Genomic DNA, 144,179 nt, shown 5'->3' on the forward strand with positions numbered 1-144,179 from the left:
GTGCGACTGCGAGCCTAAAGACAAAGACAAGAAATCTTGGTCTAGATGTAGGCCTAGGCTAAATTTTATACACAACACACACTCTATTTTAGGCCTTTCTTCTTAATTTCCGATGGAGTAAAGAAATCCCAAAAAAGTGGATATCAGCTTAATTGTTGTTTTAGGTCCATTAACACAGTGGTTCTTAAACCTTTTCATGTCAAGGACCCCCAAATTTACACCTTTCTCCCTATTAGCCTGCAGACCCCCATTTGAAAAGATATGCCAGGGACCCTCATAAGAGAAGATTTTTACGCTCTAGCCGTGATTCTCAACCGTTTTACACATTACATTACATTATTAATTACATTGCATTACACTCTGGACCCCCATCTAATAGCATTTCTATCTCTGGGACCCACATTTATAACTAGTGTACCTGTACATGAATTACAGACCCATAAGGGACATTTGGTTCTTAACTATCTATCATTTAGCTGGGGACCCCTGGAACTCCCTCAAGGACCCCTGGGGGTCCCCGGACCCCACTTTGAGAACCAAAGCATTAACATAAAACACCCAGTCCTGTTACAGATTATGCAAAACAAAAAGTAACAAAGGGATCATTACAGTCCCATCTAGTGTTCAGTGACAGTCGAGCAAAGCGCTCTGTTTGCACCTGTTACAAGGCGGGGTCAGTGGTGATGTCACCTGAAGCTGGAGGGTGGGGGATGGGGACTCCGACTCACCCTGCGGGGAAAGTTCTGTCCTGTTGTCCTACCAACAGGTGGAAGTTTACCCGTCTCTCGTCTCGGTGGAGTCGGTGCAAGGCATTTTTCGGACCTTAAATTATATTGTCTTGAGAGTATAGAGAGAGGGAATGCACTATGCAGAGTGGTACCTATGCAAAGGGATCACAATATTGGGTGGAAATCGGCAAACCTTAGGTTAGTTTAGTGAGACGCGCTTCCGCGTCGCCATGATGAAGAACAAGATGGGAAATGTGATATTGGTTGCGCTTCTACTTGGGTACCTGCCTAAAGGTAAGGCTTTTTTAAATTACATCTAAAAACATCCAATGGGCATTTGTGTTAAATGCTTATACCGAGCGATATAGGAGTAGAAGAGAAGACGAGTAAAAATGGTGAAAGTATGTCAGCAAGTTAATTATTACAACAGGCTGTAAACAATACAAGGCCGACGATGTGCCACGTGATCAATCATTGGCTAATGGTTATTGAAGAATACTAACAACATAATAGCGTAGCAAGCCAACCATCATCATCATATGGCAGCCAATTAGGCCTATAACATTTTATAAACTAGCAAAAGAAAGAGGCTTTTAATACATGAATAGTTTTTCCTCAGTTACCATATCATGCTGGAATGCTTACAGCTTGTACGACCCTGATGATTGACAGCTACAATTACATGTATTGTGATGACAATGATATAGGTCTACTAATGTCATGTGGGAGTAGTTTTACTTGTGGGATACGGTGTTCTTTAATACCAGTCTGGTCAGATTCCAAGCTATCGTACAAAAGAATACACTATTATTCACTTTGAGCACCTGCAAGTAAATAGGGACATTTGAATTACCTGAAAATATTATATGCAGCTGTTTACATTACCCAGGGGCGTCACAAGGGGGGTAAAAGTGGGACTGAGTTACCAGGGTCCAAGGTTGGAAGGGCCTTCGTTATTTTATACTTTTAGCTATTGAAAAATAGCAGATATACAAGCTCACAGCGTGGCACTGAGTGCTGCACTGCAAGCTTGTAGATCTGCTATTTTTGAAAAGTCATGTGTGCAAATCTTTGAAGATATGTATTTTTTAAGCTAACATTTGTAACTCAAATTTTGCTTCTGGGGATCCCTGGAACTAGATATGTTGAGATGGGGGTCCGTGGCCAAATACATGTCATTTTGGGGATCCTTCACATGAAAATGTTTGAGGCTTGAGCACCACTGATAGAGAAACATAGGTTTTTCAAAAAACCTTAGAAGGTTTTGAAATATACAGACTCTGCACAAATTTTCACGATTTTTCAAAAATAGCAGATCTACAAGCTCGCAGCGCGGCACTCGGTGCTGCGCTGTGAGCTTGTATATCTGCTATTTTTCAATAGTTAAAGCACAACATGTGAGTGAATCCTTGTACCCAGGGCCCAGAATTTGGTGTGACACACCTGACATTACCCCCCCTCCTCTATTTCCATTAGAGGTGTTCTCCATTCAGGTGATTGTACCCCAGACGGAGAGGAGCACAGCCCTCTTTGCCTCTGTGATCATCCGCTGTGATTACTCCACCTCAGCTAACCAGCAAGATGTCCTGGTAACCTGGCGATACAAATCCTTTTGTAAAGACCCTGTGCTGGAATTCTACTCCACAGGTAAGGTTACAGGGGGATGCATTTGTGGGTGGGGGGCAGGGTTTGCTTTCCAACTTCTGCATTTGGACGTAGTGGGTGCAATCTATTTTACGATTTCCCTCCCAGCCTCGTGCACACACCCGCCCCGACTCGGAGTGACACCCCATATAAGCACCTCCACACTCACTAACTCAGTGTTTCTCAAACTTTCAAATTTCAAGGTCTCCCCTTAACTCTGACGGTGTACAAATGGATAGCGGATTCATTTGGTTCCATTTGTACACTGTCAGAGTTACACACTTATACAAGTCAATTTAAACCCCCATAAAGGAACCCACAGAGTCCCTGGAATCCACTTTTGAGAAGCACTGCACTAACTAATGTATAGGAAATAGCACCACCGAAGTGTGTGGTAGTGTCCCTGAGCAAGATGCCTAAGCCCTAGTCTCGCGTAGCCAGACACCTATTCCACAATCTCTGAATGCTATATAGAGTCTGGAACAGCAGCTCCCTAACGGCGAGTAATGGAAACGGGCATTACCGTTCAAGAAAATATATTTTAAAATGTCATTTCTGCTAAGCAGCAAGCTAAACATGCTTATTTGTTTTTTATTTATATAATGATAAATGTTTGCAATGTGAGACTGAAGCGGAAGTGACGAGGGGGCTACACTTCCGCTTCATCTCGCACTCATCATTTCTTCCCCGGTTTGCCAGACTGTATGCCGGGAGCATTTGACCAAATCGCGGAGGCAACAGTCTGGCCACGCGAGACTACCTAAGCCCTAACTGCTCCCTGAGCACTGCACCTGAACTCGTGCCCACTCCTAAATAGCTAGGATGAAGATCACACGTTTCACATGAATGTATGTGCAAATATACGTTACTAAAGCCCCTTTTCGACTGCAGTTTTAGCACCACACCACACCACACCACACCGCACCACATAAAGATATCTACATTTTCCATTACAAAAAAGTACCCCTATCGATAAGAAACAAATTGACCCTTTTAACTGTGATTATAATACAATAAAAATTTGTATTTCAACTATCCTAATTATAATGCACTGTAATGGATTATAACTGTGATTATAATACATTATAAAGTATTAATGTATTACTATGATAATTACAATACACTATAATAGATTATAATAGTGGTTATAACACAATAGAATCTATTATCATGTATTACAACTATATCCTGGTGGTCTAAATGAAAAGTCAGTGAGTGATCAGTCATTATGAAGTGTTTGGCCCTGTTTGGCCTAGCTCAGACCTACTCTAGAGTGGATACTTTTTAGTACCCTGTTTAGTACCACTTTCACACCACTCTACCCAGGTCCTTGTAGTGGAAAACCTGGCACAAGTGGGCGGTGTGGTGTGGAGTGGTGTGGAGTTGGGCCAGTGGAAAATGGGCTTAATACCCCAAGGACTGGGGACCATATTATCATTAGTATTATTATACTGTAGTACATGCATCCACACACACATACTATAATTGAGAACATTCTGAAAGACTGGGTATGTGTTATCAACTATTTATTGTAAGTTACACACAAGACTTTTAACAGTCAATGACATTTACAACTGGGGAGATATTTTTATGCTTTTTTTATGCTCATCGGTTTTAGTTTTAACCACATCTAACTCAGCCACTTATGAGCCAGTTACAAGCTACTTTTAGCAAGATGTCATATGAATGAGGCCAGTGGGGAACAGGTTCATCAGCTGGCAACACACTTGTTTGCAACCTTCACTCAGTCTCATATTGTTGCTTTCGGGCAGAAACCTTGTATCTTGTAACGTTTTATGCTATGGGGGTGCTTATTACCCCTTGTCACAGCAGTGACAACTGATAACACATTTTGTGTGTTGTCCACTGACTCACCTGCCAGTGAATAGGTCTTTAGTTCGTCCTACTCCTCCTGCCCATCACTAGGGCTGTCACAATTATTACATAATCGTCTAATCGTGATTATTTGACATTATCGCAATTATTTTGTCATAATCGTCATAATCGTGAATGTTGAAAAATGTCAGAAATAGTGGAAATAGCAGATCTACAAGCTCACAACGCGTCGCATCGTGACGCGTTGTGAGCTTGTAGATCGACTATTTCCACTATCAATGTTATTTTTTAAGTAGTAAGTTGTCAAATATGTCAGTAATTTGTTCGTGTATTTAGGTTTTGTGTCATATCTGCCATGTGCAACTTCAAAGCCTAAAAGACAAACAGAAATGTAATTGTCAATGACAAAAACACAATTAAATCGTTAATCGCCAATTATTTGAGTGACAATTAATCGTCATGTAAAATGTCATATCGTGACAGCCCTACCCATCACTCCCCGTTGACAGGTGTTGCCCCAGCCCGGGTGGGTAATCTCTCTTCCCTCTTGTGAACACAGGCCAACTGTGTTCGTATACAGGTATAAATGCTAGATAAAGCCGGATCATCACAGTGGATTCCAACCCACAACCTCCGTGGTGGTGGACAGGCACTTTGGCACTGCGCCACCCTAACGTGCCAACCTTTTATGTTTTTGAATAAATGTATTATGCCCTACTTCATCATCATACTACAGTGTCATACAAAAGTAGCAAAAATAGCCGACACGTGTCGTGATGCACCTTGTTTTGAAATTGTAGATCTGCTGTATTTGGTTATATTGTTTTAACCACTGTCTGTGGATTTTAATGAATCAGTGAAAAGTATTGACAAGAACATGTGAGTAAATAACTACTTTGGAACCATTGGGATAAAGGTAATGTTTTCCATATCCGGAAAAGTGACAGTTATGGACATACAGTTTCCACCAACGACAACATTATGTACTCTGCAAGGTCATCTGGAGCAGCAGGACAAGTTTCAGAGCCAGGCTTATGAAAACACTGAAAGAGTTTCTTTTGTTTATTTTCTCTATTTTTAGTACTAGTATAGTACTTTTAGTATGCTTATTACTATGCTACAATACTATAGAATAGTGATTCTGCATTAACATGAGCTTATTTTAATCTTGCGATGCCACCAGGCGTTAACTGCAGTTCTCATTAATGACCTACTGGGTGTCCTCCTGCTGGCTGCAGAATTACCACGCCATTGATCACAATGGCGATTTGACCAGACTTGACTTCATTTTATTACTTTAGTAATCATTGTCATAAATACTTTAAGCTTTCAGTTGCTTTCATGTTGTAATGTATCCTTGACATTTTTAAGTGATTATACGGAAGTCCTGGAGCTTTCATAGTAGGTATCTGTGGTACATGCCTATATTAAACTACGCTATGATAACTTGAACATCATAATGTAATGTGGGAAAATACATTGTTGATGACTTTGACTAAATCTACAATTTCTGCCTGCATAACCTTTTTAATTACTTGTGCTTTGTAAGGCTTAACTTTTTAATAATTGTAGTTTGATATAGCAAAAACATGGTGTCAATTTAGTGGTAAAAAAGTGGAGACTCGCACACCACGAAATGTTCAAGGATATCACACAGACTAGGAAAATAGCGCAGCCCAGTCTCCTCAGTGGCCTTTCAGGGTGGAATTTGCATGTTCTCCCGGCCTGTGTCTGCATTGGATTTCCTCCGCTCTGGCTACTCCAGTTTTCCCATATCAAGACATGCATGCTAGGTATGCCAGTGCTCTTGAGCAAAGTACTGGCAAATAAAACTGGAGTTCGTACCCGAAAGCTGCCCGGTGGCTGCTCACTGTTCCTTAGGATGGGTTAAAACTTCCCCAACGGGACAATAAAGTAAAATCATTAATCATCATCAACATGCTACACATAAAGAACAAAAAAGGGTAAACAAGCATAGACAAACTGTTAATGATTAGCAATGATAAACTAATTGATATAAATAAATATATACATAAATCAAGTTAGAATAAGACATAAGAACATCAAAGAAGACTATAAATAAAATGATAAACTATAAGAACAATAAAACTATACAAATAATAAAATGCATTTATTTAAAAATCCCAAAAGAGCAATGTCTTAAACACTTCAGTTTAAGTGACCAAAGGCTCCTCTAAATCTGTGCTTCTCAAACATGACAAATTGATATTTGGCTGAAAGATTTGTGCCCCCAATAAAATGGAGTTAAACTGATTTAGCTATATTATCAAATTTGCTTGGGACCGCATGGAACCCCCTCAACGACCCCTGGGGGTTCCTGGACCCCACTTATAGAACAACTGCTCTAAACTGGCGTATGTGGTCATATATCTGTATGAAGTGTTAAGTGTAAATGGTCTGACTTTGAGCAATGTGAGTCTAATGTTAATTTTTATAAATCATTTAGAATAATATAAATATTTTTCATCATCCTCTGTTCTCCCTCTGAAGCCTATCAGGCCTCTCTGCAACTGGGTCAGGACCCAGCCAATGACTGCCCAGACCGCCAGCGTACAGTTCGCACCGTGATCCAGAAGAGGGGCACTAACGAGGCCATGTTGGGTGCAGAGTATCGGGAGCGCAAGATAACCATTCAAAACAGTGAGTTTTTTTTCTTCTTCTTCCTTGGATTAGAATCACAATAACCATGTAATCGTATCTCCAACTACCAACTATTTGTCATCGAGTGAGTCTATTTACAATGTCATCAAACATTTATCTTTAACACTGTTCAATATGAAGTTTTAATGCCTACAGGGAGACACCAACAGAGAAAAGTTGTATGCTCTCAAAGGAATAGTTTTTTCTATTGATGACTCATGCCATGGAGATTTGAGTTCAATAATATCTTTTCTATTTGTAGCATTCCTAAGGCAAAAATGTGTTAATAGTACATACATTTATTGTAATCAAATTATTGTCTTAGGAATGCGACAAAAAACTAAAAATATTATTGAACTCAAGTCTCCATGGTATGAGTAAACAATAGAAAAAAAGTATTTTTTATATGCAACTACAAGAACACGTTTTTTGTTGTTGTATTTTCTGTTTTTGAAATGTTTCCATATTGTCAACAGAGGCTGACTTAGTCATTACTGAGGTAATGTGGTGGGATAACGGCGTGTACTACTGCTCCATTGATGCTCCCGGTGACACTACAGGAGACTCGGATCGTGAAGTCAAGCTCATTGTTTACCGTAAGTTAGGCATACAACAAGGGGATAGTTTGATTCTTATGTAACTTGGCAATCTTTGTAATCTAACATTTTTACTACACTGCTAGTGAACAGATATGAACCATGTGGTTCACCAAATGGGGGACTGCCCTTAAGTCCGAAGGTTCATTAGTCCGAAGGTTCATTAGTCCGAATTTAGTTAGGGTTACTGCCCTTAAGTCCGAAGGTTCATTAGTCCGAAGGTTCATTAGTCCGAATTTAGTTAGGGTTACTGCCCTTAAGTCCGAAGGTTCATTAGTCCGAAGGTTCATTAGTCCGAATTTAGTTAGGGTTACTGCCCTTAAGTCCGAAGGTTCATTAGTCCGAAGGTTCATTAGTCCGAATTTAGTTAGGGTTACTGCCCTTCAGTCCGAAGGTTCATTAGTCCGAAGGTTCATTAGTCCGAATTTAGTTAGGGTTACTGAGGTTAAGGTTAGGGTTAGGGTTAGAGTTAGGCATAGTATTCTTAACAAATTCGGACTAATGAACCTTCGGACTAATGAACCTTCGGACCAATGCCATGGCACCCTATTGAATGCCCTTGTATGGTGACCCATACAAGGACCCCGATGTAAACAAGCCATAGTGCTTTCTTGTGTTTAAATCCTATTAGTAGACCGTGTATCTGAACTCTTGTCTTGTGCTTTTCCTATGCGAACTGCTAATAATGTATTCAATCAATCAGTCAAACCCTTGACCTCAAATACTGTTCCAGATTGGCTGACTGTCTTGTTCATCGTCATTGGTGCCTTGCTGCTGATGATGCTGTTTTGCGTATGCTGCTGCCAGTGCTGCCCACAGAAGTGCTGCTGCTATGTCCGCTGTCCCTGTTGTCCACAGACATGTTGCTGCCCAGAGAAAGGTAATACAGACCTATTTTAAACCCGCCCACAAACATCCACAGGTGTAGGTGAGAGGACAATGGACTCTCAGATAGACAGTCCATTGCTTAGTTGCAGGTGTGGTGGATAACCAACATTTGCCCCTGAGTGTCGGTCAAAACACAGTAAAAGGACCTCTGAATGGTTCTGATTGATTACAGTTTTTGTGGAATTTAATGTATGTGGTTTTATAGGAATAAAAAGGAAAACAAAACTAAACGCATTGTAAACATCAACGTAATAGCCTGGCTACAATAAATAATACTCTGAACTGAACCTATTAATAGGATAATAATAATACATTATACAAGTTATACATGCAACGTTATAATACAGCTACAGTATATTCCAATACTAAATACTCAATACTGACTTGAACAGCTACAGTATGTATAATAGAGGGAGGGACACATTGGTGCCATCTGATGGATTTAGACGCACATTACACCTTTTGAGCCAAGTCTCTGTTCTCTCCATCCATCCTCGATGGGGGAGACTAAAGGCTGGTACACACTGCAAGATATCTGCTCCGATTATGTTCTCGCCGACCATTTTTGCCGCTAGCTGACAAACCCCCCGATCTGACGCAAGATCGGCCTTTGCTCTCCGAGGTTTTGCTCGCTGCGTGTGAAAGACTGATTCCAGTGCTCGGCGAGAGCTTCCCAAGCGTTTCTGAATATCAGGCAGTTTTGATAATCAGCTCTTCAGCTCAGTCGCAGACTGGACTGTGAGAAGTGAGTAGCGAGCATCAGTTTCAGCCAGTGAGAGTACCAGCCGATCCTGCTTTTCTTGGGTGCATGTGTTTGTGAACACAATAACACATGGACACAAGAAAAGGAGGATCAACTGGTTGGCCTCTGGCAGAGACGTAATCCTCAGTTTATTGTTTCAACTTCATTCTCTGGTTTTCAGAGTTCCACACAAACTCCCAGCAGCGCACTGAGTGAGCGCACACACCAAAACATCCCTCTCAACCAATCCCTGAGCTTCATGCTGCGAATGTTGATCCCTTCTAGGCGATCAACCGTGTAGTGAAAACCACAACGATATTATGAGTCCGCGACCACTTCAATATCTTGCAGTGTGTACCTGCCTTAAGACACAAGAAAAAGAAACAAGTGAGGGAAACAAGATTAGATTTTTAGATTTTAGACCACTTTTAGATTTAAGGCCTTTTTGATACCAAATTGTCAAATATTACAGAAAGAAAGAAAGAGACAAGAAAGAGACAAACATTGTTATAAAAAAAAGTAGGTGAAACTAACTTGACGCTATTGGGAAGAAATCAACAGGTAAAAAACACATAAAACCTGACTTCTCAAATGAAATAATCTCTGTCGACTGAGGGGTCTCCGCGCTAAATAAGAGAGATGAGATGCACCCCCTTGTTCATGTTGGTGTCCCTATCATACTATCAGCCAAGCTGACACCTTTCCTCCCCTTGCTCCAGCGGTGATGCAGCATCGGATGTTACGAGATGCCCAGAAGGCCATGGCACCATGGCTCCATGGACAACCCATCTATGCGCCCATTGGTTCCAATGCCTCCTCCCATGGCAACCCAGTACTATACTCAGGTACAAGTGACATTCTTTCTTTGCACTGTTGTTTTAAGGTGAATGGCAGGGCTCAGTAGTATTTTCTTTTATTCACATACTTAAGTATCCAGAAGTAAAAGTCTTAACGGCACTATCACAGGGCATAGGGTTAGAGATGTGTGTACCAGTTATAGTTAAGAGTATATCCATTAGGCTTGTGCAGCTAGCTCAGCCGTCTGGGCACCTAGGCTGGCAATCCAGCCTGACAGCAGGTGTTGCATGTCACCCCCATTTCCTGTCAGTCTACTGTATACCTATCAATAAAGGCAGAAAAGCCCCCCAAAAAAACATTAAAAAAAAGAATAAAAGAGTATAACCATTAAATCTCTATACAGTCGTTTTGAATATAAAATCAACCATTTCACTCAACACTGTCGTTCCAGGCTCATTTTCAGACTACCCCTCTAAGCAGAACTTCGCCATGGGTCCTATGGGCCCTATGAGTCCTATGGGCCATATGAGCCCTATGGGCCCTATGGGCCCGGCACCCATGATGACCCACCACCTGCAGCAGGCCCCTCCCCCGCCACCACACGCTTTTCACAATAATGGCAGCGCGCGTGCCAGTATTCAAGGTACCAATCAGGTACTGGATTACCTGGAAAACCAAGTGAGGGGAATGGATGTTGGGGCACCGCTGATGCTTCCCAACAATGCACAGCACCTGCATCACACACAACCTCATCCTCAGCCCACTTCCCAGGCAGTGCCCTACACTCCGGGGCCTCCTAGCATGCTGTCAGCCCTGGATGAGATGGGGGTGAGAGGGTTAGAAAGAAGGGTAATAACCCTGCCACCTATTGTCCAACGCGCACCCAGCTTTTCCTCACGCAGGGGGCCCAGAGAAGGAGAGGGGATCAGGGGGGGCTACCGCACATCGAACCACTCCAGCGGAAGCTCTAGTCGCACCGTTGGTGGAGGGCCTCGCCACCGCGACGGCCAGGGGAGTAGAGATCCCCCCTCACCCCGCAGGGGGATCCTGCGGGGCTACAGCGATGACTCCGACTGGGAGAGCCGAGGAGGAGCCGGTAGAGGTGGGGTGCGCGGGGGAGGAGAGAGAAATGAGAGGGGGAGGAGAAGCGGCGGGTCTGCACCGCGCTCCCGTAGCCGAGACGACCTGATGGATGAACTGCGTCGTTCTGCACCGAGACGGGACAAGAGCTATTCACCCCCACAACGTCGACGAGGGTCCTGGAGCTCTGATGAAGAGGATAGCAGGAGAGGAGGAGGCCGTAAAGGTAAAGGGAATGACTGGCCAGAAAAACCTCCCAGTTACTCGTCATCCATCGAGATCCAGCCTGGACACCACAGTGGTAGAAGGAACTACGAACGCCTTTCTGTAAGACCTACAACACATGAGTACAAGAGTTGATCTTTCACAAATACACTGACATACTGTCCAGTAAATCTTAATGTGTTTTCTTTATTTAGCTTATCTTATCTCTCTGTCCTACTTTATTACTTTCGTTTTCGGTGTGTCTCTCTTCCTCATTTACTTGCTTTTGACTTTTGTCTGTTGCTTTGTCTTATAGGATAGAAGCTCCCGTAGTGGAACCAGCGTAGTCATCTGAAGCCTTTTCTGTGTTTTCCTCCACTTGGTGACTGTTTTCCCTGTCCACAAAGGTGAAAATGAAGACAGACAATATTAGGTACAAGGAAGTTCATAATAAGGATATACTGTAAATATGTGTTGAGCATTTCTGAACAACTAATATGGTTATGTGTACTACTACTACACTATTAAGTAATTGATTCTTTTCAGTTTAATGAAGCATGATACTGTTTGGAATAATTAATGCAAGTCTTCTCGATGCTTGTCCGACTTTTTCAGTTCAATTGTTTTGTCTGGTGGGGGAATAATGTATTCTGTGTTATTTGTGCTGTGAGGGTCTGCGTGGTTACTTTTGTACAGTTTCGTTTTTAGCGTGAAATAAATGAAGTGTGTGTAGATGTATGTATGTATGTATATGTATACTGTATGTATATGTATGTATGTATACAGTATGTGCCCACACATGCATGTGGGCAGAAATGTATTTTTTTTCTAAATTTGTATTATTTTTAGTTTTTTAAACCTTTCTAATTGTATGCACAATTTAATGTTTTTATATCATGAATCATAACAGCAACTAGAGGCAATCCTAATTTGAGAGGATTGGCAATATTCAGTTGCTCTTGAACAAACTGCTATTTAACTTTTTATTTCAATTGGGGTTTGTTTTTTGAAATTGGAATAATAGGGAAAATGTATTGCCATGAAATATGTACTGTACATTTTCAATAAACGTGTAGATAAACAAGCATTCTTGGGATTTTATCTTTTATGTTTGAGGGATGAGTCACAAAGAGCTGTACTTATTGCTTCCTAGTTAAGGCTGCAACTCAAAGCCAGGCAGAACTGATCATTCATTCACATTGAAATAGTAAACGCAATGTTACCAATGATACTATTTAAGGTTCCGTTCCATTTAGTGTAGCAGAGCCTTTCCAGCGAGCAAAGTTGCCAACATACACCTGTGTTTGAACTGAATGGAATGCAAAGCACGTATCATTGGCAACACGTGTGTTTAACCTACTATATATTGAACATAATCATTCCTCAGCATTCCACAGTTATCACAAACTCTTGCACACCTACTATAATATTTAAACATACCACACACAGGCACCTGACACTTTGCATTAGACTTTCACAGTTTAGAGATAACAGGAACGGGGGTGGCATTGATTGTAACTGTACAGAAAAGAATGTATGATATGAGCACAGCATAGAACACTTTGCAAACTTCAGGTGTGAAATAAGGCTACACGTTAGTCAAATGTACACTCAGAAACACAAGGAAAGGCAATGGAAAAGAGACAGACATAACACAAACAAAAAAGATGCCTCTTGCACAGAGGCAACTATGTCACCTCCACTTCACAATCCAACAAACCCGGCTGTTTCACCTTCTTTCACAGAGCTACAGAGTACAGACCCTCCAGGATTGTATTATTGTTTTTATGACTTCCACAGACTGAATATGCTATATAAATTAGAAGTGTGTGTGTGTGTGTGTGTGTGTGTGTGTGTGTGTGTGTGTGTGTGTGTGTGTGTGTGTGTGAGTGAGTGTGAGAGAGAGAGAGAGAGAGAATAGATGCTTATAACAATGTGCATAAGAAGGAGCAGAAACCAAAAGATTGTGTGTATCTTGAAAACAAGCAACACCATAACTCGCCAGAAGAGGGGCGGCGTCTTAAATTGTTGTCTGAAGTTGTCGCTTGGTGCCCATTTTTATGCGCGCGTGCGTGTGCGCGCGTGCGTGTGTGTGTGTGTGTGTGTGTGTGTGTGTTTTCAAATAATAGGCTATGTGTTATTATGTTTCACGTGCATATGTAATACAGTTCCTATTACACCTGTGATATAGTTATCACAGCATGTTATGTGTAAAGGCTTAGCCAATAGCCATTCTGAGGGAGAAGAAGAACGCATAACATTCAGTTGAACTTGGCCAGACTTGAACTTAATATACCGTAACGATCCGACAGAAAAGAGGAGCGCTGTGTGTGTGTGTGTGTGTGTGTGTGTGTGTGTGTGTGTGTGTGTGTGTGTGTGTGTGCGCGTGCGTGTGCGCGTGTGTGCGTGTGTGTGTGTGTGTTTGTGTGTGCCGTGGGTGGGTGGGTGGAAGGGTGGGGGTCGAGGAGGGCGTGAGTATAAACAAAGCATTTTTCCATTCTGGTTGCACCCGCTAGTTTTAACGTCTCCGATTGGTGGGTGCAGATAGACGGGGAGGTCCTTACAGATGCTGAGCGCTGACTAGTGGGGAAGTGAAAACGTCAAAGTCAAAGGAGCGTCAGTTCAGTCAGCTGGTCTAGTTGATTTTACCACCACCACCACCATCATCATCATCTTCAACCGCTGATAACAACATCCCTGAGGACAGAGACTGACAAGCGGCCGGCTATAAGTGCACCCTATGAAGATTGGAGATAAGAAGAGGCCACGGGCAGCTTCAGATTGTGTTCAGGTAACGTTAGCCACTTGCTAGCTTGCACACTGCGTAGATGGCTGCAGCCCTTATGAAGAAAAGCTGTTCATCATAATAACATTCAGCTGCTACTACTACAGCTAAGTGAGCTAACCTTAACGTTACTTCAGTTGGCTGATGCAACATTGTGGTTCAAATACAAAAAAAATGTGCATGTCACAGTCACACTACTTGAGAGACTTAAATTCCTCACGAAACGTTAAATGTTATTTTACATATTTCACTCCCCAAATAACGTGTTTGATTAAATAGCACCTGTTGTTTATGGCTGCAAGTGACTCATCGTTCGTTATCCGGGCTAGAGACCCGCCTGCCTAAACTCAATGGAAGTTGTTTACTCAAGGCTAGACCAGGGGTAGGTAGGCAACCTTATTATCAAAAGAGTCATTTTTGTCCCAAGGATTTATAACAAATCTGTTTGGAGCTGCAAAAAGATGTTTAATTCTGCTTTTTCTGTTCTTTCAATATTACTTTTTTTGTATTATTGATTTGTTATTGTTTGCTAATTTCTCAAAGCAGATCAAGTACACCAGTAAGCCAGCATGCCTTAGTGGTAAAAGTAAACAGCATATCCAAGCATTATTACATTATTTACTTTCCTTCAATAATTCGTTTCTTATTTTTATCTGGTGCATAGGCAACACGTTTTGGAGGATGTTAGAATAACTTTCTGACTTCTAAGATGATAATGTATTATTATTAATAGTATTTATCTTTCACATACTTCTTTGCCCAAGTAACTGGGAGCCACAGGAGAGTACCTATAACCACATGCGGCTCTAGAGCAGCAGGTTGCCTACCCTTGGGCTAGAATTGTACTAGACTGGTTGATCTGGAATTGCAAGTGTGGTATGCAGGGCATTTAAAGGTGTATGCCAATTGGTGATGTGTAAAAGCCAAGGGGAGTGGGACCAGGCATTACATTTGAACGCATGTGCTGTTGTTGTGTTTGTACTGTAGGCCCTTGTGTTTCTTTTTTGCAGGCAGAATGAACACCCTTCCTGGAAGAACGGTGTTGTCACTATGCAGGCGCACGTCGACAGGCGCTATGGGGGTCTTGGCAGGCTCTCCTGGCCTTCCTGCCCAGGATAAGGCCTGCTTTCAGGCACTGAGAGTCTGTCACTCAGGAGCCAGAAGTAAGGGCAGCGTCAGTACCAAGAGACGTGGCTATGATATCACCAGAAACCCCCACTTAAACAAGGTTGGTTTCATGGATTGTGAAAAGCAATTTATGATAAATGCATACACTGATTTCCATCCAACAGCACCACACAGCTGCACTCTTATCTAGAATCATCCTTGCACAAACGTGCACAACTGTATGTAATCACTTCAACCCTGTGTCTTTTTCATCACTCAGTGAAATGGTCATTCAACTCAAAACCTCATCCTGAACCACAGGCCTCAGATTCTGATGACTGCAATTCTATTTGTCACTAGATTGAACTGCTGTGTTTGATACACTCAATTGTGTTGGTATCAGGGATACTGATTTAGATTGGTTCACATCCTATCTATATGAGAAATGCTTTTGTCAAGTTTGGAGATTTCGTTTCGTCTTTGAGTCCCTCAAGGCTCTATCCATGGGTCTTTCTCTTTATGGCCCCAAAAAGAAAAAGCAACAGCTCCCTGATATCTCTTTTTGATTGTCTCAACATTATGATGGATGGCTCTAAAATGTTAACAAGAGTAAAACCCGTCATAGTGTTTTGGCCCAGTGGTTCTGGTGATTTACCGACTGACCTAGATTCCCAGCAACATTACGTTAAACCCACAGTCTTGGCATCAAATTGGACAATTTGGTTAAATTTGACAAACAGATAAATGCTGTTGTCAGATCCAGCTTTTATCACCTGAGGCTGCTTTCTGAAATTAAATCTGTGCTATCTTTGAATGATTTTGAGTGAGTGATTCATGCTTTTATTTCCACACGTTTGGAACTACTGTAACACAATTTATGCTGGCTTAAACCAGGCAAATGCTACCCATGAATGGAATGAGCTACCCTACCATATCAAACTGACTTGAGTTACAGTTTTACGGAGGACCGCGTGAGATGGCACTTCCTTCCAGTCCTTTTGCTTTCAATGCTTTGTCAGCACTATTCTGGGAACTGGGCCAGGAGGTCAGTTCACAGATTCCCTTAGGTGGGGATTTTTATTTTAAAGCAAGTAAGACTTGATTTAGAAGAGTTTTAGTACATCTTTTAGCTTTTACAGCTAAGTTTTGTTCTAGGACCGTGCTGCTTGCGGAAAATCAGATTTTCAAGTGATGCAAAGGTGAAATTACTGTAGACTTTACTTATGAACACTGACATGGTTCTTAACCAGCAGACATAAGCACCACTTACAGTATGTGCTGTGTTAAATGATAGTCTGTGTGCTTTTGAAGGAAATCAGCCTATGATCATATTGTCCGCAGGTATATATAGTATGGTATAAGCATATTAGGCTGTACAACAATATAATATATTAACTTGCAGAGAAATCTGCATTTGGGTTTGTTTTCCAATTTGGAACATTCCAATACAACACCACACACACACACACACACACACACACACACACACACACACACACACACACACACACACACAATTGTGCCACCCATAGCAATAAGACTTTTAAAGTCACACACACACACAATTGTGCCACCCATAGCAATAAGACTTTTAAAGTGAATATATAAGTTCTCCTCACACACTCCGATTATCTCCCTCTCTCACACTGCAGTGCTTGGATACATCAGGTATGATCTTCTCTCCCCCTCTTTCACTCAGACTAGTGTGTTAACTGTGTTTATGTTTCACGGTGATATTTTGCGTTTGCTCTTGACTGTTGTCCTCAGCATTAGTTTCAGTGACCTCTAGCAGACCCTTTTCATCACCTACTCTGTCATAAATTTGAGTAGTTTTAAATGAGTATGTGCCATGTGAAGAAGGAGCCAGGCAGAGTATTGGCATTCTGATAGACTAATTCACTAATATAGCCTACCACATTGCAAAACCTACACAAGGAAACATCTGATGTGCATTCAGAAGAGGCATGAATGTACTGTACAATTATAGACAACCCCCATTTTATTTCCTACAAAACTCTTGGGCTTTTCCTGGCATACAAGAATGAAGTAGCAATGAGAGCAATTGACAGAATGTACAGTAGGAAGACATTAAAATGGAGTGTGGGCAGGGGAGGGTAGCCAGGCTCCTATGCTATTGGATAGAATAAATAGATTAAGTCTCACACTCGCCCCATAACCCAGTGGAAAGACTGCCAGCACCCTCCTTGCATGTGTGGAGCAGCACTAATCGCAACCAGGACTGAGGAGGCAGAGGCGGGGTCAGAAGGCTTACCAGGATAGAATGCTCTGGATGGTTCTCAGTGACCTGGCATGACCCCCCCAGGGCCAAATAAACACTGTTGAAGTCTTTTTTTGTGTTATTCCTTGTATTACACATCAATGTAAAACATCTGTTAATCATCCTCATAACTTATCATTTAATTTCATGTACCGGTAATTGTTTTAAATGTCGGCTGAGTGCCAAGAATATTAAGGGTGAGTGATAAAATAGCAGCCAGGAAAATGAGGCTTGCAACACTGCCAAAGACACCAGGAGCTGACAGCCAGCAAACTGGTGCTGTGGGAACCAACACATGGGCACCGGTCACGAGGACGTCCCACACTAACATGTGGATGTACTCAAGAAAGACACAGGAGCGTGAAGCACAAACGAGTTGGCCGGATGTATGGAGAGCCGGGAGGACTGGAAGCGACGATGGAAGGCTAGTCTGAGGACGACCTAGACTAGAGAGAGGGAGAGTTTTAAATGTATTTGTGAGCAGCCAAAAGGATAAAAGGGCAAAAGGGCGTTTTCCTGTATTTGGGATGTATGAGTCAGATTTAACCCCGCCCTCGAGCTCTAATGATGGAAGCGGTGATTCATTGTGGTCAAACTTTGGCTTCCTCTTCATTTTGTTGGCTTTAGCTTGCTGGAGTGAAAATACTTTCCAGGAAAGATTCTGCTTAATGGTCACTCCTCTGCCTTGTAGGGAATGGCATTCACCCTGGCGGAGCGCCAGCAACTGGGCATCCACGGCCTGCTGCCACCCTGCATCCTGTCCCAGGATGTCCAAGTGCTGCGTGTCATGAGGAGCTATGAAACCAGAGTCAATCCCCTGGACAAGTGAGCACATGGTTTAATTGCTTATAGTCATATAGTACTACACAGTAAAATCCTCAGTATTCATTTATCCATTTGTAACTCTTAAACCACATGCACCCTTATGGGTCCATTTGGTTACATTTGTACATTCTCAGAGTTAAATGAGTACTCCAGATTTCACAATGCATAGTGTAAATAATAAAGTAATGCCAAGGGTTATGATGAGTCCTATGTATGCATTGAGAATGGAATCTGTAGGACTAGAAAATCCACTATTTACTATGTGTCCCAGCGCAGCTGATGGCTAGTCATTGCATTTTTTCTCATTTTAATTTTTTCATTTCATTTGAAAGCTGGGGATCATAGCTACAAAATGATATATTGGTTGTGGAGATTGACCCAACAGTTTTGAAGATACTGTATGGCTTATAGAATGATGCCATGCTGAAATACTACTTTTGAGATATTCAAGTTCTCAATAAATGTCTAACCTGCAAATGACCTGACGATCTCTCACATTAATTAAAAAAAGTTTTATTTACATGCAGAGTTAAGCTCTGGCGTTTAAGTGAAATGTAGCCTAGATATTTTGAGATGCATTTGTGGCTTTTTTCATTTTAGAAAAAAAAAACAAAAAAATCATATTAGCAGTAGTAAAAAACCATGCCTTCCGAAATGACTGCCCCTCAGTCATGCTGAGTCACATATACACATTTCAGTTGCAGAGATGAACCCCCCCATCCCCCCTCTCACACACAGGTACATCTTGCTGATGACTCTGCAGGACAGGAATGAGAAGTTGTTTTACCGTCTGCTGACATCTGATGTAGAGGAGTTCATGCCCATTGTGTACACCCCCACTGTTGGGCTGGCCTGCCAACAGTACGGCCTTGCGTTCAGGAGACCACGGTGAGACAAACGCATCAGACATATGAGGCAACCGAATTTCCGTGGAATTAACGATGGCGCTTATTACTATGGCTACCATAATCAATGCAAGTAACTCCATATGGAATAAATGTGTCACAGAGGCATCCCGTGGATCGATCGCTTCCTTGGGAGTCTTCCACACAGCGTTGCTATGAATGGAAATGTGCAAGCAGTACTATACATGAATTCCTATGAATTGTACAGTTCTGTATCATTTTTTTAAGACCTTTACTTAATTCTACCATTTACTTAAAGGGCCACTTCACCTCTGGGACAACCCTATCTTATTTTATTGTTGTTTAGGACACGATCAACACATAGCAATAAGACTTTTTAAGAGTTATTTTTTGTGTTCAGTCTGTGTTTTTAGATATTTTAGTATTTCAGCATGACTAGTGATGCATTTTGCATCATCAGTGATGCGTTTTACATCATATGATGCAAAACGCATCACTAGTACATGCTGAAATACTAAAATATCTCAAAAAACAGATTGAACACAAAAAATAACTCAAGATTGTGTTGATCGTGTCCCAAACAACAATAAAATAAGATAGGGTTGTCCCAGAGGTGAAGTGGCCCTTTAAGTTGCTGTTTTTTTTAACATACTTTTTTTTTTACGTATACTATGTCTGGAAGTGTGTTATTTTCTCACAAGTTACCATCTAATAAGCAGGATAATATATAGTAAGGATGTCATTACTGGAAAATAAACATAACTGATTTATGAAGCTGACTGCTTTACAGAGGGCTTTTCATTACCATCCATGACAAAGGCCATATTGCCACTGTCCTCAACTCCTGGCCTGAGGAAGACATTAAGGTACAGTACTCTGTCCTCTCAGATTTAGATTTCTATGTAGGAGATTGTTTAGTGCTTTGTTAACTGTGGTTACTATCTCCACCCAGGCGGTTGTGGTGACAGACGGGGAACGTATCTTGGGTCTGGGTGACCTGGGAAGTTACGGCATGGGCATTCCTGTGGGAAAACTAGCCCTCTACACAGCCTGCGGAGGTGTACCTCCCCAGAAATGTCTACCTGTGCTGCTGGACGTGGGAACTAACAACCAGGTGCTTCAGAACTGTGAGACCTGTCTGTTTGGGGCCTCGATATCAGAATAGAATTACTACTACTAAAATAACCTTGGTTATGATTGATTTGAACCAGTGAGTGTGCATATTTGTATGTGGTATCATGCAACTCGTGTGTAATAATTTGTAATAAACAAAAGCAAACATCAGCATCCGTTTTTCTGATCAGGAACTCCTTGATGATCCCTTGTACATCGGACTTAAGCACAACAGAGTTAGAGGAAAGGAGTATGATGAACTTATTGAGGAGTTCATGCAGGCAGTGACGGACAAGTGAGTACAAACATTGAATTGGCTATATTCACAGCTTTATCCTAATGGGTCCATTTGGTTCCATTTGTTCAGTCTTCTAAGTTCAATTGACACTTAAGTGCCCTATCTTAACCGCGGCGCCCAACGTTGCTATTAAAGCATGCCAATTCCATGTGTTCCTATCGATTTGGATAAATAACTACAGAGAAAAGAATGGCACAATGACGCTATAGAATATAGATTCACAACATTGTTACATTATAAGAGTTATTGGCTATTTGAGGATATTTATCAGCTGCATGAAGATGTTTCGCCTCTCATTTCCCTCACGGAGCTCTCCAAAGTACGCATTGCGTACATAGTGGAGAGACATTCTCTGCTTCATTGATTGTGTGCCTGCTGCACTGAAGTGTGTGTTTTGTGAACCCAAGGCGCCTAATGCAAACATGCGCTCCCTCACTAAATAACAATCACCTGTGCTGCTGTCTCTCTGGTAGGGATAAGACCTTTATAAGTGCAATGTATGTGGGTATCATGCCCTGATCGCACCAGACCACTCTCATTTTAAGACCAGCACATGCCCATGGCAAAATCGGCGCAAGATCATTGGTATCTAGACAACGTGGGCACAACGTCAGGGTAAAGGTACAGTGCCAAAATGTGCCTTGCGCTGTGCGGTTTTGTGCCACTTTGCACCAGGTGGAAGATTGGGCAGTAGATGGAAGTATTTTATTGTGTACAGGCCAGGGATGGGAGACCCCACCACCCCTGTGTGTGTGTGTGTGTGTTGGGGGTGGTCAATGGAAAGGTAGAATGCATGTACAGTATGTCTATGTCAATTGATGTTTTGTTGCATCATCACTCCACAGGTATGGGATGAACTGCCTTATTCAGTTTGAAGACTTTGCCAACATCAATGCTTTTCGAATTCTCACCAAATATCGCAACCGTTTCTGCACCTTCAATGATGACATCCAAGGTAATGCTCAGTGTTTTGTCTTTCCTGAAGCCTTCAGCCACAACACTGTACTGTCATGACCTTCATGTATTTTCAAGTAGCCGGACTACATCCAGCTATTGGATGGAGTTTCAAAATGAACAGTGGTATTCGGGTTAGGGCAGAGTAACGGCTGAATGTTATTGGTTGAGACTTAAAGCTGCTGCAATCCAGAAATTATTTCAATTAATACTTAAGTATAGAATTAAGTATTGAGTATATAACTCATAGAATATACTGTAAATAGCACAGCTGCAATGGATAGAAGTGGTCACCCTACTGTTTCATTGGGAAATTTAGACCCTAGTGTTCGGGTAGGACACCTAATGGTTGACAAGCACTACTGACTGACTACTGTACCTGGGTCATACCAGTGTCATGTCCGGGGTGTGTGCCGGGTGGTACGCTAGAGAAACAGGAGATGGGCTCCTGCCTTATGGGCCTCATGGCTTGGCAAGGCTTACTACTGTCTGAAACTCATGATGAGCACAATCTCTTCCCGGCCAAGTGGAAATTGCCTCTTGAATGAGTGGTGCACTTGAACATTTGGTCTAATGTGGAAGACTGGGCTTGAATCCCAGGCAGAACACAAAAGTTATGGTTTGCGCTGCAGCTTTAAAACAGTCTGGTTCCCGTTGCACTGCTATGTGACATTTTAATGTTTATTATGTTGGTTATATAGTATTACATAGTACCTAATAATAATATTTCATTTGAAATCCTTGATTCTGCAGAATTCTACATAATACTATATCATAATAATATTTCATTTGAAATCCTTGATTCTGCAGAATTCTACATAATACTATATCATAATTTCAATCTCTTTGACTTGCTCACATGATCTGTATTACAGATCCACAATCTGTCAAATGCTCTCTTCATTGTATTGTCATTCTTCTGTCATAGGCACAGCCTCAGTAGCAGTTGCCGGGGTCTTGGCTGCATTGAAAATCACCAAGAACAAGATCGCAGACCACACGTTTGTGTTCCAGGGAGCAGGAGAGGTATTAAAAGACTTAAGATTTGCCTGTGATTATTTTAAAGGAGTAGTTCACCCAAAAAGTACTTAATCAATTACAAACCCCACGAAGCCTTGAATTCATGCAGATTATTTAGTTTGTGTCGCATTCCTGAGCCAATAGAGGGTATGCACGTCCACCTAATCTAGACTGAGTGGCAAAACATTGAGCAGCATGTACCACTGGAGTTTGGAAGTGCTAGTTGCAAATCACTCAACGGTACTGCATACCAAATGTTTCTAAATTGCACATAATGCAGGAGGCAGCAGGATGTTGTGTTGTTGAAAACGAGTGCTTCCAAACTCTGACACTTGGAAAAAATAATCAAGTAGCTCATAACATGCCTATGGTGGATTTTTATGAAACGAAAACTTTGCAGATAGAAATAGGATAATTCAGATAGGACTTTTCTGTTTGGATGTATGGCTGTCAATGGCAGAAATCATTTTTTTGCCACTCGGTAGGCGTTCCCACATAACTTCCAGCAACAGTGATGTCACACGCATACCCTCTATAATTCAATGAGCGGTCAGTATTCAATGGCTGGTCAGTAGGAGAACACTCCACACACCATCAAATCATTGGCTCAGGAATGCGGGTGTCCCTCGGACCCAAACTACTGAAAATAGACGATCTACAAGCTCACAACGTGTGATTTGATGTGTTGTGTGAGCTTGTAGATGTACTTTCACTACTTTGTCATTTAATTTATGGATTTTCTTTTTTTTTAATAATTTTCAAAATCTGAAAAAGGATGGGCTATTTACTCACGACCCCAGAACAATGCCATTGTTTGGGAACCACTGAACAGTGAAGAGTGAAGTTTGTTCTGGGAAAGGACTGAAGTTTATGTTTATTAAAGGATCCCCATTAGAGACGCATGAATGAGTCTCTTTATCTTCCTGAATTTAATTCTAGTAATATGGCTTTTGTTGATTTGCGCTCCTTCTCCCGCAGGCTGCTTTGGGTATTGCCCATTTGCTCACAATGGCGATGGCAAAAGAAGGTGTGCCTAAAGAAGAAGCTGTCAAGAGGATCTGGTTGGTTGACTCCAAAGGTCTCATTGTAAAGGTAGTATTGCTGTTTTTGTCTCACTCACTCACTCACTTCTCTCTGTCACTCTTATACAATGCCTGATAGGTTATTAGCTAATTTACTACCAGGATTAAATTCATTTTATAAACAGATTTTCGAGTATCTGCGGACGAGCGCAGGCCAGCGTGTGTTATACGATGTCCAAAAAAAAACAATGGACAATAATTTATCATTTTTATAATCGTATTCGGTGATCAGCAGAACTTCACTAAAATGACATGCATTAACCTTTTTCATTGAATAAAAACGTTTTGACCCAATATAGGGAAGAGGCAATCTCAACCATGAGAAGGAGGAGTTTGCTCACGAGCACCCTCACCTGAAGACACTAGACGAGGTGGTGAATACCATCAAACCCTCGGCAATCATAGGTGAGCTCCACTGCACATCACTTCACTTAGGAGAAGTTAACTTTCTTTTAGAAACCTATACCTATTCAGCTGCGTCAGTTTAGATATGACATAGATGCTAACTGTTTGTCTTGTGTGTAGTTGAGTCAGTGGTTGGTAACGCAAACATTCCTTCCTGGTTTGATTCTTGTTCAGGAACATATATTTCAATAGGTTTAGGTAATAATTAAGGTTAGCTATATAATTTTAATTTATATATGGTTATGGTTATGCACTGTTAGCATGGTTAAGTTGAGGTATAGTTTAATGGAATTTGGGGATGGCTGACAGAAAATACTTGGGTCTAACTTAACCTGGTTGCCTATTTGATTGGCAAATTAGATTTTTCATAAGTAGCTGACCTATATTCTCTTAGGGTTCTACCACATGACCACAATTTATCTTCCCAGAGATCCGAAAACAGCTTTTGAATTGTTATATCATTGATATCGGGGAAAACTGATTGAGATATGATGGATTGTCCCTCTGAATTGAAGGAGTGGCTGCCATTGCTGGAGCATTTACTGAGAAGATCATTAAAGACATGGCATCCTTCAATGAGAGGCCAATAATCTTTGCCCTGAGTAATCCCACCAGCAAGGCAGAGTGCACTGCAGAGCAGTGTTACACACTCACTAACGTAAGGAACCCTCTTGTACTGAATTTAATTCAATGCTTTTGTTGTCATTCCAGGCGTAACAAAATAAAAAATGTCAACTCCTGAGTTAATGCACTAAACCCCTAGAAACTAATGTCTGTAACAATCATTTGCGTCAACAATCTGCGTCCCCTCTTTGTTTATCTACTAGCCTAGCTCAGCTGTGTTTAGCCATTAGCTTACTATGCCTAACCTCAGTAAAACTATGCCTAACCCTAACCCCCGTGGGGTGAGGCGCTATCATTCCTGCCGACGCTACGTTGTTGTGGATCAAAGCGACCGCTTGCTCCGCCCCGCGCCGCACAACGAACGCTCCTGTTCTCAATCTAACTGAATCTCAAACTAACTGTGACATATATACTAAAGCAAATAAATGGTATACAAAAGTAAAATTAAGGTGAAAGTGGAACAATATGACATATGAGTTGCTTTAGGAGGAATAGAGACATACGTATGGTATGTAGCATATCACTGTACCGCTTTCAAGTTAGATTATAAGCTTACTAAAATACAGTAGTACTGCAAACAGACTGAAAAGTCAAATCGTTTCGTTACTTTAACTTCACTTAAAGTCACTTCAGGGGATTATTATTTTACATCAAGGGACCTGTCAGGCTGTCACCCGACTCCACTTCAAGCTTATGAGTTGCTTCCTGACTACTACTTCAGTAAACTGTCTTCCACTCATTTTCAGGGTCGGGGAATCTTTGCTAGTGGGAGCCCCTTCAGCAAGGTGACACTGGCTGATGGGCGTTCATTCTATCCAGGCCAGGGTAACAATGCCTATGTGTTCCCTGGGGTGGCTTTGGGTGTTATTGCCTGTGGTGTGCGCCACATATCAGATGACATTTTCCTCACCACTGCAGAGGTGAGTTATTGTTTTCATGTTTGTCACTGTAGAACGTGATTTTGACATATATAAATAACTTGTTATACCGGGATGCACCAGTGTGATAAAGGAGTAGATTCTTTTTAGTTTTGGTCGCATTCCTGAGACAATAATTTGATGACCGGCAAAGAGACTCCATTGAGGTCTTATTGGTGAGTTAATGGGTGAGGCGCCAAACCACAACATGAGAATTGAGATACTGTTATATCAGACCAACCATGTGTTGCATGTCTTCTCCCCTCTCCAACTTCAGCTTCCTATCTTTTAGTACTCTTATGTAAATAAAGCAAGCATGATATTACACCACAGTATGTGTACAGTATATGAAGGGTTATGGATTCCAAATAAATTAATTTCATTAGATTTGTAAAAAGCGACGTAAAGAAAATAAGTGATATTTAACATAAAGATGGCAGACAGGCAAATACAGCAGTTAATCCCTTCAGGGGTCAGTCAGTTCAATTTCACTGTGGTAATGGTATATTTATTTGTACCCTAATGGTTCATGACAATGAAACTCTTGAATCTATCCTGCTGTCTACTCCGCAGTTGCCTAAAATAAAAAGTGGGTTTCTGGAGTATATAAACAGTGTGTTGGCGTTCCTCTGAATCTTTCCATTATCTGATACCTTGATGTCCAGCACCTGGCCTGAATATAGGCTTGAGATGTGAACACAATCTCTTCTATGAATTACTCTAATGGTTTATACAGGATGAATATGGTAGAATGGGAAAAAATAATAAGTAAAACCCACATATCAAAAATGGCATTAGTTCTCTACTCCTATTTTTGTACTTGTGTGTGTTTTAGCTAGGCTGGTTTTCATTAGCATCCCTGTCATTAGCACCTCTTCCACTTTTGGTGAGTTTTTAATTGCTGTTTATCTCAGGCAATAGCTGGCATGGTAACAGAAGAGAACTTGGCTGAAGGAAGACTGTATCCCCCTCTCAGTACCATAAGAGAGGTATCATTTAAGATTGCTGTGAAGGTAGGACATCTTTAAATTTTGTCCACCCTCATTCCTCAAATTGAACCAAGTTTGTCACCTTTCTCCTTTGGAAATATTTGTGAGCCTAGGTTTCTTACTTTCTACTCAAACATGATCCTGTGTCTACTCTACTCTCTCAACCTCATACTGTTTTCTTGCTCTTTGTCCCTTTGCTTGTCTTCCACTCTTTATTTCCCTCTCTCAGATCGTCGCCTATGCGTACAAACACAACATTGCTTCGCTGTATCCTGAGCCCAAGGACAAGGAGGCATTTGTGCTGTCTCACGTCTACAGCCCAGATTATGACGACTTCACTCTTGACACATACACATGGCCCGAGGGAGCCATGAATGTACAGGATGTTTGAGTGCACCAACATTTCCGTAACAACATACTTTTGGCTGCATTTCATGACACAATAGTCATACAATTCCTGTAATATCTTCACCTAAAAAGCTGCCAATAATTCATGCCTTTTTATATAGAATACTATATTGTCTTTTTGTAAACGCTGGTATGTGTCCGTTCCCTTCTTGGATCCAAATAGGAGTTTAATTCATATAATCATCATAAATGAATTGTGAAATGGTTAGTCAACCAAAGTAATGCACTATTACTTATTTTTGTGAGATTATGGTCAGGATATTTCATATAGGAGATGTTTTATATCAATGTTGTGCTTTCTTCATATCAGTACCATGTGCCCTTCAACTGAATGAAAGCGTATATTTATATAGGTGAAACACCATATCTAGTTTCATAAGCATGTCCTGTATAAAACCAGAAACCTGAACTGCACTCCTTTTGTCGGGTATTGCAATTTCATTGTGCTTGCACAATGGCAATGAAGCTCTTAAATCTATCCAAGCTCACCTGTTGTGGTATATATGTTTTCTGCAATGTTGAAGTAAAGATGTTGATCTCACAGTATGCCACAGTACCCAGCTAGTCTGTCATCTTGTCTGATGAATGAAAGCACTTGAACTTTGCCTGTTTGACCTCAGGAATGTCAAATCACATTCTACTGAGTTGATCCTCTTCTCATTGTTGGTGGCTGATCCATTAATGAACACTCCCAAGATCTTGTTCATCCATTGCTTTTGCTCTTGTATCGTCTATCACGTCTTTTATCCTCTTTGTTTCTTGCAGTTTTCCTTTTGTTTTTCTCTGAGGCTGTATGATGCACCTTCTACCGTTTCAAAAAGTGCTAATACAAATAAACTTGTTTATTATTGCTTGTAACAACAGAGCAGCTTGTAACCTCTCATAGTCATGACTTGTTTTACACTCCTGTTACAGAATGCCAACAAATGACATTTCACTCCCTGTCAATTACTCTAATTTGTTGAAGTCATATTTCTGTTTGTATCTAGACATTGTCTCTGGTTCCCTGTTAAAATGCTGCAAGAACGGGTAGCTATTTACAGAATGAGGTGAAAATGTTTTACTTTCAGAATCTTAGGCGCTTATAGCTTACTACTCATTTATGTGTTTTCTTTTCTTCCATATATTGGGTTTTCTTTTAGATTAGTTTTGTACAATTTTCTGCTTCCATTGTTTCTGCCAAAGTTACTGATAGACATCATAAAAAGATATATTTCTCCCAGAGAAAACAATGTTGTGCTAAGCACTGATGTATGTGTGGGAGTTACATAGTGGGGTTGGGGAAATGAAATGTTACAGAAGGGAACAAATAAATATTGTTACTAAAATTACAGAATGTTTTCTGTTTTTGATCAGTTCCGATCACACCATTATGTACAGTGTGATGCCATCAGAGCTGCCTGAGAGGACACGTGGGCTAATGTTAATTTTGGGAGGCGTTTCATCAATTCAACCTAAATTTCTCAGCGAGGCTTGTTTCTTTGTCAGGCCTTTTTAAAGAGTTGCGGCTGTACGTTACACACTAAGGAGTCTTAAATATTTAGAGGAAACCAAATAGTTTCAATTGGATAACTAAATTATAATGGCTAATTGGGTATTCCTTTGCATTTACTTCCACCCCTGCCACCTCCCATCTACTGTATGTCTAAACAAATCGGGAGTGAATGGTTGATTTATGTATACCATTTCAATGCATTCAAAACAAACACAAACACATTGCTGCATAATGCTTCATTTAATAGCGACTTCATCTGTGGTTTAGTGCAACTGTTTGAAGGTGCAATCCATGCATTTCAACAGGCTTTTTGCATGAAATCAAAGATTATTGAAATGCTGCCTAATATTTAAAACTTATACAGTAATCATATAAATAATCATGGTTGTACTTTAGGTTAATGAAACATGACCATAAAATATTCAAGTGCAAGCAGATGAAAGATATTTTAGCCTAATTTATACTTTATGCTTTGTCTTACTCCCATGTCGCTCACTGAGAATATTTGATTTTCCAGTGTCGTACGAGGTATGACAAAGTATAAAGACTTTATACTCAACGTGAGGATATAGGGCACAATAACTCTGAACATGTGCTTCATTGTAATATGCTTTCAGAAGAGTTGGAACTGTAAACAAGATAAGCTTAAAGTTGAAGTCAATGGGTAATCATTTCAGAGAATACTTGACAAAAGCACACAACTGCATTTAGCACTTGTAATCAGTGGTACAGACACTGCTGTGAGTCACTACTGTGAGTAGAATGCCATATCCCCAATTTTGTCTAAAGCTTGGCAGAATATTAAAAGAATAACTGTAAGCACATTAGAAACACCTCAACTTTAATTAGAGATACAGGTACCTGATAAATAAAAAAGCTCTTTACAAAAACATTTGTCTTCCTCGACTCTTTAGCACATTCATGAACACCAGTTATTAAATTATTCGCATTGACTATCAAATAGTCAATGCGACTAATAGGGGGAGGGGGGGGGGGGGGAGAGAGACAATTATAGAAAAATACAATTCAGAACACAAAAGCTTCAGCATTTGGCAGATGCACAGCAATAACATTACTTAAAAGCTGTTCATGTTGAATGAGGACATACAGCATTTGTAAAAAGTAGATTTTTTTTACATCTGTAAAACCAATCATACAGTAGGCCTACTTATTCCAGGGTATGAGAACTACAATTACATACCATTATGGGTTTAGCAAGACAATACAATGTATGGTTCATGCTTTTAGCAATGGCTTTTAAATGGTCAGTTTTTTCCCCCAAGCACAGATAAAAAAGGCATAACTTTCATGAAGGCCAATTGGTGATATCAAACACCATTTGATGTGCATTTTGTAAAATAATACTGTATTTTTAATACTGAAATAATACATTTGAAAAAAGAACCCCAAAAAAATCAAATAAAAATAACATAACCAAATAGATTGTCTTGTTCAGTTTTCCTTTTCCATAACACTATGCACATGGTGTAAAGCATTGTTTGAGTTAACAATTCAGTCTCCAGCATGTGGCTTAATCCACAATAAAACATTGCACCACAAGTTCTAACATTTCTGTACTGAACAAGCTAAACATGAATTGCCCTTTGAAACAAGGACTCCCACAGTCTGCCTTTGGCAAGAAAATGATATAAAGCTAAACTATAAGCAACCATGCTGCTCCTTCATTTATTTGCAAACGTAATGGATGATGGCGTGGAACTGTGTCAAATAAAGCCACCTAAGTGTACTGTAGGTATCTTCAATAGCACAAATACAATGTTGATGTAGAATAATGGCAGTGGAAATAAACCAAGCATACAATGCTCATGGTATATTTTATCTCAGCAGCATTTCTTATTTGTGTAATTTCACAAACCGTTAGCAGTATGATTGGGGAATAATAATAATCATGAATGTTTGAGTTATGCTGTTGATACCATCATCTGGTGTGTCTTTGAGAGTACTAGATCGTATAGCAGATACATTAGGCCATGTTTTCCATGTACACACATTTGGAATTCAAACAGTATCTGGTTTTCTGTAAACTCGACTTCCCTGAACAACGCATTTGTTTTCTTAGGCAAGCCTCCTTTTCTCTGTTAGCTCTTTTTCTTTCCCGGACAAATGTAAGACAAGAGGAGGTCTATCATGTTCTTGACAATAGTTGGTGGTGGATGGAGAGCGTGGGGGAGGTGGTGCGCCAAAGTCATCTCCCAGGCGTCCACGAGCAAGACATCCAGCCCCTTGAACATTGCTCTCAGCACCCCATCCAGCTGCAGTGAGTACCAGTCACTGTTGTACAGGCTCACCTCTGGGTCCAAGGCCTGAAGGTTGGCTGATCGGATAACCACCAGGGTCCCTGGAGCCCGGTCCAGTAACCGTACCAGTGCCTGGCGAATGTTGCGCAGCCGACGAATGTAGACCTCCACGGGGAAGGTGCTGAAATGAGCCCATATGCTGAGGACTACTACAGTGTCAGGACCACCCGGCAGGCCATCAAGCTCGTTAGCTATGTAGCGCAGCTCGCTGGAGGAGACGGTTGTGAAGCGAATTGGGGGGCCGTGGCAGCGATACTTCACAAGGATGTTGTGGGTGCTGTCCACTGCCAAGTAAGGGCCAACGTTTTTAGGACTGTGCAAGTTGAACTCCTTCAAGTCTAAAGTCAGATGAAACGAATATGCTGTAAGACAGATGTACGTATGGTATGTCGGAGCATTTGAGAGCAGTGCAAAACATCACATTACTCTTTGAGGTAATGCTCACCTGGCACGAATGCGTTGAGATACTCGAACCATTGTCTGACGGTGGAGTCCCCATACATGTTGATCACCTTGCCCATCAGACATTGTGTAATGGCTGACGACTCATTGAACTGGTGCATAGGAACTCCACTCAGAGGTCGCCATGAGCCCCCAAAGTAATACCCAGGGGGTATTAGCTTGATGGGCTCTGGCTTTATGCTGCTGCTCTCTGCCTCTTTTTGGTCTAACATAGGGTGCAAAATGTTCAATTAATTTACAGAAAACAATATTGTACAAAGATACTGTGTACATCCATTATGATCTCTTAGACTCTTACCTTTCTTCTTAGGTAGCACGTTGACTCTATCAGTCCCTGATGCATGGATGCGAACTTTGATATTTACACCGCTGAGACAAAAGAAAAATATTGGTACAGTGAAAAGTGAACCTAATTCGTAGCATTGCGAGTTTTACTCATACATCACAAAATGACTAACCTCTGGAAGAGCAGGGCTTCTTTGTTGGAGATCAGGTGTTTCTGATAGCCCCCCTTGGCATGGTTGATTCTGGTGTCACAGCCCAGCAGCTTGGGCTTGTAGCAGTACCAGGGCTCCCCTGTGTGGGGGTCTGTGAAGTTGCACAGTGGCTGCTGGCTGGGAGGCAGGCACATGTTACACACAGTGGACTCAGACAGAAAGCCTGAGCGGAACAGGCTTTTGAAGAAAACACGGTCGGGCCGTTCCTCCCTCAGTCTGCGTAGCACAGTAATGGCCTCACTTGGGTGCACCAGGGTAATCTCAACCAGGGTGGAACCCTCCCAGAGAAGAGGGAAAACAGCAGAATAGAATCCATTCCGGTGGTCCAGCACCTGACCCGCTACACCCGCTCCCAGGTCGGGGGAGTGAAGCCGAGCCAGCAGGAAATCCCCACCGTAGCGTTTAGGGCGGCCCTGAAAGTCATGCATTTGTATGAGAGCCTCCAGCTGGTCCCCAACATGCCACTCTCTTCCTTCTTTGGTTGGAAGGATTGCGAAGAGGCTGTGCACAGGGTCACTTGTCTGGCGTAGTGGCACTAGGGTGGAGTGGGCAGGGGGCTCCGGCCACGCGATAGCGTCTAAGAGGTAGCGCTCCTCCAGAGTGTTCTCAGGTGACGGCTTTTGGTCGAGGTGACCACAGTAGGTGCGATTGTGATATAGGACTTGGGGCCCGTCCTGGGTAAAGGCGGAGTGAATTCTGCTCTGGAACTGGTAGAGGGTTGAAACCGTGTGACATTTCAGGTTCTGTGGACGGAGAGAGAGATTGCTGACAGCAGTAACGGTGGAGTTATGTGATGATACACTGGAATACTATTAGGGCAACATTTTCTGGCAATGGGCAATGAAGGTCATAGGCTAAATGGAATCCATGATGTGTAAATTTGAGTTTAAAAGTTGGAATATGGACAAACAATTGCAATCAAATAACTGCATATCATCCTCTGGTAGAAAAGCATCATTCTGGATAGGCTGACAGGACACACATGCACAGGCAGCATAGCCCAACAAGTCTCCACCTCTCTTTTATCTAACAACACCTGTTCTTACCTCCAGAGTGTGAATGTTACGTAGTAGGAAGATGAGGCCAGAAAAGGCTATGAGGAGGAAGATGGGAGCATATTTGGACAGATTCCGCCACATACCGCCCCCCTTCTGTCTCCCATGCTCCGGTCCCATTTCACACTCCGCTGTCACCATGGTAATGACGGCCTCATGTTGCTTTCAGCACCTTTCATTTTTGACAAATAAATATTGCAAAATATTGTTAGAGACACACTTATTTGAGAATCACCTGCAAGAGATAAATCTTTCAGCTTAAGATAAAGCTGAAAGACACAGATCTGATGGTTTAACCCTGAATCATCTGCTGCCTTTCATTTCTCTATTTGTTACATGATAAGAACATAACATGTTGGATTGTCTCCATATTTCCACACTTACATGTTTGTATTGTGAATGACTTTCAAATAACTGGCTGGACCACAATGTCTCTGCCTGGTTAAAACATCATCATCCCTTCTTCCCAGAGATTATCGTACTTCTTATATTAACATGACTGCAAAGAGAAACAATGTACCTCTTCGTTCTTCTGTCCACTCAATTTATCATTGAAGGTCTAGTTTTTCGTTGCTAAAACGGCTAAAACAACTGAACCTTCAGATCAATAATTTCCCTCAACAGAGAGTTTAGCCAATTTGTCAGAGATGTCATTCCCCTCAACCCCTGCATGTGTGCCAAGGTATCCAAAAGAACACACATCAGCACATTTTCTCAATCCTAAAAAGCACAAAATCTCCAGGAGCAGGTAAAAGTTTAATGTCCCACCCCTAAAGCTGCAGAATCTGAGCAGATGTTAATGTTTTCCTTTTTTTTTTTTTTTTTTTTTTTTTTGCCGTTGCTGTTATAGCCATCCTTTGGTTTAACTGAGTTAAAGGGAACTCAACCATTACAATAACATAACATAATAGAACAAAGCTAGATGGTTTTGTTTAAAAGGCAATAGATACATTTAATTAAAAATAGAACATTTGACCAGGGCTGCTGTAGGTGCACTGTTGACCGCAGGTGCAGGGTCTCTGAGGGAGAATAACTCATTAACAAATAATAAATATATGGATTTGCCCTTTTGTATGTTTCTGCAATATCCAATCCAAAAACCTAAACAAATTAAAGAAATTGTCTGTCTACCCAGTACAGCCAAACCAAAGCCTACATTTATGTATTCAATTATTTACACTAATTTGTTCAAATATGCAAGTGTCCCTGCAAGAAATACATTGTTTGTATGTGAAAAAGTTGCCTTGCAATCAACTGAGAAAAGTTTGGTAGTCTAGATTATAAGATGCCGCAATAATACATCAGGGTTATCTGAGGGTAGGTGTCAGGGAGAAACCTTCCAGAAAGGAACAGCCTACAGGACACACAGCAGTGGTGTACAGTAACTACGGTAAGTACTTTTACTTAAGTAGCCTACTGTACTTATAAGTACAGTACATTTTTTGTTATTTGTACTTTACTTGAGTATTTCCAATTTCCAATACATTTACTTCTACTCCACTACATCTCGGATTCAAATATTTAAATATATAATAATATTTAAATCTTAATAGGCCTAATTACTTTGTAGATTTTGATTATTTATTACAAAACATACATTAACCACGTCAGCCCTATATAGCCTACATTTCGGTCATTTGCTTTGTGAGCTTGTAGATATATTGTAGAAAATATGTTTAGGCCTATAGCTACATTTTTTTAAACTTGAAATGGGACATTCTGCAGAAATCTGCACAATGAGTACTTTTACTTTTGGTACTTTAAGTACATTTTGATACCAACATTGTTGTACTTTTACTCAAATACATTTTGACTTCTGGACTTTTACTTGTAACAGAGAGACTCTTATTTCTGCATTGCAGAATTTATTCTTGTTTTACTCGAGTAAAGAATGTGAGTAGCCTACTTTTCCCACCACGGGTCTGGCTGAAGATACTGCTGTTAAATCAAGCGTTCTGCTCTCCACTGCACGAAAAATAATCTCGTGATGTTTTTGAATTAGCCTAGCTAATACGTGTTCTACTCTACCGGATTGGTTCACAATAGTGGTTATGAGGTCGTAGTAGAATATGGTCAGTAAAGCCGAAAAGCAACAGCGGTATCATGATACAGTTACTGTACATTATTATTTATATTCACTGATATGCTTTGGTGTGATTGATTGGTCGTAGACAGTGCTGAAGTGATGATCCACACTCCAGCCACGGTACCAGAATAGCTAGTTCTGCTTCCCTGCTCTGCTGACGTTATCTGCTGCATAGCATAGAACAGGGCACTCACTGCCGATGGCTGGATGTGGAGGACTGTGGTCCAGCATAAACGTTTATAATCCAGCATACGTGATGTCACATGCATTGAACACCACTGAAAACACAACACTATAATGCAATGTAACGGTCAACAGAAAATAACTGATTACACCTATAAGTATTTATTGGAAATAGACCGTTACAAATATTAGACTACATTTGTTACGAGGTATATTTTATTTTAGCCCTATAATTTATATAGTGTAATTTATATAGTATAATGTATATAATGTTACTTACATGGATGGGTTGACTGACACCATAATATTCGTTGTTCGGCGCGCGGAGGAATCATTGTTGAGGCCCATCAAGCGGAATAACGCTTTAATAACGACAAATGTTAATTGATTATAACGAACGGACACGACTGTTTGGCATCGGTAATAGAGGTAATCTGTGTTGAGCGTCCTTCATTCATTTGGGCAACATACCAACATCCATCGGGAAGGGGAAAGCAGCTTCTCCGCCACCTAGAACTATGTTGTAATACCCTTTGTAACGTAGTCTACACATGTTTTGTTTTGCGGCGCCCTCTAGTGGTCTCCATGTGGTCAGCAATAATACCTAGATCAAATCAGTTGAGATACTTGGTGGTCCATGCCATGTTATGGTAGACTAATAGAGTTAAAAAAAAATATGTTAGATACGTTATGAGTAAAAAAAAAAATAAGGGTGTTCTAGACTGGAGGTACAGAACAGAAGGGAAGTTGGATAATATCTTAAACAGACAGAATCAAGTCCTTAAAATGTGCAATGACTAAAAGTAGGCCTACAGACAAATCATGCTCGTAGTAGCCTATCACAGCTAAACAATCCACCCTTGTTAAAACAAGGTGGGGACTATACTGCAGTTAGCTGCATAGTCTGGCCAAGCCAGGCTACTGGTAGTAACTATTCTGATAATAATCATTGAGTTTCTGTTAAGTGACAGGTCTCCCCATGCCTCTAGCTCTTTAATAAACACAGAAGAAATTACCCATTTCCAAGCTCCAATTTTGTCATCACTTCCAATCCAAATTCACTTGTTTAAAAAAAAAATCATGTGTGATTTCCCTCAGTTGATTGGATACGTTTGCCATTACATGTATGTCCAACAAATGCATTTAGCAATTGCCATTAAAACATTAGTTTCACCCATTTTGTTTGATATTTTCAGAATCATTTAAACTAGGTGTGCAACAAACAGTTAATCTAACTAATCAATTTAATCTATTATTTAGAAAAATATATAATTGATAATTTAATAGAATAATTGACTAATAATTGACGCATTACTGCATACTAATTTGTACTATGGTAGGCATGTCATTATAGGCACAAATAAGTAATTTAAAACTTAAAAATAGTTAAACTATAGCAGATATACAAACACTTGCACATGATACATTCACATTGTGTGACAATATAAAACATAGGGCTAAACTGATTAATCGATTCCTTGGTATATAAAAATATAGAAAATATAATTATTCAATCAACTGAAAAATTCATCAATAGAATTGCGAAGATAATCAATAGTTGCAACCATACACTAAACTGCACAGATTGCTTTTGGTTAGATACAGTATATAAAAAAGTAAAGTTAATCCACATTCCCTAAAATGAATGTCACTAAACATGTCACATGTTCACTAAAGGACTTATACCTAACAAGTAGCTAACATGTAACATTGCTGATCTCAAAATATTTCATGAATGAAACCACGTGGTAAAAAGGCAAAAAGCAAATGTGGATTTATTAAATTTTAGGGACATAAATAAGACATTTTCTTTCAACATTATAACTTCAGATAAGTAGTCACAGTAGAAATGAGCAGGCACTGCTCTATAGTTATGCAAAGTTACTGTATATACATCTGCCAATGCTCATTTAGCCTATAGTGTAACTGCTCTCACAACATACTGTAACCTATATGTTTTATTTTCTGTGGAAACAGAGCATAGTTCTTATATTTCTAAGATGATTTATTGCCGACACATTTTTTTATTGTATTGGATATCAAACAGATATGTGATCAAGTTCCTGGTCCTTTTTTAATCTGTAAAAAGTACTGAGCTACTTAAGTGAACTTAAAATGCTCCAGGCCACTATTGTCCTATTAAGCAAAGTCTTTTCTTGTTAATCATGAAACGGGAACAATATCCTATAACTAATACTTTCAGCAACATGAACTGGAGTTACATTCAGAGGAAGCTACCATTTCACCATGTTTTTATATGGCTTTAGCAAACTGCCACTTGTCTTGCAAAAAATCGAACCTCTGTTCGAAGTGGAGCTGTGTGTGTGTGTGTGTGTGTGTGTGTGTGTGTGTGTGTGTGTGTGTGTGTGTGTGTGTGTGTGTGTGTGCAACAGCGCCCCTCCCTTAACATGTGTGGCCAGAAAAGGTTACTGCAGGCTACATACCCGGAGACAGACAGACAAACAGACAAACAGACAGACAGACAGACAGACAGACCCACACACACGGCCACGTATAGGGAGCTCCACACAGCTCCAAAAAGGAGACATTAAAGTTTGCTGCCTTTTATGTCAGGGTTGATGATGCTCACAAGAAGTGCTTTCAGACTTGGACAATGTTTCCAAAAGCAACAACATATCTATACATATGGAAGCCTGTTTCCACCAATGTGGTGTACAAAAAAAGAGAAAGAAATCATAACAATGAGATACATTCTTGTAATTATTACTTAGTATATCTCATAATTATGGGATGCTAAGCCATGATTATGAGATACCGTCATAAGTATGAGATGCTAAGTCATAAGTTATAATAATTAGATACTAAGTAATTATGATATTAAATATTGTAAATATTTTCTTCCACCACATTGGCGGAAACAGGCTTCCATTTATACGATAGATACTTAAGACATAGTAAGAGCATAATGTGTACACATAGTGCTCGTTAGGTTTATCAGGCTGTTAAGACGGGACTGGGAGGAGTTTCCTGTTTGCACTGCAGTTCTGATTGCTTGTCTAACGGCGAGGTGGGCTGTGCCATTTTGTTGCGAGAGAAGGGTGAGGAGGGGTGAGGTGTCTCTGTTCTATCGCTGGACATGCCCTCTGACTCCTCTTCCCGCTGCTGTACTGAGTTAAGGTACTGCTCCAGCAGACTGCAGTCTGGACTGTTCCCAGTATGGGCTGTCCCTGTAGAATCCAAATTCAATGCTCGCACCGTTTCCAGTGAGTCCGCTGTCCCGCTGCTAAGGTAGCTGTCCTCTCGTCCTGTTGGCTGCTCACCGGTTGACTGGAAGCCAGAATCTGGAAAAGAGATGTCCGTGCATGCAGGATCTGCAGTGCTGGATGCGACAGGCAGGGGCAGATTGAGGACGGGCTGGCAAAGCCCAGAGGCTGAGTTCTGAGCTGGGGTCACAGCCTGAGGAATACTGGCTAGCTGCTGCTCAACAGACTGCTGCCAATTTTGCATAGACTGGACCTACATAGAGATGGCAGGAAAACATATGTATGTGAGGTAGTAAAGGCAGTTTAACATGCTTGTTTAAATTCCAAACAAATACAAGAACAAACCACTTGCAGACAAAAAGTATTAGTAAGAAAAATACAGACAGACACGCCTCCTCCTATATAAGCCGATTCAACATCAAACTCCATGCACACACAATCTGTAAATAGGCACTTTAAGTGGATTACATTATGGTCGATTTAACATTTGAAATAGAATCTGGTCAGCCAAGAAAATGCCTAGCGGAAACTGGAAACCCTTCATGTGAGTCCGTGTTGGTGAAAGTGTGTATTTGCATCAATCACTTGTTACTGACCTGTTTCCACAGAAACTTCACAGCCTCCTCCTGAACCAGCCTTTGTAGTCTCTCTTCTTCATACAATTTCTGCACTCTGCATCGTAAACACAATCATGCATTTGCACTTAGAATTCATTCAATCGTTGATGTCTTTACAAATGAATAACATCACATTTATACACATCAGATATACGATATTATGTATATGCTGCCAGTCAACAAATATGGCCAATTACTGCTCTCTTTTCATGAACTAGATAGGCACAGTCGGGAACGACGCATGTTCAAAATGCCCCACCGTAACCCCAAAAGCTCACCCCAAAGCACACTCTCTCCCATTTTTGTGCGGAATGCTCGCCCCCAGCGGGGGACCACTTTGTCCCACTTGGTGCGGAATGCTCAAGGAAGTCTAGGCCAGCCTGACATCATATTGATGACTCAGGATGAACTATGTTACAAAACAATGTATGTGTGAATGTCTCATTAAAGTTTGCACCTGCTATCTATGGAGAAAATGGTCTGTGTCATACCTTTCAAACTCTCCAGAAAGGAAGAGTATGTGATCTTGCATCCTACGTAAACGGATTTCACTTCGCACCTCTCTAGCCACAGGGTGGTGGTAGCGAGTGTGCAGTCCCCTCCACCAAGACTGGATTCTGACTGCTGCCCTATCTGACTCAAAGGAGCATGATTTAGTAGCATCAACCACAGTTTCTTCATGGCTGGGGCCAACCTTTGGCTGAGAAGAGATTTCCTGAAAGAGATTACTCTGCAGTTGGTTGCTTCTGTCCCTCAGTTGGTCAGCAGTTGCGGCTGAACCACAGCTCTGATTACTTCCTGTCGACTTAGCTTCACCTCCTGCACTTTCTTTATCTTCCCTTGAAGGTGGAGGATATGTCTTTTCCATAACAGGTTTCTTGCGCCAGTTCGGACGCTCTGGGGCCAGCGAGTCAGGCTCAAATGTCTCTGTTTCATCCTCACTCTCTGAGTGGTTTGGTTGGGGATCTGGGTTAGAACTGATGGGAAGAAAGGTGGACTCAGAGAGCAGGCTACCATTGACCCTATCTTCATCTGTCTCCACGTCTTCCATGTGGAGGTGCTCCTCAGCCACCCTGGGGGTGTGAATCACAGGAGCTGATGTGTGAGATGATTCCGTGCTCACCCAGGTATTAATCTGCACAGTTGGTTCTAAAAAAAAGAAGAGAAAGATGATGACAAGACGGTGCTATCTCTGGAACGAGGATGCATTATAAAGAAAACTGATAGACACAAACTGATACCTGATGGAGGAAGCCCTAATAGCACTGATGTGCTACCCGTCTCTCTGCTTGATGGAGTAGCAGTTGGTGAAGGTGCAATGGCTTTGTTTGTCTCTCTGGCTCCCCCTTGAGGGACCGCATGCTGAGGACTGTGGGCCTCTACATCTAGTTGAGTTGGGCGAGGAGGGCCCTCATGGGTCTGCTGCAAAAGCTGCTTTTGGTGAAACCTGGGAGAAAGAAGGCAGGTCAAGAAGGATGTCAGTTAAAAAAAAGGAAAAAATAAATCATGAATGGTCGTTAGTCTTCAAAGAAAGGGGAGTCAAGGTAAAAACTAAATTGCAGCCTTTCGTCCTTGGCACCAAAGACAATTAACTCAGTTTTGTCTTTGTTAAGTTGAAGAAAATATCAGCACATCCAGAAACTGGGATCAATGTTTACACACTTACCTCTGTTTAGTCAGGATCTTCTCCAACTTGGCGTCTTCTGCGGTCTCCAGGGCTGCAGTCGAGATCAGAGGGCACACAGTTGCCAGGTACTGAACCAGCTGTACATGCTGACCCGGTCGATACGAGCGACCTTTGCCCTGGCTATACAGCCATTCTGCTTTCAAACTGTGCTCATAAAAATAATAGTAAAGAAATTAAGGTACTCATTGCTCATCATCATACACTGTGGTCATGATTTTACATTTTGGAAATGACACCTCAACGATACAGCACAAGTGAATACACACCCTTCTTTTTGTGAAACTACATATCCGTCCAAGATTTTCAGGTTTAGGCACCAGCTCATGATGTATGGTCGATAGTCAAATCCAGGCAGCGAGGGGGTCGCCATGACACAAGGGTTGCTCATAATGGACAGCTGTTCCAGTTCATGGAGAGGTGCCAGGTATGAAACCTAAGAAGTGCAGAGGAAGAGAGGCAGACGTCCTTAAATTAGTCATTATTATAACATTAGACACTCTGTCTGAACCTTTTTTTTTTAAATATATTTTTGGGGGCTTTTTATGCCTTTATTGACAGGACAGTAGACTGATAGGAAATGGGGAGAGAGATGGGGAGCAACACACAGCAAATCTGGTCGGGTTCGGGAATCGAACCAGCGACCCGCTGCCGGGCTACACTAAGCCTTATGTGATATGCGTCTGGACCGGTAGCCCAGACTCTCTGAACTTTTATGATGAGTCAATTCATTTAATTATTTATTGACAGTTTCAAGCTGCTGCCATACTCAATGTCTATGAAGAGCCTGGACACTAAAAGAAGCCAAACAATGAATGTAAATGCAGGCAATTAAATTATTGCTACAATATATTCCATTTTCTTGCACATATACATGTAAAAACAAAAGAGATTACATTACCTCATTAAGATCCTGGATCTCATTTTCTGCCAGGGAGAGGATTGATAAGTGAGCAGGTAGGTGGGTAGGAACAGTCCGAAGTGTTGTAACGCTGTTTCCATGCAGCAAAAGTGTCTGAAAAGTGTACATCCAATATTAAAAAGGTGTACCATAACCTTGCCATCGTTTATTTTTAAGGCTGGGACTTTAACTGATTAATTGCGATTAATTAATTATAGAAAATTAACGCGATTAAAAAAATTAACACATTTTAATCGCACTTAGTTTTTTCACCACAGAACCTTCAGTTTCGGGCATACCGATCATAGCGATGCACCAACCAAGAAGAGACAACAAACGCAAAGGGAGAAGTAGCCGATCAGAGCGCTTTGCTTGGCCCAGTGGATGCGAAATTTAGATTTAAAAAACTCACTTGTTGATTCACTCGTACAACAAAATGTGTTTTACTTGAAAAAATGCTTCTCAGGTCAAATATCGACGTGCGAATAAAATGCGATTAATTGCGATTAATTAATCACAGAGCCTGTAATTAATTAGATTAAAATTTTTAATCGCATCCCAGCCCTATTTATTTTATGTTCACACTTTCCCTTTGACCTCAATATTCATCAATGCTTACCTTTAAGGCCAACAGTTTGGTCAGATCGCCGATGTTAGATATATTATTGTCAGACAGGTCCAGGTGTTGAAGGGCAACACAATTGCCAAGATTCTCAATAACCTGAATAAAAGTGCTTAATAAGTTAAACGTATGTATTGCCACATTTGAAACAAATTACCCCGGTTAGCCCAAGAAAAAATGAAATACAAATATGTGAAACAATAAGCACCATAATGGATGCCTCCAATCATCACCTTGATATTGTTGCCAGCCAGGTTAAGCCATTCAAGGTGTGGCAGGTCCCTTAGACCCTCAATGTAGCCAATACTATTATTGGGCAGGTTGAGAACTCTGAGTTCTGTTAGTCGACACACTCCCATCATTCTCACCAGACGGTTGTTGGCAACGGACAGCTAGCAAGAAAGGACAAGAAATGTAAGGCTGGAGTTACACAGCTTTTCAATGCGTCCTGGGCATCCGAACATGCTAGACCAGGTCACATTACATGTCAGATGTGTAGCCTCTCAGGTCGATTCCTTAGCTACATGGAGATCTGATGAGTTCAAATCTCAATGATGTGTGGACAGTTACAGTTATGTGGACGCAATCTAGAAAATATATTAAATGCGCCATATTCCTATCCTACAACTCTTCGTTGCAATCTGACATCATACCCTTTTATGTCCATACATGGAGATCCCTGTCTGTAGAACCAGCCGTTAGTGTGGTACAGCCCCGGCGGCACGAGGGGGACGCACGCCTAGTGCCCATCCCCCTCACTCAGACCGCCCGTCCCCATCAGTGAAGCCGGCAAATACTCGAAAACAAAGGCGACACACTAATTTGCAGAGTGATCGCAACCTTAAGATCACGGACGGCCCCACTAGCCATTGAGTCCTGCCACCGGCCCTGGTATGGTATGTGGCCGATGTGGCCTCCATATATGGGCATTCCCATATGAAGTCCTGTTATTGATGACATCAGGTAACTCCATCCATATATGGGCATAAAAGGGATTATGTTAATGTGACATCACAGTGAAGCCAGAGCGTTATGTCAGAGCGGCAAACCCATTTTGTTAAGAGTGGTTCCCCTGAAATCACAGTGACGTCAGAGCATGATGTCAGAGCGACAAACCATAGCGTCAGGCATGACAGAGATACACACACGGACAAGCTGTGACCGTTCACATACTATAATAATGTGTTCCTGTTCCCTTTAGTTGTTGCAAGGTATTGGCCAAGTACAATTGCACAAAACCTGGAATTTGTCCTGTGCATTTAACACATCCAAAAAAGGCCAGTCAACAACTGAACAAGGCCCTGCATTGCCCCGATTTAAAAAGTCCAATGTTTTAAAATGGACCAAAAGCTGGTGGATGATAGCCATAAGCAACATGCAGCAATGAGGAATGTTGTCTTACCTGTTGGAGGCCTGGACTCCTTTCTAGATTATCCAGTTTCATGATCTGATTGCGATCCAAGATGAGAGTGTGAGTGTCATCAGAGCAGACAAAACTAGGATCCAACTTTTGAATGCCCTGGGCTGAAAGGTCCGATATGGAACCTACCGAATAAACATATAACAATCCATAAGTGCAATGTTGCTCATCACCATGGCATGACCATATACAAAAGTGCATTGATTGTAACAAGCCAGCTAGATAAGCGGTCACAAGGTAAACAGTCAGCTGAGCACACAACTAAACACAATGACAATGTAACAGACAGACAAAAGCGGATATCTACTTAGTTCTCAGGATCAGTCACACAAAAGATATAGGCTACATTATTAAAAATATATATAAGGGTAGTAATAATAATAATAATACATAATAATTGTAATCAATAATACACCAACAGAGCATCTTGAAACTTGACATCATGGATATTTTCACAACATTTTCACTAGCTCAATGACCTCAGAGGCTCTGATCATAGTTCTGCTGCCCACATTATGCTAACGCCATGCTAGCCCTGGAATGGCTGTGATATTACATACTGTACATTGCATGTATTCAAAAAGAAAATACACAGGCATTCTAGTCTTGGACAATTTAAGGTAAACACCTTAACAGACATCACCTTGTAGAAGGCAAATAGCATACATTTCGGCTAAGTGTTAACAGTGTTTTATTTAACAATACAGTATAATATAGGATACTTCTATCAGCTTCCTAAAGTTAATCACCAAATAACCCCCACTGAAACTGCAATGTTTTGACATATCTACTGCAGCCAGGTAGATGTTTCTATGGACCAGAGCTGCTAATTTAGCTGTAGTCCATAGCGTAAGGAGTTATTAGGAGAACTCTCTAACTGGTGTATCATTGTAAATCCTGTTGCTACCACCAATAGGTCTTGACGACATCACAGATAACATAGTTAAATATGAGGTTTGATTATAACAGTTAGTAATACTCACCATCATTTGTATCCGTTTTCAAATCTGATACTCCCATCTTTAGGCTGAAGGCTACTATAATACCAAATGTAGCTAACTGTAAAGGCTGCCGTATGACAGGAATGCTCCTGACGCTTGTACGATACAAAGGCGGTTTGCCGGAAAATGTAGTTCCAAACGACTGGGTAGTTGGTGGCTGGTGCTTTAGGGCGGCTTTAAAGGACTACACATTGAACGTTCGATCTAGCTGATGATAAAACACGCTAATGTTACGTTGTAACGGACTAACGGTTAAAGAACGGCCCCCGTTGCTAACATAACGATGACACAAGATAGCGCGCTTCCGCGCTTGGCCCGTTCATGTTGTGTACTGTACTGCACTGAACGTGAACCTCTCGTTGTTTGTGCTCCGGCTCTAGGCAACCGGGCATAGAGCACTGTTTCCCAAGCAGTGGGTCGGGACCCATTTTTGGGTCACGGACAGATTTTTATGGGTCACGACTCGAGTAAAAATCTAAATGTATTTTCCTACATTTCAAATATATATATATATATAGGCCTACATTTCTAAAAGATTGTTTTCTTTCTTTCTTTTTTGTAATTAAAAAACAAAACAAAAAAACATCCAGCTAGTTTAAGAAGTAGTCTAGTAAATCTAGGGAAAAAATACACTCAGGTTGGACACAATTTTATTATTTAGTTTTTCAACTGATTCTGACAGGAAATTAGGTCTACTAGCCAGGATAGAAAATCTACCCTGATCTGCTCACTACAAATACCCACAGTCAGTGGCCAAATCAAGTTGGGCTCCCATAGACTTTCTATACAGGAGAAAAATACCCAGAAAAAAATCTGCTTTAAGTAGGATGTGAGGGGTCTTACTAGGGGTTTGACATGATGCTGAATCCATTGCAAGCATTTGTTTTGCACAAAAAACATTCCTTGGGCTAACAATGGCCCCAGAAAATGATGGTTTAGTGATGAAAAGTGATGAGTCATCACTTTTCCACAGTTTTGTGGGCGTTTTATAGGGCCAATGAATGTTTTTGTACAAAACAAATGCTTGCAATGGATTCAGCATCATGACAAACCCCTATAGTTAGACCCCTCACATCCTACTTTTTTTCTGGGTATTTTCCTCCTGTATAGAAAGTCGATGGGAGCCCAACTTGATTTGGCCACTGTGGGTATTTGCAGTGAGCAGATCATGGTAGATTTCTTTATCCTGGCTAGTAGACCTAATTTCCTGTCAGAATCAGTTGAAAAACTAAATAATAAAATGTTGTCCAACCTCAGCCTTATTTTTACTGAACTAAAGTGGGTGACTTTATTTTTGTGCCAGCGAAATGTCATAGGGTAGGCCTAATATGATGACTCAAAATTTGGGCAAAGTTTCAGTTTAATGCGAGCCCATTTGTCTTCCATTAATAAGACCAGACTGCACTCTGTCGAGGTGTCAACTTGCGGCTTGCCCTTGTGCACTCGTGACCATGTACATGTGCGCCAGCAGAGCGCGCAAGCGCTGTGATCGTTGCTTTTTGTTGCTGTCTGTATGTATGTGGGTGGGCAAATTGGCACTTTGTCGAGGTGCAAACTTCTGCCTTGTTACAGTATTTATATCAGGTCGCAATTGATGGTTGATGGTGACGTCACCAAGAATGCTGGTCCCTCATTAGCTACAGCTTGGACAGCCTCTCTCTGATTGACTATGGGCATGAACACAGACGCACAGACCGGGTGATAAGAAGCGGCCTGCTCACTGATCATGCACTGAAGGAAACATGAGCTCAGTTCGGGGCTCTCCCCAGGTTGGCATAGGACGTGCAGCGCCCAGGATTACAGCTTAGGCAATTGGCACTGGGTGAAAAATGTGTTACAAAAATAGTGGGATAAAAATGTAATTAAAAAAAATAAACACCAAACGCAATACTTGGCAATGTGCAGTTTCAGATTCAGATTCAGATTCAGATTCCTTTATTCACCATTGTGTAAAACACATAGGAATTTGTTTCGGCAACATTACAGGTGTGCATTCAATCCTTCCTTTTTTCACATATAACATGAAACCAACAATACAACAACACCGTGCAAGAAAATAAATAAAATAAATATTATAGTAAAGTGCAGTAGTGTTCAGTCCAGTAGTGCAAAAGTCATAGTTCTGGTATCCCTAGGGGGCAAGGGAAGAAGGGAAACCTGCGTCATCAAGCAGCCTGGCGGCTGAGGGGAAAAAACTGTTTTTGTGGCGCTCTGTCTTGGCCCCCAGATGCCGCATCCTTCTCCCAGAGGGGAGCAGGGTGAGGAGGCTGTGGCCAGGGTGGGAGGGGTCAGTCATGATCTTTCTTGCCCTCCTCAGCGCCCTGGAGTCGTGCAGGGACTTGAGGGAGGGCAGGGGACGGCCAATCACCCTCTCCGCAGAACGTATCACCCGCTGCAGCTTGACCAGGTCTTTTGCGCATGCAGCGGGGAACCAGGTGATAATAGAGTGGGTGAGGATGGACTCGATGATGGCCGTGTAGAACTGGGTCATCATGGACCTCGACAGTCTGTATTTCCGCAGCTGCCGAAGGAAGTACATCCTCTGCTGGGCCTTTCTCAGGAGGGCAGTGATGTTTAGTTCCCACTTCAGGTCCCTGGAGATGATCATCCCCAGGAACTTGCAGGACTGCACAGAGTTCACCTGAGTGCCACCCAGCATGACGGGAGGTGGCGGGGCTGGGTCCTTCCGGAAGTCCACCACCATCTCCACTGTCTTCAGAGCATTTAGCTCCAGATTGTTGTTGCTACACCAGCTTCGCAGCCGCTCGATCTCCCTCCTGTAGGCAGACTCATCCCCCTTGGAGATGAGGCCCACCAAGGTGGTGTCGTCCGCAAACTTGAGGAGCTTGACCGACGGGTGGAGAGAAACACAGCTGTTGGTGTACAGGGAGAACAGGAGTGGGGACAGGACACAGCCCTGCGGGGAACCGGTGCTGGTGGTCCTAGAGCTGGAAATGCTCTTCCCCAGCTTCACCCGCTGAGACCTGTTGGTTAGAAAATCCGTAATCCACCTGCGAGTGGAGGCAGGCACTTGCAGCAGGGACAGCTGGTGCTCCAGGATAGATGGTAGGATGGTGTTGAAGGCCGAACTGAAGTCGACGAACAGGATCCTGGCATAGCTGCCGGTAGTGTCCAGATGGTTAGTTTCTATGGTCTAATATCCGGTCTACATGTGTTTTGTAGATTTGGAGAAGGCATATGACCGGGTACCCCGGGAGGTTCTGTGGGAGGTGTTGCGGGAATATGGAGAGAGGGGATCCTTGTTGAGGGCCATCCAATCTCTGTACGCCCAAAGCGAGAGCTGTGTCCGTGACTCCGTGTGCTCGGTAATAAGTCGGATTCCTTTCCGGTGGGGGTTGGTCTCCGCCAGGGCTGCGCCTTGTCACCTATCCTGTTTGTGATATTCATGGACAGGATCTCGAGGCGAAGTGGTGGTGGAGAGTTGCCTGACTGCGAGCGCCAGACATCTCACACTACGTTCACTACGTTTCACTCCGGGAGAGTCTGAGATTACCAGGGCAGATTCTACTTCGGCGTGGGCGGGCTAAAGCCTATTGACGTCACACACACACACACACACACACATACACACACACACACACACGCGACGGCGACGTGGCGTGACATTGCAAAAATACGTTATTTCTCATAACATATTATATGTCTGCATGTTTACGTTAGTGCAAAATGGTATTAAAACGTGAGGAAACGGCACTATTTCATAGTTTATTAAAATAATACGAGTCGAGTCTGACTCCGCCATGACAGTTTTCACGGACCAATCAGAGTCCACTAGACTCTCACGTGGGCAGAGGACACCAATCAGAGTCCACGAGCGAGTCTCACGTGAGCTCAAGAGCTCTGTTTGGAGGGGGCTGGGACCGGAGCATAGAGTTCACGTGCCCCAAGCATACAACCCTGATTGGCCCATTCAATGCGCCCGCTCTTCAGGCGCGCTTGAAATAGATTAAAATATGTGCAGCTTCAGTCCACACTACAAACCACCCACCAACAGGGGGGGGTGATGTGCGGACTGAAGTGTCAGGCTAGGTGGAGAGGGTATAAGGCTCGGTGAGCTAAGGGTTGCTTCACTGCTTTTTGCGGATGACGTGACCTTCAGCTCTCACTGGATCGGTTCGCAGCCGAGTGTACAGCGGCCGGAATGAGGATAAGCATCTCTAAATCTGAGGCCATGGTTCTCAGCAGCAAACCGATGGATTGTGCAGTCCAAGTAGGGAATGAGGCTTTACTCCAGGTGAAGGAGTTGAAGTATCTCGGGGTCTTGTTCACGAATGAGAGAAAGGGGAAGACGGAGAAGGAGCCGGAGAATCGGAGCAGCAGGAGCGGTTTTGCAGTCGCTAAATCGCACTGTGGTGAAGAAAAAAGAGTTGAGCCGGAAGGCAAAGCTCTCTGTCTACCGAGCAATCTTCGTTCCTACTCTAACCTATCATGAAGTGTGGGAAAAGCGGCCGAAATGGGTTTCCTCAGACGGGTGGCTGGTATCTCCCTTAGAGATAGGGTGAGAAGTTCAGTCACCCGAGAGAGACTTGGAGTAGAACCGCTGCTCCTACACTTGGAAAGGAGCCAGCTTAGGTGGTTCGGGCATCTAGTACGGATGCCTCCCGAGCGCCTTCCTAGGAAGGTCCTCGATGCACGTCCCACTGGGAGGAGACCCCGTGGCAGACCAAAAACCAGATGGAGGGATTATATCTCCAAACTGGCTTGGGAACGCCTCGGTATACTCCCTGAGGGAGTGGAGGAAGTTGCTCGGGATAAGGAAATCTGGAGGTCTCAGTTGGAACTGTTACCCCCGCGACCCGATTCCGGATAAGCGGTTGAAGATGGATGGATGGATGGATAGGGTAAAACAGGTGGTTGCTACTAAAATGGTGGTTGCTATGGTCTAATATGCTGTTGCTAGGGTCTAATAAGCAGTTGCTAGGCTCCACTGTAGCTTTTCACCATTGAAATGAATGGGTTTGTTCTTTTCGCAATTAGCCCTATTCACGGCCCGCCCACTCAGCAAATTTCTCAGCAACTCCCTGGTGCTGACGTCAGTTTAGAAGGGGAAATTAATACAGAAATAGCTGGACTTAAAGCCAACAAATCATTATTTCGAACGGTAAAGTAAATTATAATGCTTTGAGCCTTTTACTATATCTTGTGTTCTTGATTATGCTAGCCGTATTTTATACTTTATTATTCGGAAATTGCATAAAATTTGCGATTTCTGTGTTAACTTTATGGGCTTTTAGCAGGGTTTTACCCTTCAAAACGTGACTTCAGCACCAGGGGGATGCTGAGTGGGCGGGCCGTGAATAGGGCTAATTAAAAGTGAAATATCTCTAAAAGTATCCTACTAATTATTTCAATTCAAATGGTAGCCATAGCCGATATGCAGGCCGAACGTTGCACAGTTGGAACAGAGTTTCTAGATAAATGTTTGAAGGAATAGTTAGGTGCAAAAACAAATTGCATTGTTTCCCCATTTAAATTAATGGGGAAATTAAAAGTGAAATATCTCAAAAAGTTGAATTGAAATTCAAAATTCAAAAAGTAGGTGAACATTGTAAAGTGGGAACAAAGTTTCTAGCTTAAAGTATAAAGGACTAGGGATCAAACAAGAAATGACAAAAGTCATTAAATATCAGGTGGCACTTATCGTTTTTCTTAGGAAGTGACCCGAATTACCAAATATAACCACAAGAGAAAGTGGCGCGAATGACCAAGTATGGCTATATGGGGCCAGCCCATAATGTCACTGTGACATCACTGTGACGCCAGAGAACTGACTTTATATAATTTGCTACGTTGGCCTATTGTCAGTATAGCCTTGACCGCAGAGGAAGCTAGGTACATTATTATAAAATCCATTAATAATTACATTCATAAGAGCCAAACAATGGACGAGCGCCCCACGGAACTGAGCATGTGCATGAATGCAAACTACATCGTGATGAAAGCCCATATAGATTGCCTAACACAACAGTTTGATGAGATGTTTGTGCAACAGCAGCGCTGTGATGATGAGAAAACACAACTGGTTGAAAAGCTGGAGGTGTTGGCTGACAGGTTGTCACATGCAGAGCAAACAATTAAAGCCATGGAGGAAGAGAACAAAATTAACAAGTACAAGTTACAGGGAAATGACAAGACCGTCAAACAACTCAAACAAAGATTGGATGAGAAGGAGAAAGAGATCACCGCCCTCAAAATTCAAAAAAGGGACTACAGCAAGAGGAGTATGAAAGACAAAAGTGAGAAGTTGGAAAGCTCTTTTCCAGTGAAAGAATCTAAGTCCAAGGATAAAAAGGGTCCTTTTCCAAAAGAAGAAACAGAAATGAATCCTTTTTCAAAGGAAGTTTTAAGTTCACACTCACTTAAATGTGAGTGTGGAGCAACTGGAGCAACTCATTTTAGTGATAGCACTAGTGGGAACAGTCATCTGGAGGCCAGCATCTGCACCAAGCCAGATACCACCTCCATACAGGGTGAGCACACTGATACGTTACCCATGATGCATAGTAGTCCTGCCTGGTCAAGGGATAAACATAACAGTGATGAAGGCCAGAAAGCCAGCAAGCGACGCAGAGCGCAGAAGACAGATCACAGCTACTGCCCTTATGATGAACCAACATGTCATGCTGGACCCCCTAACAACGAAGAACAATGTTCTGATGAACCAATAAATGGTTCCTTCTCTGTGTGTGTCAGTGATCCTGGCAGGTCAGCAAAGAAACAACAACTGCAAGGAGGAACACGGAAGGCTAGGAAGACACAGTGGTTTAACATATGATTGATTAATAATCATAACCTGCATGCCAAAGAAATACACTGAAAAGTGGGATGGAGCACCTAAAGTTTTCTCTTTTTTTTTTACATTATTTATAATGAATTATAGATATTTTTGATGGCCAGTGGCATGTTCACTGAAGGAGGGTTTTCCCAGGGTGACATGAAGGCTAGAACCGCCACTGCATAGCCATAGGGGAGCCCAACACCAAGTAACAAACTGGGAGTAATGGGCAGGACTTGTGGCATTGTGGAAGTGGAACAGATTATTCCTAACCATCATCTGATGAACAACTGGGATAAGTAGGGTTGAGTAGAGGCTACGCTAAAGGCTCATTCGGGTAAAGTAGTAGCTCCTCACTTTTATGGAGTTGGTACAACTGATGTTCGGGAGGTGTGGCCAAGCAGAAGACAATTAACCACCTCTAACCAACCACCGGTAACTCCACAAATGCCACCCAGTGCCAACGACTCACCCATCTCCTATCAAGCTGACAACTCCTCCTCTACAAACCACGGTGGTGTATAAAGTAACCCAACTTGTAACAGTAACCCACCTTCCCTCTTCTACAGGTTCCAGGTGGGGTCTCTCTACCTACGTCAGCACAGACAAGTGCTTTTCACCCCTAAGCCAAAGTGTCTGGATCTGCGACCCCCCCCCCCCCCCCTCCTCATTCACATCCCTTCCTAACCACGCCTGCCATCCTCTGTCCAGTGCTCCTGACCATCTAAGCTGTACACTACACGCTTGCGTGTGGTGATGACCTTCGATGATCATGCCAGCACCTCAAATGTCATTTTCGTGCCCATGGCCATCTAAGCTGCACACTACACGCTTAGTGCTGACCTTAGATGACCACGCACTCAGAGTGTCATTTCATGCCCTTGGCCATCTAAGCCGTGCCGCCTTCCCCATGCTGTTCGGGCGTCATGGCCATCTACACTGTGATGACCTTAGATAACCATTCCGCACTCAGCATCTTGGCCGTTGCCAAGCATGTGATGCGACCATAAACGACCAACCTCCAAAAGCTAAAATTTTGTTTGTGCCCTTGGCTAGCTAAGCCGCACACTGCACGCTTGCGTGTAGTGATGACCTTAGATGTCCATTAGCACTCTGCATTCTTGGCCGTTTATGCCGCACATCCCATGCTACGCATGCAATGCACCCAATGCGCCCATAAACGACCATACTCTTGGTTTTATAAACAACCTTAGACCTATTTTTTGTCTGCTGCTTGGTCTCTCCGAGTGAAGTAGGTGATGGGGTGATGTCGGAAAGTAAAAGTATGTGATGTTGTGCGGTTTCCTGACTACACAGCGGTGAACTGCTCTTCACCTGCTCTGGAGTATGAATGAGCCTTTAGTCACCCACGCTAGATATTCCACTCTATGAACCTTCCAATTCACTTATATTTGAATAATCTGCCAACACACGTGTATGTCGTACATGTAGGCCTACTATCCAGGGGAATTAGCTGAGCCTTGCTAGCGTTGTACTTTACTGAAGAAATAAGCCACAAGAGGCATGTGGTTACCTGGTATTTTAGAACGGCTGAGAGGCATGGTGAGTGTTGCAACCCTCTCAGCTGTAAAATACAGGTAACCACATGGCTCGCGTGACTTATTGCTTTTCTAAAACGGTTACAATATAACAGCAATTAAAGGGAAACCAGCCAAGCCAAGAATCAAGGAATGGAACTAGCCGTTTTAGAATGTTGATTTCACTGATACAAAAGTGGTGACCATGCAGACAAAGAGCATTAACAAATGACCTCCCAGAGACCCATTATCAGGGCTAGTTGACTTGGCAGGGGCTGATAAATGAGGGTTGCCAACCTTAACCTCATAGTTCATCCTGCTTGCATCTCCATACCAGCGAGCCAGCCCTCTTTGAAAAGAATCAGCTTTGCCGGTTAAATCATGGCCACAGGCTCCAAGCGTTCATTTAATCTTGCTTTTTAACCACTTCCCTCTATATACGTATAGTATAATAGACCTACTGTAAGTTGCAACTGTATACTTGGTACAGTATGATCTATTCTCACTCTACACCGAATGTCTTCCGCAAAAATAACCAATCTACGAGCTCACAACACATTGCATTGCGACGCGTTATGAGCTTGTAGATCTGCTATTTCTGGTGAATTATGTTCCCCCAGCACAGGGACGTCTTAAAACAAAACCCACAACAAAGGCCACTGAGAGGGTTCCTCCAGAGGGTTCCAGTGCCGGTTCTAGCTTGTATGGGGCCCTGAACCAATCCTCACTTGAGCGCCCACCCTATCACCTGCCGACCCCCCCAAAAACAACAACAAATTTTTAGATAGATTTGAGTGGTGTACAAAGTAAAAAAAAAAGTTAGTTTGGCATGCAGGTTATACTAGACCCATCTACTGTAAATGTACCGTGGCCAATTTATTTACACTGCTTTGAAAAGTTCTGTTCAGGGTGCTGCCGGTCAATCTGCAGTCAGATTAGTGAGGAACTCCTGGTCTTCCATAAACGGTATAAACCTAACTTAAGCTAAACCACTGTGTTTTCCTAGCCTTCCTTCTTCCTTCTTGCATTTGTTCTTTTTTATCTGACTTGCCAGTATTAGCGACGCACACAGGGTCTAAAACATTTATTGGTTCAACACAAGACTGTTCTTCGTTGTGTGCTATCATTGGTTCCGTTGGTTGAGTAAACACACAATTAGTGTAGGAGCTTTGATCTGTCTGCTGCAGTTTGCGGCGTTTGCCAGCTTTCATGCCTTCATCAGGGTGACGTTTATTCATTGGCCAGGCAGGACTACTAGGGTTACAATGCATCTTGGGTAGCATATCGTTATGCGGGTCACATTGAACTGATGTGGTCTCTGGCTTGTTGCACGGGAGGCTGTAGTCACTGAGTTCAGAGATTGAGGTCCTGTTGGCCTCCAGATGACCGTTTCCAGTAGTACTCTCACATTTACATGTAGGCCTATCTCCATGAATATTTAAGTGTGGAAAGGGACTAGTTTCAACCTCACACCCTTGAATAACTCCCTTTAGAGTTCCTTTGGAACTCTTTTTACTCTCACACTTGTAACGGTCCTCCATCTGAACGTGGAGGCTCTCTTTGAGGGAGTTGATCTCTTTCTCCTTCTCCTCCAACCTCTTTCGGAGTTCCTGTAACTTGTGCTTTTTCACTCTGCTCGCTTCCTCCGTGGTTTTAATTGTTTTCTCTGCATGTGATAACCTTTCAGCTAACACCTTCAGCTCTTCAACCAGTTGTGTTTTCTCTTCATCGCAGCTCTTCTGGTTTGCAAACATCTCTTCAAAATGTTGTTGTAGGTTCTCTATATGGTATTTCATCACAACGTAGTTTGCATAATACTTGCACATCTTTGGTTCTGTGGGGCAGCGATTGTCCATCGTCTGGATCTTACTAAATGCACTCATTGAAATAAGATTAATAAATAAAACAATTCATGGGTTCTTTCCTTTTCTAAAGGTCCATAAAATTCATACTGGAAGTAACTTCTTCAGAGGCCAAGACTATACTGAAATAAGACCAACTTCGGATAGAATATAAAGCCACTGCTCTGACATCACGGTGACATTGTTGATTCTAGTCACAGCTAGTCACAGCTTCATTGTACTGACACTCAAAACTGGCCAATACAGGAAGTACTCTGACAACAGGCAATGATGTCCTAGTTCTGACATCATAAATATACAGTACTAGTCCTGTGCCCGGGGGGTATGCTTAAATGTAGGTGTCTCAGAAGTAATGTTGGAGAACCCAGTCAGGTCACTATTGATGTCCAGTTGTGCAATACCCCTTGTATCGTCAGCATGCAGACAGACAGCCATGGTGGCAACACTGTTTATTATCAGTGATGTCAGCAATGCCCAGCATGCTCATCACTACATTTAGGCATTGTTTCAGCATGCAGCTGTTACCATGGTGGTGACAATGTTTAGTATCAGTGATGTCAGCATGCTTATCTCCAAATTTGGGCTTTGTATCAGTAAGCAGCTGTTACCATGGAAGATGTCAGCATGCTGATCTCCAAATTTGGGCATTGTTTCATCATGGCGGCGACACTGTTTAGTATCAGTGATGTCAGCATGCAGTCAGACGCTCAGACGGCGGATGGACGGACGCACAGACGTTCGCTAAATGAATAGTTAGATATAGTCTATGTGGATACAGGATACCCTTTACTGCACAATAGATCCTTTGCATGGCAGCAATGTTGGCAGGAAATTGGGCCATTTCTTAGCTTGTTTTGTTATCATTGAAATTTTAGTTTCAGTATCATTGGTAATACCAATTATACTTACGGTTCTGTTCCATGTAGAGTAGCAGCACAGTGAGCCTGAGCCAACACAATAGTAGCACCCTGACTCTGTTTGACTTGAATGGAACACAACCTAGGAATGGTAGAGTTTGATGCCGGGAATGTGCTATTGACACACCGGGGAGGCAAACTGGAACTGCAGTTGACTCAATGGTACAGAGAAATATACAGAGTGCTACCAATGGAAAGACTCAGTGCCAAACTAAAAGAGAAGGAAGATGATTTTCTAAATATTTGGCAGCCGCTAATAAACTATTTGCCCAAAGATCTAGCTACACTGATTTATAATGGAAGTGATGACCTGGTTTGGAAAGCCCCAGCTGTACTCCTTCAATTTACCTTTTAATTTGCCCCTTGTGTGGAGATGATACCACTCTGAATAATTGACTGTGTATGGATAAGTATGGATAACTGTATGAATATTGTATCGCCCGCCCGTATTTTTGTTTTTGTTAGTATTTTTCTTTTTTGTTCTTGTTTTCGTTTAATGTCTTTAATTTGTTTTATTGCAGTTTGTATATTATATATATTAATACTTTTCTGTTACCCATTTTTGTGTAAACTCAATAAAAAAATTGATTATAAAAAAAAAAAAAGAATGCAGTGAAGTCAATGAGACAAGAGAATCAGCTGGACCATATTATGAACAAACAACATTTTTGAATAATTACAACCTTTGTCAGATAATTGGTTCAGGAAAATATATAGATATATCACATGTTATTTTCTGATTACTTTTTTTTTTCAATGTGGATTGTATGAATGTTTGTATATTATTGTTTTATACATTGAACATTCTGTTCGGTCCGTGTACTTTTTTGTTCATTTATAGATAGGGCCTCTCTTTCACTTGCTTGAGTTAAGTGAAATAGAAGTTGTTAACTTTCAAATATCTTGGTATTTTGATTGATGACCCCTCATTTTTAAGTTACATATTATGCGAAAGCTGAGGCTGTGTTTTTCTTTTCAAACAACTAAAGTAGAACAGCATTAATTTGTTGCCACCACTTTTTGAATCTGTGCTGGACTATGGTGGTTTTACAGTATCAGTATATCTCTGCTTGGTGTACTGTACATATCTGATGTCATAGCTGGCTTCCAAATATTGTTCCTATTTCACCCATGATGATCAGGACCAGATTTAGGCAGCTTGCACAAGTCCATACTTTTAATGGAAGTATGCTTATTGCTTAGCATTTAGAGATCTGAGATCTTGAGTCAAGATTAAGAAGGTGTCATCCTATACACACTAAAAGTATGTATAAACAACCAGTAAGACTCCCTAATCGGGAGATAAGCGACCGTAGGTGGCTTATCTCCACAAATAGGGCAACAATTTGTTTTTCCCAAATCTTCCTGATCCATGTTGATGACATGAGTGTAGACATGCTGTGTAGTGATATGCGTGATTTTAGGGCAAAAACTGTAGGAGCATGCAGTGTCCAAAAATGTGTTTTAAAAATCGGCCTGAAGGTGGCGCTAGAATAGGGCCATGTGAGAAATGAGGGGTGGGGTCTCCGCGTTGCCTTGGCGGACGAATAGGTACCGGCCCCGGCTCTCCCGGACGCTCCTAGCCCGAGTTACGGCATTTTATGTGCGCTGCAGTGGCAGGGGGTCCTCCACTGGGGGCGCCACCACTTTTGCATCCGTTCTGGAGCACCAGGAGTCGGTGGTCCCCGGGAATTCCCCGTGAGCAGCCCCGTTGGGGTGGTCATTTGGTCATTTTTTACATCTGGGGGTCCCCCAGGGACCTGGGGGTCCCTGGGGCTCCGGGGGTCCTTGGAGGTTGTAGTTTGGCAGGCAAGGAGTGTGTGTGTAAAATCTGGCATGGATTGGGTCAACGGGTGCGGAGATATAAGCAGGGAAAAAGTGTGACGTGTGACGTGTGAGCACATTTGGTCATTTTTTACATCTGGGGTCCTTGGAGGTTGTAGTTTGGCAGTCAAGGAGTGTGTGTGCAAAATTTGGCATGGATGGGGGCAACGGTTGTGGAGATATGAGCAGGACAAAAGTGTGACGGACTCACTGACTGACTGACTGACGCACAGACAGCCCGTGGAGGTTTTGGTAGTAAATGCGACCTACGGTCGCAATCAATGTAACTGACACAGTTGGTGTATGCCAGACTCTAATAAACATATACAAAAAAGAAGAAAAAGACAAATGATCTGACCCATGCATGCACCGTCCCGGCCATCCATTATCAATATTTATGAGGTCAGAGATTCTCTGGATTCTCAGAGATGTGCTCAGTGTTTTTGTAAATGTGTTACATTATGTTTTCACCCCTCTGTGTCTGCAGCTAATCTCGCAAACTACTACACCAATTTCTTGAACTCCAGTAGGCTAGGGAAGTTAATACCTGAATATTTTTCCACATTTGTTAATATTGTACAGCATATAGCCTATGTTTTGTGAATAGTCATGTGTCTCAAATGACATGAGGGCATGCAGTGCTGATTGTCCATAGGCTACATAATACATAGGCTACATAATAACAAACTTTATTTTTCTCTTCTTTAGTCATATTTTATGATCATTAGACACTAACTATCTCTCCCCCTTTCTTTCCCTAGTCAGTATGAATGTAGAATTATGTGCAGGAAGTAATTTGTATGTTGATGTGAATGGACTTAATTTAGCAGACTATGTTTATATATATATATATATATATATATATATATATATATATATATATATATATATATATTTATATATATATATATATAACAAACACACACACACACACACACACACACACACACACACACACACACACACACACACACACACACACACACACACACACACACACACACACACACAGTGCCACTCACTCCACCCTCCACTGTAACAATGTAGTCTATTGTTGAAAAAATAGACTACATTTGTATATGCACAGAAATGTGTGGCCAATTTGCTTGTGGAGTTATCAAAGTGAATAAATTCGATTACAGTCAAGATTTGAATGTAGTCTTGTAGTCAAACAAGACAAAATCAATCACCCTATGCGCAACTCTCGCGAGAGTGTATATTTGCAATTTGCCGAGTGTCGCGAGAGTGCCATTATTAATGATCGACATAATAAATTAAAATAAATACATTTGATACAAAAATACTACACAAATAAGTGGACATTACTCGAGTGTCAGTTTGATCTCATATAAGTATAAAGCATGATTGTTGACTAAAACAATGTTTGAGTTGTTCGAGAAACGGTTAATACGTTTGCATCCGGGTTACACAAAATCGGCTTCCGTATCGATCATCTTTCTTTCCGGTTTTGCGCCCTGTCGTAGCCATCATGAAGTGAGTTCCCATAACATAATCTATCGGCATCATAGTCTTTAAATAAACTATATCCAAGTAATATCGTTGTTGTGTATACAATCATGTCTCCTTCTATCGCTCATTATGTTCATTTGTCAATTTTAGGGTCGAGTTGTGCAGTTTCAGCGGGTATAAAATATACCCTGGCCATGGCCGCCGATACGCCAGGATAGATGGGAAGGTAACGCTTGGGCCTGATACTGTCACCGGCTGTTACTTTTTGTCTTTTGCCTTTGTTGCTTTCAGTTAACCTTTTCATTCAACGCAAGAAAAGTTTGATAGACCTTGGCCTAGTTCGTAGCTAACTAGGTTTTCGTGAGAGCCAACCGCTAACTCTTGAACACAAACACTTGTTAGCCTACGATGCTTTGAGCTACTGATGCTAACATACCGGTAGTCGTGTGTTGTGGTTCTTGACTTGTGTATGAGAAACACCGGGTCCACCGTCCACGTTTCTGCGTGTTGTATACCAGTGGTTCTCAAACTTTAATGTCAAGGAGCCCCAAATTGACACTTATTAGCCAGCGGACCCCCATTTGAAATTATGACAGGGACCTCCACATGAGTGAAGATTTCTAGGGCTCAAGCAGTGATTATCACTTCTCAGTGATTGTAATTTCAAGGACAACCAGTTTGACATGTATTGGCTACGGACCCCCATTTAATGGCATTTCTATCTCTGAGACTCCAATTTATTTTGTAAAATCAATGTTAATTTAACATTGATTAGTGTACAAATGGTGTTTCATTTTTACAGACACATAAGGGTCAATTTGGTTCCTAATAATCTAGCTATTTAGCTGGGGACCCCCTGGAACTCCCGCAAGGAGCCCTGGGGGTCCCCGGACCCCACTTTAAACATTGGTACTGTACAAGTACCAATGTTTTATATGAACTTGAAGCCTTTAATCACTAGATTACTAATGATTGTAGCACAACAATCATTAGTAACCATTGTAAATGAAATGGTGTGCACACCATGTATCTGGTCATACGTTTTTTGTCATGCACACAGGGTTACATTAGTCTTGTTTTCTTCAGGTGTTCCAGTTCTTGAACGCCAAGTGTGAGGCTGCTTTCCTGGCCAAGAGGAACCCCAGACAGATCAACTGGACTGTCTTGTACAGACGCAAGCACAAGAAGGGCCTGTCTGTAAGTTACATAGCTTTAGCCCAATACATTTGTCATAATAATTTAATACAAATCTAAAAATGATAACCAACATTGAATGATGCTCTATTATTCGGATATTCACATCCCAGTTTGGCTGCGGTTGAATGGTGTGCATAGTTTTGGTCTGTGTTATGTGCTGTTGCTGGGCTGTGTCTTACAGTCTGTGCAACAGTGCTCACTCCACACCTGCAGCCATAGAGCGACTAGAGATCATAGTACCGGCCCTTGACGTCTTATTAGACATAATACCATTGGTCGGCCTCCATATTCTCTTACAAGTTACTTTGTACATTTATGTCATAAGATCAGAGATGGTGATATGTGAATGATTCCAAGATTCAAGAGGGTTTTGTCACTTAGTCATATCAGTGAAATGTTGGTATGGCATGTTCTGTAAGACTGCTAACAAGTCTATACTACCTATAACCAGGTGATGACGATAAAACTGGACCGTAATTTAAATAAAAAATAATATAGTTTAGGTGAATGGTTAAAACACGAGCAAACAATGGGAAATGTGCAGAATGCCACAGCATCTGCGTTTTCTGGTTGGCTGGACGTTGTCGGTGTGTTTGTGTCCCAAAAAGCAAAGGACGTACGGCCACACATGACGCTACATTTGAAGAAATGTCCCCTACTAAAGTTTTATCAAATGTGTCCTAACAGGAAGAGGTGTCAAAGAGGCGCACACGCCGTGCAGTGAAGTTCACAAGGGCCATCACTGGGGCCTCTCTGGCTGAAATCATGGCCAAGAGGAACCAGAAGCCTGAGGTCCGTAAGGCCCAGCGTGAGCAGGCCATCAGGTAAGAACTGAGCAGGCAGTTGACAATGAATTATGCGAATACTGGGGTTTTATGTATTAAGGTGTGCTGAATCCCCACTAAATGGACGTGAAAAAGTTTTTTTTTTTTCTTGAGATGAATGACTTAAAATCTTTTGGCATAGACGAGGATTTGTTGATAATATTTATCCATGAAAGGTACAATCTGCTTTTACCCGTATACATTTACCTGCTCCTCTTCATTTAAACTAAATTGTTGATAAAAGGAGCATATAAGCCTTCATCCATCGTGTAATCTGAGCAGGGACCGTATGTATAAAAATTAAACGGTGCTTCTTGATTAATCAAAAAAGTAATCTAGAGAATAATTGCACACAAAATGATCAATAGTTGCAGCCCTACTTGCATGTGCTTATACGGGACCCCTTTGCTGATGTGATTTAGTTGTTACATTTGTTAAATGGTAGTTAAAATGTTGTCAATGTAGTTTGTTGCTCATTCATGGTTCTCTTATTTTCTAGGGCTGCCAAGGAGGCCAAGAAGGCAAAGCAGGCAACAAAGAAGCCATCTGCACCCAGTGCTAAGGTAAGATCACGACAGCTACTGTTTATTTCCTAATGATCAATCCTATGGATCAATCGTATGGATTGTTGATTGGCTGGGAACAATTGGGGTGGTGATGTAAAGTGAGGAACAACACTATCGGGGCAGGCAAGGCACTTGGTTCTGCCTGGTGGATAAACATTATTGCCAACTTAAAGCCTGAAGGAGACACGCGTGTCAAAAGCATCAGCCTCCAATTCATTCCATTCTTTGGGCGAAAAGGGGTGGTGCATTGAGTGCTGATGCGTGTGGCTTTCGTTGTGTGAGGCTTGGTGTTCAACAAGGGTAAATCAACAAATAAAAAGTGGTGACCCCACTTAAGTTGGCTGCCATTTAGCTTTTTTGTGTTTGTTTGTGAACAAACTCTACACCAGAAAAATGACACTGTACACAACACTGATGTGGACACTGGACAGTGGTTATATTTGGCCGTGGACCCCCATGTGAAAATGTTTCCCGCCGGAGGACGCTGGGGGCGTGTTCCATCCTCCGCGTCATCATCGCTGACACCCTAGGTGGGGTTGGTGAAAGAGCCTTTGTGTGTGGAGTTTGCATGTTCTCCCCGGATCTCCTAGGGTAGATACCCTCTCAAAAACATGCAGTAATCCTGGTCTTTATAATGCCTCCCCCTGGCCAGCCGGGGCGCCTGAGAGAAAGGAACTGGTTGGGCAGAGCCCAGGATTACATAGGCAATTGGCAGATTTGGCACTGGGTGAAAATGGGTTAAAAAATTGTGAGATAAAAATTAAAAAAAATGCCAGTGACCCCCAGAGGTCTTTCAGATATTTTCAAAATTGATGTCAGTGCCACGTTGCAAGCTTGTACATCTGCTATTTTTGAATATAGCAAACGTATACAATAATAAAGGTTTTAAAATGATGGTGATGTTGCATGAACATATTTAGCTGTGGACCCCCTCAAGAACCCCTAGCAGAGTGGCAGACACTGGACCCCTCTTCGATAACCAGTGGTTTGCATTATTCGGTTGATAATGTCTTTGCTTGGCTGCGGGTGAATGGTGTGCATAGTTTTGGTCTGTGTTATGTGCTGTTGCTGGGCTGTGTCTTACAGTCTGTGCAACAGTGCTCACTCCGCACCTGCAGCCATAGAGCGACTAGAGATCATAGTACCGGCCCATGACGTCTTATTAGACATAATACCATTGGTCGGCCTCCATATTCTCTTACAAGTTGCTCTGTACATTTATATCATGAGAGCAGAGATGGTGATGTTTGAATGATTCCAAGATTCAAGAGGGTTTTATTTGTCATACAGGTACAATCAGTGAAATGTTAGTGTGTCATGTTCTGTAAAGTGCCGTCCATACGGTCTCCGACCACAGAACTTTTTGTCAGAGTTTTGACTTTCCGACATGCAGCTTTCTGAACTCTTAATTCGGGGTAATGCTTTTCAGAAGTTGCAAGTGACGTCTTTTTGTAGTTGAACCGGACCTTTCCGACGTGAAGTTCGGTGGTCGGAGACCGTATGGACTGCCCTTAAGATTGTGCTCGAACTATACTGTATAACAAGATGATGACGATAAAACTGGAAAGTAATTTAAATAAGATATATATTGTAGAGGTAAAAACACTAGGCAGCAATGGGAAATGTGCAGAATGCAGCAGCATCTAATAATACTAATAAGTATAAAACCCTGCTTCTCATGATGACTTGACAAGTGGGATATAATAAAGACTAAATGTCTCTTGAAAAAGGTTTTTACCTTTTGGTGGGGTTGAAACCTACTGTATACTTGACCCAGTTAGACAAAAAGTCCTTGCTGCAGTTCCGTTTATATATTGGTTCAATATTTTCAGTTAGAATCAGCAGTGTGATTTACAATATACTACTGTTATCTTCACTATTTCTTCGGTTATGCATTGGATACCGAAGTAATCGGTATCCAGTATTGTTAGCGGCATGTAAAGTTCTTGGAGTAAGGGAAATTAGAATTATATGTAACTAATAAACTAATGTAGTCAACTCGATATTGACCAATTAGCTTTATGGTTTGGTTTGAAATTCATGGTGTGATGTGTGTGTATATAATGTTTTTATTTCTTTGCAGGCCCCTGCCAAGACTGCACCAAAGCCCAAGATTGCAAAGCCTATGAAGGTGAATGCACCTCGTGTTGGAGGAAAACGCTAGAAGTGTTTTGGTGGTTGTGAATAAACGTTTGTTGGATAACTACTTTGTGTGACAGTGAATTTATAACAGTTCCTATAATGTTCCAATGGTTGATGTCTTAACACGATTGCACTTGCTAATAAATTAATGCAATAGGCTGGATTTTATTTTATTTTCCCCCAAGGGTAATGTTTTCCACTGTAATTAGTAAGGGAAAGTTAGCCTATTGCTACATCAATCTGGGAACTAAATCTAAATCACTAGCTTTCTTCACAAATGTGTTCACAAAGGTGTCTACTATCACCTCTGAACTTTGTCAAACCCAACTCCCTTGACATACTTTGTGGGAGCCAATCAAAGTTGGGGGTATCGGGAGGGATACCCAGGGCCTGGGATTAAAGGGGGAAAAATAAAACATGGCCAATATGAACGTATGAAGTGTGTAATTAGGGTATTGTTGGGCTGCTGAATCCATTCCAACCATTAGTTATAAGTAAAAATGACTCCTTGGCCATAAAAAAGGCCTAATTGGCTAAGGCTTAGCCAATCATGTAATTCGAGTTCACCTGTGTCCCGTTAGTCCCTATGTTTTAAACCCTGTGTTTGAATGTTCCTATCAGATTGTATCATATTATCCTGTGTGTCATGTGTGATTACCCACCTGATCTTGAATAGTTTTCATGAATTCAAACACTACTCCAACCTTTTTTTTTTATTGCCAATATTATGTCTCATGGACACACAAAATGAAAACGAATGGTTGGAATGGATTCAGCAGCCCAAAAATACCCAAATTACACACCTCATACGCTCATATTGGCCATTTTTTATTTTTCCCCCTTTAATCCCAGGCCCTCGGGATACCCAATAACTGATTGGCTCCCACAAAGTATGTCAAGGGAGTTGGGTTTGACAAAGTTCAGAGGTGATAGTAGACACCTTTATGAACACATTTGTGAAGAAAGCTAGTGATTTAGATATAGTTCCCAGATTGATGTAGCAATAGGCTAACTTTCTCTTACTAAATATTGAGATGGCAAAACATGGATGTCATGCTTAAGAATTTATGTAAACTTGACACTTTGCTGTCATCTGGGAACTGCAGAGCTCTGTCCAGCAATATAATTATGAAAACTGAAGAGGGAGACATAGCTCCAACATAGGAAAGTATAAATACTTAACTGATCAGTATTTTGACTTTTATATGATGGGGCTGTGTGGAACCAAGCTCACAAACCATTTCAGGTTAAGTCATAACCTAGATGGTGAGCTTTGTTCCACACAATCCTGAGATGACCATTGACAGATTTGTACACACACTCTTATAGTTTATTCGTGGTTCATTTAATATAGCCTATATTTGGCTGTGGATCCCCATCTGAAAATGTATTGTGCCAGGGACTCCCAGAAGATATTTTCAAAAATGGATGTTACTGCCACACTGCAAGCTTGCACATTTTTGAATAGCCTATGTATAAAATATGGTTAAGGGGGTTAAAATGATGTAACCGTTTTCTCTTGTGGTTTGTTCTCTTGTGGTCCCTGAACGCTTGATTATGAATTCCATATCAGTTCTAGGATAGACCAAGCCTTGTAAACCACCCCCTAATTTCTAGGATTACCTGTGTCTTAATTTGATTTTACTGAGTTAGGTTTAGGCAAAGTTGCAAAAACGACAACTGCAAATCGACTTCTAGCCGATCACAGCGGGGTTTACCTAGAACTGATTTGGGATCCTCACTTTGAGAACCATATACTGATAGAAACTATAATATTCATTAATGTGCAGTCAGTAGTCAAATGTAGGTGTTACATTGTATTTATTGCCATTACATAGCCACAGAGCCATAAAGTCGGATCACACCCAAGTTCTATTGTTAAATAGCCAAATTAAAATGCATATTAAAAAACAATTTCTATAATAGTCAGGATAACAATATGCATGTGTGAAATACACATTTTCCTATTCCCTTATTGGCTCTCTCAGCACCATGATTGATTCCTTAACATATCTGGCAATGTATGTGTTAAAAAAAGAAATCTGCACAAACTCATTTCTATAAGATGTAGGCAATGAGAAAATTAAATACAATTAACATTTAACAACTTTGTTTGCTACTGCACGTAACTACACTGAAGAATGTTTAAGAAGTTTTAATCATTCAGGTACAGTTTAAATGATTACCAAATTATTATAAATAATGAAAAGACGTGATGAAAATTTGACATCCTTATTAAATTCACTTGATAACATTCCTTAAACCTCATTCAGCACACAAAGTTTTATTCTTAAGAAATTAATGTTTAAGTCCCGATGGGGGGAAAAAAAGCACTTTTCCTAAATAAGTGCATGACATACTGTAGAAAGCATGAAATTAAAGTATGAATGTACAATCATACAATATGTTGAAGAAGTAGCACTTGGCAATACTACAACTTGTGCGTTGATGACAACCGTTCTTAGATATGTTGACTAAGTTTAAAAAAGTTTTCTCCTTAAGGCCCTGAGGAAATTATGAAAGGGCTGCTTTCTATGGCAAAATAATGGTTAGGCGTGGATTTCATGGAGACGGCATGGGATGGACATGAGATGAGGGGGTGCAGGCTTGTGCCCAGTGTGGGGTCCCCCTTTCGATCCACTGGAGTGGAGGATTGACAACACAAACACACTCAGGACTCTGGAGCCGCCGCCGCCTCTGCCTTCTTATCTTGCTCATACCTATTAAAACAAATGAAAGAATGTATGTATTTTACAGTGATGTCATTACGTGCGCATCCCGCATCAAAAACTCATTCAAGTCGCCCAGGGACTCATTCATGTCATGGTCCTGGGGTCCCGGGATGCGCCTCCATTGGAGTCCATGTTAAAATAATTTACTTCTATTGCTATACTAATATAGCAATATTCTATATTAGTTTAGATAGTTTAATTCGTTTTTTAATGTATGTGTAAGATAAACACTGTAAAGATTTATTATCAGTTAAACCTGGAACAGCTAAAAACTATTTTCACTAGTGGTTCTCAAAGTGGGGTCCTGGGTCCTTGAGGGAGTTCCAGGGGGTCCCCAGATAAATGATAGTTAGGAACCAAATAGAACTTTATGGGTCTGTAACTCGGTGAACAAATGGAACCAAATGGACCTGTTCCATTTGTACTCTAGTATTTTAACATTTAATATAAATTGGGGTCCCAGTGATATAAATATAATTAAATGGGTGTCTGTAGTCTAGTGTATTTAGAAATCCTAGTTCTAAGTTCAAACATTAGCCAAACTGTAAAATAAATATAAGAAATAGGCAAACATTTTGAAAATAGACGATCTACAAGCTCACAGCGCTCGAAAACATTGTATTGAGGACTCATAAAACTTTTCTGGGACCCATTTGAATGACCACCTGTGGGTCCCGGGACCCATTACATTGAAAACCTAGTAACATCACTGATTTTACAATCAATCCTTGTTTCCAATTATCAATCCTCTATGGCTGGGCTATGAACAAATGCAATCTAAGTAAAAGAACGTTCCAATTTTTACACAGCTTATTGAGTTAGCCAGCTTTGTGAAGTAATCGCTCAAATAAGAGCAAATCTACATTTAGGACTGTATGCCACATGACATTTTATGGTAAAATTGTTCCATAACAGCATAATCTCAACTGAGAATGATCGCACTGGCTGTGATGATGCTAAAATAAAGAACTAGAAAAGAACTCCAAACCACTTAACCCTATACTTCATTGTCATGTCAATTAGTGATGGCTAATTTTGCAGAATGTTCAGCTAGTCTATTATGCCCAGATGTGAGCACTTCATGTGTTTAACCATCACTCGTGTACATTTACAACGCTTGAAAATATTCATATTCCTGGACATTTTGTGTAATTCTTTTTCCTGGACAGTCAAGCTGAGTCAACACAATTCTGGACAGGTGAATCCTGTTACTGTTGGGTCAAATGAATGAATTATAAACAACTTGTTACTTGCTTCTGTGCAGTTATCTCTAACTAAATAATTTGAAACAAGCTAGAGGTGACGAAGGCAGGTAAATTACTAGTTATTTTGTAGTAATGGTACAGTAGTTTGATGATGGGCACTGGGGACCACACTCACCTCCAGATCCTGAAGAGCTGATTACTTCCTGCACAACCAAGGAAGAAGTTGACAGCAAATAGGTTCCAGTTCTTTGGAATAATGACCAAAGAATATCTGGACCAAATCAGACCTGGGGAGATAGACAACAGCAACAGCTGAGCACAGCACACCACATTTAAATAAACAATAGTTCATAGGAAGACATGCCACCAGGTTTGTGGATATGATGTGAATGACCTCTAAATTTTATTTGCACACATACTGAGCTGGTAGACACAGCGAGCAACCTTTTCCAAAGATTGATACAATTATCTGATAAGACTATTGTATGAATCAACATTTTTGCAGTTTAATTAGTTGGAATGCAATTGGAATTTGATTTCACAGGAGTCATAAGGTCCCTTTGTGCAAGGTAATCACTAGTCTACTGTTTATAATTCCCAATATTCTATTATTTGATGTCTAATTAGATACAGGCTTACAGCCCTGCTGCAAATCCAACAAGTATAATTAAAACACATTTTGATGGTTGTACTTTACCAGTAAAGGCCCTATCAGAGTACAGTCTGCGGTGATAAGTCATCACCGCGGTGTAGTTTTCTAGCTATCACCTAGGCTTTGTAATACATTTTAGGTGATAGCTAGAAAACTACACCAAGGTGATGAATTATCACCGCAGACTGTACTCTGATAGGGCCTTAAGACTCCCTAGTCGGGAGATAAGTGACTGTCAGGTCGCATACACAAACTTTAGAAGGCAATGGTAGCCAATCAGGAGGGAATATGGGAAATGGGACAGATCCATGTGGATGACAAGACTTTGAAGATACTGTGTACCGCTTTGCGTGATTTTAGTGCAAAATCTGTAGGAGCAGTGTCCAAAAATGTGTTTTGCAAAAATCAGCCTGACGGTCGCAATCAACGTTTTAACTACAGTACATAATGAAGATATTTGGAGTTATCTTGCAGAGGAATTGCTCTACATGGGCACAAATCTTGACGAAGTTCCACAATGTTACATTTCTTTTTTTTGGAGATGGCTGTTAGCGTCATTAATTCGGCTGTTCGGTGCTGCAGAGATTTTGTGACTCCCCGAACCAAACTCATATCACAATCAGTAAATTCAGCTATAAAAGTGGAGTATGCATCAACCTTAGGGTCCTTAAGGTCCTACACACTTGGTGTGTTGTTTATTTTCATGCGATTAGTTCACAAAGAAATATAATATATATATATATATATTAGGGCTGGGACTTTAACTGATTAATTGCGATTAATTAATTACAGAAAATGTACGCGATTAAAAAAATTAACGCATTTTAATCGCCCTTAGTTTTTGCACCACAGAACCTTCAGTTTCGGGCATACCGATCAAAGCGATGCACCAACCAAGAAGAGACAACAAACGCAAAGGGAGAAGTAGCCGATCAGAGTGCTTTGCTTGGCCCAGTGGATGCGAAATCTAGATTTAAAAAACTCACTTGTTGATTCACTTGTACAACAAAATGTGTTTTACTTGAAAAAAATGCTTCTTGGGTAAAATATTAATATGCGATTACAATGCGATTAATTGCGATTAATAAATTACAAAGCCTGTAATTAATTAGATTTTTTTTTTATCGCATCCCAGCCCTAATTTATATGTTTTGTGCCACAAATATTATGTGGTTATACAGACTGCGTGCTCAGGGGATACATTGAATATTGAACATCAGGTCAAAATTTGTGTCAGATCCACTGTCTAGGTGAGACATGATGACCTTTGACAAGATCTAGATGTCTCAATAGAAAAGCAGGGAGACAAAATGCAACCACCCCAATTGTATAAGTTATATTGTATTAACATAATAATTAACATAATCTAAATCTACCCTACAATTTGGACACAATTATATTTTATTCATTTAAGAAAGGTTACATAGTGCCACTTTCAGTCTTATGTCTCATGTGTTCCAACCTCACTGTTGTCGCTGCTATGACACCTGAATTTCATTCTGGGGATCAATTACGATTTATCTTGTTGTATATTATCGTTGTAGGTCACAGTGAGGTGCACTTAAAGAGGAAGGCAACTTGCATTCAATCTAGATTTCTTCAAATTTCTGTTGGGCAATGATCCTGGAACTACCAGAGGGAATGGAACAGCTTGGGAACGTCATTTTTAACATATCAAACTATCTACTATTTGTATATCCAATAATTATGCAATTTCAAAGAACAACCGATCTGCACATTTGTGCATTTGGTGAAGTTTAAAGGGTTCCAGTGTCCTGGAATGTTATGACCTTGGGGGTCTTCAGGCATGTCATAATGTGTATAGGAATGCATAACCCTCAGTATTTGCTTCTCAGTATAAAATGAGCTTCATCTTACCTGTAGCCGTTAGCACTGCTGACTGGGAGAGACTGAGTTTCTCTGCTGGTCGGGTCATATCAGCCAGTCCAGCCCCAACCAGGCCCTAGTCAGACAACAGTGTGATTACCTTGATTACTTGATTGAATACTTTATTAACAGCTTGCAAATACAAGCACATGAAAGTACAGTACAATACAAGGTCTGCTTATAGGATTTTAAACCCTAGAAAGCCTATGGCTTGTTTACATTGGGGTCCTTTTTACTCAATTCAGCGAATTGCGAACAGGCAACAGGTCTACTCTTAAATGTCTATGTTACAATCCTACAGTATAGTCAGGGGCAGGGGTATGAAGGACATATGGGTTGGAAAGTGAAGATTGTTTTTTATTAACTGTTTGTTTTTGTTTTCTTAGTTTTGAATATTTTTTCATACAATGAAGACATTTCAATATCCTTCCTTACCCATTTAAACATTGGTGCCCAGAAAAAAACAGTCTTTGGACCTAGAGTCAAAGAAAACAAATTGTTACACAAAGCAGTAATTATTTAATGATAGCTGTTACATTTAATACTACATTTAATACTTCATCTCATCAAAGTATTTGCCATAATACATTTTCTTATACTGTACTTGGGAATCTGTCCTCTGCATTTATCCTAACTTTTAGGAGCAGTGGCTAGTCTGGCTACCATTATTAAAGGGAGCAGTTGCAATGTTTTGTCTGTAGTTTGGGTTAAGTGCTCAACACTTTGATACATAGACTGGGGGATCAGGGAGATCCTGATGTCCTCTCTACACACTCAGTTACTGGTGTTATTAGAAGACATGCCAGAATAACAGAATATAAAAATGGTGCTTTGTATAGACAACATAGCTACTGTAGTGTATTGAAATGTTGCCAAAACATGCTGACACAAACAAATCAAAAACAACACAGAGACACAAAACACTACAAACAATTCCCTAGGGGATGGAAAATGTGAGAGAACATGAAACCGCTGTGGTCTATCCACTTTAGTCTCCTACTCGATCTTACAAAAAAAGAGAACACGTTGTCTCAACTGCTCTCGACCAATCACAAGAAAAGGAACATGCTATCTTAACCAATCATCTTCAAGGGAGTTGATATTTGTCACCACCCCTCAGTAAATGGTCAGGAAGTTGTCCTTGACAACCTGGATTCTTTACCCTTGCACAATGTACAGATAAACCAGGTTGACGCAGTATTGACTGGTCTAATGTCCCAACAACAAATCATTAAGAGTGACATTTTCCCCCTTTTTTGTGTTAATCTAGGTAACTTTACTGCTCTACACCTTTCATTTGTATATACATCATTGGATGACAACAACAAGGCTGCTTATAAGGTTTGGTCAAACATGGTCTATTTTATTGTCTGTCTAGCCAGTCTTTGTTATGCTCTTTGTTCCAAGGACTTTGATCTGTCAGCAAATGTACCATGTGTTGAACATGAGCTATATTAAGCTTATCTCACAATAACTATTCAGATGTCATAAATGTGATATGATCTTTGATCACTAAATCCACCGCCATAAGTATGACAGCCTAGACCAGGGGTAGGCAACCTTAGGCACAGGTGCCAACGTTGGCACAGGGGAGGGTGATCACCGGCACACACTGGCAGAAGTGTGAGAGAGAGGATTTGTATTTTAAAAACAAATCTTTTAAACTTGGTCAATTAAATGAAGTTAGCTAATGAATAGCAAATTACATCTTGCAGATAATTCTACATTCATTAAAACTCTGACTGGGTGGGGAGGGAGTCCGGGAGATAGATGGATTATTGCTCGGGCCGAGGTCTAATGATCGTTATAACAATGTACTGCCAATCAAAATGTGTCAAAATATTTGTCATTTAAAAAATGTAAACGTGGTCAATTAAATGAAGTTAGCTCATTTATAGCAAATTACATATTGCAGATAATTCTACATTCATCTTTGAACTTTGACTGGGCTGGGGAGGGAGTCGGGGAGATGGATTATTGTTCTGGGTCTAATGATCTTTATAATTATGTCCTGCCAATCAAAATATGACAAAATATTTGTCATTAAAATGTATGTTGACATGGCACACTGACACTCTAGAAAATAAAATCGTGGCACTTCATTTCAAAAAGGTTGCTGACCCCTGGCCTAGACTTTAAAGGTAGGGTAAGTGATATGTTTTGGTTAAAACAAAAGGTTTTTTGTTAAAAGGTTAAAGCACTATATTCTGATAGTACAGTAATCATTGCTATAGAGAGATTTGCAGTAACAGGAGTCTCCCCATCTCTCCAGCTCTTTAATAAACACATTTCTGACAATCAGGAGAGAATACCCATTTATCGGCTTAATTTTTCTTTGAGGACTTTGAGGACCTGATTGAGATGATCAAAGGGCCAGGTCCTTTCCCCGGGCCGTATGTTGCCCATATGTGCTCAACACTGGGTGTGAAAGACCTTTACTCTGTCTCACGTAGCCAGACAACTATTCCACAATCTCCAAAAGCAAAACCTTTACTCTGTTTCACATAGCCAGACAACTATTCCACAATCTCCAAAAGCTAAAAAAAACAAGCTGTCATCTGTTCCGTCATTTCCATTCACAAAAATATCTTTTTGAGTATCTTCACATTTTATTTTAGGATTTCCATTTCTGATAAGCAGCAAGCTATATGCCTATACAGCCTTGTATGCTGATCTGGTTTTTTTTTAACTGTTTTTAACTTATTTTGGAAATGGCTTTAACCTGTTTTATTTTATTGTGTATTATGCAGCACCCTAACAGTGCATATTGTACACGTACATCCTTGTGACAATAAATCTCTTGAATCTTGAATATATGCTTCGATTAGTTTTATTTATTTTAGGACAAATTTGCACCACTGTAAAGACAAAACGGAAGCGGGGAGTCACATCCGCTTTATCCTCTGATCATTTTCCATGCTCCAGACTGTATGACAGATGCATTTGAAAATTGTGAGAGGCAACAGTCTAACTCCCGAGACTTCTCTGACCGGAGTACCTCTCCTGTGTTCCAACTTCCAACCTCACTGTTGTCGCTGCTATTACACCTGAATATCACTCTGGGGGTCAATTAACAACAAGGCTGCTTATCAAGTTTGGTAAAGCCAGTCTTTGTTACACTCTTTGTTCCAAGGACTTTGTTATGTCAGTCAATGTACCATGTGTTGAACATGAGCTATATTAAGCTTATCTCACAACAATAACTATTCAGAAGTCATAAATGTGTTTTGAGCTTTGATCACACACTCAATTGGCTTAATATTTTATAGTGTTCCAGTTTCAATTTGTCTTCTCATTTCTTTGTATCATCACTTCCAATTTAACTGGTTTAATCTGTATCCTGTCTGAGGTCTCTGTCCTGATTGGATAAAATGTATATCCAGACTTGAAAATGCATTTTCTGTTTAATAAAGAGCTAGAGCGACATGGAGACTACACAGCAACGAGTAGGCTATATCAGAATATAGATACACTTTAAAAAAATGTAAATCTCTATCTCTGTCTCTGAATCCCTAAAAAGGACAATGGGGTGTTAAATAATCCAGTTATAAGCACTTAATAATGGACCATATTGACATCTCTTCTTAACATTCACATCAGTAAACACAAAGTTGTAGCTGTATATATTGTGCTGGCAACAGCGTTCTGCACGAAACTTAGCATTTCTATTTGAGATAAAGGTGACCTCCATTTTCACATAACGAAATTGTTTAAATACCACAGTAGACATAACACACTTTCAATCTCCTTTGCAGACAAGCTAACTGTAGACGAGTACAGCCTTTTATTTTATATTATACCAGATCAGGGTCTGCTGCTACACCGTCCATGACCATGATGCCCCACTTATGAGGATCATCACCATTATCACCACACACTGAGCTACACAGTAGCATCATCATCAGTGTTCCACTTGGGTCCATGGTTACACTTACATTTGTACACTCTCGTTGTTAGATGAACATTGATGCAAGGCACCTATGTTGCCAACACAGTATTTATACACCAATAATGATAGTGTACTGTAGGCTACATCACCTGCTGGGTGGTTGTACAAAGGTCTCAGCTTGGCGGGCAGGGTGTGCTCGATCTTATCCAGGATCCTGTGGTAGGAAGCTCTCAGTGCAGCCATGGTTTACAGTAGCAGCTAGCTGATACAGTAGTAAATAGAAAGCTGGCTGAGCTTACGGCCAGCAGGCTTGCGAATAAAGTCCTCTGATAAAAAAATAAATAATAATAATCTTCAAAATAGCAATGTAGGCGTTGTCAGAATCTAGGCGTAACGTTACAGTGTAAGAAACTATATGGGGTGAAATGATGCTGTCCTGACCTTCCAAAACAGCATGCTAGTGCTGCTAGCTCGACCAGCAGACCAGACTGTAGTGACAGATTCGACCGGTCCGGCGGCTACGAGGTGACTTTCCTCCTCCCGCTGTGCAACCTACCTACAAGTTGCCATAGCTCGGAGGGATTCTCGTGGGTTGATAGGCTGGTTAGTTGCCAAGCAACCACAAAAGACGTACGGCGTCGAGCACTGTTTCCCCCCAACAGTGGGTCAACCAATTTTTATGGGTTGAAATATATAATTTTATTTTTAGTCGAAAATTTTAAACAAACAAACAAACAAACAAACAAATTCCAAAATAAAATATTATAATAAACGCGGCGCTTTGTTGTGAGCTTATTTTGCTATGTTCACTTGTTTAGGTCCCCCGGGGCGGGCTAATACGTTTGGGAACAACTGATTTGCGGTAATAGTGAACGTAATGGGCCAACAGATATGGCAGGACAGGTACACGTTACCTATTATTCAAAGATCGCATAAAGGTCTATGGTCTGTTCTCACAAGCAAAAGTAGCAATGCCGTCTGTCTGCAGTTTTTGTAAACAACATTGACAACGAATCAGAGTTTACTTGACAACCAACCAGCCAATCACACAATGGCCGCTCCTCTGGAATATGGGATCTGAACTATACTACTCTTGTTTTCATTGGCACGTTCGATCAGCAGCTTGGTCTAGGATTGGTTCAGATAGGTACGCTTAAATTGCAACTCGGTGTTACCAAGCGGGTGGGTATTTCACAACAATAATAATAATAAGTATTATTATTATATTAATTGCTTGAGAGGTTTAATGGGTTTTTTATTATTATGTGTGTGTTTTTTTTATTCCTATCTTAAAATGTAATTTCACTGTGAGACACACACACACACACACACACACACACACACACACACACACACACACACACACACACACACACACACACGCCAAAGCACAAGTGTACACGATACAATACAATCATCACTGTACAAGTGAAAGCACATTTTTCATGTATCAAGGTTACATCCATGCTGGCTGGGATAGTCTTTAATCACACACACATCAATGCATTTGCAGAGATGCTGTGCCCAGCCCCAGCCAGGACCCAAGCTCCGCTTGTCGATCGGCTATTTTCAATTATTAATGATATATTATATTTTATTAATGAAATTTCATAGATGCGTTTGTTTTTTGTTTAGGAAAAATATATTTTGGGGGGGAGGGGGACAACTTTTTCATTCTATTTTTTACAAGAAAAGAAATTTGAATTTTTACTCAAGTCGTGACCGTCCGTGACCCACACATCAGTACATCAACGAGCTAGAATGCTGCTACACTGAGCTATAAAGCGAGCGCACCTAACCTTTGCCAACACGCATTATCGCGTTGTTTACGCTGTTGGGGTCTGGGGCGCTGCGTTATTGGCTACAGCCGAACTGCTGTCTGCAATGCAAGACAAGCCACAGAGCAGAGTAGAGCAGAGCAGAGCAGCAGGCTAGGCTAGCAGAGCAGAGCAGAGATAGATAGATAATACAGCTAACAACATCACACATACATCATAAACTCAGGCGCTGAGGACAGCAGAGGGTGAAGGGGGTTGGCAGTGCCAGCTATGCCACCGTTCAATGTTGTAGCTCGTTAATTTGTGCCCCACCAACACTCAGGGGTTCTTCTCGATGGCAAGACGGCGATAATAATAATAATAAGCGACATTCAGGAGGAAGAAGGGTTGGCTTCTTGCAATTTCAATGTTATTGTTTAAAAGCTGCGTTCTTTCACAATGACCTGCAGTGGCAATCTGGTGTGGGATGTAAACAAGCGTTCAATTGGATACAACGACCCGAATATCTTCAGGACCAACTATTTGGGTAAGAATAAAATCAAGCCTTTGTAAAGCTCGCGCTATGGCTTACAAAAGGAACGCTCCTACATCAAGCAGCCTGTATCTATACTACACTACACAGTCACTGTTCGTGTTAGACCTGTACTAACAAAAACACTGACTTTGGTCAGTGTTGTTTTAGTGTTCTTGGTAGCATACATGATGATGACATCAGTCAAATCTGATTCTGGTCTAATTTCTATTTGTACATTAATCAGAGTTATCGAAGGATAATTGAGCCACTGAGGATTTTACTGTTTTTTTATGTAAAAAGCTGTAAATTGTCTTATTCATCATGGGTATCTTATTCTTAATGTTTTTTTAGATTCGAGAATCAGAACGTATGTACCCCAGTGCAAGTGCCTCCTCCAAGGTTCCCAGATATTGTGGGATGCGATTTATAATGGTTCCTCATAATTGTACTGTGCTAAAATGACATTTATATGTCCAGGTTCAAAGTTTCCATTAGATGGTCTGCTCTGAGGCATAGAGTGCAGAATATACTTATGAGAGAGGTTCAACTGTAGCACATCTGTGTGTTTTGAAAGGGATATGTTGTCTATTTGTAATCCAGGATTAGCTTCCCTTGATATGACCGTAATGTTTTTATTTATTTATTTGAGAATCAGATCGTATGAAGTAAGAAACCTTTTCAGATACCCCAATGCCTCCCCCAAAGTTGCAAGATATGTGGGAGGGATTTATAATTGAGCATAATCCTTTTTTACATGTGCAAAAGAGTTCCTATCAGATGGTCTGTATGTGAAGGATAGAGGGCATAATATTTAATCTATGAGAGGTTCAACTATCGTGTTTTGAAAAGGGATTGTCTATTTGTAATTCAAGATCAACTTAACTTGTGGCACAGTGGTAAAGAGCCTGTCCACCACCACAGAGGTTGTGGGTTCGATTCTTTCGTGGTGTATCCGGCTTTGTCGAGCATCTATATGAACACAACGGGCGGGGAGGGTGATATTTGTCACTGCACGTATTCCTACTGGTTGGGGGTTATCTGTCAGCAGGGAGTTTTGGGTGGGAGGAGTAGGATGAAGGCTCTACATCTTTTCGGTGGGGGCTCCTCACTGGCAGGTGAGTCAGTAGGATAACACAGAAATAAATGTTTGTGGGAGGAATACATTGGGTTAATGGTGATTCAGATAAAATAAAAAAAACTAAGCCTGCCAAATCTCCCTGGGTTGTGTGGCACAGTGATATGACACTTGTCTGTCCCACTGACAGATGGACAGAATATTGCCCAAAAAACACACATTTTATGTCAAATGTTATTTTGGTTAAATAAATTGCTATTTGAATGAAAATGTGAAAGTCTGTTGAGGTGGGGTAGTTGACACATGGATTTAGCTTGCGCTGTATTTAACTTGACTTGATGTGGTGGTTAGAGCTGTCATTGTCTTTGGACCAGGGAACAGCAGACTCACCCATGTGTCAGGCCTGTTATTGTACAGTATGTATTATTTGGCTCATTGGAGGGTTGGGGCATCAAGGAAGGATCTATGTTAAATCTCAACGTAGTCGTAGACTAGGCAATATTGGGCAAGTTTAGTTGAATAAACGTTCCTTTTTGCCCCACATCCGGTCCATCACTTCCTCTTGAACGAATTAGATCTGTCAGGAACTTGTTGTGACTTTTGCACAGGCTTATGAAAACGTGAAATTGCCACTCAAGTGGGGGTTTTAATGGTGATGGAGCCTGCAGAGAACTGTTCAATAACACAACGTAAACGTTGGCATAATGTACAGAAATAAAACTGATGGATCCTTCTCACTGTAAGAAACTTTTGAATCCTTCCGAAATCATAGTAACAGAATATTCTGGGCCTACATTTTTGGGAATCACATTATCCTATAGGTGATAAGAGAGAACAAAATAATATGCTAAACAACATATATGTGCAGGAGATTATATAATAAGGTTATTACTTGGCCTAACCAGTATACTGTCATCACATTTCAGCTTTTTATCTCCGTCTCCAAGTTTGATACTATGTCATTTTTGTTTTTGCAATGCAGTATTAGCACTGCAGGAATCAAGTGGCCATGTTTTGAATAAATTGTTCTATTTGCATACTGAGAGCAGCCCTTGTGCTAGCCTCCATTTTCTGCTGTTGATTGTGTGTAATCTTGTATTTTGCAAAAAAATTACAGCTAGAATAACAAATGTGCATTTTTTTAGATGCATTGACCAGGGAAGTTGAGTCTAATAAAATAAGCTATATATACTGTAGCCATTCGGCTTACTTTGGTTGTATAATCATCCTGTACAGGTTGGTTGACATGCTACAGTATGAGGCTATGAGCTTGCTTCTTGAATTAAGGGACAAATATGTTGGCATATAAAAATGAAGGCATATCCATGAGTCTTTAACAAGTACTGTAATAATTTGCGTACTCTACACGATTCATTTCTTCTCTTTAAGATATCATCAGTATGGCTAAAAACTACACAGACATCCTTGTGATTTGACATTTTCCTTTTCATTAATATGACATGATGTTTCGAAGACCGGAAACACATTGACACAATTCTTTAGCCTAATCCAACCTCTTTCTGTGCATTTATAATTAATTATAGTTAATCTATGAGCATGAAATTGTTAGCATATAGCATTTTGTTTGTTCTTCTTTACCTTGATGGTGCCAGCAGATGTGTGAGAGGTTTCCTCCAGATGAATAATACATTACTTGCAACGGAAACTCTGAATGCAAATGTTTAATGTGACATTTAATCCCACCCCACACTCCCCATGCACGAAATAAACGAAAATGAAAAAACACACCAGTGCGAAGTGAGTGGTGCTCACTGCTCACTCGCATGGTATCAAACACGACACACATGCATATCTCCTTGTATGGGCCGTTCTGTCCATGACATCAGCTGTGGTGTACCGTGTTGTCGGTGTCTTTCTATGATGTTCGTCTCATGTGACGTTAGTCTTGTGCTCAACTGCTCATACATAGAGACCTACACACAAAGGCAAACGTAGGAGTGGTTAGCACCGCTCAAAAATAAGTAGTGTAGTGTGGAGACGATTGATGATTGCATTTCCTCCTCTCTTACAGGTAGGAAAGAATTTGTCCAGCGACTTAAACTCGAAGCAACGCTGAATGTACATGATGGCTGTGTAAGTGCCTCTTTGTTGTGTTATTTATGCATTTTATGTCTGTCTGTGTCCTCCCCTGATGTTTTGTTAGAGAACACTGCATCACGTCACCTTCCCCTATCTCTCTCTGTGCCAGTCTTGGTGTGAAATCCTGGTTCTGACACAGAGTAGAGCAACAGGATGAGCCAAGGTTGTTGATACCTCATGAGAAACCTGAGGCTGACATTCGGCCACAAGCCCTGTCACGGAACTACCCAGGCAATCACTCCCTCCACACATTAGCCACAGCATGGAAGTCCCAGGGGAGGTTCAGTCCAGCAGTTCATTTATCTCAGTCAGAGCTACAGTTGAAAGTGATTTGAAAGCCTAATTTACACTTTGATGCAGAACGGTGTCAATCACCATAAATAATGGATTTTCAAGCAAAAAAAGCTTTTAAACTTGTAAACATGCTACATGTTTAGATACATCTGGCATTTTTAGACTAGAGGCAGGGTTCCCACAGTCATGAAATTCCTGGAAATATTTTGAAATTAGAAAAATATTTTTCCAGTACTGGAAAAGTTTTGGAATTCATCAAGGGTCCTGGAAGGTCCTGGAAAATTGTTTTTGGTAATTGATTTTGTTAACTCATTTACTTCTACCATAAATCGACTTTGAGGGTTCCCTGCCATGATTTTCTTACATTTTGACGTGGGCACGTACGTGTCCATTGTGCACGATCCGCACGCACTCCCCGGCCCGTTCGCAGTTTGCACACTTTATTTTTTCTCTACACTGCCTGTCTTTGGGCTTTGCACATATGAGTAAGAGACTCGTTATTGTGCTGAATTATTGTTATATAGTCCTGGAAATTGAGTTACATTTTCTGGAAAAGTTTTGGAAAGGTTTTGGAAATTCATTGGTAAAAATGTGTAGGAACCGGAGGTGAGGTTCAATGTTATGACTTGTTTAGTCTGACCAATTTGTTCTTGCTGTAGTCTTTTCCATATCTATTTATTTTATTAAACTGCTCAGGCGGTTCAAGATGATATTTATTAGCTGATATAAACAGGAAGTATTAGAGGAAGATGAGTACTTTAAAGCATGCTATGACCAGAACTGTTCTAGCTCAAACTGTTATTGGACTGTGCATTGTGACATCCTTTACTGTAGTAAAACTAACTGGTGGACTAATCCATGTGATGTAAAGTTGTAGCATTCTTAAGAAGAAAGGCAGAGAACAGGCTTTATTATTCCATTATGAACAGGGACTATTCATTATGGAGTTTTATTTATAGTTATTAATTAATAAAACACCATGGTTCTGAAGGGGTCAACCAACAGCTTTTGTCTGTATGACCCCCATCCCACAGTATTTTGCCAAAATATGAAGTTGTTGTCCAAATTTGGCAGTGAATGACATCATATTGATGATGTCATACTCTGTCAGACTCAGTAGTACTGACAGTACTGCTGACTCACTACTATGTTATTAGACCCTGAGGCTGTATTGTTTTAAAGGCATAAGGACAACATAGTGCCTGCTAGCTTATTTTAAAAGATTTGTTTTGGGGCTTTTATGATAGGATAGTAGACTGAGAGGAAATGGGGAGAGACAAGCAGAGAGATGGGGAGTGACAAGCAGCAAAGGTCATTGGGAACGGGACTCGAACCCTCGACACGCTGTCAGGCATCAGAGCCTATGTGGTATGCGCCTGGACCACTAGGCCAGCGGGCACCCCCAGTGCCTGCTAGCTTGACTAAAATATGCAGCATGTGTCTGATGGTAACCTATAACAACAGATTCTGAGCATCAGATGGTGTCTGCTGTCTACCTGATATAAAAACCTGACAAAGAATGTGGAGTTGTGTAGTCAGTGCACGCATGTGAGACATTACTGCATACAGTACAGTATTTGAAATATGATCACCGCCAGCTGAGCAGTGACAAAAGGAGAGGATGTTCCCCCTGTCTTTCCTATCCTCTGGGGTAGACAACCTCTTTATATCAGGGGCAAAGTTGTCTTTCACTTTCAAACGTGTTACATAGTACTCCACCACATTTGGATTACCGCATCCTCTCCCCGTCTGTCTGTGTGTTACTGTGATCACCAAAAGAAGTCTGGGTTTCCGAGGCTACTGTGTCTGTGACTTTGAGAGAAGGAGAGAGATGGATGCTTCATAATATTTCCTCACTTTCTTTCACCGGGTGTTGTTGGTGCAGTTTCTCAAGACATTTAGCAGACCTGTTGAAATGCAACAGGACACAAAGTGTACAGTCAGGTCTTTTAAACTCTCCAGCGCTTTAGTAAACAGAAAATACATTGTCAGGTCAGGATACCAATTTGATCCAACCTGGAGAGAAGACTCATACAGGAGAAACAATTTAAATTGGAAGTGATGAAACAAGAAAATAAGCAGACGCAGTGGAACTGGAACACTATAAAATAGAAGGAGATAAATGATCTTACTGTGCTTCCCCCCCCCAAAAAAAAATAAAATAAATTGCTTACATGCACCCCTTTAAATTGAGGAGGTCAACTGTCAAGGAGGTGTTAATGAAATATTGATCTGTAGGGAAGACGGGTAATGCAAAAAGTGAAACTATTTTGGTATTATGCAGTATTTTAATAATTTTTTGCTTTAGTTATTTAAATTGGTTTCAGTGTGAATGTACAATACATATTTCAATGCTTTGTATATTGTATACCTTTTGCACACAGGTCAACACAATATCCTGGAACGACACAGGGGAATACATCCTGTCGGGTTCAGATGACACCTTCCTGGTCATCACCAACCCATATAATAGAAAGGTAAAGGTGATCTCTGTATTAAGACACAAAACTGAAGCAAGTCCTACTTACTTGAACTTGAAAAATTGTCCGTCGTGCATCCTTTTCTCAACAAGGTTAAATAAAGTTCAACAAGGACCAAAAACAGCAGCCCCCTCCACATGTGCACACATTCGCAGAACCACTTTGTGCTGCCGACCAACATTATTGAATTGACCTATTTGCTCTAAGCTCTGATTCCTTCGCTGCTCCTCAGGTTAAGAAGTCCATACGGTCGGGTCATCGTGCGAACATTTTCAGTGCAAAGTTCATGCCCCACACCAACGACCAGGAGATCATCTCCTGCTCGGGGGATGGCATCATCTACTACACCCACACAGAGAAGAGCCATGAGTTCAACAGACAATGCCAGTTCACCTGCCACTATGGAACTGCATACGAGGTACCGGACAACGGAAAATTCTCATCAATCTTTTTAAGAACCCAACTAGTGGCCTACTTCGACTAAATTAAGACTGTGGAAAAATAGGCCTCTGCTTTATGGTAGTGTGTTTCTCTCTGCTGTTACCTGTGTTGCCCTTCACCATTGCTTTTTAATGCTTTTCTCTTTTTCCTGGGCAGATTATGACAGTACCAAATGACCCCTACACATTTCTGTCATGCGGGGAGGACGGCACAGTCCGATGGTTTGACCTTCGCACGAAGATTAGTTGCACTAAAGAAGACTGCAAAGACGTACGGAGTCAACCATAATACCACTTTCTTTTCTGTGGGAGCAGAAGGCACACTGCCAAAATCTGCACGCTCCTGAAAAGCGTATACATTTATTATTCTACTGTATTTTATCCCTAAAAAAATGTCTTGCTTGTGGTTGGATTTTGTATGTAATGGAATTGTGCTTTACTTGCTTCTCTGTCCTCTTAATGGAGAGACTCTGGTGTTAAAAAGGGAGAGATCATTTTCTTGGTCTGACGCCCATCTGCATCAACTGGAGATGCTGTGTGTGTGTGTGTGTGTGTGTGTGTGTGTGTGTGTGTGTGTGTGTGTGTGTGTGTGTGTGTGTGTGTGTGTGTGTGTGTGTGTGTGTGTGTGTGTGTGTGTGTGTGTGTGTGTGTGTGTGTGTGTGTGTGCATGCGCAATCACATTTTCTTCTTCACTCCTAGGGATGTTGCATCCTTTCTTATTTCATTTATTGGATGCTCGATGTCAGTAGCTGTGAGCTACATAATATAAGAGGCTTCTATGGTCATCTGTACACTGTTCAAATGAACAAGTAACAGCACTCGAAGGCAATCAGTGATTTAATCTCATGGAAGACGTACTCTGCCCTCTAGTCTTTTGTGTTTTTGGCTCATACAGTATCAATAGTGACGTTTCATGACCCTTTTCCATATTTGAATCCTGGTGTTCATTTTGATTTCAGGACATACTGATAAACTGTCGAAGGGCAGCGACTTCTATTTCCATTTCTCCACTGATGCCCTACTACTTGGCTGTGGGCTGCTCAGACAGCTCAGTGCGCATCTACGACAGACGCATGCTGGGCACCAGAGCTACGGGTAAAACTGCACCACACACACACACACACACACACACACACTGTATGCAGTTCTGTTGTCTTCATACTGCATGTAATATTGTAGGATTTAATTTGATCTTGATGTGATTGTGATCTTGTCCGTCTTTCTTATCTTTCCTCCTCGTATTTACAGACAGAAAGAAATGGGCAATAAGAAAAAATTGTTGGTTGATTGTGTTATTATGAGCCACGCTCATGGGGTTTCCAAGTGGAATGATTACTGTCTGATCTGTGGATGTTCTCTTGGTCTCCTGAATAGACTTGTTTTGTATATTCAGGAAACTGTAGCCAGTCTACTACTCCACAAGGCCACTAGGCCGTTTTTATTTTAAGATTTTCAACCGTCGTCTGAAAAAATGGATATGTAAGTTTGCATTGACTGAATACAAGTTAAAACTCTCTTCCTACAAGGTAACTACATGGGCCGCGGGACGACGGGGATGTGTGTGAGGTTCGTTCCCGCCCACCTGTCCAACAAGTCGTGCCGAGTGACGTCCCTGTGCTACAGCGGAGATGGTCAGGAGGTGCTGGTCAGTTACTCCTCTGACTACATCTACCTGTTTGATCCCAAAGACGACCAGGCGAGAGAGCTGAAGAGCCCCTCCGAAGAGCGGAGGGAGGAGGTGAGGCTGTTTTGAATAAATGTCTTGGGCGCTCAGAGCAGGTCGGTGGTGATACCCTGTTCAGCACATTTCCTTTCTGTCATTCTGTCTCAAACAGGCTACAAACAATCTTTGCTGACTGTATGATTCAACCTTTCAGCTTGTATTTGTGACGTGATGTCTGCTCTTCTATATGATATAGTATACCTTGCTATATGGTACATAATAGTAGATATACATATCTGTATACACTTGCTTGGGACTGTAACACAACACTGCATGTAGAGGCTTTAATCAGATAATATCTCACCCTCTCTGCTCATGGGATGTGTATTGTAAACAAGATGAGACTTTGTTTTGGCCAGCCGGGTGTGCTAAGTGCTCTGCAGACATCGCTGCTAATACCATTGTGTTGGCTGAAGCAGGTAGGTAGAGGACTAAAATTACCCTGAAAAGCCAGGACAAGATGACTGAGAATGAGAAGAGAGAGGAACAGAGACAAGGGAATATACAAAAGGATTAATTTCTCTGCAGTGAATAGAAAGTAACCAGTTAAGTACAGTAGAAGCTGGAATCCATATTATGAAATGTTTTTTTTGTGACCAAACACCCCACACCATGAATGCATTTGCATGACAAATAGACGATTACGGTTCTGCATAATTTATATCATATTTGCACCATCACATATTTGGGGTCATTGTTGTACCCGTTGGTTAACCCAGGTTGGAAGTCCGAGGTTCAGATAATGAGATCTTTCTCTTGATGTGCATCTCCCGGTCTGTAAAAGAAAGACGTGTACATGTACAGTACAGTATGTACCTGTAGAGGTATTTCATCTAGAATATGAATTTAGTCGTTTTAGTCAGGAGTTTGAGTGTGGGGGTGGTGGTGGCGTGGGGGGGGGCTTGTTTGCTTCACGTGCGCGCGAACAAAATGTGCTGGATCATGGTGCCAAGCACTTCCACTGGCTGGTGGTGTGTTCAGCTGTGTCTGCATTCAACCACCACACACATTCCATTCCAAATACAGCGGCCGACGCAGGCGCTTCACTGCCATGCGACAGAAATAGCCCCTGGCCGAAGTGGACAGGCCTGCCAAGGAGAGTCTCATTACCCCATCTCTCTTTACTCCACTTGACCCCATGTCGCTCTCCTCTGTCCAACCTGTGGCTCCACTTGTACTTTACTGTTACCTCCTTTTCAGTCTGACTCTCCTGTCATATCTAACCTAATGTCTTAATGTCCTGCCTGTCCTCCTCCTTGCAGCACCTGTCCTCCCATAACCAGACCTTTACCACATTCTCCTGTGTAGACTGTAGACCCCCCACCCCCATCTCTGGCTCTCAGCCTGTTGTTCTGCAGAGAGGCAAATTGAGTGGATGGAAAAATAAGGAAGACCTCGGTCATGTTGCTAGAAAGGGGGGTGAGGGTCATTAAAAAGGATAGTGACTGACATGCAGTGTTTTGCTTTGGCAGATGGGTTATTTTTAACTGTGTTTTGACTGACAGTTTTCTAATCTGTGTGTGTGTGCGTGCATGTGTGTGTTTGTGTGTGTGTGCATGCTTGCGTGTGTTTACGTCCACAGCTGAGGCAGCCCCCGGTGAAGCGTCTTCGTTTGCGAGGGGACTGGTCTGACACCGGGCCCAGAGCTCGTCCTGAGAGCGAGAGAGAGAGAGATGGTGAGAGGTCTTTTGAATCACACTCACAGCAGACACGCATGACACGCACAAATCTCCCGAATAGCAGTGGCCAAAAATACTGTTCCTCCTGAGTTGTGTATCTATCAACATGTGTTGTTGAATGTTCTGTATCTGTCTGTTTTCATCAATGAGGGCTCAATATCCAGGTTTGGAGTTTGGCCAGTGAATTTGAAATAAGCCAATCTACAGGGATGCCATTAGCCTTTGCAAAAAGAAATTAATGCACACACTAGCACATACAGTATTAGGGCTATGAAGAGAAGTAGTGGGATATTTTGAAGAATCCAGTTTATAACAGAGGCTGCCAATAGCTTCAGTCTTCATGCCACCCTGGAAGGATGCTGTTATGTCCCGTGTGAAGCCCTTTCCCACTAGACATGCTGCACACAGCTCCTCTTAGATTCACTACGCTGGTGCTTGAAAGGAGGGAGCATGCAGATCATTGGACGTAAGAGAAACTAGACACACATGAAGCAAAACATTATGGGTGCAGGCCAGGGGCCCTTAAGATGGTCCACTTAAGTTGCTCAGGAGAAGGAGCACAAAATAGGGGACTGCGACATTGGCTCAGTGTCATCTCATTCATTTGTTCTTCTCAGAAACAGAAACATCCTTGAAAAAATTCACAATTCACAAAGTTAATGGCATGAGAATGCAATACCTTATCATATTAGTTGTACTTCATGATGACCAAAATTTTCATGCTAGCATTAATAGCACACTGGAGCAATGCTTGTATTTAGTTTGAGCAGAGTCTGATCTTAAATCACTGTGTCCACACTTGTGTAGGAGAGCAGAGTCCCAATGTGTCTCTGATGCAAAGAATGTCGGACATGCTGTCTCGCTGGTTTGAGGAAGCCAGTGAAGCTCAGGGCAGCAGAGGAACCAGGCCACAGACACGACCCAGGGGTGAGATGCATCAAACACCACGTCAGAATGATGCGACTCGAGCTTTGCCGCCGATGCTGAGACAGAACAATGAAAGCTCTTAAGCATCCATTTGTGTCGTTTCGTCTTCGCCTACAGGAACGGCTCTCCGTCCAGAGGGGACCTCCGCTGCCCCGGCTCCCCCCGTGCAGACCTCTGCTCAGGGCCCCAGCCCCCCTCCAGTGAGACACACTGCCGTGGAACCGGAAGCGTGTGGGAGCCCCGCTGCCTCCGTCGCCATGCCCAAATCACCCTCCTCCTCCTCCTCAGGGTCATCATCTATCGTCTCAGCACCTCCCCATCCAGCTCCTTCCAGCTCCTCGTCAGTGGAGAGCTCGGCCACCTCCTCCTCGCCTCCCACCTCCTCCCCGGACCTGGAGCAGAGGAGTCGAGCTGACACTGCTGGGACTCCCTTGCCAACGCAAACGCCCACACCCACACCCACCTCAGACCCCACACTGTCCGGTAAGAGTTTCGTCCTCTCGCAGGGTTCTCCTGGTTCCTCACCTGGGCACGTAAATAAAAAAAAAGTACAGTCCCAGAAATTCAGTGCCCACCCTCCCAGTCCAGCAGAGTAATCTCTGCCTCTCATTTGTATAATTTGTTGCGCCGAGTCTCAGTGGTGTGTATGTGTGTGTTGGAGCCACTCCAATCAAGCGGCAGCATCATCTCACTCTTATCTTTTCCTCAGCATACTATTTGCTTCATTTCCTTCCTTTTTTGCCTCTGTTGTCGCTCTATCCTTCCCCTCCTCTCCCAGTATTCCTGCTCCTGCATTCACTCTTCCTCTTTCCCTCTGCCTCTTTGTCAGAGTACGGCCCTCATCGGCTGCCGGTAAGTTTAGTGTGTAGGCGCTTGCAGAGGTTGCTGCTGCTGACCGACCCTCCAGGACAGGGTGAGCAGACAGCCTCTTCTTCTACTGCAGCCAATGAGAGACAGTCACAAAGAGCTGCCACTGCTGCTGCTGTTGCTGCTGCTGCCACAGCCACTGCTGAGAGGCCCCCCCGTACAGGTTTCCTGCCCCACAATTGCACACCTGCCCACCTTTCATAGCTGTTGTTTGCCTGGCCTCTCCTTAGGGGTGGGCGATATGGTGATAAATAACGATACAATGTCTCCACGATATGCCTTTTCAGAGATATCATATGTATCGTGATACAATGAGGGAAAATCCTGTATCCTTAATACAGAGATTCATTGCAGAATTCATTTAAACCTTCATTTTGGTCTAAATCAGTAGTTGGCAAGGTATCCCCTTAATGAAACCAATATCCCCTATGGACGCTTAAGGGTCCATTTGGTTTCATTTGTATACTGTTACTTTCTTGTAAGGGTCAATTTAGACCTCCCAAAAGGAACCCAGAGAGTCAATGGATCCCACTTTGCGGACCACTGATCTAAATGGTTTGTTACTCCTGTCCATGGTTGTACTGTGAAAATGTACATGAAAATTAACCATAAAAACCAACATGAAAAAGAACCGTGATAAGATTGTGTATCGTGATACTGCTTGGAAAAATATTGTGATATTGTATTTTTCCAAATCGCCCACCCCTACCTCTCCTCAACTCACAGCCCCGTCCCATCCCGCTCCTCACCACTACTAGGCATGGCAGTGTTGTCTCTTTACACAAAGTGTGCCCTAAAACTAGGAGGAAGTGGCTTGGCATAGTTGTGACAAAGTTAAGATAATCCCCACCGACACCCATTCACAAAATCATGCACCCCCCCCCCCCCCCCCCCCAAAAAAAAGTGTGCTGTGTATCCATTCTGTTCTGTATCCATCAACAGATACTGCCCACATGAATTTGTACAGGTCCATTTGTTGGCATTTGTACACTCTCTGAGATAAATGAACACTGAGGATATACTATGTAGCTGTGATGTTTTCCCCGTTTTGCTGTGATGTTCAGTCCTCAATTCCTGATTTCTCCCATTTAATCAATCACTCCACTTGCTGCTTGAGTTCCATAGTTCCCGTTTGGAGTGGCAACAGCCAACATGGAGCATTGCTTTGGCATCCCCACAGCTTGTGTGGTTGTGTTCTGTGTTTGAAAGTGCAGTTGAATGTACAATGCTCAAGTCTCACCATGACTAGAAAACATTATCAGTGACACAACCCATAACCAGATAGTATTTCTCTAACAGGGGAAACCAACACTCTTGCTCTATTAATCCATTATACTTCTGATATCTGGATGTTTGTGTGGTTGTCATGTGCACTCTGTTGTAATACAGTCGCCATATTGCACTTTGTACTACAGGCCTTATGCACTGATTCTAGCAGCATGAAACAATTTTCCATGTTGTTTACTTGTTGTTGTTTTGTTTGTTTTTATCTGTTGGGTTCTAGCATGTGAATCCTCAAAATTTGGTGGAATGAAAAATAAGGGTGTCGATCTCCATTCCGACATGTCGCCACTCCGAAATTGACTTCTTATTGTCGGAGTGGCGACACTTCCATAGGGGTTACGTTTAGGGTAAGGGTTAGAGATAGGGTTAGTGTCGGAAAGGAGACATGTCGGAGTGGCGGGGTGTAACCAAAAATAAAAAGGCAGAACACGCTAATTGGATATTCAATACATTAATGTACATCCATCACCTATCACATGGCCATTCACTTTTCTTAGCTTGTAAAGTATGTCCAGGATGTTAATTAAGTGATGTCCTGTACAAGTTCCATTTACAGTCGTACTTACTTACATAGCTTACAGGCAGGAGATACGTAAGGGATAATGAATGGCTCCGCGGTGAATGACGACAGATAACTGACCGACGGACTGATAACTCCCCGAGGCGCAGCCGAGGGGAGTTATCAGTCCGAAGGGAAGTTATCTGTCGTCATTCACCAAGGAGCCATTCATTATCCCGCTTATTACCCGGCTACTAAATAAAAGTAATAATTTGACTCAAAACTAAAAACAAAAAGTATTTCCTTGTTTACAGACGGCTGGAAGTGTTCCACAAGTGTTGCGCTGGGCGTCCTCCCAGCGCGACACGGTCGCCTTGGAAAACAAGGAAGTGCTGATTAGATAGAATCCATTTTCTGATACTACGTCCTCTATTTCTCGCTTAAAATATTTTTAAAAACATTCTTGAGATCAACGTTTAGTTGTAAATGTCGCTGTGTGGTTGTTTACATGGCTGACATGTTGGCTACAGCACAAGGTTCACGCAGTGCAACTTGACTGCAGCAGGTGCTCTGAGTCTTTGATTAGGCAGCGGTCTGTTATAGAGCGGAGCGGTCTGTTATCGGGTGATAACAGACCTCTGATTTCAGCGCTCGACCAATCAGAATCAAGAATCCAAACAGGCCGGGTAATAAAGAGAGGTGGTTATATGGTTATTCTTTTTGTGAATATTTCTCTTTCGGCTCTCAGGCAGACCTCTGTCACATTGTTTCTATAAAGATAAGCTCCTGTGAGTTTGTCATGGGTGTAATGACGTCCTAAATTTATAGTGAATATTAATTACCGTAATTGCTGGACTATAAGCCGCACCTGAATATAAGCCGCACCAGCTAAATTTAGAACAAAAAATAAATGTTTACATAATATAAGCCGCACCTGACTATAAGCCGCAGGTGTCCTTCCTGCTTCCCGCTAGAGCACCCTGGTGGCCGTTAGCTGTAAAAATCTATATATAAATCCTTGTTAAAGACCATTGTAAAACGAACTAATGGCCATTAGCTGTAAAAATCTCTATATAAGCTGCACCTGTGTATAAGCCGCAGGGTTCAAAACATGGGAAAAAAGCCGCGGCTTATAGTCCGGCAATTACGGGTACACTGAAGCTCAACTGTTATTTTCACAGTATTACTAGGTCTGGTTTTGATTGATTGAATACTTTATAAGCAAGTTTGGGAAAACAGTAGGGCAGTACAGTTACAAAAGCTATGCTAAAAGGAGAACACAAAAAGCCCCGGGGGACTTGTTTCCACTGTGGTCCTTCGTACTAGATTCATCATCAAGACATACAATACATTACATATCGGCTAGATATATTTACAGAAAAACGGGAGGTGGGGGCGAGGGGCAGAGGATGCTACTCCCGCAGGGCTCCTGCCGTGGAGCTCGCTGAGCGAGTGAGTTATGCCCTTTCTTTGCCCAATTCGATGGCTTCATGCTTGGCCTTGACGTGTACATGAATTTGAACTCTAGTCTACCCTGTATATGTGCCCTGACTGTGTGCCCCCTATGGTTTGAACTCGCTGCCCGATGTTTAGTCAGTCTCATTTGTGTTCCAGATTCCCCCTCATCTGTGGTAAACAAACAGCTGGGATCCATGACTCTTGATGAGCAGCAGGGTGCGTTTTCTCTCTCCCTGCCTCTTGCTTTCTCTTCTCTTCTGCCCTCCTCAACCCCAGTCTAGGGATGGGACCATATGAAAATGTCACGATTAGTGGGGCAAAAATGTATTGCGATCACGGGTGTCGCACCAAATTCTGGGCCCTGGGTAGAAGGATTCACTCACATTTTGTGCTTTAACTATTGAAAAATAGAAGATATACAAGCGCACAGTGTGCCGAAACATACAAAGCTTGTATGTTTGCTATTTTTGAAAAGTCGTGAAAATGTGTGCAACGGACACCCATCTCAAAATATTTACTTCCAGGGACCCCCCAGAAGCAAAATTTGAGTTACAAATGTTTGCTTAAAAAATACATATATTCAAAAATTTGCACACATTTTCACGACTTTTCAAAAATATTTACAAGCTCGCAGCGCAGCACTCTGTGCTTGTATATCTGCTATTTTTCAGTAGCGAAAGTACAAAATAATTTAGGCCCCTCCACCTTGGTCCCTAGTAACCTTTCCCCCCCTTGTGATGCCCCTGATTGCTATTAATGATATTATTGCGATAATCAAAATATTATGCTTAAAACTTAAAAATGCCATTACGTTTTAACCACTAGAATCCCCAGAATCCCTAGACTTGGAAGAACGTCCAGGGACCCCCCAGCAGCAAAATTTGAGTTACAAATGTTTGCTTAAAAAATACATATATTCAAAGATTTGCACACATTTTAACGACTTTTCAAAATATTTACAAGCTCGCAGTGCAGCACTCTGTGCTTGTATATCTGCTATTTTTCAGTAGCGAAAGTATAAAATAATTTAGGCCCCTCCACCTTGGTCCCTAGTAACCTTTCCCCCCCTTGTGATGCCCCTGATTGCTATTAATGATATTATTGCGATAATCAAAATATTATGCTTAAAACTTAAAAATGCCATTACGTTTTAACCACTAGAATCCCCAGAATCCCTAGACTTGGAAGAACGTTCGGCAAAAATAGACGATCTACAACGATCTGCGCTTATCGTCCCATCCCTACCATAGTCTCACGTAGCCAGACTTTCAGAGATCTCTGCCCACTGATTGGTAGGCGGAGCTAGGTGAAGATATCCAATCGTCTGGCTATGCAAGACCTCTGCCCTCTCACACATGACCCTCCAGCCCTTTCTCCCATCATTTTCCACTCCCTCGCTTTGTTGCTATCCACCACTACTTTCCCGCTGCCCCTGCCCCTTCTCTATGTCTCCACGTGTGATGCAGCTTTTGCATTTGCATGAGACAATCTCCCTCTCCCTCAGTAATGTACATGTGTGGATAGATAGATTCTGCCTATCTGATCCAGCTCATGCACTCCTGTTCATGCACTCCTGTTTGCCCTTTGGGAACACAACATCGGAGAATCTCCCATCTCCTTTGATTTTCCCATGTTGGTCAGTGGACTGGATGATATCATTTTGTCTTTCGAAGGCTAATTTATACTTTGTTTTAAACCACCCCGGTCAAGGAAATCGCATTTCATTTATCAAATGAAATGCGATTTCCATGACCGGGGTGGTTTATCAAGCTGCGACTGCATCGCTTCCTGAACAATAACTGATTTCAGTTATTTTCCACAAGCAACATGTTGGTACAAATTATACATTGGGCTTAGTGTAATGTTCCCTCTTAACTCACTGAACGCCATAAACGACCTTTACGTCTTTGATCTGTAGTGCCATAAACGCACTTTACATCTTTTTAATTAATCAAAAGTTTTATCTTTCATACCATAATTGTAATTTAAAAGAAATCGCTCTAGAAGTTAGCCTCCGTGACCGGAGCGCCACGACCGATTTGACTGTAGTACCGGTGAACACAGTCCGACGGGAAAACCGGTATAACCGGACATTGGTTCCGGCCGTTTTAATGTTAATCTTAAAACGTTCGTTTATACACTTTCAGCTTTATACAACTATAAGTCCTCAAAAAACTCGAAAAAATAACGCGGTTCTAACCGTGCCATCCATTCGGCGATCAGAGCCCTTGATAGCGATCGCCAGGGCTCTGAAGTGTTATAGCATGTTAGCAAAAAGGCCTAGCCAAAATGTAAACAACTAGGCCCGGACCAAAAAAAAAATGGACGTGTCTCTTCCTTCTTCTATTTGTCCATCAGATAGTAGGAGACCACCACCTGGTGGTTTTCAAAGGCCATTGCACTCTAGAGAACACACAGGCCCAATGACAGCATAAACATATGATGATGATCAAGACATCTTACACATGTTCTATTGAAGCCCAAATCTAATGGTAGGATATATATATATAATAGGGATGGTCCAATCAGGTTTTTTAGAACCGATCACCGAGCACCGATCACAAAAGTTTGATCACCCGATACCGATCAATCACCGATCCGATCAAGTTATTATTTATATATTATTTATATTTTCTAAATGTTAATGTTTTAACTTTAATTAATTAATTCACTCATGAATTCATTTATATATTTGCCTTATAGTTATTTACCAGCATTACTATGTATTTATTATCATAGCAGTAACTAATTATTCCTTCAGCACTGTGGAAATCAATACCCCAAAATGGCCTCAAGTGGGCATACTGAACGGCTGGTTGATCGGATGCACCGATCGGATCGGATCGGTGAATTTACCTTTTGATAAACCACCGATTTCGGCCCGATCCGATCCATTGCGGATTGATCGGTAACATCTCTAATATATAAATATACATTTTTTCCTTTGTAAGAGGGGTAGTGTGGCTTTCGATAGAAGCATAGATTTATATATGTAATTTAAGTACAAAATATGATTTTGGCCCCCATAAAAAGGTAAAATTAAACAAAATGGATGGCATCAGTTTTGTAGATTTTTAATAAAGGGTGGCATTCAGTGAGTTTTAAGGGCTTGAATTTGTGTGTTTCTGCCCCGTCCTTTTCTGTGTTGCTATTGATAATTGATACCATTGTCGTCTTTATAGTGTGTGTGTGTGTGTGTGTGTGTGTGTGTGTGTGTACACATTATACCCAACCTGCCAGCAGTGATGCATGTGCCCATGTGTTGTGGTGTTGTGGTAGTCTGCTGGGGGATTCATGAAACAGAAGTCCACATGCCTAAACAAACAAGCCTATTGGGAGAGTCATTGAGACATGTACATTTGTCAGTTTACTGTATTCTCTGGATATTTTTGGCCAGCTGATCGTGACTTATCCTCAATTCACACTGCTTCTCTTTCTCCTCTCTGTCTTTGTTTGCCTTTTCCAGGAGGCTCAGATGCTGTCTGTTCATGCCCTGTTGAAACGGAGCCTGCACCTACCAGTGAGTCAGTGGCTTCCAGCAGCAGCATCACCGCCACCACCTCTACTACTGGGAGTAGCAGTGGCCGAACCAGTGCAGCAGAACCAGTCCTGAGCCTGCACTACAGTTCTGAAGGAACCACCACCAGTACCATCAAGCTGGACTTCACAGATGAGTGGTGAGACTGTCTTCTCGTAAAAACTAAAAAACTAAATGCATTTCAAGTTGTGGGGAAATCCATCAGATCATTTAAGCTTTTCCACACTTATTCTCACTCCATTTGAGAATAGATTTAGTTCTCAGGGGGACTATTTTCTTTTGTTTTCTTCTTTCAGGAGTAGCAGAACGTCGAGCTCGAGAGGCAGCGTAGGGCCCAGACCATCTGGCTCTGTACAGAACAAAGAGTGCCTGTCAGGACAGAGCTCCACATCGCAGCAAGGTGACAAACACAGCCAATCATATAGAAACTAATTGTGGTGATGATGCTTTGATGAAACACAGTAAAATCCTTAGTGTTCATTTAATGAGTGTAAACATGGAGAAAATGAGACCTGAAAAGCCTGATTTATACTTGGTTGAGCATCATGCGCTGCCACGCATTGTGAGCTTGTAGATCTGCTATTTTCACTGCTAGACAAAAGCACACAACTAAGTATGATTCAGGCGTAAGTGTATTCCTGTTCATGACTCACCCTCGCCTTGCCTTCCCTGCTGGTATTCCAGTTTCAGCTGTGTCGGAACCCTCACCCCAGAGCAGGCCTGCTCCCCGTACAGAGCCAGCGTGTGAGGCTTCCTCCTCCAGCACACAGGGCAGTCTGTCTGCCCCAGCCCCAGCAGAGGACTCCCCTGAGGCGGGTGGCACGACCTCTTCCCCCGCGGAGAGAAGCCAGCCGGAGGGTATGGAGGACACTTCAGGTGGGTGCAGGAGAGAGGAGCCCGTGGGAGAGGAAGGCCCGGCGGGACAGGAGGGAGCAGGGGGGCAGGGGCAGCCGGCACGGAGCAACCAGGACTCTGATGACAGTGACGATGATCCAATACTTATCCCTTCTTCGAGGTACAGAGGACAGGGGCAGAGGTATGAACCAATACATACTGTACCTTAACTCATTCTGTGCCAATGACTGCTTATGACGGTTTTTTTCCAATAGCCCTGTGTGCCAATGACGGCTTATGACGGTTTTTGTGTTTTTTACATAGAAAAAAAAAAAAAAAAAAAACATTTTTTTTTTTTCTAAAGATGTCAAAATGACCTGAGATCAGAGAGATGCTTTTCTCTGTTTGTGTGTTCGCTCCCTCGTTTAGCTGATTGAGAAAATGTGTGTTCATGTGCGTCCATTCTAGTGGATGGACACTTTTTTTCATTCAAACAGCTCTATCTCTGGAACCATTTGTCCGATTGCCAAAATTCTTTTTGCCACTGAATCACAACAACTGTGTCTGTTTCTGTGGGGAAAAAATATATAAAAAAAAAATCTTTTTTTTTCATTGCATAGTAAAGAAAAACATACAAAATCTCGGCACAGCTACCTTGGAGCCATTTTGGCATCTGGCACAGAATGAGTTTTAACCAACGGCGTATAATTAATTAGTGTACATGTACACTGTATTCACTGGTATCTGGTAAGCGAGAAAAAGCGTGCACACTTATTTTTACTAGATTCAAATATCACTCTCCCTTTGCATGCTATTTCAAGGTGTGGCATTATGTTTTCTTTTATGGATGCCTTGCCATTGATTATTCTACTGTACATATAGACTTAATTCCAGGGGATCTGCAGTAGGAGATAGAATGATCAGGTAAAATATTTGTACTGACAATTAAAGCATCTAACCTGCAACGTGTGTGGCATCAAGTTAAAAAAAAAGAAAAAAAATCTAGGTGGAAAAAGTGATTTGACATTTTTCACCATTACGTTTATGGTTTTTGTTTTGTAAAGTTTGGCCAATGTGCTTGCAAATGATTAACAAACATGGCTAACTATAGCGTTAAAGCATGCCTTGCATGTTTATACTGTCCACCACCTCCTGTTGCTTCATTACTACATCACTTAAACACACTAGAGGGAGCCAAAGATTTAAGACAAATTATGACAGCCAGAGTATGAGGCTGGAAAATGTCCAGAACTATCCATCCTGGGTTCACACACACATGCACTTGCTCAAAGGTTAGAGCACGGGGTCAACAGCAGTTTAGTGCCCCGGGCTTGCACACTTGCTTTTGGTGGTTCAGTGTTTTTGGTGGGCATCTAGGATGATTGTGACATTTGCAGTTGGTACAGAAGATCGCACAACCAGAGTGTGATCTTATATACATAATATAGTTATAATACAGCCTCTTTACCTCCTGGCTAGCTGCATTTTGTGTATACTGAATGTCCTAGAAAATGTTGAATTAATATGGATGAGTAGGTGGTATCACAAGACTATCCATGTTATTCTTCAGTAATTTAGTGGTGATTGAGCAAACCGTTCCTTGAATGCATTAAGGCTGCTTTCTGGCTTGGAGTTGTTTTTACTGAAGTTATTTTGGTATAATAGAACATCACTAGCATGATCAGCGGAGATAATTGAACATTCTTTTTGAATGATAGAGCATTGAGTGATGGCATGGGGTCAATTGAAGCATGGATTGATTGATTGATTGAGTTACCTTGTGTTTCATAGGCGTTCAGCGGCCGCCCGTATTCAGGAGCTGTTTCGTAGGAGGAAGGAGAGAAGGGAGATGGAAGAGAGCGAGACCCAGAATATCAGGAGACCCTTGGTTAAAATGGTTTACAAGGGGCACCGGAACTCCAGGACAATGGTTAGTTCTAATTAATCATACGCAATCGCATTGAATTTGACAAATTCATAAGCATTGCTGTAACTTGGAAATTATTGTGTTTGTTGTATTTGTATTGTAGATCAAGGAGTCCTGTTTTTGGGGCAACAACTTTGTCATGAGTGGTTCAGACTGTGGCCACATCTTCATCTGGGATCGACACTCTGGAGAACACCTCATGTTGCTTGAGGCTGACAACCATGTGGTGAACTGCCTACAGCCACACCCCTACGACCCCAGTGAGTTAATCTAGTCTGTGTATGCTGAACATGATGTTATTTCACATCATTGCTGCTAATGTATACCATTGGTCCATTTGTGTTTTTGTGTGGGTTTCTGTGTTCATGCTCATTCTCTGATCTTTTTCCAGTTCTGGCCTCATCAGGGATAGACTATGATATCAAGATCTGGTCTCCTCTGGAACAGTCAGCGTCGTTCAACAGACTTCTTGCTTCTGAGGTATGAATGTCAACAGAATTGGTGAAAACATATAGAGAAAAAAACAACAACAACAACACAGATGTCACAAACAAATTCGAAATGTGAGTAGCGTGTGTTTCAGGGGGCCCTGGTGGATTATTTCAAGGGCTCCATGAATCTGAATATTTGTATTTTTTATTGATTATTTACATGGTAAATGGTGCATTACATTAACCCTTAATGCACACATTCATACACGGATGGTGGAGGAAACCATGCAAGGCATCAACCTGCTCATCTGGAACAGTTACGGGTTCATTGTGTTGCTCAAGGATACCTTCAATTCCCTAGTGGCCACTCTACCACCTGTTAAGAGCACATAAATATAACTCCTAAATATGGTTAGTCCTTTTTGCAGTTGACTCCGGTTCGAATCTGACAAGAGGCTCTTTGCTGGATGTCATCCCTTCTCTCTCTCTCACTGTCACAATTAGAAATAAAGCAATGCTGAAAGAAAGAAGTCTTAAAATAACCACATGTAGACTGTAGAGGCGTCCAGGTGGTGTAGATGTAGAACATCCTCGATTCCTCCACCACAGAGGCTGTGTTCAATTCCCAGCTGTACAAGGCACAGCAAGGAATCATGTCCTTGACGCTGCACCAGCGACCCCTGCTGGTTGGTCTGGTTGCCTAATCAGCAGGGAGGGTAATGTGGAGGAGATGGCATGAACCTATGCATGCCTTATGCTTTCCTCGTGAAACTCCTCACTGTCACATGTAAAACCGCTCTAGGCTGACTCCACGTGTATCGGAGGAGGCACACTGGAAATCTGCAGCCTCCCCAGGCCAACAGTTGGCAGTGACAGAGACCGCTGTAGACATGGGAAATCTGCTGTGGCTAAAAGGGGGAAACTGCCAAGGAACTGCTTGATGATTCCTCCATCTTTCACCTAATCAAGGAACCAAACTAGGAGTTATCCTATGCTTCTAAAAATGCTGCCTAATGAGGAAGCTTCCTTCCAAATGAGACGGGGGCCCTTTCTTTCTGACGTTTCTACTGTCGGGGCAGAATCTCATCCTTGCCATCGTTGTACTTGGAAAGAAAGGAATGAGAGAATTATTTAAGAGTACTATTGTCAAATGCACACTCTCACCCCCGCTCTCACTCTTTCTGCAGCCTTCTCTTATACCTTCCTTCTCTTCCCAGGTAATAACTCGGAACGAGCTGATGCTAGAGGAAACCAGGAACACTATCACAGTCCCAGCCTCATTCATGCTTCGAATGCTGGCCTCCCTCAACCATATCAGAACAGGTACACAATGCCTGGTTATTTACTGAGATTCTGATAAAGAAATTATTAGTAACTATGCATGCCATCAGTAAGCCCCTCAATGCTTTGGGCTTGGCTCAACGCTTCTATTGATTTTCATTTAACCGAGCACAGCAGTAACATTTCTATGCGCCTGCAAGTTGTGATGCCTTTGGCCTGCTTGTTTTTGTTGTGGTCTCTCTTAACATGTGCCCATTTGCTCCTTTTAGATCGGTTGGAGGGTGATCGCTCTGAGGGTTCTGGCCAGGAGAATGAGGATGAGCAATAGCCAGCTGATTGTTTGAACACCGTTTTTCTTTTGCTTTCAAGCACTTGAGATTTGTATAAGTATACTGTAGAATACTTCCTTATGAGAATTAGTTGAATTTGTAGTCTCCTCTCTTGTTTTTTAAGATGACTTTCTTACTGATGTTTCTGTATGAGAAAAATACATCTGAGAAAATGTGTGTGAATGCAAAGGGCAAGTAAATATATATATACGATATATATATATATATATACTAAGAGAGTGAGGGAACTATGGTGTCTGGTGTGTTAAGATGTTAAGTGCAATATTATTTTGTCAGGAGAAAGTGAGCTTTGATCAGTGTTATGTGTGAAATTTCTTATTTGTAGCACAAGTAAAGACCTGAAATGTTTATGTACTGCACTTGCAGTTACGCATGTAAACAAGATTTTTGATTTAAGTAAACCATACTCAAAGTATGCTTTAACTCTTTTTGTTGAAACAAATCTGTGCTTCTCATCCCCAAAGGGTTCAATCAAACTAATCTTTTAAAAACTTGCAAGAAAAATATAAATCTGATACAACTCAAGAGACGTTATTGTCAGGTCAGGATTACCCAGAAGTTGTGTAACTGACCCCTCAAGCAAATAAGATGGCAAATTATTTCCACAAATAAAGAACAATCTGATCTTTGCACAGTGATTCTAATGTTTCAGGACTTTTGAGTGATTCTGGCACTCCATACTTGAGTGTTTGGGCGCCACTTAAGAGAGGAACAGGGATCTGTCACGCATGCATTGTAGGACAGGTGGTCGTCGTTTTGGTAGCCATTAACAGTGTGGAAAGTAATTAAGGCCATGTACTCGAGTACTAATACTAAAATACAATGTTTAAGTATTTTACTTTTACTGGAGTAAAAGCCTATTTTCAAAACATGAATGGGAAATACCTGCATGACTTTTTTACTTTTGGTATATTTTAATGACAATACTTTTGTACTTTTACTTGTAAACACAGGATGGCCTTCATTTACACTCACCTCACCCTGTCGTCCACACTACAAAACTAAAATTAGGGAAATGAAGCTATTCATACCATTCCAATAAATCTTGGAATAAATACGACTTCGTGCAATTGTTTATGTAAAAACATTTATAGCTTTTTCATACAAAAAATACAAAACTTAAATGCAAAATTTGCTTTAAGATGTTATAGTGGAAATCAAATGTTTAATACCATACTGACGTACCGTGTCCTCTTACAATATAGTACCAAATGCAAACATACAACTTGTGAGGTAAGACTAAAACACCAGAACTGGTCAACAATATCCACAGTCATAATTTGTGCGGTCATCCGCTACTTGAGTAAAAACTAATATTCAGTGTTTAAAATGATCAGTCTATTAATACACTGAGGAAACCAAACATACAAAAGGATCCCTCTACTAATATTCCTTATTACCAGTTTACAGGGCTTCAGCCTAGACTAGTGTTAAACTGAATTTACAAGATAAGCGCAAAGCTACATTTTTTACTTCGTTACTTTCATTTTTGTTTTAAATCCATGCCTACTCAAAAGATGTTTAGAGGAATTGTAGTCTTAACTGCTTAAAACATACAGTATATACTTCCCAGGGGTCTATACTTTGTCCCCTCCTTTTTTCCCCCTCTGCACCAAATCCTGTGGCAAAAAGTCCATATCTACAAGCTCACGAACATCGCAATGTGATGCATGGTGTGCTTGTGCTTGCAGAATGTTCCCCTATTATGACATGCCCAGGATAGGGAGGCTAGGGTTCAAGTGGTTAAACATCCTTTCTCTTTTCCATCTTTGGAAAGATTGTTCTAGTCTGGAAATTGGCATCAACCACACTGTTTCTTATTGGCCTTGATTATGTTAATAAAATGCTTCTCCCTCTGGGACTGTACTGTATAGATTAACACTGACATCGATTATCATTCCTGACATACAGTATGCTGAGGACGGATTATTCATACTGCATTTTCTGCAAGTGCAATATGACAAAAAAACTGGCAAACGTGAAATTTTAGGAACCATTATTGTACCACGTACTTATGCACTCGATAAATAGGGCATCTATAGATTAAAAGAACGCGTCTGCCTCTTATGTACCTGACTAATGCTACAAATGGTGGCTAACAGATTCTGTTAATAACGTGAGGCACAAATTATGGAATCCAGAGATACAAGATTAGGATTAATATCAGGAGTAAACAAAACCTTTGTTTAAAAAGAAAAGTTGAATCATTTAAGATGCAGTAGTAAAAGGCCTCCTATTTGTTTACATGAATATGTACGATTGGGAGCAAGTCAGAGTCCAACATAGTGGAATGAATAATGTGCCACTTAAAATATAAACCCTCATTTCAAGTATGGACCACTCACGGGTAGAGAAATGCAACTTCATCTACTATGTTTGCATGTAAACTGTCACCCAACAAAGACATGAGAATACATCTCTACGATGCCCAGTACATTAAGGCCACTTTAGGCAGATAAATCCTCCATGTCCCCATCTTCTTCTCGGTCATCTTTGACAATCCCTTCATCGATGCTCTCCAGTCGCAGCCTCTGACCGTCCAGGTATCTGGGTCGTGGCGTTGTCCTGGTCACGGGTAGTCCCCCAGGCAGGGCCATCTCCTCTCCAAAGAGAGTGAACTTTACATCACTTTCAATAGCTTTTGCCAGGCAGGAGGCAAAGGTGTCCAGAGATTTGTGTATCTCTGCATGGACTTGGACGGTGGGTGGGTTTTCAGCTGAGGAGTGGAGGTAGATATTTAACAATATTAATGTTGTGTTGCTGAAAATTTATCAAACAGACTAATGCTATATTCACATCAGCAACTGTGTTTTTTCCGCTGCCTTCTGAGAAAGAAGCATGGTCTGAGATCTACTTTTAAAATGACTAGCTCAACATGATCTACCCATCCAAAATGTTTTAGCTGAGGGCCTGAGGGGGGCTTTGGAATTGCAGCACTGGAGTTACATTTTAGACAAACACACTTACTGTAAGGGGGAAATAAATGGGGAAATACGAAATGTCTTCATCCCATTCTGTATGGAAGTGGTAGGTTTTGGGGTTCTAATGCTACTGACTCTTGAACAAAGTATTGCATTGGAGGTTCCCTTCATGGCTTACTTTAGAAGCCATGAAGGGAGCTGACAGGCCCTTGATGTCATATTGACATATTATTTTTATATTTTAATTATATATTTTAGAGGCATGTCATGTGGTCTACCTGCACACCCTTGGTGATCTACTGGTAGATCACGATCTACCTTTTGGGCACCCCTGACCTACGGTCAGTATGGTGAGCTTGCCCCACCGCGGCAGGTGGCGGAGCCAGCAAAGAGCGGCACGTCGGCCATCCAGAAGTGTGCGGTCCTCTGAAGTAGGCACTGTATACATTACTTCCATATATAGTAATCAGTTTCTGTCAATCTCAAGTGGTGTTGAGTGTACTATTATTACACAGACTTGAGAATAACAGAAATTGACTGCTATATGGAAGTAATGACATTTGTATGTAGAGGAATTTTAGCCTTTATTGATACCGACAGAGAGAGACCATAAATGCGGAGTGTAGTAGGATGACATTCAGCAAATGGTCCCATTTTGCGACAAAACAAAGCGATAAAAATCACTGCTGGTATGAATTTCGGCATAACATCTTCGGTCGACTTCTGCTCGAGATGTTTTCATTCACTTGTTACTTTTTTTTGCCTACTAGTTGTCTGCTGACAGACTTCTCATTACTCAGTCTGAATGAGAATGGAGTGAGCAAGCTTCCCTCTAATCTCCTTCCAAGGCGGGAAGTGACATATACCTTTGGAATGCTCCACCTGGTCTTCAAAGGTAACCGAGCTCCGCCTCTTCCCAGCTATGTTTCCATGGTAGTGAGGAGGGGAGGAGCCATCAGTAGAGAAGTTATCCAACAGCATCACATCTGTACCTGTATGACAAAGTTAGAGACGAAAGGGATTTTGAATAATATTTAATGGACAAACTAACATCATAATAAGTACATAAGTTTTCTCCATTATACCTATAGTAGAACTACTAGGAACTAAACACCCAGCAGTGACAAGTAGGTCAGATTGGATTACTAGTAGAGTTTCCATTAAAATGTATAAGAATGATCAGAAAATCTGCTAAAGACAACGTACATTCATGCACATTTACATTACTACTTTTATGCAAATATTAGATGTTTAACTAAGCAGTAGGTGGAACTATTTCTCCAATCAGGTGAGACACTTTATTTTTTTATAGGATAGTAGGATGTCAGTGATGCCAGTCATCTCCAAATTTGGGCACCGTTTCAGCATGTGTCTGTTACCATGGCAGTGGTATCAGTGATGTCATAGTAGGATTTAGGACGTATCAGTGATGTCAGTCACATTTTTTTATGCTCTTGTCAGAAAATATTTTACCTGACCTTCCTTTTGTTAATTGGGCTGCACACTGACCTCTGCTGGTTGAGCATTGGCTGTGAAACTGTTCTTTCAATCAGGAAGTCTGAAAATGTGACTTTTCATAAATTACATTAAGAAGTTACATGCTTGTATTGGGTTCGGTAATCACTGGTACAAAGTACCAGTTCTACAGATGTTACCCCACCCAAGCATTTTATTTTTTATTTTTTTACTTATGATGCAAATGGGCAAGCAAGTCATTATGCTTTCCCAAGGCTGCCCGACTGCCCATGGTCACCATTATTACTAGTAAGACGCCTCAGGTCGACATGCGACCTCGCCCTAAAGGGCAAGGTCGCGCCAATTCTTGACCATCTGGCTAGTGATATACGTATATCGGACCAGTTACCCATATATGGAGATTCCTGCATGATAGTCAACAATGTGATGTCAGAACATGCCCATATATGGGCATTCCCAGATATGCCCTTGATATTGATGACATCGGGACAGGGATCTCCATATATGGGCATAAAACGGACAAGGACGTAATTAATTTGCAAGTGTGATCTGGGAATGCCCATATATGGGTAAGTTCTGACATCACATTGTCGACTATATATGGGCATAAAATATATGGGCATAAAAGGGACATCAAGCCAGAGCGTGATGTCAGAGCGGTAAACCCATTCTGTTAAGAGTGGTTCCCCTGATCAGTGACATTAGAGCATGATGTCAAGAGTAAAAATGTGTACTAATTGACTGACTGACTGACAGACAGACACAGACAGAGACAAGCTGCGACATTTCTCATGGTATACTGCGACCTTCGGTCGCAAATTATTATAATTATACTTTCTATTTTCACATGGCTGTAAACTTGGTTGACTGCTGTTGGTGTATGTCTGTAGATCAGGGACTAAAGATACAATTTAGCTTTGTTGCCATTTCTGGTAGTTATTGAACTGTCCATGGTAAATAAATAAAATACAGTAAACTAACTAGTAAGACGCCTCAGGGCGACCACGCCCGTGGCCAGGCCAGTGATGTATATCGGACCAGTTACCCATATAGAGCCCCCTGCATGATAGTCAACAATGTTATGTCAAAACATGCCCATATATGGGCATTCCAAGATATGTCCTTACTATTGATGACATTGGGACAGGGATCTCCATATATGGGCATAAAACGTATGTTAATTAGTAAAGCCAAGCAGGGCCTTGGCGAGTTAGGGCCTGGGTTTGATGTGTACTGACTGACTGCGACATTTCTCATGGTATACTGCAACCTTTGGTCGCAATTAATACTAAGCTAGACTAAACTGGCCACCACACCCCATTCAAGGAAAGAATACCAATGACGCCATCACACATATTTCTTATCACACATGACAATACATGTCCCTATGTATAATCTGCCAAGCTGTGCTGTGGCAGATGTGGAATGTGAGGTTGACCGTACCACACAGTGCTGGAGGTATTGTGCAATGGAAATTGAACATGTCTTCCGACCAAAGACATCTTTATAATCTCAATATACATTGTGCAATGGATCCCTTTATTCCTTTGCTAGATTTTAAAAGGCAGACATTTTTACATTCAGTATCCTGTGAGCAAGACTTACATGAGTCCTGAGTGAAGCTGAAGCCAGTGTCTCCTGTGCTGCTCCCAGGGGCCACCAGCTGCCCCCCACCAGCTAGCATGGCTGTCAGGTGTGGTGACATACCTAAGTCTGCAAGGCCACAATAGGTAGGTTAATCACCACACAATACATCTCATTCAAACACAAAACTCAAGTGTTTGCAATTCCATTAGCTAAAGCAACCATGATAAAACAGACCCCCCCGGCCATAAACTTGGGAACACTAATGAAAAATTGGTTTGCATTCACATTTTACACCACAATAAAAGCTAAATGTGTCCTCGCACCTGTGATTCTGTTGGAGATGCTGAAGAGGCGTGATGTCCTTTGGCGAGTGGCAAACGACTCTCTGTAGTAGCGATCTCCAAAGCACATCCCCAGTAATTCCTTCCGTACCGTCTTATTCCAAAGACCATAAATAAGTGGATGGCATACTGCGCTACAGAAGGACAGCCAGGCTACCAGGGTCTCTATCCCTTGAGACACACTCCCCTGCCCCCATAAGGCCTCAGTACACACAACCACCACATATGGACCCCATGTCATGAGGAAGGTTCCTACGACCACCAGGATGGTAACAAAGGCCTTACACTGGCTCCCGGCATACACCAGGCTTCGTCGGCTGCTGTTGGAGGAGGTTGAGGTGTTCGAATTCTTACGGCCATTCCTCTGGGAACCTGCAGAGTCGTCCTTGGCTACTACCACAGTCCCGCAGTGCACCTTCCGGGCTTTCATGCGGGCAACACGGAATATAACACCATAGCAGACCAACATTGCGACCAGCGGTGGGAGACTGCACCAGATGACCCAGAAGGACGTGTAGCCTGGCTCCCGATGCCAGGATGCAACGCAGGTCCACTTAAAGCAGTCAAACTCATAGGAAGACCAGCCAAACAGTGGGGGGAGGCAGCCCACCAGAGAATGCAGCCACACGTAGGCGATGACCACTACAGCCCGATTTCCTGTAATCTTCATGGGATAGATCATAGGGTAGAGCACGGCATAGTACCTGTTGGGGTGAGAGGAATGAAATTGTAGATACCGTTAGTCTCTAGACGGTCAATTCAAAATATCATTCTACACAGCCCCTGTTGGTGTTTCTCCTTATTGGACTGATGCAATTATATTTACAAAAAGTAGCAGAGAGAACACAGATGGGATGGGGTGGGCAATTAAACGAAAAAGAATTAGAAACCGATATTTAATCTTCCTCATGTAAGTTAATCAAATAATCGAGATGTACTGTTTTTTTTTAGATATATTTTTCCCTTATTTATCATTTATATAATTACCAATCGACATGAAAAATAAATCCAATAGATTTTTTATACTCTGCTAAATTGATTTGTCTGATTAACCACTTAACCGTTGAGTTTCATTTATTTCTTTATTTAGACAGGATGGAGCATATTAATGAACACTACATTAAGCAATGTAAATACACCGGATATAGCAAGATGCTAGTTTTTGACGTAGTCCCCAACATCAAACATCAACAATACTGACATAACAAGACACAATAAGTATACAAATATAAAATACAGTAGAAAAGAAAATTGGGGGGAAAAAAGAGATAGAAAAGGTTTAAAACTAAATCTAGGACAGACCTACTCTAATTGTGGACCGACAAATCACACATGATCACAAGACTGGTTACTCTTCACCCATTGTTCAACTGACCTTTAAAAGCTGAAAAAGTGGGGATTTCCCTTAATGTGACAGGGAGCTCGTTCCAGTATTGACAACCTTTAATGGAAAGGACATTTTGACTGAAGGCAGTCTTTCTGCCATTGACCTCACAGTCACCCCTAGACACTGACCGTATCATGTGGTGTGGATCAACTCCCAAAGCGGAGGGGGAGCCAGACCATTTAGACATTTATAAACTTAACAGGCATTTTTAAATTTACTAAAATTTTCAAAGTTTCAAAGTTTGTTTTTCCAGAATTACAAAATGATGGTATGAGTTTGTTTTTTTGTCAAAGACCTTAAAGGCTCTCTTGAAGAGTTGTTCTAAGGGTTTGATGATTGTTGTACCAGCAAAAGACCAGTTTGTGAAACAGTATCCAATGTGTGATAGGATCATACAATCAAGGTATGTTTTTGCAGCTTCTGTTGTTAAATATGGCCGAATTTGGCTGAAGTTTTTTAGATTGAAGTAGATTGTACCTGTTTTGCCCCCTGTCTGTCTGTCCGTGAACAGCTAATCTCCACCACCATTAGCGACCACCAATCGACTTGAAATTGTGAACTCTCACTCCCTGGATGCCAGAGTAGAACCTCTGCCCCAACAATTTTGGGGATATTGCATCACGCAAATCAGCTCAAATTATCTCTATAGTCATGTGATCAAAATGCATCTGTCACATTGCATCCTGATTGGCTAAGATTGGATATTAAATTTGCTGAAGTGTTTGCTTTGAGCCTCAAATCATGAATGCAGTGCAGCATCCGATTGCAGTGAAAGGCTGACAAAGAATGTGTGTCTGTGCAATAACTTCATCAACATTAATCCCTCAACTTCTACAGTTCCTCTATGTCTGAATTAAAACATTGCTGGCCCACAATATCCTACCTGACCTGGTGGAAACCTGCTCCAAGGAGCATTTTTTTCTAATTTGAAGTCATATCACCCAGCCCTAAGTGAGGTATTGCAAAACAAAATCTACCCTATACTCCAAAATCCCCAGAGGTGAAATCCATGTATAAACAGTATGTTGTATGCTGCAGAATGCCATTAGGTCATAATCATCTACATTTCACAGTCCCTTGTGATCCGTCATCATGAGTGGAGTAACTAACAGCATAAGTGCAACAGAAGTAGCATTCAGTAATAATTCCCAACAAACCTAAAACACAATGCTTTCTATAAATCAGGCTAAATAGAGATGGTTCAAGGTCCAATAGAAAGCTTACGACTAATCTACAACTCAAACTGCTTAAAATAGTTAAATACGATGGATTACTGAGTAGTCTCTGGGCATGTTTAGTTCCTGAAGACAAAAGTGGGAAAATAATCGTTAATAGTTATCAATGTGCAATCATTTTGCTGTCAGTTAGAATTGGGCTACTTTGTGTTTACTAATTAAATACTTGTTTGTTTGAAATGGGCAAATGTAAAATCACATGCATGGTTTACCTCATTTACAAATTTACTTAAAAGGGGATAGAATACAGCTTAAAACTTTACTTGTTACTTATCTCTGAAGGTTTCCAACCTTCATGTCTTTAAAACATAGAAAGTAGACAAAATTACACATTTTTTAACCACCATCCATGACTATATTCGGTCACATCATCTCACATGCATACTATACATCTAGGATTAGGTCACATGCATACATTATAACTACAGTATGATCATTATCTGCACAGCATGTGACTGACCTGTCAATGGCAATAGCCCCCAGAGTGAGCATGCTGGCAGAGCTGATGAGCAGATACAGCAGGGCGGTGAAGTTGCACCACACCACCCCGAACACCCATTCCCTCTTGGCCGAGCTCACTGCCACAAAGGGCAGCACCAGCACGGACAGCAGCAGGTTGGACAGCGTCAGGCTGAACACAAACTTGTTGCTGGGCGTGAGCAGGTAAGGCCTCCGATAGAGGGTCGCCACGATCAGTAGGTTCCCCAGGCAGGCCAGGAGGGTGATGGTCACAATAGAAACGGACTCCAGGACCGCAGGACCGTGGCCATTTCCCAGAGCGGTGCAGTTCCTGCTGGTGTTCATGGTGAGAGACTAGGCTGCCACAGAAGTGAAGGCATAGTCGGGGAGTGCTGATGACAGAGAGTGCATGATTAGAAGAAATATCTATGAATATGAAATTATAGTCCAAGTCACTGTAAAGATGTCAATTTAAAGCTGCAATCCATTCCTTATTCTAATTAATACATCTAACCACGAGAATGTGCTCCGTCCATGTGAAAAGGTGGAGATATTTTTCTAAACACACAATTTCTGCCACAACTTTAAAATGGATATGAAACTAGCACAATGTAATAATCTGACTCCGAATCGCAGCAACAGCTGTAAACAAATGGACCAATAAAGGACCATTTGGTTAAATGCTACATCCCCAAAGAGTTACAAATTGATTGATATGTTAACACTGGGGATTTTACTGTGTAGGCTACTCTGTGTGATGGAATACAGGTTACCTTGAGGTACATAAACATTCCAAAGCTTAACCTGCTACTCACGGTGCAAATTGCAGCCGTGACTTTCAATTAAGCTCATGATCTCATTCTCATGCAATACCATTCTTTCTTCATGCCATGAAATGTAAAGAGGGGAGTGCACTCAATGACAATTTAGTCTACTTTCAGATGGATTGTGGTTGTGGGAATTAGTTTAAATAAAAGCTTTATCCACAACTCAAAGCTGTCAAGTTATTTTTAGCTATAGTTACTTTTTAAATGTCATACTGAAATTGTTTAACATCTAATCCATTCGCCTCATCATCATGGGTCCTCCTCCTCCAAGCACATTATTTATCTTCAACTTCAATACCTGCATAATCGTGTAACACTAACACAAAGTGTAATACCAGTGATGTAAAGTAACTTTACTATTACAAAAACATACATTAACAACTTCAACCCTATACATTTCGGCCATTTGAAAATAGCAGATCTACAAGCTCACAATGGGTGGTATTTTCATTTTTTATACATTTGAAAACTTGAAATGGGACATTCTGCACAATACTTTTTTTTTTTTTTTTTTACTTCAAGTACATTTGATACCAAATGTACTTTTACTCAAGTAAATTTAGAATTCCAGACTTACTGCATTCATATTTCTGCAGTATTGATACTTTTACTGTAAAACGTTTTAGTACTTTAACTTTTCCCACCACTGCTGGAAGCATAGGCTACGTGCATAATCGTGTAACACACCAGATTCATGTAACGTTTTAATACGAACAACTTTCACTACATTTTCAACATTTCCTCAGCAATACCACCCACGGTACGCTAATCGGCATCAAACTGTGAACAAAGTGCCGCACAGCGACCACAGTTTGCTAGTTACTTAGCATTAGCTAAAACAACTAAACGTTGGCGAAAAACTTTTTTCATTGTTGACCCTAAAGAGAAAACGGGGATATTAGTACCAAAAAACCTACCTCTTCCAGGATGGCGTTGCTCCTCATTCTCTCCTCTAAATTAAATGTTCCCATTCTATTTAGTTGTGTTTTATAACGCTGTAGTTGAATCAGTGAACTTAAAAAAACAACTCCAAACCCCCTCCTCCTGCCATCGTTTAGTTATCCCTCCTCCTCAAGCTCAGCTGCTGCAGCTGCTGGTGCAATGGCGTCCTCCTCCTCCTCCTCCTCCTCCTTCCAACCCTCAACTTCAACTCTCCCTCTCTCTCTCTCTCTCTCTCTCTCCTAGCGGATTTAGTCGTGTGCATGGGTGGTCTGATGATTTCGCTTATTTTTCCTATCTTCATTCGTGACAGGAAGTTTATGACACTCAGTGCGTGCTGTTGCCAATTCCATAGCATTTTTTTTAAGTGTGTATCATTTACAATCATATTTGAAACATAGCTTTATTTATTTCATGGTCTCTCCTTGTAGACTAGATGGTTCTGAATGTAACATGTAGGCTACTGACTGTCTGACTGCATGACGCACTAACACGTTTTATTTTATAGTATGTCTGCTGTTAGGCCTATGTATTGTGTGAATGAAGTAGCGTCACTTTTATTTTATCCTCCTGGACCACCAAAGAAGATCAAAGCTTCCCGCACAGATACGTCAGTTTCAGCCACCCAATCAGAGAAGAGGGATATTGTCGCCTCGGACCGCTTGATGGCGCCCGTGCACTTTCCCTCAATCTGTCAACATGTAGGTCTAGTCTACCCCGACCTTTCAGACCACGACCCCCAAAATAATCATATTTTAACTGGGGAGTGGGGACCCCCCCCCACCCCCCCCCACCCTAAGAGGCATTACATTTTGTATAACATGGTTCTATTGTGAAAATAGCAGATCTACATGCACACAACTGTAACTCTGTATATTTAGTTTGAACTCTATGTAACTCTTGCAAATAAGGAAAACTCAATGATTTTCAAGTCTTATAAATGTTTGAATGAATGAATAAAAAAAAACAGCAACCATTAAGATTTATACACATCCATTTTATTGTGATAAATAATTATAATATTTCTTCCGGAGTTGCACAAGGATATTGTGCCATCACTTACACTTGAGCTGTAGCTGAATGCAGAGGGCACAGTGTGACTGAGGCACATTTGTCTCTACACTTTACAATTTAATAACTTAAACACCCTAAGATTTGGCAGATGATTACATTCATATTAGTCCTTGTCTGTTGTTGTGGTGTGTAATGAGGTGGTGGTATCAGGGATGTCAGTCATCTCCAAATTTGGGTACTGTTTCAGTATGCTTATTATCAGACAAATCAGACATTCGGTCTCAGTTTATTATGGAGGATAGTAGGTGCATCCATGTTATAAAACGGTGTACAAACACTTTCTCAAAATCTAACAAAGCTGTTAGACTTGGTACTTGACAGGAGCTGGGGATACTTTTTTTTTTTTTTTTTCAAAATAGTTTTTTATTGGATATACCATACATTATACGTAATGTTATGTTACACCCTTTTTTTTTAAGAGACATTGCACACAGCAGGACAACCATCACTCAACATTACAAGACATATCAACAACATAACATACAATGACAGCTTAAAAGCAAAAACACCAAAGGACAAAACAAAACAACGCAAAACAAAACAAGACAAAACAAAAATGTGGGTCACATCATGGGTCACAGTCCATCAGCGAAAGAGACACTGTCCGCCACGGCCACCAATCATGTCCATTATACACCTAAGAAATATGTTTCTATATTTCCTATTCTAATGAATTAAAATGTTCAATAAAGGGTCTCCATGCTTTGTAAAAACCCTCAGTAGTTCCTCTGAGAGAAAACTTGATTTTCTCTAGACTTAAAAAGTACATCATATCATTGAGCCAGATTGAGTGAGAGGGAGGAATTGGAGACTTCCAGGCTAACAAAATTCTTCTTTTAGCTAGTAGCATTGCAAAAGCGATCATTTCGATTTTTTGATTTGTAAATTGTAGAGAATTTAGTGGTGTGCCGAATATGGCCAACAGTGGACATGGTTGTAACGTGGTTTCAAGAATTTGAAGAGCTGGGGATACTTAATTTAAAACTTAATTGGCCTCTGTGGAGTGTAATCAGTCAGCAGAGACACCATCAGTCCCTGAAAGAGGAGAATAAACACACTGGATATGACAGTTCTGACGGATTCAAATGGGATCAAACCGATACAATGAATCTACAGTATATTAGGTTATATTAGGTTACCCACCATAATGGTCCATTTCCTGTTCTCAGCCTCAGGGAAGACGAGGGAGCGTTTTGAGTAGAAAACCTGGTCGTCCACCTCTTCCTGTTTCCGGGGCAGACAGTGCAGGAAGGTCCATTCTGGTCTGGCCACGCTTCCTGTCTGTAGGGAGCATTCAGGTCAGAAAGGTCTGCATCAATTATCCATGAGTGGAGGAATGCAACAGCCTAGTTAAACTACCAATTCATAACAATGATAGTTGGATATACACACACTGACACAGAGACACAGAGAGAGAGAGAGACAGAGATGGATAACAGACTGTAAAAGATTGAAGATATTGCCTATTTCTATGGCTATTTTGTTAATTAGGCCTACTCCTTTATTATTATAACTATTTTACCTTTTGTATCTTATCATCGTTATATGGTTACAGACACAGTTGAGAAGCTTCAAAGTACAATAATTTCACAGTCTATTATGCTGCTACAAACTGTGTATGACTATAAACACATTGAACGAAACGTAGATACTGTGTTGCATCTTCCTGGCCCATAACATTTCACCTACCTGCATAGTAATCTGGTATCCATGGAAGTCTTTGAGCCTCTTTTTCTTCTCTTCCTCCTGTCCCATGCTCACCCAGGTGTCAGTGACCAGGACGTCACTCCCATGGGCCGCCTCCATTGGGTCAGAGGTCATCACTAGCTGTGTCCCATGCTAAATCGATATGTGGAGACAAAAATGATATCAAGCTGATTTGATTCATAACATGCTATTTCCATAGACACACAGCCTGTTAAAAAGAAACCCCATGTCCTTTTCCACCAAAAAGAATGTTTTAAATTGCTTCTTACATTTATCTATTCATACTTCATGCACTTCATATGTTATACATGATGACAAGCCTTGTTATAAAGTGCTTAAATACAAGTTGAATATTATTATAACTGTGCAATATACCAGGCACAAATTACTTTTTCTTTGCTCTTCCTGGTGGACCTACTTGCAGATTATACCAGTGTCAGTCTACCTTATGTGTATCATGCAGTCCACAGTCCACACATGCTGACATTTTGCACCTTAATCCCATGTACAATGCACTGACATTTGTACTTCTGTTAGCACCCATAACGTCCATAAGTATTATCATGTGCAGTATACATCTACTATATGCTCATGCACCTTTATATCTTATCTCAGGTGTAAATATGTAGATGTTTTTCGTTTTCTTTGATTAAAGAATTGATTTATCTCCTTTCCCCCTTCTTCTTCTCTTCCCTTTCTTTTTTCTATCGAAATAACAACACAATGAGATCTATGCACGAATTGTCCCACTTTTTTACTTCTGTAAACCTGTGATGTGACAATAAAGCTGATTCTTATTATGAACCACTCACCTGCTTAGAGAGTCTCTGTGCCTCTTGAATCACACTATCTTCTGGCTCATATCCCTGAAAACAAGTACAGAACATGCTCCATCACACAAATGGTGCTGTAACTAGGGAGAAGAGATGCTTTTACATTGTGTCTTGTGTCTTTATACTATGTATAGGGCGGCTTTAGTTAGATAGGTAGAGAGGCTGTCTAGGAAACAGACTGCTCCTAATAGTTAGGATGGATAAATGCACATTTCATGTATGTATATTAATGTTCTGTGACACAAATGCCCCTAAGTGTGTGGGGACTAAATTATTATTAATTGCAGTAGGTATTTTTTTCATTTAGTACTACAGAACTACGGTCTACAACAAATAAGGGCACAAATAGGGTCACAAACAGACGGAAAAATGTCACTGGAGATCAATAGATAAGAGATTGGTAAATTGACAGGTAGATAGATGCGAAGCTGATATACAGTGTCAGCCAGCTAGTGGGTATATGGATAATACAGATCCTTCTCGAAAAATTTGAATATTGTGTAAAAAAGCATTGCAGATGTCATAGCAGCCCTAGCAACTGACTTAGGAAACGTCCCACTGGACAAGCAACTCTGACATTTCTATTATAAATCCTTGTTTTGAGTGGTCTCGTGTAATATTGTAATATTTTGAAATATGGACTTTTGATATTCATGAGCTGTATGCCATAAAAATTCAAAGTTTTAACAAAAAAACGTTTGGAATAATTCACTGAATGTCCAATGTATCTAGAATATATGAAAGTTTCAAGAAATATATGAAAGTGTTAAGAAAATGTACTTTTACACAATATTCTATCATCAGTGAATATAATGATTAAATATATATACAAACAATCAACAACGAGTAATTTACAGCCGTTATTAACATGGATCTGTCATAGCAGTCTAATAGAAAAGTAGTAGACCTTGGGTGTGGCAATCCGAAGATGAACTCCCAGCTTGGCAGCAGTCATCATGAAGGAGTGGAGGACATTATTTCCATCTCCGATCCAGCTTACTGTTAGTCCGCTGAGGTAACCATAATGCTCCTACAATGATATTATAGTAGTTCAGCAAGCAGAAAGGCGTTCCAAGTTGTATATCATACAATGGGTGTTTCTGGACCTGTAAGGTGAGGAAGTCGGCCAGGATCTGGATTGGGTGGTAAAGGTCAGACAGGCCATTAATGATGGGGATGGAGGCCTCTCTATCTAGCTCCTCCAGTGTGGAGTGGCTGTACACTCTTGCCAAGACAATGTCACAGAGTCCAGAAAGAACCCTGCATATACAGTAAATCCTCAGTGTTAATTTAACTCTAAGAGTGAACACCCTCTTAAATTGCAGGTTAACATGCATAGAATACACATGACATAAGCTAAGGTATTCCAGGGAGAACCGCACACCCTCGGGTCATCGGCGACGTGAGCAGAGTTTGAAGTCGTCGGTTAGACAGTTCTCGAGATACACGAACTATAGATGCACACATTTGTAATATGATTACTAGACCATGAACAGATTCACCTAGCTGTATCGGTGCTACTCTCATTCACCCCCAGGTGGATGTCCTGGGATGTGAGGAAACAGGGGTGCCCACCCAGCAGAGCAAAACCTGTAATTATTATCACAGAAGACAGGGGCTTGTTAAGAAAAGTAAAAATATGAAACAATGGAATAGAATTGAGTCTACTCTGCTCAAATGTTTGCAATAGTTGGCAGTTTAGCAATTTGTTTCAATTTGAACAAGTGCAATGACTTAATATTTATTTTCCAGCCTGTGGAAAGGAAGTTTGTCAATAGGCAAATAATAACCAAGGCCATGTGTTGTTCAAGAAAATAACTTACAGACTGTCTGAAGGAGGGAAGAAATAATACAGAATAGGCCAACAAAGTTAGAGACAGACAGTGTGCCTTTTTGGGGAGGCACAGAGAGGCTTTTCAGCAGTTCTTTTGTATAGCCTGGCCTATCCTGTATCATTTCTGGGCCACTAAACACATGGCATGGGTCAAGCTACTAACGTGGCAGCATAATCTATACATAAAAATGCAATCACACTATCACACATTTCACCCAAATCACAAAGCAAGTTTAACCTGCTCTACAATTTAGAATGAATATAATAGCCCACTTGTGTGATCGATAACTGATGTTTTACTAGACTATAAGCATGCAATTAGATCAAATCAGAAATCATGACACAAACTGACACCTGTTTCAGTGGACATTCTTGTTCTGGTGCTCCTCTTCTCAAATATCATGGCAATTGACTTTCCTTGAAGAAGAGGGAGATACTGAAATAGAAAAGACAGTTACATCAACTTGGTGGTTTCGTCTCCTTTGTCAAAATGCCTTGGACATGGGCGCTATAACTACCTTATTGTCACGCTTGATCTGATATTTTAGATCCGCTGAGACCCTCAGGAGAGTCTTGATTTCATCTGAATTGTAATCTTTTAGTGTGAGAAAACTGCGACCCTTTAAATTGACTGGACCAAGCAATGCGGCTCCAATGCTGTCAACGTGTCACAAACAAAATGCATCTTTTAGTGTGAGAAAACTGCGACACTTTAAATTGACTGGACCAAGCAATGCGGCTCCAATGCTGTCAACGTGTCACAAACAAAATGCATTCAATATTTCGTGTGATGGTAATCCGCAGTCTCCTGAAACTTCTGATAATTGTAGGCTAGTAACGTTCAAATTGCTTTATAGGCTATTCACCAAAAGACGCGTTCTGGTTGTAGATGGACGGACTTACCCAAAACCCCTCGTGGGAATGTTTTGAAAAGTTTTCAAACACTTCAAAGCGGGACTGCTTACAACAGTGAATAATTTGGTTGACATTGCGACTCAATACTGATATTCCAGAGGGAAAAACTGTTCGTAAAAAGTTTTTGGAAATAAATAAAACTCTCTTTGAGCAGGACAGACACGACCAGACAGCATGCCGCAGCAGCAGGGAGACCATGCAGACCTCGACTGTGTGTTGGGGTGCGATTGGGTTGCGACTGCAGTGTGGAGAATCCGGTGCGGGGCTGGGGGAGGGTAATTTAAGCCCGATTCATCGCACGACGGTGTCGTATGGAAAATAGTCGCTCTGGTCCATGATAGCAGATATATGACCATGTCAGTAGACTACATTAGGCCGTGCTTCTCAAACTTTTTTCATGTCAAGGACCCCCAAAATAAATTCACACTAATTAGCCCGCGGACGGCGGACCCCCATTTGAAAAGATATAGGGACCCTCATAACTAGTCTAGAGCTCTATAGCAGTGATGTTATGTTATACCCTTCTTGCGCCTATATATTTTTTGCACTGTTTTTCTTAATAGATTTTTTTATTTTCCTTTATTTTCCTGACTATATAGTAAGTAGCCTATATACTGCATAGTGCTGTGTTCTATCCGTCTGTCATTCAATGTTAGACTATATGAAATACTTAAATGGTTTCCTGTGGAAATAAGCCAAGTGCTTTTAGGATCTTCTTTTAGTTGACCTTGCACCAGTGAACTGTACTGTCATGAAACTGTACCTTTTCCTATGCAAACTTCTAATAAAGTCTTCAATCAATCAATGTTCAACCATTTTAATTTCAGGAACCCTCAGTTTGACTTGCATCAGGCCATTTAATGGCATTTCTATCTTTGAGACCCCAATTTATATTGTAAAATCAATGTTAATTTAACTCTGAGAGTGTTCAAACCAAATGGACCCTAAACAACGAGTCAGTTTTGGTTCCATTTTGTACACTGAGTTACATAGCCCTTATAGTTAACATTTAGATGGGGAACCCCTGGAACTCACCCAAGGACTCCTGGGGGTCCATGGAACCCACTTTGAGAACCAATGGTATGGAAAATAGCAGACCTAAGACCATACATTATAGGGTGCGGGACTGCAGACATTTTTTATGGTCAAGTTCAACCCATAGAGTTATAATGGGCCACCCAGGCACCATCCACAAATAACTTTTACTTAACCTGACGTCAACTTCTTCACGTGGCAACATGAATAACCTAAACTTTATTTTCAATCAGAGCAGTGTGGGGAAAAAAGGGGGAGCAAAAAGAAAGAAATGCTCTGTATATCTGCCACATGCCAACAAGACTAGAGAAAGCTCTGTGAAAGGTCAGTATGTGGAATAGGGAAACGTTTCTGTCAGTGTTTATTTATTTTTTAGTTTAAAAGTGAAACTTGCAGTCTGTGGAAGCGATCACACGATTGTCTGCACCGTGAGACCAGCATTAAATGCAAAATATTATGGTTTATATTTTTCCTCATGAGTAGGCCAGTTAGTCTATAAGGATGGAGATGGTTGGGGGAGATACAGTTACAGTACTGCAGCAACCAGCCTGGGCAGCTATAGGCCACTGTAATTACATTACATAAATTAACTAACCTACTGCATTCTTCCTGAGGCCATTAGCCGGCCTACACCTGTAAAAATGCCTTTTATTGATTGCAACAACATACAGTAGCTGCTTTGATGAAGTTGGGGTGGTCACAATTAATGTTATAATATCAACTGTAGATGTCAGCATCTTATACACACATTATTCTGTGCATGAACCACACAATTGCATATGCTTATAATGGCTTTTTGTTTGGCAAAATAATTGGGGCAGATTGGTCTGCATGGGGTATAGAGAACTCTGCACCAGATCCCATAGAAGTGAGTATAGAACAGTGTTGATAAATTGAAAGCTATCGGCATTGACAGCGCAGCAGTGAACTGGATGCAATCTTACCTGGTGGGGAGAGAACAGGTGGTGGAGGTGAACGGAACCATGTCATCCCCCCCTAGTAAGCTGTGGAGTTCCTCAAGGAAGCATACTAGGGCCTCTGTTGTTCCTAATATATGTAATCTACATATATGGCATCTGTTTGTGACTGCAACCTGTTTCTGTTCACGGATGACTCGGCTCTCCTTGTCTCAGACTGTGATATATTGCAGGTCGAAAAGGCCCTTAGCTCCAAACTAAATAAGATCTGCACCTGGCTCAACGACAACAAACTTTCAATACACCTGGTAAAACCGAATCCATCCTCTTTGGATCGAATCTTAACCTTAGCCAGGTCGATAACTTCACAATCAAAGTGGGTGACAAAGTAATAACACGAAAAAACTAAATTACCTACTTAGGTTGCATCCTAGAGGCAAATCTTTCCAGTGAAAGAATGACAACAAAGGTAATTAAAAAAATCAACCATCAAACTCGTTTTTTACAGAGGATCGCCCTTTGGTCAATAATAATACACAGAAGACTCTAGCAAATGCTATCATTCACCCCTCATTCATGGAGTCCTCGTATGGTATCGCGAAGCCTCAAAGACCCAAAAAACAAGGCTCCAAAGTCCAAACAGCCCAAAACAAACAAATTAGGGTCCTGCTCACCTTTCCGCTTTTCATTTTTCAAGCGTGGGGTGGCTCAGAGTAGATGCCAGAGTACAGCTTCTTGCAATGGGCCTGGTGTACAAGATACACTACACCAAGATACCCATGTACCTGACAAAATACTTCCAAAAGGTCAAGGATGTCCACAATTACAACACCGAAGGCCTTAAAGGAGTGTAAATCCCTACCTTCCTTTAAAACCCTCTGAAAAGCCACTTACAGGTGGCTGCTATACTCGTAACTTGTAACAGTAAACTTATCCTAACCTTACCCCCCCCCCCCCCCCTGACCTTTCTATTTGTAAATACTACTAGCCCTTACCCGTTCAAAGATATGAGCTCCAAAATGATGTGCAGTGTGTGGGTTATTGGATGTGCACTGTGCACACAGTATATGAGGGATGGAAAGTAACTTTAACTGGTGCTTGCATGATGTAGGAGCATCAATGTAAGAAACCCGTTTCGTTTAATGGCTACAGAGATACTGTTCCCCCCCCAGCCCGCCCGCCCACCCGCCCACGCACACACCCGCCTGCCTGCGCACACACACACACACACACACACACACACACACACACACACACACACACACACACACACACACACACACACAGAGAGAGCTGGTTAAACATGTTGCCTCATGCTAGATGCAGAATAGATGAGCCTCAAGCTAGATGCAGAATAGATATAGATACACCATAAAAATGCTAATATACAGCATACGATTTGTGAAAGTGACAAACGGGCTTCACAGTTATGTCAGGTGTGTTCATATGCTTATGGTGATGCGATTTCAGATCAATTGCTCCAGCCACTGAGGAGAAACGCTGTTTCAGACACTCAGACAGACATTCGCAAAATTATAGTATAGACTAGCCCAGCGCTACTCAACCCGCGGCCCGCGGGCCGCATGCGGCCCTTTCCGCATGTCTGTGCGGCCCGTCATGATCATACAAATAAAAAATTATTTAATTTTCTAAGCCTGTCAAAGGCGGTGATGTTTGAGCCTCAGTGCACTCCGTAGTCAGGAAGCGAATGCAGTCAACACACAGAGCGCAGCCATAGCGCAGCACTGACAGCAGTGCGAGATGCAACTCCACTAGAGCTGGTACAACGAGACAGTCAATTTGCGGAGATTTTGCAGCAGACAACCGCAGTCGGGCTACTGGAGACTGGGCGCATGGCGGTCGTGCGATATGAACGGTCGCGACTGTCATGTTTCAGGCTAATGAACAGGGGAACTGCCCGTAGGCACGTTACACGTAGCCCTTGTCTCTGCGGCTCCGCCGTCAATGAAAAAAAGTCAGCACCGCATTCCAACAGATAGCATCAGCCAGGGAACTATTCTACCACAAATCTCCTCCAACGAGATGTTGTGTTTTACAAAGCTCAAAGCATCAAACTGTTTTATAAGTACAGTGCAACTGAGGCAGAGTTGAACTGAGCTTGAGTTATTTTTCCATATAACAACTCTCTTCACCAAAAATAGCCGATCTACAAGCAACACATCTTGTGGTGAGCTTGCAGATCGGCTATTTTTGGTGAATGTCCCCCAAGAATAGGGATACTGGGGTTTGAGTGCATGAATAATAAGTATAAACGTCTATTTACAGGTCTGGATCAATAACAGCCTGTCAGGTCATGGCTACAGCTTCAAGTCAAATTATGTAATTTTACCAAAACCCCTAAGAGACCTTTTGTCTTGTTTGAAAAACAAGATTTGTATTTTATTTTATAATTTATTGTATTTGTTACAAGAAGAAAGACTTAGTTTAATTTCTAGGATATTATTTGAGTCATTGATTTGAATTGTTGCATTCTGACTGTTACTATCTGTTCAATTCAATTCAAAGGAGCTTCATTGGCATGAGAAAACATACCTTTACATTGCCAAAGTTCACAAGCATTGCATACCCAGACACTGTTTTGGATATTAGTCTGGTCCTTCTCAGTGTTACAAAAGGATTGAACCAGATCTGTTCATTTTCACTTCACATTTTGTAAATAAAGCCTAATTTGATAAAATTTGATAATTTCATCATTCCATTTATGACAATCTTTTGGTTCAATGAGGTTTGGCCTGGCTTTAATATATATAGATGGAAATGTGGCTGTTTTCTGGGTGCGTTTCCTTAATTATTAGACTTGTCATGAAGTGTGTTACAAAATCATTGTAAACGTCCAAAATACAACATCAGTCATTTTTAGCTTGCGGCCCTTTGGACTTTTGGCATTTTGCTGAGTGGCCCCTGAGCCATCTAAAGTTGAGTAGCCCTGGCAGCCCTTACCCGTTCAAAGATATGAGCTCCAAAATGATGTGCAGTGTGTGGGTTATGGGATGTGCACTGTGCATACAGTATATGAGGGATGGAAAGTAACTTTAACTGGTGCTTGCATGATAATATGTAGGAGCAGCAATGTAAGAAATACCCGTTTCGTTTAATGGCTACACCCCCCCCCCCCCCCCCCCCCTCAAGCTAGATGCAGAATAGATAGTAGATACACCATAAAAATGCTAATATACAGCATACGATTTGTGAAAGTGACAAACGGGCTTCACAGTTATGTTAGGTGTGTTCATATGCTAATTGTGATGCGATTTCAGATCAATTGCTCCAGCCACTGATGAGAAACGCTGTTTCAGACAGACAGACAGACAGACATTCGCAAAATTATAGTATAGATATAACATTTATTTTTTCAAATTGAGACATCCATTAATGGCCATAAGTGTATGTATAATATATATAAGTGATATATATTACTGGATTTGGAAATGGATTTTAGATCATACTTAAACAGACTAGATCTTCTGTATTTTAGATCTTATCCACTGCCTCTATTCCTTATTTCCTTATGTCTCTATCTACATTTTTGGGTCAGTATGCCTAAACCAGTGGAACAGTGGTCATGTGTAAGAGGGAACCAAAGGACCATTTGGCTCAATGAGAATATCATACGGTCACTTTAGTCATAATATTGTGTGTTGTGCTGAACTCTTAAAGGGAAATGTGAAATGTCCAAAACCCAGTAAAGTAATTCAAAAATACGGTAATGTATTTTCATTGCACATGGCTCCTCATTGCGTTCAAATATTATCCTCTGCATAGGAATACCATAGTGTCTTCACTGTTCTCTGATAAATAGCAGATTATGTATTTATCTATTTACTACATACATCAGGCTTAACTATAACCTTGAGCCACATGCCTTGTATGTTTTATGGGCAGTACACCCATGATACATTAAGTGCCACAATAGCCTTCTTAACGCATTTGTCCTTCCCATCAGACAGTAGCCTTCTCTCCAGTTTTGGTGATGGTCGCTATGGCAAACAGGTTAGAAGAGAAAGTACAAATAAATAAATTCAAGCTATTATAATTATCATTATTATTATTATCCATCAGTTCAACTCTGCACAGAGAATGTGGTGTAAAACTGTGATCTGAAGGGGATAAGGTAGTGACTGAAATTCGGAATATATAATTGAATTAAAGAATACATATTATTGTAGAGTAAGTGTACGTTTGACGGTGTGTGTGCGTGCGTGCGTGCGTATGTGCGTGCATGCGTGCGTGCGAGAGTGTGTGTGTGTGTGTGTGTGTGCGTGCGTGCGTGTGCATAATGTGTGTTGTGACCTGTGTCGAGGCAATCTGGCTAGCCATCGTCAAAGAAAAGGGAACGCCCACTCGGGTTGTCCCTCTTCAGAATAAGCTATCATGACTCTGTCTCGAGAGAATGGTGACAAGGTGATCTTACTCACAGGCAGATGCTACATGGCCAAACCCAGACCACCTAAGTCTGGATGAATAGTGATGCAGAAAGTTAACAACCCTTCGGAATCTTGGAGTTTAAGTACACAGACATAGTTAGTACCTGCTCTGCTTTACTCAAATGTCATGACAGCGATGAGAAAATCATTTAACTTCTGTAAATAAAACAAAACAGCACTTGCACTCTGTTGGGCTTCATTTGAAAAAATGTTTTTCTACCACTTTTTCTAGTCACATGTTCAAATACTGGATTCTGATTGGTTTAAAACAGTGGTAAATAGGCCAACAACCTTGAGTTGGCTCATGGACCCCACCCACAGAAACAATTAATGATTGTAACTAAAGATCCTTGCAAGTTACAACTGTGTTTTCTTTCATTTATATGGAAAAAGTGGTAGAAAAGCAATTTACCATTCGAGGTCGTGGGTTGTTGGCTGATTTACCACTGTTTCAGGGTTGTGCCACGAGCCGCAGGCGCGTGCCAAACGCTCACAGCACTTTAGTGGGTGCAATAAAGACATTTTCAAAAGAATCCCAATGTATGCGAGCATTTATTTTGGTTGTTTGTTGTTTCATTTAGTGCTGTTCTTCGCTCAGCCCAACTTCACAGATTGATGGTTATGGCCTGAAGCCATAACCTGAAGTTGCTGGTGATTGTAGTGAATCGTTTCCTCTACTTGGGGGCAGTCTTCTCTCATACTGTTGTCTTCTTGCAGAGGCACTGTCGAAGGGGGAGCTACAGTACAGTACAACTTTTTATTATCTCCGAGAGGCAGGCAGAGATATTGCACTTGAAATTGCAATTGCAATATCTCTGCGTGCGTGCGTGCGTGCGTGCGTGCGTGCGTGAGAGTGGCTGTGAGAGCACAAATATCTGACTCAGTAGGACCTGACATGAAACAGACTTGACACTGTCAACTCCCTAGTATATACAGTATATAGTCAGTGATGGTTGATTGAGCCCAATCCGTCAGGGCAGAGCAGGTCATTTTGCAACAAATTCACAGAAAGTGGGTGTGTTGATGATGCTCCTCTGACTTGAGGGGAGCCTATGTACGTGAGCAGTTTAAAGCTATAGAGTTATTGAAATCTGCTGTACTGTCTGTGGTATTATTAGTAGAGTTTGTAACATTGGAAATATATTCACAGATTTAAACGTCTGTGCTCTCAAATGATAGCCTGACTGCAAGCGTCAGACTCTATCACACACTTCGTTACTACCAACAGGGGGTGGTGTTGTGCAGTCTGGTTTATTAACCAGGCTACACAAATGACACCTCTATCCTACTGTAGTAAAGTAGACAACAAGCTACAACCTATCATCAATTAACAGTCCCTGAACACTCGTCTGATGTTATTTTAACCGCTTGTAGCGGGTTTTGATTAAACTTGACTAAAAAAGGTGTCCATGTGTCTTAACATTTCACTTGATTGATATACAGTAATGGAAGTTTGAATGTTTTCATAAAATGATTATGCCCACGTTTACCATACTTATTATTAGTAGTTGTAGTCGTTTCAGATCATACAGTAGACTAATACAGGTTTGTTTTAAAAACTGTACCATAGTTGCACACACACATATGATAGGCAAACACTTTTTGGCATTGCCTTACAGAAACATAGATGTGTGAGGTGATCACAAACTCATTGATCAAGCCACCAGAACATATCACATTATCATATAACATATTTCTGTGCTCTGTGCGGACAGAACATACCACCTATGTTCTCCAGTAAAGGTGTATCATGAGATACAACTCCTGTGCAGGGATTTGCAAACCCCAAAATTGAAGACACTTACCACCCCAGTCACAATCTGTTCATGCTGCTAGCTGATACCGCATGCATGCATCAACTGCTGAATGAACAAAATAAAGGGACAGTTTCCAGAGACAGGCCTTCAGGCTGCTGAACAGGAATTGAGTCTCCATGTCAGTTATATAATGCTTCCTCTACACTGCACTATCACTTTTTGTATGACTATCAATACACTCCATTCCCACACATTGCATTTCATTTTAAACCACTTTTAACTAGGAAACCTGAGCTAGCAAACCGAGCTTTGCATAGAGATGCCCAATACGTATTGTATATATATTATGTCCATTATGCATTTTGATAAGATTTTACTTAATTTGTATTCGCAGATTTTCATTCACAGTTATGCAGGGGTTCCTATATGTTAGTGGTGTCGTCTTGTTAGGTTCTATATTCCGCCCATTTTTCCAATTTTTCGAGGAATAGTCTCTCGAGTTAGTTTCTCCATCACAAATATCTCCTCCGCAATGCTCAGCCACTGCTCACACGTTGGAGGATCTGCTTTGTACCATAGCCTTATAATTGATTTTTTTACTAGCTGCCAATAACACTTTAACTAGGTATATATCTTCTCTTGCATTTTGATGTTTGATAGGATATTGTCTGTCCTGCCCATCCTTTATAGTGCACAGCCACAGGCTTTGATTATGATATTAAGAAAATAGGAAGTAGATATTTCAGTATGTTCTGTGCACATTTCCCTCCCTGCCTGGCATGGAGGCGTATTTGTGATGAAAGTATTGAAGGCAGACTGGAAAGGTGCAGTGTTTACATGTTCATATGAATTAAGGGTTTTTACATTTTGGTTCTAGGTCTAATGATGTTTCATGAACCATTAAGACCCTGAGAGTTATTTAGGACGAATAAAACATACTGTGTAAAACCTTCAAGTGGATGAAGATGGAGAAGATGGACAAAATCCACTCAAAACTAAAACATACTGGCTGCAGATGGAAGATTCTGTCTTTGATGTAATGGACAACATCCTCTCAAAACTCAGAAATACAGTAGCTACAAATTCATGGGGATGGCATGTGATGGTTCAACTGCACTCAAAACTAATATACAGCTAGCTACCTTTGCACCTATAAAATAAAATAAAATAATACATTTTTACTTTGGAATCTGAAAGGGGTTCTCAAGAAAGCCTCCCAGAGAATGGGTTTGGCCCGCGGTCTGCCAGTTGAATATCACTGCAGCAGCAGTGATAGAAGGATGCAAGGAGGAGATAGCGTCCTTCTCCAGTCTGAAGACAGAGTTGGAGCAGCTTTCCAAAATAAAAGTCTCTCTCGTTCTCCATGTACTCCTCCTGCATAAGCTCTACTTTATCCTCTCCGCCCATCCCTGGCCTCCTGGCTCCGCTTGCTGTCATCTTGGGAGCAACCCAAGCAACAGGCGTTCTCTGAGGAGTTTGGTTGAGTGTCTTCTTGGGCGGCTTGTTTGGGCAGACATGGGTGCGTTTGCGTTTGGCTCTCTACGCAAATCTGGCTATTCTACTGTCCCCCAAATCCACAAGAGCCGCCTTCTCTGACTACTCTCAGTTATCAAGTTTCAGATGTAATTATTTTCCACAGCCTCCTCCAAATCTAAACCAGAAGTATCATCTCCCTTTCCGTGCCCCAAATCCATAGCTAAATGTGATCCCTGTATCCACAAAGACAACTGCTACACACTTGCTACACCCACAGGCAACAGCCAAACATCATCTCAAATGTCACCAAAGAGGACCACCAGTCCCACTGGTCCTCTCATCACTCATGTGTAACAATCTCTTAGGCTAGCGGATACATTTCATTTCTCATCATCACTGTTTATGGCTTGTCTTTGATACACAACCAAATGTCCTGAACATTAAAACTCCCATTTTGATGTGTAGGCTAGAATAATGCATCGGTAGCTCATGTCGTGACTTGTGAGTCACTCCACTGCTTGAGCCTAGGTCTGTATTCTGTACAGTACACTCCAGGGTAGAAAGCAGCTACGTTGAAGACTCACTGACTTTTCCACCAAAATGTGCATAACTCAGCATACTGAAGTGTGTGTGTGTGTGTGTGTGTGTGTGTGTGTGTGTGTGTGTGTGTGTGTGTGTGCGTGCATGCGTGCGTGCGTGCGTGCGTGCGTGTGTGTGTGTGTAGACATTTTCCACTTGGTAAAACAGTAAAGTGAAACGTTGGACCATGAATTTGAACTAAGCTCACTTCTTTTTGTTTTCTCCTTTTTCTATCTGTCATGAGTTTGCTTTTCCCGGAAAGTGTATAATACATCTGAGAGCCGGTTAAGAGCATAGGATCACTCATGCCAATAAACAAACGTGTTCACATTTAACCCTTACACAACCCACTTACAGTAGGGTTGAGAATGTGTTGCAAATGCAGGATTGTTGGCACATTTCATCATTATTTCCATATCCCCCATTTAAGAAGGCTGTGAAGGAGTCTCCTATTTTGTTCATGTTATCATGCAACACAACACGCACTAAGGTGAGTGTTGTTGACGAATTATGGATCAATTAGGATGTGGAGGCAAACTCAGAGACATGCATTTATGTTCCTTTTTCCCCTTTCACCCATTTTATTCATTATGCCAATTCTCACTTTACACTTTTAGTCACTGCTAATTGCCAATTGTATAAACACATCTGGGGTCAAGTAGCCTAGCCTAGTTCTCTTCTTGAAAGAGTGACAGACCATCCTCATACACAACAACAAATTACATTTATGTCAATTATGACTGTGGTAATAGTCTGAAAACCCTCTATCTCCACGGGAGGTGTCTTTTTTTGCGCCCAGGCCGACCGGGGAGACTCGAGCCAGGCACTGTTGGATGCGCCTCGCCAGCCCAAATCCAACAAGGTGGCGAAAGCCACCTGTGTCCACTCTGAGGAGCACTATAGCTGGCCACCCTCCAGAGCATGGGAACTTGGAAAGCAATAGTCCAGCAAAACGCCCACATTTTGAAGAAACGTTTTTTTTGCACGCCGGCTATGTAGAACTGGTTACCCCAGTCAAAAAAGGGGAGCTAGTATCATAGTTACAAGGTAGCCTATACCAGGCAAGCATGATGCAATGTCTTCTCAGAACATAAGGCCAAGGCTGAATGGCATGGGCAAAGTCATTGACAGACAGTAGGCTAAGGTGTAAGTTAATAAAATACATTATTTAGTCACAGTGACAGGTGCTTGTTATATATGTGTGAAAGAGATGATATAGCATGTAATATTCTGAAACTGTTTTGGTGCATTTTAATGAATGTCAGGGACTTCAATGTTGAATGTCAGGGACTTCAAAGTTGCTATATACATTACAGGTATAAATGTCACTGCAAATCTATATTAAACCAGTCTTATTTTACATATCACCTTCTAATGAAGGTTTAGACTAACATCTCATCCATCTAATTAACCATGTTTTTTTCAGCACTGATGGAAAAATGAAATCACCACATTGTCATGTCATGACATGTGCGCCTCATCCTCCCACCAACATCTGCTTTTATGCCTGTTATGTTATACCTGCCCACCATGCTGGCATTTGTTAATATTAATGCATTTGCTAACCTTAAGCTGTGTTTAGCTTGTTATATCAATAAGCAAGAAGAACCCAATTCCTAAAAATAGAGATGAGGAACTGACAGTGAAATCCATTAAGAATAAACCTGCTGACAAACATGGTCAAAACAAGCTCCCTTATACCGGGCATACCAAGACATGCTAATGTTCCTAAAAAGGAAGCCTGCATACAATGCTAATGTTCTAAACATCATGTAGGCCTACCTGCTATTTGTCCTGTGTTCTTCCTTCTTACCTCTCCTGCTCTACCCTACCTCTATCCTCTCTCTTCCCTTCTTTACTCCAGTAAAACTGTGACATGACAATAAAGATGCACAACATACCGGTACACTGCTCTAAAGAAATCATAACTATATCAACTCAACACCAGCAACACTAGCCCTTGAACAAATAAACAGGCAAGAAAGAAATAAGGAAAAATAAACCCAAGCATAAATTGTGGAAGCGAAAAGTCAACTTGTGGATGAGCTTGACGTCAAACATATCAACAACATGCTGGTTAAAGTCTGGAGAAAATGTTGAAGACAACAAACATGCAGAGATCCAAAGTGAAACAGTTGAGGTCAAAACTCCAATCAAGGAAGGCTCAATAAAGAGCATAAGGTAAAATGTCACAGGTGTTCGGGTTGCTCTCCATTCTGACATGCTGCCATTCAGACATTGACTTCTAATTGTCTGAATGGCGACACTTCCATAGAGGTTAATGTCAAAGTAAAAGTTTCAACAATCATCAAACAATCATCAAATTATCAAATAAGAAGCTGAAAGATGAACAGGAGTTAAGAGAACTTCTTCTCATCTTTCAACTTCTTCTTGAACAGTATTTTAAATGACAGCCTCAGCTAAATAGCTGAGGCTAAATACAGACAGGCAGATCGACTGACCAATCTTTGATTGACTGATTGATTGACAGGTACAGGGAAGTATACAATACAAGGTCTGCTAATAACCCTAACCCTAACCCTAACCCCCCCTTTACCTTAGCCCCACCCCCTTGTTTCCCCTCTGTACATATAGTGTTTTTATAACTGCGATATTATTGAAAGTTTTCTTTGCTTGCTATTTATTATGTCCATGAAATAAATACAGAGGGCTTCCAACGTAAAAAAGACCGTAAAAGGTCTTAATTGGGATGTTCCTTTAGGCAGGGTGTTCAACTGTACTTGTACTGTACTACATTTCAATTGTATTGACTATACTTGTACTGTTCTCCATTTTTGTTTAATAATTTTAGGCTAAATAAATTGCATATCCCTACACTGTAAGTAGGAATAAACACAGAAGCACCCAGGAGGAAGTGGACTAAGAAAGGGGAGGAGCCAAACCGAGTTCCTGTTTCTACACAAAAACAGAGGTGGTGCCCCAGAGGCAAAAACAACGGGGGGGAATGGGTTCCCAGATTGAATAACTACTGGAAGAATAGTCTACCAAAAAAATAAAATAATTAATAATAATAATAAACGTTACTTATAAAGCACTTTTCAAAACAAAGTTACAAAGTGCTTTCCAATGGCAGAATAAAAGACCTTAGTCCTCTTGCACTTCAGGGCACGTAGAGCCAACCATAGCAATCAGGTCTCTCCATCTGGGTCGGTCATGGGCAAGGTGTTGAGCTTGTGCCAGAGTCACAGAATAAAATACACTGCAACAAAATGGAATAACAACAACAGACTACAGTTAAACATTATAAGGTAAACAGCTCAAAACGAAAGTATTAATAATAATACATAAAAGGCTCATTAAAAGCCTTCTTGTAATTCTGTACAACATATGAACAGAGCACCATAGGCTACACAGAGCAAAAGTAACTATAAGCTCTTAGACAACATTGAACTGAACAGAACAGAACAGGACAAAACAAAACACAAAGGAAGAAAGACACACTTAATCCTCAAGGCACACTTAATCCACAAAGGCCAAACATGCACCACCACATAAAGGTTGCAGCCCAAGACAGCAGACTCAGGTGAGCAGAGATAAAACTAAAGTAAAGCTTCAGATTCAGTCCAAAGCAAACCACAACATAAACTGTTATTTAGCACCAGCTCATTTGCCCCTTTTGACCTGATAGACTGTTTCTGTTCCAGCATAGATGTTGTTTGAATCCTATTTATGTAGGCTAATTGTAGATTGAGAGATGCTTGGCTCACTTTACCCCACACATCCCTTTCCTGTTTCCTAAAAGACAATGAGCACTTTAAACGCCTCATGTCCAAAACAGAACGTGCACTAGTAAAACTAAAAGCCCACTGTAGGCATAATGTGAATGTGAATGGTCAGGTGTCTTCAACGTTTTTCAGCCCAAGGACCCTTTAACTGAGAGGGAACCCCCACTATATATTGTATAAAATTATGTTGAAATTAAACTTTTTAATAGATTTCATAGCTTCGTAGACTTGCTCTGTCTGGCCAGTTAGGGCCTGGGATTGATGACATCAGAAATCTCCATATGGGCATAAAGGGATCTTGTTTCTGGGAATGACCATATGTGGACTTTTTATTTTATTTTATCCTTTATTAATAATAATATACATCCATATAGGCTACATACAATATATTTTATGCCCATGGAGATCCCTATCTGAACCAGCCACACAGATCTGGCCAGTCATATATGTCGATGACATCAGGGATCTTCATATGGGCATAAAAGGGATGCCCATGGACTTGTACATAAGTGATGTCACCTGTGATATCACCTGTGATGTCACAGTGACGAGGCAACCAACCCATAGACTGTAAAAAGATATAGCCTACTTACTGACTGACTGACTGACTGACTGACTGACTGACTGACTGACTGTGACTGACAAGCTGCGACATTTCTCATGGTATACTGTGACCTTCGGTCGCAATTACACTATATATAACGTTAACGTATCTCAGCAAAATGCATGAAGCAGACGAGTCCCGATTAAGCCGGTCGATTTGACCACCAAAACTGTGGAGAGCGGCAAAATCAAGTGTATCGACAAGTAGGTCTATACTAGTCTGGTTGCCTAGCCTAGACTTTTCACACCTACTACCTAGGCCACTGTGTGTAGTGCGTGCATGAGAATGAAGGAAAAATGAAGGAAGGGAACAATAGTAATCCAGATGTAACCTAATCTTCTGTCTTGATCATTTGCCCAGTTGGACACCCTCGGTGGCGGTGCGGTCCGGCACACGCCGTGCGGGCAGCCGTAGTAGACTACTAGTATCAACTGACTCTCGTGTTTCTTTTTAGCAAGAGGCGGGCCTTTGGAAAGTAGGAATGCGTTGGAAGTTTTCCTGCAGGCTACTTTCAGATGTTGAAGAGCGTCCCGCTCCGCGTCTGTCTGAATATGGACATCTGGCTGCTGGTGCTCGTGCTCGTCCAGATTTGCTTCTGCTTGGGGTATCATGAAGGTAGGATTGGCAAACTCATTGACGATTAACCTTACGGAGTCCAGAATAATCAAATCACGAAATGTATTGTTTTATTTTATCTGTTTTATCCGTTTTATAGAATGTATAAATATTTGTTGGGTAAACTTGCAGTTGCCTATTTTTGCATCAGCTGATAGGCTACATCGTTCTTGTTTTGTATAATTACACGTTAAAGTTTTCTTATGTTGACCGGAATGACCGCTACATTTTGGTGAACCACATTTCTGTTTACGTGGAGGGGGCTGAAAGCGGGGGGAGTGCAGTGTGCATCTGGGGGACGTTCTCTGCAGAGAGAGAACTCCGCCAATAGTAATAGTATGAATGAACAGTGGTGCAAAGTAACGAAGTACATTTACTTACTGAAGTATTGTTTGAGATATTTGTACTTTATTTGAATATTTCCAATAGGCCTACTTTTAGGCTACTTCTACTCCACCACATCTCTCTGATCCAAATATAGTAGACTAGGCTACTTTAACTCCACTACAATTATTTGAAAATGTTATTTACTAGTTAGGCCTATAATACTGCCCTACTTTGTAGATTCTTGATTATTATTTATAAAACATACATTAACAACTTCAGCCCTATAGCCTACACATTTCGGCCATTTGAAAAGATTTTCATTTTTTTTTTATGCATTTGAAAACTTGAAATGGGACATTCTGCCTATAATGAGTAGGCCTACTTTTACTACTTTTACTACTCTTTTAGTAGACCTAAATTTTTATGCCAATACTTTTTTACTTTTACTCAAGCACATTTTGAATTCCTGACTTTACTTGTAACAGAGTAATAACATTGCAGTATTGATACTTTTAACTTGATACTTAAGTAAGATATGTCCACCACTGGTTTCACACACCTGATCATTTTAGTTACAACCCCACTTGTTCAAACTTGAGATAGATATAGGCCATATGCAGCCAAGACATGTCATTTTGAATAATATCTCAAGCGGATCTGTATGAGACTAGTGTTAGCTATACTTTAGGCCTACTGCAGATCTGTGTGAATTAAAATCTCACTTAGTTTGCCTTAGCCACTTGTACAATGCATGGATGCTGAGTAAATATTGAAATGTAAACAAGTAGGCTACCCTCCTCCAACAGTCTTTCTCCCCCTCCTACCCCCCCCCCCCCTCCCTCTCTCATTTTCATGTAAAGGACCCCCAAACAGATAGTATGTATTTTGCTGCATACCGTATCTCTATCTGAAAAGAGTTTGTACTAGGGGGCCCTTAAGAGATTATTCTAATTAATGATCGTATGAATTTTAGCCTACTTACAGGGAAATGTTCTGCCGGAAAGTAGCCTAATATCCAACACGTGGAAAACATCCGTTCTCCAGATTGATCAATTCAAACATAAACAGGGACGGTTGCCTTTGTTGAAACGCAGCCATTGCAATACTCAAAAGCAGTATGAGGCTGAAATGACAAAGATGGGACAGGGATGAAGTTTGGATTTGTCTGCAGCGCCATAATTCCATCTGTGTGTGCACAACTGCACATGTACAAGCATATTCCTTGTAGAGTGGTGGAGTTCGGCTCACTATGATTCTCTGATCATACAGGCTGAAACATGAAAACATGCCGCTAGGTAGATTTATGCTGACGGGATAAACACAGCTTGTCAAACTGACTGGTCATTTGTGTGCGCGTGCAGAGGTGTCACACCAAATTCTGGGCCCTGGGTACAAGGATTCACTCACATTTTGTGCTTTGTGCTTAACTATTGAAAAATAGCAGATCTACAAGCTCACAGCGCAGCATCGAGTGCCGCGCTGCAAGCTTGTAGATCTGCTATTTTTGAAAAATCGTGAAAATGTGTGCAAGAAGTCTTTGAATATTTCATATCCTTCTAAGGTTTTTTGAAAAACCTACCGTATGTTTCTATGTCAGTGGTGCTCAAACCTTTTCATGTGAAGGACCTGCAAAATGATATGTATTTGGCCACGGACCCCCATCTCAAAATATTTCGTTCCAGGGACCCACAGAAGCAAAATTTGAGTTACAAATGTTCGCTTAAAAAATACATATATTGAAAGATTTGCACACATTTTCACGATTTTTCAAAAATAGCAGATCTACAAGCTCGCAGCACAGCACCCTGAGCTTGTAGATCTGCTATTTTTCAATAGGTAAAGTATAAAATAATGAAGGCCCCTCCACCTTGGGCCCCAGTAACTCAGTCCCACTTCCCCCCACCCTTGTGACGCCCCTGTGTGTGTGCATGCGTGCATGTGTGCGTACGGTATTCACGAGGAGTTTATTTTACTCGGCTGTGTTTGTGTTTGTTCAGGGGGTCAATTAGACCATTATCATTTGTGTGTGTACATGCCTGAAGAAGTGGGTGGTAGCTGGCAGCTGAATGCTGAATTGCTTGAGATCCAGGTACCGGTATACCTGTAATTTAATATGGTTATGTGCTCATTGGAGACCATAAAGTCAGCTAGAGGTGGGCTTTTGAAGTTGGCACTCCACACAGTCCACAGTGCCACTTTCTGAGCTGGAAACCTTTGGGTTCAGTGCTTTACTGCTTGGTCTGTGGACTGCATTCCTGCTTACAGTGAAAGACTGGTGATAGTTTCCATGGTTTCTCGTAACGATGTGGGTCTGTGTAGGTCACTCCAACACTGTGATGTAACAAAGGGAAATAACTGCCAGTAAGCCCCATATCACTGGAGAACAGTTACTTTAATTTGTCAGCTGTAATGTGTCACTTAAAGAGAGAGAGAGAGAGAGAGAGAGAGAGAGAGAGAGAGAGAGAGAGAGAGAGAGAGAGATGGAGAAGTCATGGAGTTGATCACCACCAATGGGGGTCCAGGGACTGCAGATGGAAATTAGCCCACAGCGGGCTAAATCTGGCTCATTTACATTGAAGTGAAAACTGACATGTCCATTAATGAGCAAGGTCCCTGTCAAATAAACAGATCTTAACTCTTAAGAATCATGCAACTTGCCCTATAACTGTAATTATGTGATGTTGAATAGAAGGAGAGAGATAGCTCCACTTAGTATTTCCTAACTCATAGTTACAGGGAGGGAGTTACAGGGAGGGCAGGAAGAGAGACAGAGAGAGATAGAGTAAGAGAGGAGAAGGCCTGCCACTGTTATGAATACTCATCTCCCTTACTCATTGTTCATAATCTTTTTTTATGATGTAAATTCCTATGACAGAAACAGGAATATCAGCCATTGCCAACTTTACACTGATTCTGCCACAGAGGTTTGGCGAGTAGTTGGGGGTCATTCCTGCCTGCCCACATACAAATGTATTTTACTCTCCCAGAGGACACACACCTCAGCATGTTGACAGATTTATCTGAGGTGAAAATACTGATGTACTGTGTAGATTCATATTAGTTTGATCTTGGTTCTGGACGAGTTTTGCTGGAACTCAAGGAGAACACATAAAGGGAGTCGGGACAGGATGAGATCTCGTGCTGTTTGGTTATGCTTTTATATACAGTACACTATTGAAATATATTATGTTGTTGAATGTTGAGTTACATCCCTGCACTTCTGACAGTGTTTTAAAGTCCTCATCAAGTTTTGTGTGAGAGGAGGTATGGGTTTGAAAATGGTAGTCTAATTTGGTGCTTGACCTGTCTGTGGATGGGGTAACTAATAGGGATGTGCCGAATACAAAATTATTGGCCGAAACCGAATACCGAATAGTGGAAACATTCCGCCGAAAACCGAATACCGAATAGCCGAATATTATTAATATATATTATGCGCATAATGTATTTTTATTACCATTTTTGTACCATTTGTTGTAAAGCTACCTTATTATGGCAAACGTGAATATGTCAAAACCATACAAAACTATAATAATAATAATAATAATCACCATTATCAGGGCTCAAAATTAACTTTTTGATTACATGATTTGAACATGCCATATCACGTATGTCATTATCAGCCCTACATTTATCATTGAACTTATTCTTTATGCCCAAATGATTGTATATTTTTTTTTAGCAGTTATAGAAATATTAGAACTTGATATCAAGGTGCCCACTCCTCCTTAGTGCCCACTCTTCCTACCGTCTGTCCCTCATCTATCCATCTAACTACAGAGTCCAGACAGGACCCTACATCTCACATCTTTTTTGGAGCTGTGTGGAACACAAGCTCCCCTATACGTGGCCGTGTGTGTAGGTATGTGGGTATGTGGGTGGGTGGGTCTGTGGGTCTGTATGTAGCCTGTATGTAGTAACCCTGGGTGACCAGAGAGGTGCTGTTGAGTCTAGCCTGCCCTGAGCATCAACTGCAATACACACACACACACACACACACACACACACACACACACACACACACACACACACACACACACAGCTCCACTTCGAACAGAGGTTCGATTTTTACTAGCCATGTGCCTATAGCCCCCGCCCCCCCCCCCCCCCCCCCCCCCCCACACCACACACGCACGCACGCACGCACACGCGCGCACACACACACACACACACACACACACACACACACACACACACACACACACACACACACACACACAGTGTGTGTCTCCATCTCTCTCTGGAAGAGGTTGAACATGAACTCAGCAGCCAAACCGAGACGCTCGCTGACAAACACTCTGACAAGCTTCACACAACTAACACCAGTGACAGAGACGACATCCTTATGCATGGTTGTTGTTAGCCCTTAGCACTGACTAGTGCTATGCTCTGTAGCAACAAAGAATTGACAAACAGCACTCAACTAACTGCTATCTTTGTCAATCAAAATCGCGGAGGCTCTGCTCCTGCTCAATGAACACTTTAACGAGCTTGACGGAGGCACGCTGCCTGGCACGGAGCTAAGCTTACACAACGAGCGACAGGTCGCAATGTAGGCTACACTCGTTAGCCGGCAGCTGCGCAGACTAGTGAAGTGAAGTGAATGCGAGACTGAGTGAGTGAGGGAGGGGGGAGAGAGAGAGAATGTTTACTGATGCTGCGGCTGCTTTTTGAGAGATTATTTGTTCTTCACACTATTCGGTGCTATACTATTCGGTTTTAAAAACTATACGGCCGAAAACCGAAAATGCATTTTTAGCCATTTTCGGCCGAAAATTTTCGGTGCCGAATATTCGGCCTCATCCCTAGTAACTAACCTGCTTACCTCTGCTTATGTGGCTTTAGATTGAGCAGAAATGTAAGTTAAGTATGTTTAGATGAGACGGAATCTGTTCATGGTAGTCGATATTGTTGTCTTGTTTTCTCATTACATAACTTTGAAAATGTGCTAATTGTCAATGCTATTACTGGTCCTCTTAATAATTACTCTGCATCTAGATTAAAATGTTGAACTGTGCCACCTGCCGTGTGCTTAGTTATCCCAGTATTATGTAGCCTGAGCCATTATACATAACCTGCATGCAGTGACAAATCTGTCACCTTGTTATTTGGCTGATCAATGTGCTGACATACCGGTATTTGGTTGTAAGCGATGTTGAACTTCAGGGGATGAATGAAAACTCTCTCATCTCTCTCTCTCTCTCTCTCTCTCTCTCCCTCTCTCTACACATATCTTCTTCCCTTTCTTTCTTCTATGGAAATAACAATACGATGGGAACTATGCACGAAAACCAATTTCACCCTCTTCTTTACTTCTGTAAATTCGTGACATGACAATAAAGCTGATTCTGATTCATATACTGTATAGTATGCACACTATACAGTATAACAATATATCACAGTGTCTACTGCCTTCTCTCTGTGACTCATGCACACATGCATGCATGAAAGCACACATCATGCACACACGCACACGCGCGCACGCACACACACACACACACACACACACACACACACACACACACACACACACACACACACACACACACCTGTAATTAGTTTTCCATATCTTTCCCCCGTTTCCTCTATGGAGGCTGTCTCGAATGCCAGGGATGCAAGGTTTTCCCCTTAGACGGCTAAAATCTGACTCACTATTACGTGGTTTTGCTCAGTAGAAACCATGCTGCGTAACCTGTGATTGCTAAAGCCTCAACTGTTTTATGTGTTTGTTTGTGTGTGTGTGTGTGTGTGTGTGTGCGTGCGTGTGTGCGTGCGCGCGCTCGTGTGTGTGTGTGTGTTTATTTGTGGAATCTATTAGACATCTTTTATTTTTTTGAAAGACGATGATGATGATGAAGAAGATGAGGAATGGGAATGTTAAACCCTGGAGTTACACCCTGGTGTCTGATGTTTGTGACGCGAGGAGTTGTGGCCATTGGTAGTAGTGGTGGAACACTCCTCTCTTGTACCATCATGGATGCTGAACAGAGGACACATTCACACTGGGGTTCATAGCTAACATCCTGGGGCCAATGCAAATCTCCTCCCCCCCTTAACTCCTTCATTGCCCATTTCCTGATTCCACTACCATACTTCCTGCCCCTCAGTCTCTCCCCCATCCCTTCCTCTTCCATAGAATTATTCTCACTACTCATCATCACAATTCCCCAAGCATCTGGGAGAACTGAATCACCCATCCACACACAAGCCTCCTGTACCGGTAGCCTCCTGTCTCAGCCTCTCCCTGAAATACCCATCAAAGACATCAATTCGTTTTTAGCATTTCAATAATGTACAGTAGGTTATTTTGCTGTTTGAATTGTTGCATTAAAGGGAAGTTTGACAAAAGGACAACCCAATATAGTTTTTAAACAGGTAATTTGTTTTGTTGGCCAACCCAGAAGTTACCTCTACCATGGGATTCCATTGCAGATTTCCAATGGAATATTTAGCTTTGGGTTTTTGGATACATCCTGAAAATAAGATAAGAAGATTTAGATTATCTCTATGTTCACACGTTTCATGATTTTTGAACTTCAAGCCATGTGGATAATCTACTGTATGTTATAGCACAAGTCCTGAAACTCGGATGTAAACCACAAACCTTATTTTCTGCATCAAAAACCCTATGGGTTAGAAAAAACATTGGAAATCTGGTGATGATGGGAACCATTGCTAATTCACTTCTGGGTTTTGGACTACAAAGTGTAACACTGTTGGCACAGACAGCAGTTCACAGTAAGTATACGTTATGGTTATAACTCCTCAGCAACAGGAGACAGCAGCTTGAAACAGACTTTGAAACGCAGTACTGTGCATGTTTCAAAACACCTTTTACTCCTAGTTCCAATGAACTCAAGTGTGATTACTGGGAGACCACTGGATTGAACAAAGCGAATCATTGTTATGAAACAGATTCATTTTTGCAAGACCAGCTGGAAAGGAAAGCATCTTTTTGAGCTTTATCCTGTCTCCGTCTTGTCCATGAGATCCTTTAAAGATCACCCCTTGTGGTTTATTTTGGATGAAAGGTCTGTTATGCTTTGCTCTGCAAGCTGTCTCTTTTTATGTTGTTTTGCAGTACAGGCCCTGCAGGACACAGCATGACAAGACAATGCTTTGAAACATTGCTAAACATCTTGATTGCAGCCACGCTCTTTTTTTCAGTTAGCTGTTGCTTTTCCCCCCTTCTATTCCCCCTAGGGTCGGGACAGCAAGCCTATGGAGACGATGAAGACTGGTATTCTCATAGATATAAAGGTGATATGTTCATTTTGATTTTAACGGACACAGACACTCTTTCCACTGAATGAAAAATAAATTCACTCCGGTTTTTCACAAGGCAAGAGGATTTCATTTCATAGTGTTATGTAATTCAAGGTCATCTGCCCCCTACCTCCCAAGTGCCTCTTATAGTGCTTTACAGTAACAATGCACATAATAGTAGCATAATAGTAGCATACAATTCATCAGTTGTACAAACACACACAAACACAGTAAATGTCAAAATTACTTCTAGCTTTTAATTTTAGGATCAGTTAGACACAGAACATTATCCTCCATGCCAAACCAAACTCTCATTCTCTTGTGTAAAACTTGAATGTAGTATTACTTTCTCTTACCCAACAGTTGTGGAGCCATTGCCAACACACACATGCAGGGACTCTCACAGAGAGTGATAGAGAGAGAGAGAGAGAGGAGAAGAGGCCTGCCACTGTTATGAATACTCATCTCCCTTCCAAATGGAGGTTAGCCTAAGCGAGTGTGCATTCTGTGTGTGTGTGTGTGTGTGTGTGTGTGTGTGTGTGTGTGTGTGTGTGTGTGTGTGTGTGTGTGTGTGTGTGTGTGTGTGTGTGTGTGTGTGTGTGTGTGTGTGTGTGTGTGTGTTTATGTAGGTCCACAGGGTGGATAGGGTAGGGTGAATGTGTGTCCCAAGCCAGCAAGAAATGGGCTACAGACTTTATTTCCCTGCATGGAATACGAACCTTGCGGCCCCTCAAACTTGGCATCCATAACAAGAATTGTAGAAATCCGGCAAAAGTTCAAGGCAAATTCACCACTGATAGATCTTTATACCTCAATCATATTGTTCTAAAATGGAAATAGATTCAGGGTCAGAGCCATAAAGAGATGGCTGATGCATTAAATCGTTAGTGAGAAGGGCCAATAAGCAGATGTTCTCTCTCTCTCTGTCTCTCTCACTCTCTCACTCTCTCTCTCACTCACACACACACACACACACACACACACACACACACACACACACACACACACACACACACACACACACACACACACACACACACACGCAAGCTCTCCGCGCTTTTTATCAGAGTCAGCCAGGAGCAGATAAGGTAATGACAAATCCACTGTATCAGTCTGTGCGCAGTTGATGGGTGGGTTTTCATATACAGTACACTACTCTTCCGTCTCATAAAATATGTCCCTTTATGTTCTCATAATCCACAGGTAAGTAACTTTGACTGAGGATGCTATAACTATATATAAACTGGATAGACTGCAGATATTGATTTTAGCATTTCAAGAATCAAGAAGGTTTATTTGTCACTACTCATACAGGTCCAAGCGATGAAATGCAAGTGTGGTAACGTAACATTGGTCAAATCAACTTTACTCCCTGGTGTGTTTGCTTGAGCGTGGAGCAACATGAGACAAACAAACACACAAAAAATGCTACAGTACTACAGAAAAGCGATATTATCGTTTATCGTGATAAAAAACACTCACGATAATCATATCGTGGAGATTTAATTTATCGTGAAATCGTCCTCCGTCATGCACTGGGATCAATTCACCTTTTATTTGCCGAGCTTCATATCCGGTACCATTTAAATCTATCGGTAAAACGTACTTATAATATACGTACTTGTACTTGATACAGTCTTTTTTTCACTCTCGACCAAATCTCTTTGACAAAAATAACCGATCTACAAGCTCACAACCTGCTTGTGAGCTTGTAGATCAGCAATTGTTTTGGCAAATGTTACGCCCCAGGATAATGGATATTGGGGATATTTTGATTCTCGCGATAATATCGTAAATCGCGATTTCTTTTGTCACAATAATCGTGATATGAAATGTTCATATTATCGCCCCATCCCTAATCCCCAGTAGAGAATCCACTCGTCAAATATTCTGTTTCAACTGTTCAGTAACTACAAAGTGTCCCTTGATTCAGGGACCCCATGGTGTGCTCCCATTAAGGTGAAGCACGGTGACGTGAGCTGCCGATCTCCCAGAGGAGAGCACTACAAGAATGTGCTGGGAACGCGGTGTAAGATCCGCTGCAAGCGGGGCTACGAGGTGGAGGGCTCTGAGGTGGTGTGCATGGCCAGTAAACACTGGTCTTCTAACTACGCCTGCAGAGGTGAGTACTGATCACCCTCATCTGATTGCACATGTACACACATGGGATGAAAAGCGATATTATCGTTTATCGTGATAAAAAAACACTCACGATAATCGTATCGTGGAGATTTAATTTATCCTGAGATCGTCCTCCGTCATGCACTGGGATCAATTCACCTTTTATTTGCCGAGCTGCATATCAGGTACCAGTTAAACCCTCTATAATTGGTAAAAGGTACTTATAATATACGTACTTGATACAGTCTTTTTTTTTAAACTCTCTATCAAATGTCTTTGCCAAAAAATAGCCGATCTACAAGCTCACAATGCGTCGCACCGCTTGTAGCCGCTTGTAGATCGGCTATTTTTTGGCAAATGTTCCGCCCCACGATAATGGATTTTGATTATCATGATAATATCGTAAACCGCGATTTATTTTTTGGCAAATGTTCCGCCCCACAATAATGGATTTTGATTATCATGATAATATCGTAAACCGCGATTTCTTTTGTAATTTTCATATCGTCCCATCCGTAGTCCTGACCCTCTTCCACATGTGCAAAAACACACACACGCACGCACGCACGCACGCACACACACACACACACACACACACACACACACACACACGGTATATACCTTAAGGTTTAAGTGGTTATGGTAACACAGGTTAGCGTTAAATCAAAAGTGTGTGCTCTCCCACAGAGGTCCGATGTCCAAAGCTGAACATGCCCGTTAATGGGGGCTACAAGTGTTCGGATGGCTCCTACTTCAACTCTCGCTGCGAGTACTTCTGCTCTCCGGGGTACATTCTAAAGGGGCAGAAGACCACAGTCTGCCAGCACAACAAGATGTGGAGTGCTGGAGACAGTACCTGCATTGGTAAGTCTTGAGCAGGGGTGGGCAACTTTGATGACGGAGAGGGCCACTATATTTCCACACTCACTCCAGAGGGCCACATTGCATATACTGTCGGGCAGAAACCTCTTACCTCCGTTTTATTTTATATATATTTTTTTAAATTAATGTCTATCTACTTAGTCGTTCTATGTCACACAAAAGTAACAATAATAGCCGATCTTGTGCGACGTGTTTTGAGCTTGTAGATCTGCTATTTTTCTATTGGAATCCTGAATCATTTTTTGCTATTTTTCCTTTTTTTTTTATTGTATTTACCTGATTTTCGAGCGGTCCGTCTACAGTGTCCATTATGTTTGTACGGTTTTTACTAAACTACCTACAAATAATTTAATAAACTCCCACCGCACGGGGTATCATTGCTGGTGATAACAGTGTCTTTACTCGACTTTGCCTTTGATACTCACTGACAAAACAACGTTACTGTATCTTAAATAGGATTTATTCACACTCACACACAGTATGCTACCTAAACCTATACTTTTGTACAGTAACCGTTAGCCACCCAGTCAGTTGTAGCAGTAACAGATGTAGTTAGGTAATCGACTGTACAGGACAAAACAGAAACAAAAAACAATCTTAATGTTACAGGCATAACAACAACTGTATCATGAAACAGAAATGTACATATTTGCGGGTAATAGACATAAGAATATACACTTTTTATATAAACAAAACTATCGCTCACCAGCTCCGCATCACCAGTCAACAAACGAAGATATGATGAATGATAGAATGTCCGTATTGACGCATGTGCAAAACGTGCTTCTTACGTGAACCCAACATGGACAAAAATTATCATCTATCTATAAATGCGACAAATCTCTGTCTGTTTGTTTGTTTGTAATCCACGTATCTCGAGAACCGTTCATCCCACCGGCTTCAGATTCGGCACGCGCGTTCCCCGCCGCCGCGCGGAGTGCAGTGCAGGGCCTCGACCCGACCCGACTCGCGGTTTTCCGAAACCGGCGCAAAACGTTCGGAATCTCCTTATGCGGAGCTGATTGTTGACATCAGGCTGTTCCGGAGGAAATCGGCGCAAGCGCTGACTCATTGTGACATCACTTCATAAAAGGCTGTGACATCACGTACGCCACATGAGTCAACAAAAAATCTCTGTGAATGTGTATGTATGTATGTGAATCTCGAGAACCGTTCTTCCCACCGGCACACGCTTTCTCCAGATATAGGCATAAAATGAATCCCCGAATGCGGAGCTGATGTCTGACATCAGAGTTTTCCGCAACCGGTACTGTGTGTGCAGAGATCTCCATATATGGGCATAAGGGGACAAAGGCAAACAGATGGTCAAAACGGGTCCTATGACAACAGGTATATTGGGGTTTGCATTAAAGGGTGGGGACAAAGGCTAACAGATGGTCAAAACGGGTCCTATGACAACAGGTATATTGGGGTTTGCATTAAAGGATGGGGCATTCATGGGGTCCGCTCCAAAAAAGAAA

General features: G+C 41.5%; 10 protein-coding genes across 11 annotated transcripts in view; 5 read left to right on the plus strand and 5 right to left on the minus strand.

The window, feature by feature from the left end:
- Positions 1-719: 719 nt before the first annotated feature.
- LOC308308012 (immunoglobulin-like domain-containing receptor 1) lies at positions 720-12,255 on the plus strand. The gene is made up of 8 exons (XM_080753365.1): positions 720-1,022; positions 2,205-2,375; positions 6,720-6,869; positions 7,346-7,465; positions 8,199-8,345; positions 9,815-9,940; positions 10,345-11,300; positions 11,494-12,255. Exons 1-8 carry the CDS (start codon positions 959-961, stop codon positions 11,530-11,532), a joined length of 1,773 nt encoding a protein of 590 aa, XP_080609491.1. The 5' UTR covers positions 720-958; the 3' UTR covers positions 11,533-12,255.
- A 1,465-nt stretch (positions 12,256-13,720) lies between these two features.
- On the plus strand, positions 13,721-28,157 carry me3 (malic enzyme 3, NADP(+)-dependent, mitochondrial). Its single transcript, XM_080753251.1, has 15 exons — positions 13,721-13,968; positions 14,973-15,190; positions 18,039-18,172; positions 18,911-19,060; positions 19,829-19,904; positions 19,991-20,152; positions 20,343-20,446; positions 21,295-21,404; positions 22,332-22,429; positions 23,402-23,515; positions 23,805-23,910; positions 24,426-24,568; positions 25,281-25,454; positions 26,366-26,464; positions 26,670-28,157. The coding sequence occupies exons 2-15, from the start codon at positions 14,978-14,980 to the stop codon at positions 26,829-26,831; spliced, it is 1,845 nt and encodes a 614-aa protein (XP_080609377.1). The 5' UTR covers positions 13,721-13,968; positions 14,973-14,977; the 3' UTR covers positions 26,832-28,157.
- Positions 28,158-29,987: 1,830 nt separating this feature from the next.
- Positions 29,988-35,326, minus strand: nxpe3 (neurexophilin and PC-esterase domain family, member 3). The gene is made up of 6 exons (XM_080753259.1): positions 35,225-35,326; positions 32,667-32,847; positions 31,582-32,363; positions 31,422-31,492; positions 31,107-31,328; positions 29,988-30,999 (listed from the first exon to the last, which is right to left on the minus strand). Exons 2-6 carry the CDS (start codon positions 32,814-32,816, stop codon positions 30,443-30,445), a joined length of 1,782 nt encoding a protein of 593 aa, XP_080609385.1. The 5' UTR covers positions 32,817-32,847; positions 35,225-35,326; the 3' UTR covers positions 29,988-30,442.
- Positions 35,327-37,708: 2,382 nt separating this feature from the next.
- cep97 (centrosomal protein 97) lies at positions 37,709-44,450 on the minus strand. The gene is made up of 11 exons (XM_080753344.1): positions 44,396-44,450; positions 43,395-43,537; positions 42,226-42,384; positions 41,990-42,091; positions 41,371-41,484; positions 40,739-40,905; positions 40,452-40,616; positions 40,027-40,232; positions 39,277-39,934; positions 38,765-38,840; positions 37,709-38,421 (listed from the first exon to the last, which is right to left on the minus strand). Exons 1-11 carry the CDS (start codon positions 44,430-44,432, stop codon positions 37,900-37,902), a joined length of 2,349 nt encoding a protein of 782 aa, XP_080609470.1. The 5' UTR covers positions 44,433-44,450; the 3' UTR covers positions 37,709-37,899.
- A 14,350-nt stretch (positions 44,451-58,800) lies between these two features.
- rpl24 (ribosomal protein L24) lies at positions 58,801-63,613 on the plus strand. The gene is made up of 6 exons (XM_080753011.1): positions 58,801-58,844; positions 58,971-59,046; positions 59,907-60,017; positions 60,705-60,841; positions 61,341-61,404; positions 63,491-63,613. The coding sequence occupies exons 1-6, from the start codon at positions 58,840-58,842 to the stop codon at positions 63,569-63,571; spliced, it is 474 nt and encodes a 157-aa protein (XP_080609137.1). The 5' UTR covers positions 58,801-58,839; the 3' UTR covers positions 63,572-63,613.
- A 1,738-nt stretch (positions 63,614-65,351) lies between these two features.
- Positions 65,352-74,407, minus strand: mpc2b (mitochondrial pyruvate carrier 2b). Its single transcript, XM_080753156.1, has 5 exons — positions 74,064-74,407; positions 70,461-70,501; positions 70,017-70,101; positions 67,662-67,773; positions 65,352-66,269 (listed from the first exon to the last, which is right to left on the minus strand). Exons 1-5 carry the CDS (start codon positions 74,155-74,157, stop codon positions 66,221-66,223), a joined length of 381 nt encoding a protein of 126 aa, XP_080609282.1. The 5' UTR covers positions 74,158-74,407; the 3' UTR covers positions 65,352-66,220.
- Positions 74,408-75,826: 1,419 nt separating this feature from the next.
- Positions 75,827-99,989, plus strand: dcaf6 (ddb1 and cul4 associated factor 6). Of its 2 annotated transcripts, XM_080753213.1 has the most exons (19): positions 75,827-76,218; positions 79,314-79,375; positions 82,060-82,152; positions 82,388-82,573; positions 82,753-82,866; positions 83,555-83,690; positions 84,122-84,333; positions 85,901-85,994; positions 86,805-86,924; positions 87,042-87,407; positions 91,189-91,248; positions 94,499-94,709; positions 94,867-94,970; positions 95,255-95,606; positions 97,196-97,334; positions 97,435-97,591; positions 97,723-97,811; positions 98,980-99,085; positions 99,313-99,989. In XM_080753213.1, the coding sequence occupies exons 1-19, from the start codon at positions 76,131-76,133 to the stop codon at positions 99,369-99,371; spliced, it is 2,748 nt and encodes a 915-aa protein (XP_080609339.1). In that variant the 5' UTR covers positions 75,827-76,130; the 3' UTR covers positions 99,372-99,989. The 2 variants fall into 2 exon arrangements, with proteins under 2 accessions (XP_080609339.1, XP_080609340.1); XM_080753214.1 differs by lacking the exon at positions 91,189-91,248.
- Positions 99,990-101,840: 1,851 nt separating this feature from the next.
- gpr161b (G protein-coupled receptor 161b) lies at positions 101,841-109,144 on the minus strand (the record flags this gene model as incomplete). Its single annotated transcript, XM_080753565.1, has 5 exons — positions 101,841-102,109; positions 103,181-103,306; positions 105,396-105,503; positions 105,701-106,422; positions 108,801-109,144. 5 exons carry the CDS (start codon positions 109,142-109,144, stop codon positions 101,841-101,843), a joined length of 1,569 nt encoding a protein of 522 aa, XP_080609691.1.
- Positions 109,145-111,660: 2,516 nt separating this feature from the next.
- On the minus strand, positions 111,661-119,415 carry otc (ornithine transcarbamylase). Its single transcript, XM_080753350.1, has 10 exons — positions 118,908-119,415; positions 116,532-116,670; positions 116,368-116,449; positions 115,682-115,769; positions 115,286-115,439; positions 115,087-115,209; positions 114,159-114,212; positions 113,329-113,478; positions 112,783-112,920; positions 111,661-112,674 (listed from the first exon to the last, which is right to left on the minus strand). Exons 1-10 carry the CDS (start codon positions 118,946-118,948, stop codon positions 112,618-112,620), a joined length of 1,026 nt encoding a protein of 341 aa, XP_080609476.1. The 5' UTR covers positions 118,949-119,415; the 3' UTR covers positions 111,661-112,617.
- A 12,553-nt stretch (positions 119,416-131,968) lies between these two features.
- srpx (sushi-repeat containing protein X-linked) overlaps positions 131,969-144,179 on the plus strand; it is a gene marked incomplete at its 5' end in the record, with an annotated part of 23,468 nt that continues 11,257 nt past the window's right edge. The window contains 5 exon segments of the mRNA XM_080752512.1: positions 131,969-132,007; positions 132,009-132,102; positions 139,633-139,689; positions 141,629-141,817; positions 142,504-142,680. Of these exon segments, the coding sequence (XP_080608638.1) occupies positions 131,969-132,007; positions 132,009-132,102; positions 139,633-139,689; positions 141,629-141,817; positions 142,504-142,680 (556 nt within the window).

This window comes from Nannobrachium achirus (genome assembly GCF_963921795.1).
Source record: "Nannobrachium achirus genome assembly, chromosome: 22".
Taxonomy (NCBI): Eukaryota; Metazoa; Chordata; class Actinopteri; order Myctophiformes; family Myctophidae; genus Nannobrachium; species Nannobrachium achirus.

Coding starts and splice junctions, on each gene's coding strand:
- LOC308308012 (XM_080753365.1), top strand. CDS start 959: ATGATGAAGAACAAGATGGGAAATGTGATATTGGTTGCGCTTCTACTT. Junction 2,376..6,719: donor GCTGGAATTCTACTCCACAG/GTAAGGTTACAG, acceptor CTCCCTCTGAAG/CCTATCAGGCCTCTCTGCAA. Junction 8,346..9,814: donor ATGTTGCTGCCCAGAGAAAG/GTAATACAGACC, acceptor CCCTTGCTCCAG/CGGTGATGCAGCATCGGATG.
- cep97 (XM_080753344.1), bottom strand. CDS start 44,432: ATGGGAGTATCAGATTTGAAAACGGATACAAATGATG. Junction 42,092..42,225: donor TGGCTGGCAACAATATCAAG/GTGATGATTGGA, acceptor ACTTTTATTCAG/GTTATTGAGAATCTTGGCAA. Junction 40,233..40,451: donor AAGATCCTGACTAAACAGAG/GTAAGTGTGTAA, acceptor TCTTTCTCCCAG/GTTTCACCAAAAGCAGCTTT.
- nxpe3 (XM_080753259.1), bottom strand. CDS start 32,816: ATGGTGACAGCGGAGTGTGAAATGGGACCGGAGCATGGGAGACAGAAG. Junction 32,364..32,666: donor GTAACATTCACACTCTGGAG/GTAAGAACAGGT, acceptor CTCCGTCCACAG/AACCTGAAATGTCACACGGT. Junction 31,493..31,581: donor GAAGCCCTGCTCTTCCAGAG/GTTAGTCATTTT, acceptor CTTTTGTCTCAG/CGGTGTAAATATCAAAGTTC.
- otc (XM_080753350.1), bottom strand. CDS start 118,948: ATGGTTCCGTTCACCTCCACCACCTGTTCTCTCCCCACCAG. Junction 115,210..115,285: donor CCGACTTCCTCACCTTACAG/GTCCAGAAACAC, acceptor ATATCATTGTAG/GAGCATTATGGTTACCTCAG. Junction 113,479..114,158: donor CACAGAGACTCTCTAAGCAG/GTGAGTGGTTCA, acceptor ATATCGATTTAG/CATGGGACACAGCTAGTGAT.
- mpc2b (XM_080753156.1), bottom strand. CDS start 74,157: ATGGCTGCACTGAGAGCTTCCTACCACAGGATCCTGGATAAGATCGAG. Junction 70,102..70,460: donor GGGCACCAATGTTTAAATGG/GTAAGGAAGGAT, acceptor TTGTCTGACTAG/GGCCTGGTTGGGGCTGGACT. Junction 67,774..70,016: donor AGCAGTGCTAACGGCTACAG/GTAAGATGAAGC, acceptor CTATCTCCCCAG/GTCTGATTTGGTCCAGATAT.
- rpl24 (XM_080753011.1), top strand. Junction 60,842..61,340: donor CAGCGTGAGCAGGCCATCAG/GTAAGAACTGAG, acceptor CTTATTTTCTAG/GGCTGCCAAGGAGGCCAAGA. Junction 61,405..63,490: donor CATCTGCACCCAGTGCTAAG/GTAAGATCACGA, acceptor ATTTCTTTGCAG/GCCCCTGCCAAGACTGCACC.
- me3 (XM_080753251.1), top strand. CDS start 14,978: ATGAACACCCTTCCTGGAAGAACGGTGTTGTCACTATGCAGGCGCACG. Junction 19,061..19,828: donor CTTGCGTTCAGGAGACCACG/GTGAGACAAACG, acceptor ACTGCTTTACAG/AGGGCTTTTCATTACCATCC. Junction 21,405..22,331: donor CTTCAATGATGACATCCAAG/GTAATGCTCAGT, acceptor CTTCTGTCATAG/GCACAGCCTCAGTAGCAGTT.
- dcaf6 (XM_080753213.1), top strand. CDS start 76,131: ATGACCTGCAGTGGCAATCTGGTGTGGGATGTAAACAAGCGTTCAATT. Junction 82,153..82,387: donor CCAACCCATATAATAGAAAG/GTAAAGGTGATC, acceptor GCTGCTCCTCAG/GTTAAGAAGTCCATACGGTC. Junction 94,710..94,866: donor CTGGACTTCACAGATGAGTG/GTGAGACTGTCT, acceptor TTCTTCTTTCAG/GAGTAGCAGAACGTCGAGCT.